This window comes from Trifolium pratense, linkage group LG5 (genome assembly GCF_020283565.1).
Source record: "Trifolium pratense cultivar HEN17-A07 linkage group LG5, ARS_RC_1.1, whole genome shotgun sequence".
Taxonomy (NCBI): Eukaryota; Viridiplantae; Streptophyta; class Magnoliopsida; order Fabales; family Fabaceae; genus Trifolium; species Trifolium pratense.
In genome coordinates, this window is record NC_060063.1 from 23,680,628 (window position 1) to 23,804,219 (window position 123,592).

The following is a 123,592-nucleotide window of genomic DNA, read 5'->3' on the forward strand; positions in this document are numbered from 1 at the left end:
TTTGAAAATGTTTCTTAGTTTGAGTTCTGTTATTATTCCAGGACTTGGATTGTTTATGCTTCCAGAGTTTGTATTTACCACCAGTCCATTGATTTGACTGGTTATATTTACTGACTCTAGAATCATAAATGACCTTAGTCCTATGTTGCCTCTGAGGTTTGAGGTTTGACTTTCTTTTAAGAACTTCTGAGCCTTTAGGTTGACTTTTCTCATGAACTAGAATTCCTCTGGTTCCAGAAGTTGAAGCCTCAGATTTTGAAACTTTCAGAACATCTGAACTAAAACTGTCAAGTTATGAAAAGCTTTTATCTTCTGAGCTTTTCTTCCCAGATCCTGAGGAACTTGGTTCCTCTGAGTTGTCATTTCCCAAATCTCTCAGATTATTGTCCTCATCTTCCAGAGTACCAAATTTCTTTCCTTCTTCACTCTGAGGTACAACATAGTAAACCCAAGATTTTCCAACCTTTTTGGGATAGGTCTTTAGCTTTGAATATGTTCTACCATATTCATAGCCAAGTCCCTCTCCTCTATGTCTCATGACATTATAAACAAGATTAGCAGCTTTGCTCTTACCAAGGTTGAGATGCACAAACTGTTGGAGAGCTATTTCCTGCTCATCAATAGGTTTGTGACAAACAGCACAACCTTTTTCAAAGTCATTTACTCTATTCAGAGTTTCTTGATATAGACTTTGAAAATGTTCTGCTTGTTCAGTCAGAGTGTTAAGCTTTTCTTGAAAAACTTTTTGTTTACCTAACACTCTGAGATGTTTCTCAATGACCTTGTTAAGTGCAGTTATAAGTTGAGATTTAGAGCAGTCAGAAAATACCTCATCAGTTACTTCTGAATCTGATTCTGATTCTGATTCATCGTCTGAGTCTGCATCTGAGTCAGTTGAAGCCATCAGGGCTAGATTTGCCTCTTCTTCTTCCTCAACTTCTTCCTCAGATGATAGCTCTTCAAAGGTAGCTATCAGACTCTTTCTCAATTTACTCTTGAATTGTTGCTTCTTTGAGCTGTATCTTTTGCTTTTGTCTTTAGCAGACATTTCTGGACAATCAGCAATAAAGTGTCCAGGCTTCTTACAGTTGAAGCAATTCTTCTGATCATCCTTTTTGCTGACAAAATTTCTGGAGCTGTTACCTCCTCTGAAATTTCTTTTGTTAAATCTGTTCCATTGCTGAAACTTGGTGAATAAAGCAAACTCATCCTCATTCATCTCATCCTCTTGACCATCAGCAGAAGATTCTTCTTCAATATCAAGAAGCTGAGTCTTAAGAGCCTTAGAAGTAGTCTTAGTTGACTGTAAAGCCACTGACTTAGACTTCTTCTTAGTTTCTGAGTCAGCATCCAGAACCATCTCATGGCTTCTGAGATTGCTTATCAGAGCTTCAAGACTCAGAGTCTTGAGATTTTGAGCTTCCTCTATTGCAGTGACCTTAGGTCTCCAAGCAATAGGAAGACTTCTCAGAATCTTCTGAACATGGTCATAGGTTGAATAACTTCTCTTAAGAGCTTTAAGACCAGATACAAGGATTTGAAACCTTGTAAACATAGTCTCAATGTTTTCATCCTGTTGCATAGTGAAAAGTTCATATTGCCTTATCAAAAGACTAGCTTTAGCCTCTTGAACCTTTTCATTACCATCATAGGTAGCACACATAGAATCAAAGATAGATTTAGCAGTAGACTTGTTCTCTATTCTGACATAATCCTCATGTCTAATAGCACCAACAACAATGTCCTTTACTCTGTGATGCTTAGTGTAGGTTTTTAAGTTAGCTGGTGTGAGTAACTTTCTATGCTCAATGGACAATCTTCCATGTTCATTTAAGTTTTCAAAAGTTACTCCCAGCTCAACCAAATCCCACAACTCATGATCAATAGCAGTAATATTGCTATACAGTCTTTCCTTCCACCACTCAAATAATGATGCATCACCATTGAATATAGAGGCTTTTCTGTTGCCACTATGTTCATGTGATTCATTACTCAAGTAGTCAAAACCAAAAGCATTTCTAGGACCACCACCAGCTCCACTGGCATCACCGGCTTCACCGGTTGTTCTAGTGCTACTATCGTCTCCTCCAGACATAGTGTTCTCACAAGATCTTTACTGTCTCACTGTTAAGTGAAAGTAACAGACCAGAGCTCTAGATACCAATTGAAGGTGTGAAAACACAAGAAGGGGGGGGTTGAATTGTGTTTTAGCTAAGTTAAAACTTTTTCAAGTTCTTAACTCAACTACGTTAGCAGCGGATAAATAACACAAATAAAAGCAAGAGAGAGAGAGATCACACAAGCAATTTATACTGGTTCCTCTCACAAAACGAGAGTAGTCCAGTCCCCTTGCACTTCCAAGGGATTTCACTATAATCACACAAGATTACACCTGCTCAAGCACACAAGCAAGAGACTTCTCAACAATGCTCAAGCACACAAGCTTAAGACTTCACACTTAAGCACACAAGCTTAAGTTTCACACTTAAGCACACAAGCTTAAGTTTCTCAAGAATAATAAAGTATATAAAAATATACAAATGCTCTTAGATGAACCTAGAGAGAGCAAATACAAATAGTACAGAGTATTTGACTAAAGTGCAAAAACACTTAAGAAAGGTTCAGAGCTTGTATATCACAGAGTTCAGAGTTTGTTCAGCGCATGTTCAATTCTTGATAATTGTTATATTGTTGTAGCTGAATCTTCTAGTATATATACCACTAGAAAAGAGTCGTTGCAAAAAGAACCGTTGGAGTTGATAATCTTTTGTCTTCAAGCAACCTGTCTTGATGCAGTTTGGTTGTATCCAAAACTAAGAAAGAGTTTCAGGTACTTTGACCACTGCAGAGAAGACTTTCCTTATTCAGCTAACAAAACTGAAGACCCACGTTCTCAAGTTAGGACAGACAGAACAGAGGTAGCTGAACTGATCAGACTTGAAAGGTCCTTTTCTTCATTGGTAGAAGAGTTGACTTGTAAAGAGAATCTTCACAGCTTTCAAAGAGATCTTCAGAGTTTGATGAAGCTTGTAGACAGACAAGAAGTTCTGAAGACTTCATCCTCTGAAGGTTGTAACTTCTGAAGTCCAACATCTTCTGAGCGCTTGTGAACTTCTGAATTCACATCCTCTGAACTTCACTCAGAGCTTATATGATGCTTATATCTGCGCACTTAAAATAAATTTTTAGTCCTTCCAATTGTTTATTAATACTTTGTTATCATCAAAACCTTTATAGATTTAGGGGCAAACATTTTTAAATCAATTTTGTTCCAACAACATCCAAGTCTTTTCTTCCAACCACAGCCTTAATTTCCTCAGCAGCACCATCCAAAGCATTGCAAATCCTTGCCTTAATGCTTGAAACTTCCAAATCCACATCAGAAGGACAAACTAGAAACCTGTCCTTTAGCAAAGATAGTCTAACCAAGTCTTTATGCAATTGAGTGGATAGATTATTGAATGGGTTAGATGATGAGGGTGAAGGATTGGGAGTGATAGAGATATTGGTTGATTCATTAGCAGGATTGTCAATAATGACAACTTCTGCCTCTGAAGGCTTGGGGGCACAAGTATGAATACGCTCAGGAGAAGCATATTCAGCACTTGGTTGAGGTTCAGGGATTGTTTCAAGAATTGGATTATCTGTTGGTTCAGGGTTAGATTGTTCAGGATTTTGATGTTGTGGGGATGCAGGTTCAGATGACAGAATTGGAGATGGTTGTTTAGTGGGAGAGGCTTTGTCAGGGTTTGGAGTGTGTGATGTAGGTTCAGATGGTGATATGATAGGTGTTTCTTTTTGTGGTTGAGGTGATTTAGGTTTTGGAGGTGATGAAGGTTTCTGGGTGAAGGTTTGATTATTCAGAGGATCGGGACTAAGATGTTTTTCTAATTCTGAAAGGGGGTAATCAGAGGTTGGAGTTTCAGAGGCTGGTAAAACAGTTCTGAGAGGTTTGGTGTAACCTATTCCAATCTCTTTTGCATTAAAGACATACTTAGTAGACTTACCTTTACCTTTAGGAGTAGGAGCAGGTCTTTTCCTCAAACGTTCAGCCAGAGTCTCTTCATCAGATTCAGTCTCATCTTCTGACTCAGACTCTTCAGATGAGCTGGATACTTCAACAACAACAGGCTCTTTTGAAGCTTCTTCAGTAGTCTTGGTAGCAGATTCTTCATGTTTCTTCTTTGTTCTCTGTTCAGCATCAGCTTGCTCCACCTTAATCCTTTTCTGAGCCAAAAGATCTGGCTTAGGTAGATCATCTTGAGCTTCAGCCTTTCTCTTTTGCTTCCTAGAAGGGTTATACTGGTTTGCAGGAGCCTTTGGAACCATACTCCTATCAACAACAAAACCTTCTTTTCTGAGCACTTCTAAGTAGTCCTGAATCACATGCTCAGCATCAGCTTCAGATATGACTGGGTATCCTTCTATGTACAGACGATCTTCAAGCCTGACAGAGAACTCTTGTGGAGGAGCAACAGGCTTAGATGCAATCAAACGCATCTTGGACAGAAAACTAGCATTCAGAATCTCTGGATAAAACCTCTTCTGAACCAGTTCTGGGTGAAACTTCTGCAAATTCTGAACCACGTGACCTTGATATAGAAGATCTGACAACAACCTGGGATAAACTATAGTAGTTTTCCTCTGAGACTTACTTGCAAAAATTGCTTCACAAATCCGTTCAAAAAAGTAATCTCCAAGATTAACTCTCTTCCTTGTCAGAAGGAAATATAACAAATGACGATGCATCCAGGAGATTGTATCAGTCCCTCCAACTCTTGGACTAATAGAAGCAAGGATTATCTTGAACAAAACTCTGCACTCGTCAGTCAATCCTTTGACTTTCCCTTTCAGCTTGAAGTCAGTGCAGATGAGATGCAGAAGATCATCTCTATATCTGGTATCCTTTTCAAAAGCATCTAACTCTATCCCAGAGTTAGGTAGACCAAGAAGAGCATTGAAATGAATTGGTGAGAAAGCCATATTCATCCCACAGATGTTAGACCTAATCTGAACACCTGTAAATTCCAGCAAACCCATTTCCTTCCTAGTTTTACCCTTCAGACTAGGATTCCTCTCAATAGCAGCAATCTCTTCCTTCTTTGCTTCATGTTTATCAAACACTCTTGCTTTCATCCAAAATTTCTTAAGCAAGTCTGGGTAGATAGGACCGTTAAGCATGTCGAAGTACTTATCCCATCTTTGAGATGTAAAGTACTGCTTAACTTCAAAGCCGTTTGCAGAAAGACTATCAAAATCCACAATCTTCTCAGACAGAAAGCATAGTTCAGATTCAGGAAACTCCATCTCGTTCCCAACGATTTGAAGATTTTTGAACATGAACGGTGGAATCTTTGTTGAAGAAGATGACGAAGGTCCGGCCATTGTTGGAGATTAGGGTAGGGTTTGGAAACTAACGAGAGAGAAAGAAAGTTTGTTGGAGGTTTAGAGAGAATATGAAAGTGTAGGTTGTGAAAGTGAATAGTGTGCAAGTGTATTGTGTAAGTTTATTTAAATGAGTACAGTTAACACGAAAATAGCAAATTTGGGAAGTTACGCTAATTGACAGAAAGTTGAATACCAAAAATCATCATTAACCACCCACTACCTGACACACGTAGACCACGTGCAGAAATTTACTCGGTAACTGCTATTTTAATGGACAACTGTTCAGCAGTGAATACTAAACGTTTCCCACTTAAATAGTTCAGAGCCTCTGAGTTATTTAAAATTCTCTATCAGAGTTAAGTACTTCAGAGCTTATGTTTCAGATGTTCTGAGATATAAGTTCTGATATACATAACCTCTTACACTTTAATTGCCAAAAAAAATTTTCATTCAGAGATTGAAAACATGTTCAGATGTTTCTTTATAAAATCAAATCTTTCAACAGGTAAGGCTTTAGTAAATATGTCAGCCCATTGATTTTCAGTATCAACAAACTTAATATCTATAATGCCTCTCTGAACATAATCTCTGATAAAATGGTGTTTAATTTCAATATGTTTGGCTCTAGAGTGAAGGATAGGATTTTTAGATAAATGAATGGCTGCAGTATTGTCACAATATAAAGGAATATTGTTACTGCTTACCTGATAATCTTCTAACTGATATTTTAACCAGAGTAGTTGTGTACAACACTTAGCTGCTGAAATGTATTCTGCTTCTGCTGTAGACAAAGCTATAGTAGTTTGCCTCTTACTAGCCCAGGAGATAAGGTTTTCACCAACAAATTGACAATTGCCACTTGTGGATTTTCTTTCAATTTTATCTCCAGCATAGTCAGCATCACAGAATCCATTTAGCACATAATCATTGGATTTCTTATAGAGAAGTCCAAGATTAGTTGTTCCTTTCAGATACCTAAAGATTCTCTTTACAGCTGTAAGATGAGATTCTCTAGGATCTGACTGGAATCTTGCACATAAGCATACACTGAATAAAATATCTGGTCTAGAGGCTGTCAGATAGAGTAAGGAACCAATCATACCTCTGTAGACCTTTTGATCTACTTTTCCTTCATCTTCTGACTTGCTCATGTTGGTAGTTGAGTGCATAGGAGTGTTCATTATCTTGCAATCATCTAGATTGAATTTCTTCAGAAGTTCCTTGGTATATTTTGAGTGATGAACATAAGTTCCTTCCATCTTCTGATTGATTTGAATTCCAAGAAAGAATTTCAATTCTCCCATCATGCTCATTTCAAATTCATCCTGCATTATCTTAGAAAAATTCTTGCACAAAGCAGCATTAGTTGAACCAAAAATAATATCATCAACATAAATTTGAATGATTAAAATGTCTTCTTTGGTTGTTTTTCTAAAGAGTGTGCAGTCAACCGTTCCTTTCTCAAAACCTTTCTCAAGAAGGAAATTACTGAGTCTATCATACCAAGCTCTTGGAGCTTGTTTCAGACCATACAGTGATTTCTTCAGTTTAAAAACATGTTCTGGGTTTGAGACATCTTCAAAACCAGGAGGTTGCTTAACATACACTTCTTCAGAAATGAAACCATTTAAGAAAGCACTTTTAACATCCATCTGATACAAAGTTATCCCATGATTAACAGCATAAGATAGAAGTAACCTGATTGCTTCAAGTCTAGCAACTGGTGCAAAGGTTTCAGTATAGTCAATCCCCTCTTGTTGACTATAACCTTGCGCAACCAATCTAGCCTTGTTTCTTACCACTTCACCTTGTTCATTCAGCTTGTTTCTGAATACCCATTTTGTTCCAATAATGTTCTTGTGTGAAGGTTTTGGCACTAGAGTCCACACATCATTCCTTTGAAATTGATTCAGCTCTTCTTGCATTGCTACAATCCAAGCATCATCTTTCAGAGCTTCATCAATCTTTGAGGGTTCCATCATTGAGATAAGACCAACTAAAGATTCCTCATTTCTTAGTTGAGATCTTGTCTTCCTTGGACTATCCTTGTTGCCTAATATCAGTTCCTCTGGATGTGATGATTTGTATTTGAAAGTATTCCTTGAGGGTTCATCATATTCAGACTCATCATCAACAGGTTCAGCAGATGCTTCAGTTCTTTGTTGTTCAGAGTCAGTAGGAACTGTTGTGTTCAGAGGTTCTTCAGAGAATGGATGTTCTGAGTAGTTTGGAATATCTGAATATTGATCCTCTGATACCTGAAATCTAGACAAACCTTCCACAAGCTCTGACACTTGGTCAGGCTCTTTGTCATCAAATTTGACATGCATAGTTTCTTCCACAGTGTGTGTTTCAGAAATATACAGTCTGTATGCTTTTGAGCGTTCAGAGTATCCTATAAAGATACCCTTGTAACCTCTAGCATCAAATTTCTTTAGATGGACTTTGTTGTTTAAGATGTAACACGTACACCCAAACTGATGAAAATAAGAAATATCAGGCTTTCTTCCTTTGAACAATTCATAAGCAGTTTTGTTCAGCTTAGATCTGATATAGATTCTATTCTGAACATAACATGCTGTGTTTACAGCTTCTGCCCATAAAAACTTTGCTACATTAGTTTCATGCATCATGGTTCTGGCCATTTCTTGCAGAGTTCTATTCTTCCTTTCCACAACCCCATTTTGTTGAGGAGTTCTAGGAGAAGAGAATTCATGCAGAATGCCATATTTTTCACAAAAGTTTTCAAAAGGTTCATTTTCAAATTCTCCACCATGATCACTTCTAACTTTTAAAATAGTGTAGCCTTTTTCATTTTGAATTTGTTTGCAGAAGATGCTAAACTCATCATAAGCTTCATCTTTTGTTCTTAGGAATTTTACCCAAGTCCATCTACTGTAATCATCAACAATTACTAATCCATACTTCTTTCCATTGATAGAGGCAGTTTGAACTGGCCCAAAAAGATCAATGTGAAGAAGTTCCAATGGTCTTGAGGTAGAGACAATGTTCTTAGGTTTAAAAGAAGATTTTGTAATCTTTCCTTTTTGACATGAACCACAAAGTGTGTTTGAGTGATATTTGATTTTAGGTAAACCTCTGACAAGGTCAAGCTTGCTAAGCTTAGAGATTAACCTCCAGTTAGCATGGCCTAACCTCTTATGCCAGATCCATTTTTCTTCACTCAAGGTCAAAAGACACATCACTTTTTGTTCATTCAAATCAGAAAGGTTAATTTTATAAACATTGTTCTTTCTCAGACCTTTGAATATAATGGAGTTATCAGATTGTTTAGATACAGTACATGATTCCTTATTAAAGACAACTACATAACCATTGTCGCAAAATTGACTTATGCTCAATAAGTTATGTTTGAGTCCATCTACTAACCAAACATCATTAATGGATAGGGAAGAATTACCTACTGTACCTGTACCTATTATCTTTCCTTTTTGATTTCCTCCAAAGCCAACAGATCCTCCTTCTTTCATAATCAGCTTAGAAAATAGTTGTTTGTCACCAGTCATATGCCTTGAACATCCACTATCCAGATACCATGAGTGTTTCATGATATTTCTTTGAGTGGCAGGCTGTATGAGAAACAACTTTAATCATTGCGATAGAACTCTTCATCAAGGTTAATGATAAAGTCATCCCAATATTCTTCCTCTTCATTTATCAAGTTCTGATTGTTAACTTGAGAACTTGTCAGCCATTGGTCTAGGACATAAGCCCTTCTTCCTTTGCATAAGACTTGTTTCCACATTTTAGGTAGGACATATCCTTTCCTAGTTGGTAAATCTGAATGATACATTATTTCAGCTTTTGGTACCCATCTTCTGGGTCCACGCTTGTTAGTCCATGCATGCTTACTATGTTGTCTAGTGTTAGAGAAAGATCTTGGTTTGAAATAATAACCTTTTTGAAATCTTTTCTTTGTTTGAAATCTGTTATTGTTCCAAGATTTGGATTGTTTATGATTCCAGGGTTTGTATTTATCATCAATCCCATGTTCTGATTGATTATATCTACTTACTCTAGAATCATAAATAATCTGAGTCTTGTACTTCATCTGAGATTTGGAGTTTGAATTTTTTCTTTTAAAAACTTCTGATCTTTTAGATTGACTAGCTTCAGGTACTGAAGTTCCTTTGGATTCAGAATTTGAAGTTTCAGATGTTGAAGCTTTCAGAACTTCTGAACTGATGTTCTCAGGTTCTGAATAACTTCTATCTTCTGAACTTTTCTTTCCAGATCCTGAAAAACTAGGTTCCTCTGAGCTGTCAGCTTCTAAATCACTCAGATCATTTTTGTTATTTTCAACATTACCAAGATTCTTTCCCTCTTCACTTTGTGGAACAACATAATAAACCCAAGATTTTCCAACCTTTTTGGCAGAGGTCTTCAGCTTTGAATATGTTCTACCATATTCATAGCCAAGTCCCTCTCCTCTATGTCTCATGACATTATAAACAAGATTAGCAGCTTTGCTCTTACCAAGGTTGAGATGCACAAACTGTTGAAGAGCTATTTCCTGCTCATCAATAGGTTTGTGACAAACAGCACAACCCTTTTCAAAGTCATTTACTCTATTCAGAGTTTCTTGATACAGACCTTGAAAGTGTTCTGCTTGTTCAGTCAGAGTGTTAAGCTTTTCTTGTAAAACTTTTTGTTTACTTAACACTCTGAGATGTTTCTCAATGACCTTGTTAAGTGCAGTTATAAGTTGAGATTTAGAGCAGTCAGAAAATACCTCATCAGTTACTTCAGAATCTGATTCTGATTCTGATTCATCGTCTGAGTCAGCATCTGAGTCAGTTGAAGCCATCAGGGCTAGATTTGCCTCTTCTTCTTCCTCAACTTCTTCCTCAGATGATAGCTCTTCAAAGGTAGCCATCAGACTCTTTCTCAATTTACTCTTGAATTGTTGCTTCTTTGAGCTGTATCTTTTGCTTTTGTCTTTAGCAGACATTTCTGGACAATCAGCAATAAAGTGTCCTGGCTTCTTACAGTTGAAGCAGTTCTTCTGATCATCCTTTTTGCTGACAAAATTTCTGGAACTGTTACCTCTGAAATTTCTTTTGTTAAATCTGTTCCATTGCTGAAACTTGGTGAATAAAGCAAACTCATCCTCATTCATCTCATCCTCTTGACCATCAGCAGAAGATTCTTCTTCAATATCAAGAAGCTGAGTCTTAAGAGCCTTAGAAGTAGTCCTTGTTGACTGTAAAGCCACTGACTTGGACTTCTTCTTAGTTTCTGAGTCAGCATCCAGAACCATCTCATGGCTTCTGAGATTGCTTATCAGAGCTTCAAGACTCAGAGTCTTGAGATTTTGAGCTTCCTCTATTGCAGTGACCTTGGGTCTCCAAGCAATAGGAAGACTTCTCAGAATCTTCTGAACATGGTCATAGGTGGAATAACTTCTCTTAAGAGCTTTAAGACCAGATACAAGGATTTGAAACCTTGTAAACATAGTCTCAATGTTTTCATCTTGTTGCATAGTGAATAGTTCATATTGCCTTATCAAAAGACTAGCTTTAGCCTCTTGAACCTTTTCATTACCATCATAGGTAGCACACATAGAATCAAAGATAGATTTAGCAGTAGACTTGTTCTCTATTATGACATAATCCTCATGTCTAATAGCACCAACAACAATGTCCTTTACTCTATGATGCTTAGTGTAGGTTTTTAAGTTAGCTGGTGTGAGTAACTTTCTATGCTCAATGGACAATCTTCCATGTTCATATAAGTTTTCAAAAGTTACTCCCAGCTCAACCAAATCCCACAACTCATGATCAATAGCAGTGATATTGCTATACAGTCTTTCCTTCCACCACTCAAATAATGATGCATCACCATTGAATATAGGGGCTTTTCTATTGCCACTATGTTCATGTGATTCATTACTTAAGTAGTCATAACCAAAAGCATTTCTAGGACCACCACCAGCTCCACTGGCCTCACCGGGTTCACCGGTTGTTCTAGTGCTACTATCGTCTCCTCCAGACATAGTGTTCTCACAAGATCTTTACTGTCTCACTGTTAAGTGAAAGTAACAGACCAGAGCTCTGATACCAATTGAAGGTGTGAAAACACAAGAAGGGGGGGGTTGAATTGTGTTTTAGCTAAGTTAAAACTTTTTCAAGTTCTTAACTCAACTACGTTAGCAGCGGATAAATAACACAAATAATAACAAGAGAGAGAGAGAGATTACACAAGCAATTTATACTGGTTCCTCTCACAAAACGAGAGTAGTCCAGTCCCCTTGCACTTCCAAGGGATTTCACTATAATCACACAAGATTACACCTGCTCAAGCACACAAGCAAGAGACTTCTCAACAATGCTCAAGCACACAAGCTTAAGACTTCACACTTAAGCACACAAGCTTAAGTTTCCTCAAGAATAGTAAAGTATATGAAGATATACAAATGCTCTTAGATGAACCTAAAGAGAGCAAATACAATTAGTACAGAGTATTTGACTAAAGTGCAAAAACACTTGATAAGAGGTTCAGAGCTTGTATACACAGAATTCAGAGTTTGATCAGCGCACGTTCAATCCTTAATAAAAATGTATATATGTTGTAGCTGATTCTTCTAGTATATATATCACCAGAAAAGAGTCGTTGCAAAAAGAACCGTTGGAGTTGATAATCTTTTGTCTTCAAGCAGTCTGTCTTGATGCAGTTGGTTGTATCCAAAACTAAGAAAGAGTTTCAGTTACTTTGACTACTGCAGAGTGGACTTTCCTTATTCAGCTAACAAAACTGAAGACCCACGTTCTCAAGTTAGGACAGACAAAACGAGAGTAGCTGAACTGATCAGGCTTGAAAGGTCCTTTTCTTCATTGGTAGAAGAGTTGACTTGAAAAGGGAATCTTCACAGATTTCAAGAAGCTCTTCAGAGTTTGATGAAGCTTGTAGACGTTCTGAAGACTTCATCCTCTGAATGTTGTAACTTCTGAAGTCCAACACCTTCTGAGCGCTTGTGAACTTCTGAATTCACATCCTCTGAGCTTCACTCAGAGCTTGTCTGAAGCTTATATCTGCGCACTTGAAATAAATTTTTAGTCCTTCCAATTGTTTATTAATACTTTGTTATCATCAAAACCTTTATAGATTTAGGGGCTAATATTTTTAAATCAATTTTGTTCCAACAAACAGAACCATGTTACAAGTGCCTAGATACACTTATAAACAATAACAAAAGTTGCAGGTTCAGTACTGTTCGCTAAGCGAAGCCGTAGCGAACAGGTAGCGAACTTATTCGCTAAGCGAAGCTCAGTTCGCTGTAGCGAACTACATCAGAGGATTACAGGTACACGGCGAACAGGTAGCGAACTTGTAGCGAACAGGTAGCGAACTTATTCGCTAAGCGAAGCTCAGTTCGCTGTAGCGAACTACATGATCACGGTCGTTTCGTGATCAAAATAATTTTAAAATAAGTAGTACAAGGTAGTGACCTTGGTCGTTTCGCAAGGACTCACGATCGGTTTAACAATATTAGAATGAATTTAAAGGTTGCAATTTGGGGTTTTTTTGTTTGTGGAAGCAATAACAGAGATTACGAATTTAATTAATATAAAAGCAATCAATCCATTGGTTTTAGGCAACTTTGTTTATCATCTATCATAGGTTCTTATGTGAATATTCATACAGTTTATGCTTCGGCTGATTATAGAACTAATTTAACAAGCGAAAATCAGTTTTATAACGAATTCGTTGATTAAGCACCAGCGTGTTCGACTAACTATGGCGATGATCAAGCGTCACCAATAACACAGTTAAAAATCATAACAATAATTCGGCAGCCCTATTTTGCAAGCGAAAATAATATAACAATTTCCTATTCAGATTAATTTGAACAAGCGTGAATTAATTTGAATAGTCTCAATGTTATGAACGTGAAACAAAATAATTAAGCATCAATTGCATCAACTCATACACAAAAGAGAGACAAGAAAATTGATATATGATAAGCATAAACATAACGATTTGCTATTAAAACCGAACCTCAAGATTCGAGAACAAAGTTCCTTACACCAATGGATCAATAGAAGTTTAGTTCTCCATGGAAGATGACGGCTGCTCTAGGGTTTGAATATTTTGTGAACAGTGAATGAATAACCCTAGCTGCCTTTTTTTCGGTTTAAATAATACATGGAACGGGCCTTAAAACAATTGGGCCGAAAAATATAAAGTTGTGCTGAATTAAATTCGTCTGGAACATAAACGCAATTATTTGACACACTTGCGCTCCGAACTGGGTTTTGGCCTCAACATGAAAGTCGTAGCTCTTGATCTCAGCTTTCCAACGCATCTTCCCGCGCCTCAATCCGATATTTGTAACTCCAGTTATGACCTGCGGACCGGAAGGGTGTCAAAGTGCTATTTATTCATAAATTAAGTGCGAAAATAAAATAGAGTTAGAAATAAACTTAAATATAAAAACACCTTAAAATAGTGAAAATAGTAAATTAAACCATAGGAATACACTAGTACAATAGTAGAAGAATGTGCATTAAAATGCACTGATCAAATTCCCCCACACTTGAACTTTTGCACTCCGAGCAAAACTCAAATGAAAAATTTAAAAACAAATCACAAGCAGTCAACATATTCCAGGTTTCAAACTTCAAACCTTGGGTCAAAATTCAAAGATTGGCACAATTCTTATCTATCAACTTTCAATAATAATCTTGCGTGTGTGTGTGTACTGTCTCCCACTGTCAACCAAAGTAATGTCAAGATCCCTCTCTGAAACTACCATTCTAGATGCTAAGTTGTCATTCTTTTCCTATAATTTTGGATTTAACCAGAATTTCAGACTAGGGGGGGCTATTTCTTTTCAAGAGATCAAAAGCTTTTCAACATCAACTCAGGGGCAACTACCTTCAAGCTTTATTATAGTTTATTATTATTTATTGTTTTTAAGCTTTAGGTACTACTCCACCTTTTCACCTGACGGGATCTTACTTGTAATAAGTCCAACCTGTTACTCAGAGTAGAGCATCCTACACAGCACTTGTTCCTCCAGTTTCGGGCACAGGAACTTGTTCCTCCAGTTTCGGGCACAGGAACTTATTATATTCATTAGTTTTAGCTCTTAAACAGTTTCCCTTTTTCTCAATTAATAGCAATGATCGGTCTATCTGTTACTCTAGCCTTTCCCCCACACTTAGTTCTAATCATACCTCCATTATATTCAAATTAGAGAACTTAGTCTAAAGAATAAATATTTCAGAGATTTATCTAGACATTACTAAGTTTGACAGTGTTCAAGCAGTTGTGCATTAAGTTGCAAAGACTATCATGTCAAGTATCAAAACAAAAAACTCCAAAAATTTCACTGACCCTACAGCTATCTGCCCTAGCCTTAGAACATGTGACTACTCATGATGATTTATTTTATTATTATTATTTTTTTTTTTTAAAAAACACAAAAATGTAAATGTAAATGTAAAATGTCCCTCCCCCACACTTAAACCAGACAGTGTCCGCAATGTAATCTAAACATAAAGTGAGAGTAAAGGAAGGAACACACCCGAGGGGCTAAGGTGTAGCGGCTGGTGCTGGTGCTTCTATGTCTGGTGGTTTTGGTGGAAGCCCTTCCACACTTTTATGGAGCAGCTTCAACCGCTGTCCTTTTGCTTTGAAAACCTTGCCAGTACCTGTACTTTTAATTTCTATAGCACCAGAAGGAAAAACATTAGTCACGACAAAGGGGCCAATCCACTTGGATCGAAACTTACCAACCATATCTTTCAGGCGAGACTTAAACAGCAAGACTTTTTGGCCAACAGAAAATTTCTTTTTGGAAATCATCTTATCATGGAAGTGCGTAGTCTTTTCTTTATCATGGGAGTGTTTGGTTGGGGCAGCCGGAATGTCAAGAACTTTAACCGTACAGACTGCCTCATTGACAACAACTTCACCTGTATGAATGTTATTATCCTGCAAATCAGATTCAATCTTAGCACAAACAGGGCAAAGGTTAGTGTTAGTAACTAAATCCATATAAAAAACAGAATGTTCTTCCACGGGATGTTTCATGGCATCAAAAATGTTAAACTTAGCGACAATGTCGCCAAACTCCATGGACATGGTTCCATCATAAACATCAACTTTTGTTCTTGCCGTTCTCATGAATGGTCGGCCTAGAATGATGGGTGCCCTGCTGGAATTAGTTTCTCCCTCCATGTCTAGAATGTAGAAATCTGCAGGAAGAATCAAGTCATTAACTTGCACCAGGACATCTTCTACCTTCCCAGCAGGGCGGGCATTGCTCCTGTTTGCTAATTGCACGATTAAACCTGTAGGCTGCAAAGGACCAAGATCAAGGTTATTATAAATAGAAGTAGGCATAACATTAATACCTGCTCCCAGATCAAGCATACAATTTTCAAACTTGTGATCCCCAATGGAACAGGGAATACCAAAAACTCCTGGATCATCACACTTTTCTGGCATGGTCTGACTAAGAACTGAGACATTAGCTGAGGAACCAGTTTTGGGCTGAATGAAAGCAGAAACATTTCGTCCCAAACTGACTCTCTCATTTCCCTTCAACTTCCTCTTGTGTGTGCACAAGTCTTTCAGGAATTTTGCATATTTAGGAATCTGTTTAATTGCATCAAGGAGAGGAATGTTAACCGCACATTTTCTGAATACATCTAAAATCTCCTTGTCTTCCTCAACTGTCTTCTTGATATTTTCCTGCACCCTTTGAGGAAAAGGAATTGGTGGCACATATACTCTTTCTTTTTCGGGTTCGGTCTCAGTTGTAACAGAAGGAGGTTCAGGAGCAGATGATGATGCAACAGTTTTCTTCTTCTCTCTGGAGCTGGTTCTGACACTCTTCCAGATCTCAAAGTAATTGCACTCACATTCACATTCGGATTCGGCACTGTTTGTGCAGGAAGGTTACCAGAGCCTTGGGCTTGTAGTTGGCCTATTGCATTGGCCATTTGTCCCATCTGCGTTGTCAGGTTCTGAATGCTAGCATCTGTTCGTTGTGCCAGTTGCTTGACAAGGTCTTCCAATGAAGAAGTGGCTGGTGGGGCAGCAGGGGCTGCAGCTTGTGACTGATTCCCATATTGGAGGTTTTGATGATTCCTCCAACTAGGGTGATATTTGTTGGTGGAGAGGTCAGGATTATTGTACCTGTTTTGATTGTAAAGGGCTGCTGCTGCATATGCTCGAGGAAGCTCGGTTATTGTTTCATCTTGTAGAATGGGGCATGTATCAGTCGGGTGCTCAGAAGAAGTACAAATACCACACACTTTTGCTGGTTGAGCTTTGCTAACTGCCAACTTTTTCACCAAGGAAGTAAGTTCATCAATTCTAGCATCAAACTTGGTTTCGAGCGCCTTGATGGAGGAAGAGGAAGACTGAATCTCATTTACACTTGCAAAATTATTTCTGGTTGTAAACTGTTGCGAGTTGAGTGACATGTTCTCGATCAAGGCCTTTGCAGCAGCTGGAGTTTTATCAACAAGTGCTCCACCACTTGCAGCATCCAAAATGTTTCGATCCATTGGTAGCAACCCTTCATAGAAATATTGGATGAGTAATTGCTCGGTGATCTGGTGTTGGGGACAACTAGAAACTAGCTGCTTGAATCTTTCCCAGTATTCTGCCAATGATTCGTTTCCCTGCCTAATGCCGCATATTTCTTTTCTGATTAACGCAGCTCTAGAAGCGGGAAAGTATCTCTCTAGAAAGACCTTCTTCAAATCATTCCAAGTTGTGATAGAATTCGGCTCAAGATAGTACAACCAATCTTTGGCAGCACCCTGGAGCGAGAATGGAAAGGCTCTAAGCTTGATATGATCCTCTGTTATACCTTCAGGCCTCAATGGTGTAGAACAAACTACCTAAAATTCCTTCAAATGCTTATGCGGATCCTCACCTGCAAGACCATGAAACTTGGGCAACAAATGTATCAAACCAGATTTCAATTCAAAAGGAATATCAACGTCAGTATATTGAATGCATAGACCATTGTAATTGACATCAGGAGCAGCAAGCTGCCTTAGTGTTCTTTGTTCAGCCATGTTATCAAAAGCAAGTTTAGAATCAAATAAAGTATGCAAAGAGAAACTATGTAAGAATCAGAATCAGACTCGTTAATGAAACAAATAGAAAGAAGAGATATGGTTAAAATAGATTCAAAAAATATAAAAACACGAAATTTAGTCTAATTAAGTAAAATAAGAATTTTGGAAATTAGTTTGGAATTTTCTGAAACTATAAAAACAGAAATAAATTAAAATAAAATAGTAAAACACGGAATTTGGACTTTTTAGGTTGCAGTCACCTATTTTGTACCAAAATAGGGGATTTTAAACTCTGATTTTTTTCTGATGAACAGGTACAGGAAAAACTCGATTTAGAAAAGATTTTCCAGAAAACTGTTTTTTTACGAAAACTGATTATTAGGGCACGTAAAATCCAGAAAACACGAGAAAGCAAAGGCTAGAACGCAACCACACAGAAACTGAGTCTAATATTAGCTAAAATCAATTGAGAGTCCCCGGCAACGGCGCCAATTTGATCACGGTCGTTTCGTGATCAAAATAATTTTAAAATAAGTAGTACAAGGTAGTGACCTTGGTCGTTTCGCAAGGACTCACGATCGGTTTAACAATATTAGAATGAATTTAAAGGTTGCAATTTGGGGTTTTTTTGTTTGTGGAAGCAATAACAGAGATTACGAATTTAATTAATATAAAAGCAATCAATCCATTGGTTTTAGGCAACTTTGTTTATCATCTATCATAGGTTCTTATGTGAATATTCATACAGTTTATGCTTCGGCTGATTATAGAACTAATTTAACAAGCGAAAATCAGTTTTATAACGAATTCGTTGATTAAGCACCAGCGTGTTCGACTAACTATGGCGATGATCAAGCGTCACCAATAACACAGTTAAAAATCATAACAATAATTCGGCAGCCCTATTTTGCAAGCGAAAATAATATAACAATTTCCTATTCAGATTAATTTGAACAAGCGTGAATTAATTTGAATAGTCTCAATGTTATGAACGTGAAACAAAATAATTAAGCATCAATTGCATCAACTCATACACAAAAGAGAGACAAGAAAATTGATATATGATAAGCATAAACATAACGATTTGCTATTAAAACCGAACCTCAAGATTCGAGAACAAAGTTCCTTACACCAATGGATCAATAGAAGTTTAGTTCTCCATGGAAGATGACGGCTGCTCTAGGGTTTGAATATTTCGTGAACAGTGAATGAATAACCCTAGCTGCCTTTTTTTCGGTTTAAATAATACATGGAACGGGCCTTAAAACAATTGGGCCGAAAAATATAAAGTTGTGCTGAATTAAATTCGTCTGGAACATAAACGCAATTATTTGACACACTTGCGCTCCGAACTGGGTTTTGGCCTCAACATGAAAGTCGTAGCTCTTGATCTCAGCTTTCCAACGCATCTTCCCGCGCCTCAATCCGATATTTGTAACTCCAGTTATGACCTGCGGACCGGAAGGGTGTCAAAGTGCTATTTATTCATAAATTAAGTGCGAAAATAAAATAGAGTTAGAAATAAACTTAAATATAAAAACACCTTAAAATAGTGAAAATAGTAAATTAAACCATAGGAATACACTAGTACAATAGTAGAAGAATGTGCATTAAAATGCACTGATCACTACACCAGAAAAAAATATCTGTTCTTGAGTTTCTAAGGCGGTTTAACACTCAAATCCATCCAAAATACATTATAACATGTTATAAATGCATAACAAGTGATCAATCATGTATATACCATACATATATACATGTATTAACATTCACAAACACCAAAACACATCACACATACAAAATCATGCCAATTTCTTGCAAAATAAGCAAAGTTGCATAAACATGCAAAACCATCATCAAACATATACATATTCCCTCCTAGATGTTCATTAAGCATACTAAGATGAAAAGACATGTTTATGATAAAGAAACTTCACCCAAAACCCCAAAGAAATTGGATGAGAGAGTTTAGGAATGGAGGCTAGACACCTCCCCTCTCTTGGATCACCCAAGCTTATGCTTAACCACTCTCACCTTGGATTGAATGACGATTCTTGGCCTCTAAATCTCTTCTCCTTGCTCGTGTTCTTCTAGCCAAAACCCTAGCTTAGCTTGTTCTTGCTTCTAAGCTTACAACTTCTAACTTCTCATGAAAATGAATTGTGAGACTATTCATTGGTTTGACTTGGTACTTATACCACTCTCTATTGGTCATGAACCAAGCCCAATGGCTTAGGCCCATAAGGTTCTCACACGCCCCAAATCCCACTAACACGACAAAGGTTTCGCTCACAAACTTGTGTTCGCGATAAATAATTATACGTCGCGTAAATAAATATTTAACACTAACCCAAAATATATACAAATATATAAAATATCGATTTACTAAAAATTGGGTCGTTACAGCTACCACATTGTCAGTTCCTTTATTGTCTAGGATCTCTAGGTCAAATTCTTGTAAAAGTAGAATCCATCTTAAAAGCCTAGGTTTAGCGTCCTTCTTACTTAATGGGTACCTAATAGCGGCATGGTCAGTATAGATAATTATTTTGGATCCTATTAGGTAAGACCGAAACTTATCCACAGCGAATACGATAGCTAGGAGCTCTTTTTCAATGGTGGCATAGTTCATCAGCGCAGAATCTAAGGTTCTACTTGCGTAATAGATTGCATGAAGTTTCTTATCTTTTCTTTGTCCTAAAACTGCGCCTATGGCGTAATCGCTAGTGTCACACATGATTTCAAAGGATAAGCTCCAATCAGGTGGCTTGATAATTAGTGCGGATATAAGAGCTGTTTTTAATTTCTCGAACGCTTTTAACCATTCATCGTCAAAAAGAAATTCAGCATCTTTCATTAATAAGCCAGTCAGAGGCTTGGTGATTTTAGAGAAATCTTTAATAAATCGTCGGTAGAAACCGGCGTGTCCTAAAAAACTAGGTACTTCTCTTACTATTTTTGGGGATTGAAGGTTTTCTATGACTTGAATTTTAGCTTTATCTACTTCAATCCCCTTATTATAAACTACGTGTCCAAGAACAATTCCTTGTCGGACGATGAAATGTCACTTTTCCCAATTAAGCACAAGATTAACCTTTACACATCTTTCAAGTACCTTTTCTAGGTTCGACAGACATTCTTCAAAGCTTTGCCCACAAACAGAGATATCATACATAAAGACTTCCATGATGTCATTTATAAAATCTGCGAAAATTGTCATCATGCATCTTTGGAAAGTTGCGGGAGCATTGCATAGTCCAAATTGCATTCACCGATAAGCAAAAGTTCCATAGGGACAGGTGAAGGTGGTTTTCTCTTGGTCATCAGGATGAATTGGGATTTGGAAAAATGAATGATTAGCCAGTCGTTCGAGCATTTGATCAATAAAGGGTAAAGGAAAATGGTTTTTTCGAGTGGCTTTGTTTAGTTTCCTATAATCTATGCACAATCTATGGCCAGTTACAACTCTTTGTGCTATAGATTCTCCTTTTGCATTAGTTACAACTGTAACTCCTCCCTTTTTGGGCACGACATGTACTGGGTTGACCCATTTATTGTCTGATATAGGGTATATGAATCTTGTTTCTAGAAGTTTTTGCACTTCTTTCTTAACTACCTCACTTAGAACAAGATTGATCCTTCTTTGGGGTTCTCTAGAAGTTTTACAGTCTTCCTCTAGCATAATGCGATGCATACATATATAAGGACTTATCCCTTTTAAGTCAGTGATGTTATACCCTAAGGCAATGGGGTATTTTCTTAGGATGTTTAGTAGCTTTTCAGTTTCTGACTTCTCTAAGTCTGTGCTGACTATTACTGGTCGTTCGAGGTCTTTATCTAGGAATTCATACCTTAAATTGTCGGGTAGGGTTTTGAGTTCCATAGTTGGTTTGACAGGGCGAGGTGTAGGGTCTTGTGTAATTTCTAGACATTTAGCTAGGTTGTTGTCGCCATTTTCATGAGTTGGTGGAGTGGAAGTTTTTAGAATTTCAGAATATTTAGTTTGATCCCTCTCCATCTTTTTCTTATTAGTTACAATTTCTTTAAGAAACTTAGCGTATGAAGGCATTTGGGTAATAGCTTCTGTAAAAGGTATTGTGATGTTCAATTTTTTCAGAAGTTCTACAAATTTCTTAAATTGTCCTTCGCTTTTGGATTTCTCAAATCTTTGAGGATACGGGATGAGTGGTTTATAAGGTGGCAGAGGTACATAAGGTCTTTTCTTTTCTAAGGTTTCTTCGCCACTATCTTCCTTCTCTTCTCTATTTGGCTCACTCTCCTTCTCGATGGTTTTTTCAAAATCTTGGTGCATGGTTGGAATATCGGTTTCTGGATTAGTTTGTCCGTCTACTTGTTTTCCACTTTGCAATATGATAGCATTGGCTTGTCCTTTGGGATTCTGCTGTGGTTGTCCATGAAACGTGCCTGCAGGTGCAGAAGTAGATGCTTGTTGTTAGGCCGCTTGTGAGATTTTTGTTTCTAACATTCTATTGTGTGTGGCTAAGACATCTAATTTGCTTGATAATTGCCTAATTTGCTCACTAGTTTGTATGTTTTGATTTTGGACTTCCTTGTTGGTTTGAGTTTGAGCAGCTATGAAGTTTTCCATCATTATTTCAAGGTTAGATTTCCTAGGAGCATTTTGAGCAGGGTAGGCAGGTCTTTGGAATCCTAGTGGTGCAGGAGAAGGTTCTTGGCTAGGTGCATATAAAGCTATTGCTTTTGTACGAAAGGTACGGATGGTTCTCCGAACCTTAGTTGTAAGGGTTTCCTTGAGTGTAGTTCACTTGGTCTTGGGAAACTCCTGTCAAAACTTGACATTTAGCGATAGCGTGTCCTTGAGCTCCGCACATTTCATAGTTTTGAGTTGTTGCAGCCATGGTGGTTGTGGGTACGGTGGTTAGACTTTCGATCTTTTGAGATAGGGCATCTATTTTGGCATTGACGTGGTCTATGCTGCTAATTTTGTACATACCGCCTTTCGTTTGAGGTTTTTCTTCAGGTGTTCTTTCGCTTCCCCACTGGTAGTGGTTTTGATCCATACTTTCGATAAGCTGATAGGCTTCACTGAAGGCTTTATCCATAAGTGCGCAGCTGCGGCATCTATGGTCATTCTTGTGTTATACAAGAGACCATTGTAAAAGGTGTGGATAATTAACCATTCTTTGAGTCCATGATGCGGGCATAGCCTAATCATGTCTTTGTATCTTTCTCATGCTTCAAAAAGAGACTCGTTGCCTTTTTGTTTAAATCCATTAATTTGGGCTCTTAACATAGCAGTTTTGCTAGGTGGGAAGTATCTTGCTAAAAAGATTTTCTTCAACTCATCTCATCCCATGTGGTGACAGAGTTGGAAAGTAAGGACTGGAGCCAGGCTCTAGCTCTAGCTCTATCTCTTAACGAGAACGGGAATAAACGATGTCTTATAGCTTCGGGACTGACACCATTTGCTTTTACTGTATCAGCATATTGCAAGAATATGGACAAGTGTAGATTAGGGTCGTCCGTGGGATTTCCGGAGAATTGGTTTTGTTGTACTGCTGACAACAATGAAGGTTTAAGCTCGAAATTGTTTCCTTCAATAGTGGGGGCAGCGATGCTATTATGAGGTTCTTCTTGCGAAGGAATATCGTAGGACCTTAGTGGACGGTTTCGTGGTCCTTCAGCCATTTCTATATCTGGGTTTTCAACTATTTCAGAAAGAAGAGTTTCTATTTGGTTTTCTAGGTTCCTGCGTCTTAAGCTTAGAAGACGCTCAAGTTCGCTAACTGGTTGCTCCAATCTTTCGCCTCTAGAGCGAGTACTTGGCATGCAACAGACGAATTAATTAGGAAAAATAAAAATTTCCTTAGTCTTTATTGCGTAACACTAGAGTTATGATATCAACTAAATTGGTCCCCGACAACGGCGCCAAAATCTTGATCACGATTTTAAGTGCGTGACTGCAAGTATACCGTCTTGTCGCATAGTTTTAAAAGATTATCGTCAAATGACCAATAGTCGACCTACCGTTATCTAATGTTACTTTGTAAATCTAAGGCTATAATTTAAATAGGGGTTTTTATGAAACTAATTTTTTTTTTGGTTTTTTATATTAATAAGAAGCTCTATAAAGACTTATCCTTGAATTGGTTCTAACTAGGCATGGTAATGGGGCGGGGCGGGGATGGGTTTTGCCCTCCCCAAACCCAAACCCATAAAGTTCGGGTTTCCCCAAACCCATCCCAAATTCGAGCGGGGATAAAAATGATAACCCCAAACCCATACCCAATGGGGATCGGGTATCCCCATCGGGTTTCGGGTATCCCCATTACGCCTCTTTCCACATGAATTTAGATAATATTTTAGTATTTTTTTATTAAAAAAAATTTAAATGTCCAAAATTATTTTCTCAACAATATTTTTTTAAATAAAAAAAAATAGAGAAAATGGTTTGTTTAATACTCAAATTAAAATAAAAAATAAATATATGAACGTAATTTAAGAGATTGTTTAAGCGTTTCTAATTTAAAAGAGGTGAAATCTAATTTTTAGTATAAGCGAGGCGGGTTCGGGGACGGGTTCAAGGTGGGTATCAATGTACTCATTACCCGCCCCGAACCCATCTTTTGAAATCGGGAAAAACCCAAACCCGAACCCAAACCCAGTCAACTCGAGTTTTCCCTATCAAAGCGGATATGGTTTGGGTGGGTACCTATTGTTATGCCTAGATCTAACAAAACATACACGGACTTTATTATAAGAAGCTCTAAAGAATTAAAAGTTGTTGAAGTAATAAGTTTATGTAAAATATTTGTTAGTTTTATATATTTATTTTTATATAACTATTATTAATATTAACAAAGAATTGTATGCAAAGTGTCTTATCATTATGGACAAAATGAGTATATTGCAAATAAGAGAGACACAATATCTCACTCAAAACCTTATATGGTATTTATTAGACTTCTATTTCATACTTAATTATCGTACAAACAACCTCAACCCAAAACAAAAAGGACAAGTAGAACACTCTTTTTGCACCTAATTAAGGCTCCAAACACCGGCCACCTACTAATGAATACAATTAAAGGATTTAATACACCACTCATAAAATTATAGCTAAGAACACATCGATTGATACTTGAAAACGTGGTAAATAGAAGAAGCCGCCAAAAACATAAGAGAAGACAAGAAACTTTGGAACACATTTTAAATTAATTAATTATAGTGTTAAAAAAACATTAATATTAGTATATTAGTATATTAATCCTAAGCGTGAATCTTTGTTTCCCATTATCTTTGCCAATTTTATAAAACATATACGTAACTTTGTTTGTTTCTAACTCTACATATGCAACAAATCCTAAATATAATATGTAGTGATTGCTTCCTCTATCATTTACAATCAGCCCCCTCGTGGGGGTCTACTCACCACATCGTGTTATTTTGTTTCATTGCACACTACACAATTAATAAAAAGTCATAATAATAGACTCTTTCTTGGTCAATTTAAATATACTCCTATGGATTTAATTTGTTAAATTTGACTGTTCAAAGCCCTCCAAATTGGATGGTTTACCATTATCCATTTATCCTTACAAATTAGAGTTCACACTATATATTATGTAAGAGTGATGCATGGTGGGGTGGCTAACAAGGAGAGCCGGTTACCTTGCAATTAGGGATTCTTCGCATTCATGCAGTCAGGATATTGATGACCGTATCGTCTAAATTCAAATTCGGTCGTTTGAATTATAAAAAGAATGTAAAAGTTGAATCTACAATTTTCGTGTACTGCTTGATAAAGATATGGTAGTTGTTGATGTGTCACACAATTATAGAATGAAGCAACGTTTTGCATCGGCCAAATGCCCACCCTATAGGGTTAAAAATCGACGCTAACAATCACTTAGCATTGGGGTCAATGGGGTCAAGGCTAAATAGTAGTGTAGGTCAATAACTGTCTAACTAGATTAGACAGTTATTGACTTTGTTCTCCATATATTACATGTAATGTTCCTATCAACTAAATTATGCGTGCTCACGAGGACTCATATATATTCTATCTTCTTCTTTTTTTGGGTTATTATGATATCGGTACAAAATTTACACCACTGTTAGCGATGACTAATCTCCGTGAGGGAACAAGTGGGCACTCAAGGTGGGTTCTCCCCTCCTAACCGAATTTTCTTACACGCATGAGTCAAGAATCAATCCTACTTAAAGGGACCAAAATCCTTACCACTTTGATCAATTCATTGTTGGTACTATATTATATCTTTATTACGTGGGTTTTGGATTTTGATCAATATTTCATAATTAACTAAGAATCTGTAGTGGCTAAGGAGGAGGTTGAAATGGGTGTGCCACACGTGTATGGTATATGCTTTGTGGACACATGTATATATAGTGCATTTGGGGGCGATGTGGGGGACCATTATTTAGCAATTTTGAGTTTGTAACGTTTCATTTAAGATTTTGAGTCATGGTAGTTATGATTCAAAAGTTTTTTTTTAAGCAAATTCAAAAGTTAAAAGTTGGTCGTGAACTAGATAATAAATAAATAAATAATATTGGATATGTTTTCACAAAGCAGAGTTGAAGATATTAAAACCCTAGAATATATCAGAATATATAGCCAGGTACATTGTTTTTGTTGGATTCGTTTGTTGGATCAAAGATTGAAAAACTTGTTAAATAATTGGATAAACGTTCCATTATTTGGTTCTAATGTGGAAAATTTGACCGCAAGTAACTATCGATGGGATATATTACTTGATCCGATGCATGGCCAGCTCACTAAAGCCCCACTCATAACTCATTCTAATTACTATAGATGAAAGAGACTACTCAAAACATAATTTAGTCAAAAAATAAATAAATAAATGTTAATTATCATTTTAGAGTACTAGTTAAGAAATTAATTAATATACCAACAATGAATTAATAGTCTAAGTAGCTTAGTAAGAGTTTTTTTTTTACAATTAGCTGATATCGAACTCATAATCTATAGTGTACTACCTAAATCTCTCACCACTAAAGCAAACCTAGTTGCTAGCTTAGTAAGAGTCTTTATTTCTTTAAGCATGTGGTCGTGGTCAGGAGTTCGATTTCTGGATAATGCGTATGGAAAAAAATCTGTTGGAAGGGGAGAATCCACCTTGTGTGCCCCACAGATTCCTCGACGGAGATTAGTCATCGCTAACGGCGATGGAAGCTTCGTATGAATATCATGGTAACCCAAAAAAATATAGTAAAAGAGTCTTAAAATTTGTATAGTTTACTTTTAAAAATATAAAATATATTTTTCAATGTAAAATTCAACTAGTATGGATAACCATACCGTGTGAACTCTATTACACTTTGAGCACTTTAATTTTTACATGTCTACCTTAGCTGGATTATCCGGACCACACTGAGCCCATCCTTCAGCATATCTAGCTCAACTCGATCATCCAGATCATGTTGAGCTCCTCCTTGGTACGACTATGCAAACTCGCCTTGTGGTCCTCCCCAAAGGAGTGTTCCATGGCCTGCCACATGTCCTATACAGACATAATGACATGAGCAGCGAGTGATGTAAGCTGCACGTATTTCGCCTTGTGTCATGTATGTGCGAGTCGAGCATAGGTCTTATAAGCTTAACTTATTGGGCTTCGACATTCAAAAGAGCTCATTAGGTCAAGAAAGAATGAGCTATAAAAGAAGACATTTATGAATCAAAGGTAGAGCCATTCTAGGGTAAAATAGTGTAATGTAACGGTTTTTAAGTACTCTAGAACTCACTAGGACAGTTCACCCTTCGTATCAATCGTGTGTTTACATATATGAACAAAAACTTATTTTTTTGATTTACTTAACTAGCGACTCAGAACATCTTCAATGGTAGAATTTTAAGATGTCCACTTTATGATTTTATCGGGGTTCATATATGTGTGTCAAACTCAATTTTATGATACTCTTATAATTTTCACTCTAATAAGTGATTTCATCCCTAAAATTGCTTAATTCACAAATATCAATTCTCTCTCTTCCATATATATTTCATATTCTCTTTCATTTTTACACTTTCAAATGAATGAAATTAATATTTTAATTCTATGGAACTAGTTGTGAAGTACCTTAATTAAATAACTTTGACTAAATCTATGGAACGCAAAATCTTATGACTTGTCAAGTGAATATTTTATTACTCTCTCCGTCCCAATTTGATTGACACAGTTGACTGTTTCATGCATGCCGATGCATAACTTTGACGATTAATATTTTTAATTGTATAATAGTAAAAATTATAAAAATTTGATATTTTGAAAATGTTCATCGAGACGAATCAAACAACATCTTATATAATATTTATTTTTGTTTATTAGTAAAAAATAAGGTCAAAACAACATATGTAAATAGTGCACAACAGTCAACTGTGTCAATCAAATTAGGACGGAGGGAGTATTGTATTAAGAAATTTTTGTTGTACTCTTAAGGATCGGACACTTAGTTAACTCCTAATATAAAGTGGTGGAATTTTTGGCTAGCTTCGATTTTCCACACATTGCACGAGACATTGCTACTACACGTTACTTGAAATATAGGTGAACAATGTGTTAAATAAATTGCATATTAATTTGGATATTCTTATTTTTAAAACTTTAAACATATTCTTTCAATTTTTTGAAAGTTATAGTCTATGACCATGACGAAAGAAATGAAAATGATAATGACGAAATAGATATGTAACAATTGTAGTTAGTGGTAAGAGTAAGCTGAAAATGATGTGAGACTTGAAATTGATGCTGAGAAATATGACTCACATTTGGAAAAGACAAGTCACTAATTAGTGAATTAGTCTAGATTCAATGAAACCAAGGAATTAAGTCTACTTTCATAAAAACGACAGGTCTTCAATTTTAATAGTATTTTTCTATTTTTATTCGAGATTACTCGAAAAAAAAATACTTATAGTGTCTCATATTGTATATTTACGTATCAATTTAGACTTCCACTTAGAATTTATTTGGATTTATGGAAAGTGGTGGAATGGAATGAAATGGAGTGGGATAAAGTTAGATTCCATTGTTTGTTTTTGTAAAAAATGAATGAAATGGAATAAAATAGAGTGTGATGGAATCCATTTCATCGAATACCATTAATTTTTTCAATTTTTTATTCCACCCAATTTGGGATGTATCCAATGAAATGAAATATATTAATAATATAATTATAATTTTTGGCCCCTCCATTTTTACGTTTATAATAATTTTGTCTCAACTCATGTGTTTTGCCAAAAAAATTGCGAGTTTTGTGTAAAAAATGTGAATTTTAGTCTCAAAATAGATATTTTGTTAATAAATTCAATATTGGGGTAATAAGACACGCTTTTTAGAAAAAAAATACTTAACTTTAGGGGGGAAACATCCGCTCAGATCAAACTTACAACAAATTTATAATAGATCCCAAAATGTTGGATTAATAAAGAGGAACCATTTGCATAAGTTTAATAAAATGAAAGGGATTAAAAGTGAAATTGAACTAATAGTATAACAACATACTAGTATAAAAAAAATTAGGAAAAGTTTAGGGGGGACCGTGGCCTCTGCTAGTCCCCTTCTAGCTCTGTCTCTGGCTATACTGGGTGGTTGTGGTTAGGCATGGCAATGGGGCGGGGCGGGGACGAGTTTTGCCTCCCCAAACCCATCCCAAATTCTAGCGGGGATAAAAATGATAACCTCAAACTCATCCCAAACGGGGATCGGGTATCCCCATCGGGTTTCGGGTATCCCCATTACGCCTCTTTCCACATGAATTTAGATTGTATTTTAGTATTTCTTTATTAAAAAAAAAAAAGTTAAATGTCCAAAATTATTTTCTCTCAACAATATTTTTTTAAATAAAGAAAAAAAATAGAGAAAATGGTTTGTTTAATACTCAAATTAAAAATAAAAAATAAATATATGAATGTAATTTAAGAGATTGTTTAAACGTTACTAATTTAAAAGAGATGGAATCTAATTTTTAGTATAAGCGGGGCGGGTTCGGGAACGGATTCGAGGTGGATATCAATGTACCCATTACCCGCCTCAAACCCATCTTTTGAAATCGGCGAAAACCCAAACCCGAACCCAAATCCAGTCAACTCGGGTTTTTCCCGTCAAAGCAGGTATGGTTTAGGCGGATACCCGCAGGTATGAGTTTTATTGTTATGCCTGGTTGTGGTTGTGTTGTGAGATGTATATGTCATCAGTACGTTTTATAATTTTGGCTTATGGTTGAGCTGAAATTGTGTTTTTTTTTTTTGTAATATATGGTTGAGCTGCAATTGTGAACCCACGGTAATTAATAATGTATAGGTGAATAATATAAACAAATTGGAAAACAATGGAGTATATCATATAAAATAAATCTCAATAGATTCATAGTTTAGTATTTTTAAATAAGGATAAAATTGGAAAAAATATATATTATACTGTATTTCATTCCGTTTATTTCCAAACAATGGAGTGGTAATTTTGTTTAATTCCACCATAAATATCCATACAATGGAGTGGTAATTGTTCCATTCCACAGCCGCCGCTCCCCCTCTCTTCTAACCCTATTTTGCTTTTCTTCTTCATCATCCACCAAGGAGGGGTGGTTTTTGGGTCAATTTTTGACCCAAAATCACCCCTCTAAGTTGTTTTTTTATTTTCTTTCCATTTAAATAAGTGATTTCACATAAATTAAGTTTTTTAGTTTTGTTTTTCTTGTTTTGTGATTTCGTCGTCTGAGTGCGGCGCTTTGTTGGTGGTCGTCATTGTTACGGCGTTTGTTTGTCCGTCTTGTTGCGGTGTTCGTTTGGTTCATTTTGAAAGGTAGATTTCAATCAATTGCAGATTCGATCAATGATTTGGGCATCATCGTTGCAGATCCGGAAGCATGGACATTCTGGTGACTTTTATCATATTATATTATTTGTAGGCATATTGCAATTGCCGTTGTATGCTATTAACATGGATGCTGTGAGATTGTTTGCAGTTTCATCCTTTTTGTTTTTAGCTATGTTGAATTTGTATTTGCATGTGATGTACTGTATCAATTATTGGAATGAATGAATATCCTTATTTTGAGTCAAAAAAAAAAAAATATTGTGTTCCATTCCACTCAATTCTGTTCCATTCCACTCTATTTCATTCAATTACATACCATCAATCCAAATATAACCTTAAAGACTTGTTAACGTGTATACTAAAATTAAATGCACAATTTTTTAACAAATATTTTTATATTAAATTTTTATCATTAGTCTTATTAATATTCTAAAAATGTTTGTTAAAAACTAAGAATATTAATAAGAATTAATATTCTTAGTTAACGTGTATACTAAGAATTAAGTAATTGTTGCAAACCCTTTTTTTATTTACTAATTTGCAAACCCTTATTAACTTGAATGGATGATTGCTATGGTAGATGAAAGTCTATAATGTTAATTTCGGTTTAAATTCTCACATGTGATGGTCGAGCCATTTCGTCTATATGGGCATTGCTTAAGTAGTGTTTTGTTGTTATGCGTGTTATGAACTCTTGAAATTCTGTCTGATACACCTCGTGCTCGTGCTATAATCAGGACTAGTGTTATTATTAATAAAGTCCATTTTTGCTTGTTAGGTTCGAACCCCGATCATGACATTCGACACTAGTAATTTCAACATTTTTGTCAGTTGAACCAGGATTTGTAGACATGCGAATGTGACAGTAATGTAGTGTGATAGAGTGCTGACATACATTATGTTATATGACAAATAAATGTGTAAATTTTCAGCTTGTTAATTAAATTGATTTTAAAAGAGAATACTTTCTTATTGTTTTTGGAAACGGAATTTGTAAAATGTTATGTTACATGACAAAAAAATGTGTAAATTTTTCTTGTTAATTTTAATTAAATTGATTTTAAAAGAGAATACTTCCTTATTGTTTTTGGAATTTCGTCCCCCACATATATTGGCAAATAAGGTAGCTATTCTTTTTTTCTTAGCACATCAATTTAATCTTTCTTTTGAGCTTAATCAACTTTCCTCATCATAATGAACCCCATGTGTGCATGTTGTCGACATCTTTTCATCAACCTTTCTAACAAAAACTTTATGACATTGATCCAAATATACAATAATGCATGGTGAAATATAGCCTTTTGGTCTATATATGCTATGAAAAGACACAGCAAATTGCACGGGGGATGGACCTATATGTTTGGGACCAAAGCTAAATATTAAGTACTATATTTATGATCTAAATAATTCACTTTAATCAATTGCATAATTGGAAACATAGAACCTAGTAGCTTTAGAGTCTTATCATCAACATTACAATTCCTCCCAAGATGAAGGCAAACTCAAAAGAGCACTTTGTTTGCTATGTCAAGAGAATAATCATCTTCTTTTTTTAAAAGAAAACTCGGTATCCGGCTTTATAAGACCTGCTAATCTGAGAGGATCAATATCACCGATCACTTACAAATGTTCCATTTAAAGTCAGAGTTTTTTGGTTCTGTAAAAACTAATCTACCAAAATTGACACCAGAAGAAATCAAACTGAAAACTTTAAAAGAAACATACTTCAAGGACCCAAACAAATATCACCTTAACAAGTCAAGTGGGTCGAGAATAATCATCTTATGAATTGTGAACTTTGAATTGGAACTTCACATAAATGTCTCTTCAAAGTGGAAAGAAAAACAAGCACTAAAAACTTTTATTTTTGGTGGAAAACTTTAGGTTTAATTTAGGAAACATTTGGTCTAGTTAAACTCCAACATCATTACCCATTTAGTCGAATCAAACTTTCTTACATTCATTGCTTCCCTAATAAAAGTTACTTTCAATCTTTTTCTAAAGTTAAAACTTAAAAAAATATTATTCACTTGGTATGTCTTTCTTGGCAAGACACTATATTATTCACTTGGTATTTCTTTCTTGGCAACACACTGAACTAATTAAATAGAAAGACTAAAATTTGATCTCCACTATAAATCTAGAACCTCTATTTTAATTAAAATCAATCAAAAAATTAAAATCAACTCAAAAAATTCTAGAAACACACAATTCATGTTTTCTAGTATTTTTTACAATATAAAACTAAAATTCATAACATAATTGAAGGCTTTAATGTCACGCACTAGCTTTGAAGTGGTGCTCAAAAAGTCTTTCAAGAACCAATATTTTATTTTATTTTTAGTTAAAAAGTCTTGTAAGAACCAATATTTTATAAAATTAACTCTTTAGTAAGAAACATCATGCTTGTCTTGTTTATGCTAAATTTTAACTAGAAGAAGACAAACACACATTAAACTAATACGGCAAACCATTTCTTGCCGTTTTCACATTCGTGTGGCAAAATCCATGAACCCAATGTATACCATTCGTGCACTTGCTTAATTAGTGCTTGTCAACAAAAGGATGCACATCAATTATGCTACAAATTTATAAATCATTATTATGTCCCTAAAGGAATACATCAGTCAAATAATGAATGTATACTTGCTATTTTTAATTATTAACAAAAACTTTTTTTTAAAAAAAATGTATGAGTTATGAAAATAATTTACTAAAATGACATATTACTATAGAAAATAACAATTGGATTTAATTAAATTTTTTGGGTTTTGGGCATAGAGTTTTTCTTTTTAACCTTCTGGTTTTCAGGTGAAGAGGGTCACGGTAATTTCAGAGTTCGGCCGTGAGTTAAGTAAAGTCTGACTAGTAATTGTTGCCACCATAAATCGAACTCGGACTCTCCTAAACGATTCGTCCTAGATAAACTCATTAACTACTTGAACACAATGTTTTGATTGTTTTGGTCGGGCATAGAGTTACATGCAATGATTTTACTATTAACAAGGTTCCTTTTTGGAAGGTATATTAAAAAGGCCACTTGTTTCACATTCAACCATACCTCTCCTAACAACTTAACAAGCCTATCTATTCAAAGACAAGGTTAAATACCTACCTTAAAATGGAAGGAAATTAATAAAGGGTCAAAGACGTGAAACAATATACATATATAGGTCAACTATACCAAAATATATCTTCTTACATTTTTTAAGTATTCCTAAGTCCTAATTAAGTGGGTGAGTTAGTGAGTCACTTAGCAAACATTGTAGTTTTATAAATAAAGAAATCATGTTAACATGGTCTTGATCATTGAATTAGAATGAAGCACTAAAAAACCTTACTAGTTAATTGATTTGCAACGTAACTGTAAAACAATGACACAATTTTCAATTTTTGGGAGAGTCTTGTAAGGTCAACTTCTAGTATCCATTCTTCTTCCCTTATAGTAGATCTCATGTTACTTGTACAAAAAAATATCGTTGACTTTTATTATGGTCAAAAGGTACAAATTTTTTTTGGAGGAATCTTTGAATGAATTGGAAAGTTGTAAGATTTCATATTTGTTGCTGTTTGAGTTGGAGTGGCTATGGGCCTGCATACTTGAAAGCCCATCACCAAACTTTTGAGTCCAGAATATGAGATTCATGGATTGTTGAGTTGGTTTTTGTTTTGGAGGAATTTCTCCACCCACCCCCTCCCCCCCAAAGCATTTCAAGCCCCTCTAAGTTTTCAAAAATACTCTGCTTAGATTCTAGAATTCGATGTATGTTTATGCGTGTTTGGATTATATAATTTGGGAATTTCGTATGTATAGTTTGGTCGGGGTCAGGATATTTTTGGTCAGTCGACGGTCTGATTTTATTGGACTTTGTAGAGGTGTTGCCTCTTATCCAGTGAATTGGTTGTATCAGACGAGTCTATAAATATTATCTTTCATTATTTTCTAATTTGCATCATTCATTTTCCTCTCTCGACTAAATTTTTATCATTTGTTTATCTTTTTGTTGGTCTTTTATTTTATTTTAAGGGTTCGTTTGGTGCACAGGATAGAATAGAGACGTGATATGATAAGGATCAGTTGGATAAGAATAAGATAGAATAATGATAGGATAGACACTTATTACAGCGTGTGTTTTATGCACACATGATAACAAATAAGAAAACATTAAATAATAATAAGTAATGCAAAAATTTCATAGAAATCAAACAAACAAAAAGCAGGGTATTACAAAATCACAAAAAAAAAAAACTTTATAATCAACGACACACACACACACATAGAGAGAGAGAGAGAGGGAGAGAGAGAGAGAGAGGTGGAATCGAAGAAGAGAGTGAGTTGTAGAGGTAAAACATTGGAGAGGAAGTCGTGAATGAAATGCATTGTTTTCCTATCAGGTTGCTTACCCACCAAAAATTAAGGATTAGAATAACAAAGAATGAATAGGATATGATTAGAAATAGGTTTAATTTATTATTTTTTATTGGTGCATCAAACAACATATTTAAGTAGAATAGGATAATTCTATCATATTATGTCTCCATATCATGTGCACCAAACAAACCCTAAAAGTTTGTGAGTAAAAGATTGCATAGTTCGCCGTTGATCATTCATAACGTTCTCATTGTTGTTCTTTGATGATGAGGGGTGCAAACGATATATTGATCAATAGGGAATTGTTCACAGTGATGATGATAACATTGTGATTAATAAAACAAAAACTCCTGATCTGGTTTAAAATTAGCACGCAAATGTCACCTTTCTAGGTGTGAAGTGTGAACAAGAAAGATTCAACTACTCTTATTTGTCCTAAACAATGAAAGTTGGGTTGCCTTATTTTTTATTTGTAGGGAGGACGTTAATGGCAAATTCGGGACAATCCCACTTGACTTATCTAAAGACATAGGTGTTCAAATATTATATAGCTTTTTTTTTTTCATTTGCTTGATATGATTTTGATGTATTTTGTAATATATGTATGTAATTGATCTGTTTAGCCTGGACAAAAAGATGACTTTGTCCATCTTGGACCCATGAAAATTATCAGCTATATCAAGTTAGATTCGATTAAAAGATTCCCTAAGATTCCCTTCATCAATATGGTTCTAGGAGGTTATACCATTCATAAGAATGAAGCTTATATTTATATACAAAATTCACATTAAATTATGTCGTGGAACGTATTTAATGAACTTATTTTTTATAAACATGTGCATTACCAACCAACATTTATATCACCCTTCTATTTTTTAACTATTATATTTATTAAATTAAATTATTATTCTTACATTTGGATAACTATTTAACACAATAAAAAATTTCATTTCTCATCACTACTGCACAAAAGTGCTAGAGTAATACACGAGGACAACAAAAGTACTACAGGATAGAGATTTGTCCAAATACACAGACAAAATGACAGTTGCCCTCAAATTTCTCAAACATCCATCACTATAGCGAGTAGTTCACACCTTCATTGCATTTTCTGAATCGTTACACAACCTATATGACAGAGGAGCAGTTTAACCAAATACTTTAAGTACTAACACAAATACATACTTCAACATTAATTAATAGTATAATAATTATTAATACTAAATTAAACATATAATTAATATCTTCCTTCATCTTGCATATGGGCTCCATGTTCGTCTTCTACATTGTCTTCTTCATATGTTCTTGCTAATCAAAACGAAAATCAGGACACAAATAAATCCGAACATCCCCAACATCATATTTCCATTTGTTTCAGTCAACCCCACATCTTTCTTCATAGCAAAAATAACATTGTCAAATTCGTATTTCACAGTAGCAACCTCCTCTTGTATTGCTTCAGTCAACCCCACAACTAATTTCTTTTACTTGATAAATTCATCTTCCAAAATACCCATTATGGCATCTGCATAAGGATCATTAGTTTCTACTCTATTTTTTCCATCAACATCCTCAGCTATTGGTTTCACACCAACCCACCCATTTGCATTTATTCTACTTACATGAATAAAACAATCGATTTGGGTTTTGCTGACTCATAGAAACCTTGATATCTGAAACACAATGACAATGACAATTCATGTTAGCGTATCAAATCCAACTGTCTCTCGAAGTACTACTGTTGTTGCAAGATGAATCCATTCTCGAACACGGCTGCAAGCAAATGCGATTCTGTAAACATGAACAATCACAAATATTTCATTAGATGCAATATACATTTATAAAACATGAACAATCACAAATATGGAACTTCTAATTAACAAATACAATTTGTCTGGGTATACCGTTAAAGGGCATAATGCGTGTCCCATATGTGGAAAAAAAATGTTCTAAGCAACTGAAAAATGGAAAGAAGACTGTTTATATTGGCCATAAAAAATTTCTAAATCGTTATCATCCATATCGTAGATTGCAGAAAGCTTTTGACGGAGACCAAGAGAATGGTGTTACTCAAATGCCCTTAACTGGAGATGAAGTTTATGAACGACAACGAGACATTAATGTTGTCTTCGGAAAGTGCCAAAAGTGAAAGTGCCAAAAGCAAAAGTGACAAAAGCCAAAAGTGAAAGTGTCAAAAGTCAAAAGCAGCCTGTTGTGAAACGTATATGGAAAAAGAGGTCAATGTTCTTTGATCTTCCATATTGGTCTAGTCTTGATGTAAGACATTGTATTGATGTGATGCACGTGGAGAAAAATGTATGTGATAGTGTAATTGGAACACTCCTCGACATTAAAGGCAAGGCAAAAGATGGTGCACATGCTCGTCTTGATATGGATTTGAAATTTGATGGGTATACGACAAGAGTTATTACCACAAAAAATCAATGACAAGACATATTTGCCTCCCGCGTGTCACACTTTGTCTAAAGACGAGAAAACAAGTTTTTGCAAGTGTTTACAAAGTATCAAAGTGCCACATGGTTACTCGTCAAATGTCAAGAGGCTTGTATCAATACAAGATCTTAAATTAATCGGCTTAAAATCTCATGATTGTCATGTCTTGATGCAACAACTACTACTCATGACTATTCGTGGAATATTGCCCGATAATGTTAGGAAAGCTATAACTAGGTTGTGCTTATTCTTCAATGCAATATGTTGTAAAGCAATTGATCCATTGAAGTTAGACGAGTTGGAAAACGAGGCTGCAGTTATCTTGTGTCAATTGGAGATGTATTTTCCTCTTTCATTTTTTGACATTATGGTTCACTTGATTGTTCATCTAATAAGGGAGATTAGATTATGTGGTCCAATATATTTACGGTGGATGTATCCAATAGAGCGATACATGAAGATCCTAAAAGGGTATACGAAAAACCCACACCGTCCGGAAGCTTCGATTGTTGAAAGGTACATTGCAGAAAAAGCTATTGAGTTTTGTTCAAACTATTTGTCAGAAGTGGATGCTATAGGGTTTCCCAACTCTCGTCATGATGGAAGATGTGACGATGTGGGCACGCAAGGTTTAAATGTCAAGAGCATGCATATTGATATAATTCTTCAAGTGCATTTGTATATATTGAATAACACTGATGAAGTTCAACCTTACTTGTCTGCTCACAAAAGCATCATAGAGAAAATGCACGACAAGATGAATGAAAAATGGTTGTTAAAAGAGCATAATAAGAATTTCGCAGAGTGGTTTAAAAAAAAGTCTGCCAAGATGATAGTGTTTCTAATATAATAAAGTGGTTGTCCTATGAGTCTAAATGTAATATATTGACTTGGAGTGCATATGATATTAACAAAACTTCCTTTTATAATAAATCAAAGGATGACCGTAGTACCATGCAAAATAGTGGGATTATGATTGTGGCCGAGTCCATGCACTTCTCTAGTTCCAATGATAAAAATTTGGTTATGGCATCTACACCCTACTTTGGGGTGATTGAAGAGATCTAAGAGGTTGATTATGTTGTGTTTAAAGTGCCTTTATTTAAATGCAAATGGAATGATATCAACAATGGTGTAAAAATTGATGAATTAGGATTTACACTGGTTGATATTTGCAAATTAACTTATACAGACGAACCTTTTATCATGGCATCCCAAGCAAAACAAATGTTTTATGTCAAAGATCCTTCTACTGAACGGTGGTCGGTGGTTCTACAAGGAAAAAATGTGCATGGTAGTGATGAAAATCAAGATCTTGATATTTCTGAAATTCCTCCTTTCTCAACAAATGTGCCTACCTTCATTGAAGAAAATGAAGAGGATGATGTGCATGCAGCTATTCGTTTATATCATGAAGAAGGAATATGCGATTAGACATTACTTTCGCTATTTGCATTTTTTGTTTTGTAACACATAGTATTAAAGTATCACTTGTTTTGGTTGTTATTGAAGTTTTTTGTGCAGCGACATTTATATTGCAAATGTTTTGTGCTTAATTCAGTTTTTTTTGTTTTGTGCTGCGACATTTTGCGACATTTATTTTTAGTTGTTATTGCTATTAACAAATGTTTTGTGTAAACATATACAATATGGTTAATTCAACCTACAACTCTGTTTCATCTAGTCAACTTAATAAAAAAAATGTTAGAGGTCCCACTATGATGAAAGCAATTGAAAATGTTCGTAAAATGGGTATAAAGATGCCGATCCAGTTTGATCTAGAAACTATGGAGTGTTTTGGTAAGAATGCTTGCCATTTTAAGAGTTATGCAACACTTGTTGCTCGAGAAAGATGTAGTATTGTGAAAGATGAGTGGAAAGATATACCTGACGACATAAAAGAAGCTAACACCAATTTTTTTTATGCTAACACCAAAATTTTTTATGTAAATATTATAGGTTGTTTTTGTTATACCTGAGTTTGATGATAAAAAAAGAATGATTGTTAGAAGAAAATATGGTTTAACTATGCGATGGAGCGATGGAAAAAATTTAAATCACGGTTGACTAGAACTTATATCACAGACGCCAAACCAGATGTCGTTCCTCCATACGTCAAGTATAACTACATCAAAAAAACTATATTGGAAGAGTTTGTGAAGTCTCGACAGACCGTGAATTTAAGGTTAGTTGAAATTATATTTTTTTGCCGTAAGGACACTTAGATTATAGTGCAAAATTATAGCGCAGAATTCATGTCAAGCTAGGCGCAGCAGGCAGTGAGCTCAGACAGAAAAATAATTTTTTTCTGAACATATAAATGACATGAAGTCATCAGTGAACATATTCTGTTTTTCTGTAATTAGTAATTATTTGAGTTTGTAATAGGAAAAAAGTCTAAAGATTAGGGATAATCATGCAAAGAATGTTTACCCACATGTATTATCCCGTGGAGGGTATAAGAGGCTCAAGGAGGATATGATAAATGAAAAGAGATTGTTGAAATCGAAAGATGGTTTCTACATTAAGTGATGATGATCGTAGTCCATCTCCACCGGAACGCTATGAGACATGAACGAGAGCACGAACAAAGAAAGTGGGAGGTTTCACATTATAGCCTGTAAAAAAAGTTGCTGAGAAAATTGTAAGTAACATTTAGAAAATACTTGTGATTGATCTAAATTTATATTATTGAAATTAATTGCATTTTTTTGCATGTTGTAGGTTTATCTTGTTGAAGAAACAAAAAAGGGTGTCTTTGTTCCAAAGGGACGTAACGATGTCCTAACATAAGTCATTGGAACACCTGAGCATGTCGGTAATGTTCGTGGTGTTGGAAAAAAACATAATATTAGCACTTTCTTTGGAAGATCGAAAGTTTCAGTCAAAGACAACATATAGATGTCAAAGAGCAACTAGCAGAATTTAAAGCTGATATGGAAGCTAAGTTTGAGGAAAAGTTGGCGCAAGAGCGTAAGATGTTGGCGCAAGAGCGTAAGATGATGCAAGATTCTCTTATGGAGACACTAAAGTCTATGGGTTTATCCCAAACCTCTGATACAAATAATAAAGTCCTTGAACCTGAAGCGCAAAATGATAAACTTGTTGTCACCGGAAGCGTAAAAGGAAGTTGTTCTCCTGCACCAGTCAAGGAGGCGCAAAATGATATAGTTGTTGTCACCGGAAGCGCAAAAGGAATTCGTTCTCCTGCACCGGTACCGGAGGCCCAAAATGACATGGACGATGTTAAGAAATTGTTAATGATGGTTCTGAAAAAGGGTGAAGACCATTTGGAAGTAAAATTAAGTCATTGTTCGGCTTGTGTTAATTTTTTCATGTCTGCAAAGTGTATAAGAGAGTTGTTGGTGGGTTCTATTTGGCGGTAAATTATAAGGGCATTTTGGTCTTTATAAATTTGTTATTGTGTCCTCAAAAGTCGACCATTTAATCCGTCTTTTCGAGAAGATGAATTTGACATATGAACGTGTTGAAAGCTCGCTGAGGTAAGGGCACTTTCTAACAATTCCATATACCTCGAAATATCGAGTGCATTTTATGCATGTGTAATTGTTTTCTTGAAGTGATGCAATATGAATTATGAGCATGTTGTTTTGTGATGTATTCTCGTAACAAGAACTTGTTTGAGAACATGTTATATTCTACATGTGTTTGAGTGGTTGTTGTGAATTTCATATGATTGAATAATATGAAATGTTGATGCATGTACATGATTGAATATCTTGTTGTGCATGATGTTTAATTATCTTACATATGATTTTTTAAAATATATGTGGTGACATGTTTGGAATTATATATGCACTACAAGAATACTTCAATTTACCAACGGATTCAAAAAATATTTATTGGCGGTTTTGACCCTTAATAATTTACTGGCGGTTTAAACCCTCAGTAAGTGAAAAAAACCCCCAAAACATTAAAAAAAAAAAAATTTACGGCCCAAGCCGCCAATAATTTTATCCCTCAAAACAAGAAAAAGAAAGTTATATTTTCTAGCGGCCCAAACCGCTGGTATAAAAAAAAACAAAAAAGTTGATTTTCTGGCGGCCAAAGCCGCCGGTAGAACTTTTCCAATATTAAAAAAAGTAAATAACGCATCTTCATATTTCACTTTCCTCTTCTCCTTTTCATAATACACTCTTCTCAATCTCATGCTTCAATTTCTGCCTCATATGCTCATCACCTTCCACCTTCATCTTTGTTCAAGAATTATTTTACCATGGATCTCTCGCTCTCCACCTCCTTCAATAGACAGATTTCTCCACAGATCTGTTGCTCTCCACAGACAGACAACAGATCTTTCACACTGCCTTCAACAGATCGATCTCTCCAACAGATAGATCTCTCGCTCTCCACAAATCTCTCGTTCTCTACAGTCAGATTTTTCGCTTCCATCGTCAACAACGCCACCGTTTTGGTCCTTGCTGCACATAAAATTCTTGTTCTGTTCCTACATCTTTACTCCTGTCCTTTCTTTTTGCACAATTTTTTTTATATGGATCGATGAAATCTTGTTTAAGAGTTGGAAATTTGGGTAATGGCTTCTATACCAAAAAGAAAGGTTTTTTTTTTCGGTATAAAAAAGAAAGGTTATTTGTAACAAAAATAATAATAATATGATTTACACAATATGGAAATTTTTCTTCTGTTTCTATCATACTTTGATTTGCACAATTTGGAAATTGCTTTTCCATTCATGCTTATCCTCGAGCCATTGAGGTGTTTGAACAAAAAAAAAAATATTATTTTTTTTAAAAAAGAAGCATGTCACTGGCGGTTCTGACCGTGTGTATGTGGATGGCAAACTTTGTGGCGGTCTGGACCGCAAATACATCTACCGACGAGCAATTTCTTGGCATATTTTGGCCGCCAGTTGGCCGCCAATAAATAAGCATTTATTGGCGGTTTTGAGTGGTTTCAGAGGGTTTGGGGCCGCCAGAAAATCATGATTTTCTTGTAGTGATGCTTGTATGATATGTATATAGTTGTGTAACAACCCGAATTTTTAAAATTAAACAACTAAATAACTAAAAAGAAAGACTTTATTTCCTTAAAAAGTATGACTAGATTTTTACTTTTATAAAGTAGAATAATTATCAGAGATTACAAGTAATAAAATATTATAGACTCTAAGACTTCTTCCCAAGTGTCACAATTAGAGGGACTTCTCGAACTCGAAAACTCGACAACCTGTAGATACTGCTATTTCACAATCGCAGGGCCAAACCAAACAACACAAACAACAAAGAGTGAAAATAAAGTTCGCAAGAAGGCAATAATAACAACAAGTGAAAGCAGACAATACATGAACATGACAAGTAATAAAAGTACACCCCAAAATTTAGGATGCCTCCACATCGAAACACAAGCAAGTAAACCGCGCAAATAAGCATCTTCATTTAACTACTTCAATTACACCGTCACTTAACAACGCAAGTATCACCGTCACTCAACAACGCAATCCATTACTCATGTATTTAATTAACTAAAGCAGAATTACATGAAGTGTCTCTCCACCACGGCAAAATTTGAACCACGGAAATTGAAGATTCTTGTTTCTCTTATTCTCCTATGAGAATTCTTCTTTTCCTTTGGTGTCATTGAATCCAAAGATTAGACATTTGTAGAAAAAAGGCAAAATTACAAAACAGCAGGTCATTTATCTTATTTATTTGTAACACTTTGGTCCTTTATCTTTTTTTTGTAACATTTTAGTTATTTATCTTTTAAAACATGCACAATTTCATCCTTTTGCCATTTTTTATTAAAAAATTGCTGACATATTGATGATTTGGCAGAAATATCACAATTTTTTTTTCAAATTTTTTCCACGTAATTAGTTAAATGAAACTCTGAATTTTTAAAAATAGAAAATTAAAAATTTCATCTTCTTCCTTCTTCATTTTCATCTTCAACCCAAAAAACTCATAGCTATAAACCTTGAATCTCCACTAAAGAGAAGATCCACACACTCTACTATATGTAATTCTATTTTGTAAAGAATGAATTGAGAAAAAATAAGGTGTTTTTTTCTAAAACTGAAAAAAATGAGGTTGTTGTTGTTTGAAAACTCTTAAAATTCAGGAAGAAAAAATCAATATCTAATTGAGAAGGAAGATGAAGAGTTGAAGTTTGAAAACTCTTAAAATCGTCTGGTTTGCCTCTACCTAGATCTACCATTATAGAGAAAGGAGAGGGAAAAATTGAGAGTTCTACAACATCAAAAACTCAAACAACATCAACATATAAAAATGGGTTGGAATTGAATCATAAAGGTAGATGTAGATAAAATTTTTGGGTTTGAAAACAATAATTTTAAAGGAAATGAAGAACACCTAATTTTATAATTTGAGATTTTTTATTTTAACAAAAAATCATTTTAAAAATACATTATTATTTATAATCCTATTTGGCATTGCCATTTCAGCATGTTTATAACACATCAGCGTTTTTTTTTACAACAACTGATGATAAGGACAAACTTGTGCATGTTTCAAAAGATAAAGGACCAAAATGTTATAAAAAAAAATAAAGGACCAAAGTGTTACAAATAAATAAGATAAAGGATCTGCAGTGTAATTTTGCCTAGAAAAAAAAAACAACAACGGTAGCAACACGAACAACAACAACACCAGCACGCAACAAAATCAAAAGCAACAGGGGCGCGACATAATCTCAAACAAAACAAATACAAAGAGAAAATCGCATCAGACGCCTTCAAAACTAGAAATTTATTAGCATTCATTAAACCACCCCCAACACCCATTAGAAATTCATGAAATCTTCAAAACCCACATAAAAAAATCCAGAATAAGAAAACATGAGAGAGAGAGAGAGAGACAGAGAGAGAAAACATAAATTTGTGATGATTTTGAGCTGTTGTTGTAGTAGGTTTCTAGTATTTGTTGAAAATAAAAAGATACTTGTTCTAGCTGGGCATCGAATTGAGTTGTTAAAGGGATGAAAATGAATATTTTATCTTCTAAATCGGTGGGGGTATACGAGTCATAGAGAGAGAGAGAAGAGAAAGAAATTGGTAGGTTTATTTCTAGATAATTTTTTTTTTTACATTTTATGGATTTTGATGTGTTTTTAGGATTTTGATTTAATTTAGTGTTGAGTTTGATGATGAAGATGAAAGGTGTAATAAAGAGGATGTTATTTTCAATTTTTTTTTTTGGGTTTGTGATGAACAAACTCATGAACATGGTGAACAAGATGATGATTACACTTTCATTAATGAGTTGACAACAAAAAATAAATATAAATTAAATTAATTCCACGTGTACGTGTTACGTCATCTAAATGATACAGTCAGATGTCAAGTTGTTCAACTAAGGGGTAAAATGAGAGAATCATCATATTACATGGTGAAATCTAAAAAAAATAAATTACATTGGATAAAACAAAAATCGCCTACTTTGTAACAGATAAAAACATATTTACCTTAAATAAAAAATAAATAAGGCTTAACTATACATTTAGGCTTAACTATACATTTGGTCCCTTACGTTTAGGTTTCAATTTGGTCCCTTACGTTTAAAAAGTATCAATTTGGTCCCTTACGTTTATTTTAGGTTTCATGTTAGTCCTTTCCGTCAATTTTGTCACATGTGGCAGTCAATTTGCATATGTGGACTGACACGTGGCACTTGGACACGCTGACACGTGTACTGTTCAAACGGTGTTAGTGACAAAACTAACGGAAAGGACTAACTTGAAACATAAAATAAACGTAAGGGACCAAATTGATACTTTTTAAACGTAAGGGACCAAATTGAAACCTAAAATAAACGTAAGGGACCAAATGTGTAGTTAAGCCAATAAATAAATTATTCAAATATTATTATTTAACCTAATATTGATGTTATGGTCCACCATATATACATATTGATGAAAGTACAAAAGCAAGTATTTTCTATATATATCGTCTCCACATGGACTAGTGCGATATTAAACGTTGATTCACAAAATCCATGATTTTAAGTGCGGGTTTTGTTAAGATTTTTGTTTCAGAATGTAAAAAGTGCGAGATATTAAAATGGTTAAACTTTCAGATAAAATAAATTGTCGGGATTTAGACTCGTTATCTCATTAACATGTATCAATCAACCATTAGTATATATATTTCATTCACCAATCATTATTATCACATATCACACGTCGAACGTATCTGTGTCCGGATTACGCCGTGAAATCTATTATATCTATTAACCTTCGATGTCTCGAATCATTAATCGACATAATAGCTTTAAGTTCCACATTTGAAGTGGTTATTAAACTCAAAATCTATGTCTAAACTTTGAAATTTAATAAGTGATTATCTTAACCTTTGATTCAAATAACATATGTCTATATCATTCAAATCTTGAAATAAACAAGTAAAACAAGACATCACTCGTAATGATTGATAAATAAAACATATATATTATGATTTAAAATGAGTACATGATCACAAGATAACTACATCTAATCCCAACAATAAGGAAACTAGCCACACATAGCCATAATCAACTTACAAGAGTGAAGAGAAGAAGGAATGAAGATCATCTCTTGATTTCTCAAGTTTTTGTGATGAATCCACCTATAAAACTCTTCAAGAACCCTAGAACTAGTGTTTCTCTCGTGTAAGATCTATTACAAAAGTGGTTGATTCTAAAAAATGACATCTGATAGCTATTTATAGACTTTCAAAACATGTGAGTTCGTTGAGCGAAGTGATGTTCGCTAAGCGAACAGGTTGCTTCAACAAGGGGTTTTATGACACGTAGCAAACAACCTAACTCATCATTTCTTCGCTGATGCTCGCTACACCTCGCTACCAGACCAAAACTCACTGACTTGCTTCACTGCAGCTCGTTACACCTCGCTACCAGACTTTGTTCGCTGAATCTAGCTAAGCGAACTTTCTTTGATGTTGTTCGCTGAGGCTCGCTACTTCTCGCCATGGACCCTTGGAGCACTGACTTTGCTCGCCACTGCTCGCCATGCTTCGTTGAGCGAAGGCTTCAATTCCTGCCCTTTTTCAGCAAATCCTAACAAATTGTTTTGGGATTAAGAATTCTTTGATCATGACAATATTTACATCAAATAGGGAGGTTTTACTCAATATTCTTTTCAAAATAAATTATCAAGTGCTCACATTTACTATGTTTTTTCACTAAAATTTGGCAATTATCATATATATATATATATATATATATATATAGGAAAATGTTAACATGTGCACCATATATATATATATATATATATATATATTCATCTGGGCCCTTCTTACAGTCCACTTTATTGGTCCAGTTCACAAAAAAAAAAGAAGGCAACTATAATGTAAGGCGATTTTACATACACTTTGTCCTTGTCAAAATGTCCTAGAAGGTAACAAACTTTTAATCTCATCCGGCCGAGTATTCTTTTTTTTTTTTGAAAGCTTGGTCGAGTATACTTATATTATATCTATGCTAAAGAAGCGAATCGGTACAATATGGACCAATGGCTGGTCCAAATTATACATAACCGTATGTAATTGTAATGACGATGTATCCTGTAAAATACTGGTTCGAATTATATAATATGAAACTCTCGGTTCAGATTCTAAAATCCAAAATAAGCATAAACACGTTTCAAATTCTATAATACAAACATAATATTTTTTAAATTTCGGAGAGGGGACATGAGAGGGTTTGGGGGAGAAAAAAATTATCTTATCTTGGATCATATTGACTTCAGTTTAGTTAATGCATGAGTCATAGACAAAAAAGCTCAAAATACATTTGTGTAGGTCATTTGAGTTAGTGGTTGTTTTTGCACCTCAATTTTTCTAATACACCCCTTACATATATTTTTCTATCTTTAAAAATCTCTCATGTCCTGATTTTTTTTTTTTGAATCATCATATCCTGAAATTTAATAACATGTCATGTTTCTTTTTTTTTTCTTTTTTTTTTAAGTTTTGTTATCGTAAATTCCTCGTCATCTATATTTTAAGAGTCATATACATATTATGAATACACATAGCGGTTTTACATGCCAAACTAACAGGACACCCGTGCGTCCGCACGGGAGTCGCGGCGTTGCCGCTCCTGACTTGGTAAGATGAAATTTATTGGAAAGTAGATTAAAAGATAAAAAAATAGAAAAGATATAATATTTGGTAAACAAAAAATAGAAAAAGAACAATGGTAAAACCATCACAAAAAAATCTTAGGTCTCCGTATTAATATAGGAATATAAATATAGATAATGTAGAAATTATGAAAAAAAAAATAAAAAATAGGCTACCTTATTAATATATTAGTAAAAACATAGGTGTTGAAAAATGACAAAAAAACTTATGTCCATGTATTAATATATGAGTATAAATATAGTCCCGTAAAAATTATTAAAAAATAGGCAATCATATTAATATGTTAGTGAAAATATAGGTCTCGCAACAATCATCAAAATAATTAGGTCATCGTATTAAATATGAGTATAACCAGTAAAATTGTAAAAAAAAATAGACAACTTAATTTTTATTTTATTTTTGTTACGAACAACTTAATTAATATATAATTAAAAGTATAAGTCTTGTAGAAACCACACAAACAAAAAAGTTTCCATATTAATATATGAGTTTAAATATAGGTCCTGCATATGTTATAAAAGAACAGACAAGCTTATTAATATGAGTAAAACACATAGGTCCCCATGTACCAAAAAAAAAAACACACAGGTCCCCAGAAATCACACAAAAGATTAGGATCTCGTATTAATATATAATTATAAATATAGGTCTAAAAAAATAGTAAAACATTTGAAAACTTCAGTAATAAGAGTAAAAACATAGGCCCCGCAGAAATTATACAAAAGATTAGATCTTTGTATTAATATATGATCATAAATATATGTAATGCAAAAATTATGAAAGAATGACAACTTTATTAATATATGATTAAAATTATAAGTCTCGTAGAAATCAGAAAAAAATATAGGTTCTCGCATTAATATATGAGTATAAATAAACCCACTTGGGTTGGTGCATTGGTATTGGCTTGGGACCTGGGAGTGTGCTCCTCTTGAGGTCTGAGGTTCGATTCGCTCTGGTGCCAATTTGGGCGGACTAATTTAGCTTCTTCAAAAAAAAAAATATATGAGTATAAATTTAGGTCCTACATAAATTATTAAAGATCAGGAAACATTATTAATAAGAGAAAAATCATAGGTTCCGCAGAAGTCACACAAAAGATTATGTCCCCGTATAAATATATGAGTATAATACGTAAAATTATAAAAATAAATAAATAAACAACTTTATTAATATATTATTAAAAATATAATGCCCGTAGATATGACAAAAAAAAGGTTCTCGTATTAATATGAATATAACCCGTAAAATTATTATAAAAAAATAGATAACATAATATATTAGTAAAAACACAAGTTCCGTGAGAGTCGCAAAAAATAGTAGATTTTCGTATTAATATATAAGTATAAATATAGATTTTGTTGATGGTATTGATGGTCAATCTATTCCAAAAAAAAAATGGTCAATGTATTGATTACACAAAATATTACTCCCCCCGTTTTTTTTTATAAGTGTCCAGTTTCATCAAATTTAGCGTTTCTAATTAATTGCCCAGTTTGTGTTTTAAGGATACGATTTGTCAATTATACCCTTTGTCAATTATTATTATTATTATTATTATTATTATTATCTTTTTCAATAATTTATATATATATATATGGGGGCTGCTAATTTAGACCCTAGACCCAGTTGGGTCTAAATTAGCAAGGTGCACCTTTTGAGTTGGACAAAAATACCCATTTTTTAATTTTTTGGAAGAATAGAGCAACAGGGGCATTTCTGTAATTTTACGCAACAGTACACGCACCCCCCACTTCTTTTTCCCCCCCCAGGACACGTGGCAGCGTGTTAGTGGCCAAAAGCAGCGCGCGTGCATCACACGCACCGACAGCCGCGCGTGGTAGTTGCTTGATGACGCGGAGAGAAAAATTTCTGAAAAAGGCAGGCCACGTGTCATGATCTGATTGGTTGCGTTAATTTTTTTCCATTTTATACTTTAAACTCGATTATTTCGTCGTAAATTAATTTTTTATTTTTTAATTTTTATACCAAAATTCATAATTTTTTTTTCTCTACAAATAGAGACTTGGTTTGTTTGATTTGGACACCGAAAAAAAAACGCAATTTTTCACTACTTTAAACTCGATTATTTCGTCGTAAATTAATTTTTTATTTTTTATTTTTTATACCAAAATTCATAATTTTTTTTTCTCTACAAATAGAGACTTGGTTCGTTTGATTTGGACACAGAAAAAAAAAACCCAATTTTTCACTACCTTAATCTCATCAAATAACTAATAATCAACTTACTGAAACCATTTTACCAGCAAAATGGTTTCAGTTTACAACTCTCTGAAACCATTCTACCAGATAAATGGTTTCAGAAGCAAACACAATTAATAAATTACTCACTGAAACCATTCTACCAGTAAAATGGTTTCAGAATACAACTATGTGCAACCATTCTACAAGCTAAATGGTTTCAGAAGCAAATAACTAATAATCAACTTACTGAAACCATTTTACCAGGAAAATGGTTTCAGATTACAACTCTCTGAAACCATTCTACCAGATAAATGGTTTCAGAAGCAAACACAATTAATAAATTACTCACTGAAACCATTCTACCAGTAAAATGGTTTCAGAATACAACTATGTGCAACCATTCTACAAGCTAAATGGTTTCAGAAGCAAATAACTAATAATCAACTTACTGAAACCATTCTACCAGCAAAATGGTTTCAGATTACAACTCTCTGAAACCATTGTACCAGATAAATGGTTTCAGAAGCAAACACAATTAATAAATTACTCACTGAAACCATTCTACCAGTAAAATGGTTTCAGAATACAACTATGTGCAACCATTCTACAAGCTAAATGGTTTCAGAAGCAAATAACTAATAATAAACTTACTGAAACCATTCTACCAGCAAAATGGTTTCAGATTACAACTCTCTGAAACCATTCTACCAGATAAATGGTTTCAGAAGCAAACACAATTAATAAATTACTCACTGAAACCATTCTACCAGTAAAATGGTTTCAGAATACAACTATGTGCAACCATTCTACAAGCTAAATGGTTTCAGAAGCAAATAACTAGTAATCAACTTACTGAAACCATTCTACCAGCAAAATGGTTTCAGATTACAACTCTCTGAAACCATTCTACCATATAAATGGTTTCAGAAGGATTTCAGTGTCCAAATCAAACGAACCAAGTCTCTATTTGTAGGAAAAAAAAATTATGAATTTTGGTATAAAAAATAAAAAATAAAAAATTAATTTACGACGAAATAATCGAGTTTAAAGTAGTGAAAAATTGCATTTTTTTTTCGGTGTCCAAATCAAACGAACCAAGTCTCTATTTGTAGAGAAAAAAAAATTATGAATTTTGGTATAAAAAATAAAAAATAAAAAATTAATTTACGACGAAATAATCGAGTTTAAAGTAGTGAAAAATTGCGTTTTTTTTTCGGTGTCCAAATCAAACAAACCAAGTCTCTATTTGTAGAGAAAAAAAAATTATGAATTTTGGTATAAAAAATAAAAAATAAAAAATTAATTTACGACGAAATAATCGAGTTTAAAGTATAAAATGAAAAAAATCACGCAGACCCATTCATATGCTGACACGTGGCTGCCTTTTTCAAAAGCAAAATTTTCTCTCTCCAGCATATAATCTAGTGTGGCGCAGACAAGATGATCTGATAGATCAGGATGATCTGGGCTGTCTGATTGATCAGACAGTCTTAATGAGATCACATCTTGGCTGTCTGATGGAAATCAACGGTCTGTAACCATGGTCCTTCCTTACGCGCGCGACACTGGATCCACGTCTATTAATTGTTTAAGAAGGTGGGGGCGCGTGGTGTTATTTTTTTTTATGTAAAATTACAGAAATGCCCCTGTTGCTCTATTCTTTCAAAAATTAAAAGAATGGGTATTTTGGTCCAACTCAAAAGGTGCACCTTGCTAACTTAGACCTAACTAGGGTCTAAGTTAGAAAACCCCTATATATATATATATATATATATATATATATATATATATATTTGAAAAACTAAAGTTTTTTTAAAAAAGAAATTTTGTTCCTTTTTTTTTACGATAGGAAAGTTTATTTCTTCCTTGTTATATTCATATTCATATTTAAACAAAATTTGTTACCACTTTATTTTCGTATAAAAATAAATTTATTTGAAAGAGTGCAAAAAATAGAATTTATTGGTGAATTAAGATGAGGGCATAATAGGAAAATAATGTGCAAAAATCCACTTTCTTAATTTAGTGTTATCATTCTAATTGAACACTTATAAAAAACGGAAGGAGTAAAATATTAAAATGGAATTAATCATCTCAAGAAAATTTTTCAAATATTGAAATTATTTACTAACTTTCAAATATGACACAAAATATCCATGAAAGTGATGATGTGTCAAATTATTAAGTAGGGGTAACATGAAATTTTCACATGTATCTTATTTTCTTAGGTCCATGTATTAAATATATATATGAGTATGAATATAGTCTCGTAATTTTTGTTCCTTTCATATATGAGTATAAATATAGGTCCCGCGGATGTTATAAAAGAACGCACAAACTTATTAATTTGAGTAAAACACATAGGTCATGCATAAAGAAAAATATTAAAATATTGAAATTAGTTATTAACTTTCAAATATGACACAAAATAGCCTTGAAAATGATGGTGTATAGGATATATCGATGCCCAGTTAATAATTGATTTTTATTTAATAAAAAAATTGAATTTTTATAAAGTGAGGTAATTTGAATTTGGGTTATATACAAAAAAAATGGATTTTCAGATAAAAAGAAAAAAATCGTGGGAGAAGTAACAAATAAAGTGGAGTTTTGTGGTTACAATTGGGCATTTAACTCATATTGATTATATGTTGATTCCAAAAATATAATAAATAATTCACATGGCTTAGTGGTAAATGCAATAAGTAGTGTAACCAAAGGGTTAAGGGTTCAAATCCTGTTGATTGAGAAAATTTTTAGCATTTTTCTACTAACTTCTTTTGATAAAGACACAAAATAACCCTGAATTGATTATGTGTCAAAAAATGAAAAAGGGGCAAATTTGGAATTTCATACTTATCTTCTTTTTATATATTGTAGAAGGATATTGATAGACCAAAATCTTAATTCCTAATAATCAAAATAAGTTCTTCTACATATCTATGATCATTGGTCAAGAACAATGAAAGATACACAATCTTTAATTTCATCTATCTAAGGGGAAAATAGTTATTGTGGTGCTTGTTCATATAAACTATATGTGGTCTTTGAAATGATCAATCCAATCATAGGTTAACAAGTTATTTTGTAAGGTTGAGACAAAATGCTGAATTTGAGTATAGTCACAATAAGTCTCTTACTCAAAATACAATACCAACGAAACGAGTCACTTTCAGGCATTGCAACAAACACATAAAGTCCATGATGGAATTTAACAAATAGTCATAAATCACATATACAATATTATAACATATTTACATATATTAGAGAGAAGAAGATCATGACACATACCTTTCAGGATTACAAAGACAAAGCGGTCAGAGAGAACATGGGAGAGAATGATTACTCTCATTACCACTTAACGTTTCAACCATTTTTCACATAATGCTAATTGTCTGATGAAATGACACTTATATAGCTAAACAGTTGAGTGTAAACACCTCTCATTAGACCTAATTGAATGATCATAACAATTAATCTAACATTCTCCCATTAATGATGTTAGAATACAAATCTTTTACTAGTAAAAGGAAGGTTGAATTGCTCATAGGCCTTCATTGTGATGATGTGACACCTCTAAAAAAACTCCATATTTTTATTGAAAATTTACCAACTTCTCTTAATTATTAAAAATATCTAAAATAAAATTTATCCTCCACAAATTAAATTTCATGTCTAATGATTAATACATGAATAGAAAAAGAAACCCCCATAATTCCAAAAGACTATATTTTGGCATATATAAAATGATAAATATGGATTAATAGAAAACGTAAATGACTAAATAATTAAGAGTAACCTAAATATCCATATACTTGCCCAAATAAAAAACTTAATTCGTATATATGGATCAATAAAACATTCATACGTAAAAACCAAAAAAATATATCCATATGTCACTAAAATATGTACATATAAATTATATGTATATATAATTTTTAGTATTGTTATTAAATATATATAATCTAATTTTCTAAAAAAACCAAGATAAATCATATTAATATATTATTACACATTGCAAGAGGTTAAATCAACAATCAAACGATTAGCTTATCAAAAAAAAAAACAATCAAACGATTAATTACAAGGAATAAAAACAATTATGATTGACCCTTAGGTATTCATATGATGCAACTATAACTGCAAAATTATTATTATTATATTATATAATTAACCCTCATGATTGTTGGAGTTCCTTTCAATAATTATATATAAAAAAAAAACTGTATGTTTTACCACAATGGTCTTTATAAATATTGATACTCACACATCACTACTTGCCCATGGTCTCATATTTTGTAATCTTATTTTTTTCTTTTTTGTGTTTTCTAACCTTCTTTGTAGTAATTTCATCAAGTCATGTCTACTCTTGAGTAAATCAACTACACTATCTTATTGTTTCAAGGAAAAATGTAATTCTATTTTCAAATGTATTTTCCTCATTGTTTTTGGGATAGGTTCTTTTTTTTCTTTCAAATATAGCAATGAAATGTATATTCAAGAATAACATTGCGACAATGAAAAATATATATAACTGCAATTTCTTAACTTTTTTTTAGTGGTACTTGGTTTTAATAGAGAAGATTTGGAAATGTAATACAAGTTGGTCGTATGAAGCAAATTTGGAAGAATTTAATCTCTACTTGGTTAGAGGTGTTTTCATATGCTTAATCATCTTGGTTAGGATTCAAATTAGTGGATTGGACTGGTACGAAGGTTTTCAAGTTTGCAATTGAGCTAAGTTGTATTTTAATTTATTTATTACTTTTAGAATAAACTCATTTAAGTCACTAAGAAAAATCGTAAGATTCCATTTAGTTTCTAAGACAAATATTAAAAGTATCTCACTATCTACCTTAAATTTTGTTTGATTGATGAATGAAAAGTGGCGTAGCAATTTAGTCACTACTTTACAATTTATACTTTTTTATTACACCAACATTTTAACTACTAATTTTGATATTCCATTGCTTAAAAAGACACATAAAATTAAAGATGCAAACAAATTAAAGAGAGGATAGTGGCATAAACCTCACTAAGAAAAATAAAATTAAACCAAAATAGAAAAGAAAAAGAATTAAGCATATGGTGAAAATGATAAACGAAACCACTAGCTAAATAATTCTGACAAATAAAAGGCAAAGAAATCTTAATAAGTAATATAAAATGTTATATTATATTTATCTATTTTATTATTTAAATTACTCTCTAAGCATAATAGTATTTAGGAGATAAGATATTATAGTTATGAGTGAGTACATAGTGAGATAGTCTTAAGAATAAGATGACATGTTGAATGTTAAATTCTTATAATATCATGCAAACTAAAAAAAGAAGAATAGTATTTCTTAATCTTTGTACTATCGAACATGTGGAGGGTGTTGAAAAAACTGTTATACTAAAAAAATGACCAACCAAAAAAAATGTAAAAAAACAATAGACTTAAAAAATTGGGAATAGTAAAGTCTGGATAAAATTCCACCGAGTCAATATGTGAAAAGAAACTTCAAAAGAACGAGAGGAAAGTTTGTAGAAAAGCTACTTGATACCTTGAATTGCATAGAAGGAAATAAACAGTTACGCTATTCGATATGTAATTTTCAAAAAACGAGATCACGCGGTAAATAAAAGTATTTATATATGCATGCCTCCAACTCTATTGAAATAAATAAGGGTTACATCAAAAATAAAAAGCAAGGCCACATTTTACTATACAATTGCAACTCATATAAAGAAAGCTACGATTACACTATTAAAATAAAATATAATGCATCTTTTCAAACTTATAAAATATTATAAGAGATCTATTACATTAAAATATAAAAAAAAAACTACGATATAAATCAATGAAAAATATCATTTCTAAACAACTTTTTTATTTATTTGTAGACACGGGCCGGCCCAAGGGTAAAGCGGCCCAAGCCCTAGATTTAGACCCCCAAAAATAATTTTTTTGGTAAAGGATTTAGGCCCCAAATTTTTTTTATCACCTTTATACTATAAGAAAAGTTTACAATCTCTATTAAAAAAACATTTTCATCATCTCCTTTAATTAAATTAAATCATTTTAATTTTAATTATCAATATATCAAATTATCACTATATAACTTCTTACACAATGGACCAACTAACTAAAATGAAAAATTAAATTAAAAGGGACCAACTAATATATAAGATTTATATAACCACAAAATATTCATGACTATTGAAATTCTTTCAATACTAATAAAAAAAAAACGTGTGTATCTCTTCATTGCATAGTTAATTGGTTCCTAAATGAAAAATTTAATTAAAAGGACCAATATAACCACAAAATATATTCTTTCAATACTAAGAAAGAAAAAAAAAAATGTCTAAGACTATTGGAATTCTCTTCATTTCATAGTTAATTGGTCCCTAAATGACAAATGAAAAATTTAATTAAAAGGGACCAACTATCGATATCGATTTATACATATCCATTAGAATTATCAAAAATTGGATGGATTTTCAAAAGAAATTGGATGTGGCACTCTATAAAAAAAGTTTCGATCTCTATTAAAACCTTTTCATATTTCATATAATAGAGTTACTCTAATAATAAATAATAAGCAATAATAATATATTAAAAAAAACTAACACAATTTATTGTTGTTTTTTTTTTTTTTTGGTCAGGAATTTTATTGTTGTTTAATTGAGACAAAAATGAATTGCAAGCAATGAAAGGTGGAACGATGCATCATGTTATTGTTTTATTAATTGCATTGCAATATATTATTAAAATATATATTGTATGTTACAATTCCCTATTAATGCAATTGAAAACAAATAATTCTTGGAGACACTAATATTGAATATGTAAATTTAGCTAATTATCAAACACAAGCTCTATATAAAGTTAACCCAAAAGCTAATTATCACCACCATATTGAATATGTAAATTTACATTGAAGTCTAGCTTCTATGTTTTAACAAAATTTTAATTTATCTATCTCATGGCAAAAACTCTATGGTTTCTTTGTCTAACATCTCCATGAGAAAAAGTTATGCATCTTCACCTTCCATATGTTAAAGTTACACATTATAGTGTCTTGAATTGATTTAAAAGCTATCGTGTGCATATATATAGTTACATCACAAGTATATTGGTTTTTGTCCTTGGTAGGTGATAGTGTCTAACCTCTTAGAATATCAGGTATGTCTACATGTGATTGATTAAGAAATTGATATACATATATGTGATAGTTGCCTATTAATATGTTTGTAAATTGGAATTTTTCTACTACTCTGAGTTTAGAACATCTCTAATCATTTTTTATATTTCTTTTTTAGGTTGGATATTTTTTTAAATATCAACCGGTGTTTTGTTCGATGATTAATTAAACTTTGAGTTGAATCGATTAATATGAATATGACTATTTTTTCATGTGAAGGAGGAGAACAGGATAAAACATACTTCTATTTTTTCTTACGTTGCATCTTTGCTCCTTATAAAGCCTATGAAATGACACATCATGTAAGGATGTGTATTTAACTCTAATGGGAGTTTGTAAACCATCATTTTTTTTAATTGATATCATGTTTGTAATTAGACAACTTTTCTTTTTCATTTATTATTTTATTAGTCTAATGTTTTAGCTTATTTGTTTCTTATTTTCTTTTTCATTTATTATTTTATATAAGGTAGAAGATTTGTATAAAAAATTGTTGATTAATAGGAATATAATTAATTTTTTTCATGTGAATAAGTTGAAGAGGATAAAAGAGACTCCTATTTATTGATTTTGAAGTGCCTTAAAATTTATATAGATCGAGGGTATATTGATGTTGAAGACATTCAATTAAAAGAGGACAATCCAAATAATTTAGAAATATAAATATGTGTCTCATTTTTAAATATTATATTGTCTACAATGTATAGGTGATCTACTTGATCTCGATCAAGAGAAATATAGAAACAAAAACAAAGTAGAAATTAAAATAATTTTTTTTTTTGTAGTTGACACTCAAGTCATGCGGTTCTTATAATTGTAATACATGCAAGAAGTATATTGATTCAATTTGACTTAGAGATTGTCCAAATATATAATCTTCATGCATTTATCGTATAACATTTGCCTAATTCTGGATGGTTCAATATGAATATATATGAATTTTAATAGACGGTCCTATTTTAATCTACGCATGTCATCTTATTCTTACAACCATAAAATGAATCGATGAAAAAAATTGTGCTAAATACTTTTTCCTCCCACTTAGAATTGTACTAAAAACTTTCTAAATTAAATTAAAAAAAGACAAAAATTATTAAATAAAAATTGTTGATGCTCATTTGTCAAAATAAATTTTAGAAATTATTAAAACCGTAGATGTTAAAATATATTTACATATATTTAGAAAATATAATCACACATATATTTAAACATATTTACACACAACTAAAATTCATCAATAATTCAAAAATTATTAATTTAATTTACATAATAATATAATTTTTTGATAAATTAAGTACATATTCTAAAATATTATTTACGTTACGGCTGAAAATAAAATAGTGGAATATTTATAAAAATAAGATGACATTTCTTTAAGCAAATAAGAAGATGACAGATGTTAAATCTTAAATTCATCTATAAGACTTTCTTTACCTTAACCAAATAACTAAACCTAAATTCAAATATATAAAATCTTCGTCCAAACTTTTATATTAACAACAACAAATATTCGAGTTTATATAATATAATAAGAAAAAATAAAATAAATGTTCAAGAAAATATTAAATAAGAGGGACAAAAACTAACAATAATTTTGAAGAGACACAAACCTCGCCAAGTAAAAGAAAAACAAACCAAAAACAAAAGGACCAAGCAAAAATAAATGTGAACCAAACAATAGACTAAAAAATTGGGACTAATAAAGTTGGAATAAAATTTCACCAAGTGAATAAGTGAGAATAAACTCCAAGAGAACGAGAGATGAGTAAGTAGATAAGCTATTTGTAACCTTAAATTGCATAGAACGTAGTAAGCAAATACACTATTTGATACATAATTTTCAAATAATGAGATCACGTGGAACAAATAGGCAAAACCACCATATATGAATCATATTCTATAATCAAAACTTATTTTAACATTTCTGATGAGCAATATTGTCTACAAGTATAATTAGGTATGCCTCCAACTCTTATTGAAAATAATAAAATAAGGAATACATCAAAAATAAAAAACAAAGTGACATTTGACTATAAAATTGCAACTCATATAAAGAAAACTAAAATCTTATATGATTACACTAATAAAATAAAAAATGATACATCCTTTCAAACTTATGAAATATTATAAGAGATCTATTACATTAAAATATAAACAAACTACGATATAAATTAATAAAAAATCTAATATTTCTAAACAACTTTTTTTTTTACTCATATACTAATATTAAACATAATCATATTTTAAAATAATATATATTATTTAACTATATGTGATTATAGTTATCACAATGATTATTTTTTATTTATAAAAATATATTAATTATATATTTTAATCGAATCCGTGCAACGCACGGGTTTATTCCTGGTATCAACATAAAAATCAAATTTAAAAACTTTTAGCACATACATAACCTATTTTATTTTTTTTTAAATATTAAAAGAATCTATCTATTTGAAAGTCCCTTTACCAATTTAATTCTACTCCAATTTGCAAGTGCTTCTTCATTTCGTACAATTCTTACCTCTCAAATTGGAACCAGTTCTTGTTTCTTTACCCTCATCAGAAGCTTCCTCTTATTACAAACACACACTTCACCTTAAAAATAAAAAAGTTAGAGCACAATCAAATTTTTCTTCGTTCTTTCACTTTCCATTCCTTTTATTTTCATATTCATACACTTTTCTTCGTATAAATACATTATAAATTAGTAATATTCAATTCACTTTCATTTCATTTCATTTAATTTCCCATTATTAAATCAGTTTCTCCTATTCACAATTCCCTTTCTACCTACTTCCATCATTTTCCCGTATATTTTCTCGGATTTTGGGGCAATTTTCTCTTCAAAACCCTAAATTCATCCAAGAATCGTGATTTTCCACTTTCCTCTTCCAAATTCCAATTAGGTCGTGAATTGGTTATATCTTAGTTGAAAAAATCGAACATGTTCTTCAGTGGCGATCCTTCTAATCGTAAACGCGTCGATTTAGGTGGTCGCAGTACGAAGGAAAGAGATAGAAAGAATCTTCTTGAACAGACTCGATTGGAAAGGAATCGACGGTTGTGGTTGCGTCAGCAGAACTCTGCTGCACTTCGGATTCAGGTTTTTTTCATGCTTCTTAATGTTCTTGATTTGATAATTGATAATTTTGATTCGGTTAGTTTTGCTTGATTGTAGAATAGTTCGAATTTCTTGTAGTGAAAATTGGTGCATTTTTTAATTTTTTGCACAGTGAATTTTCTTTGCTAATGATTGAGCTTTTTTCTTATGCATTTTGGATATGTGATTGCTTTTTAATGCATTGGTAGTGTGAAATTGAAATTTGTGGGGGTGTTAAGCTGATTGTGGCAATTTGAATTTCCATTTTGAAGTATTAGGTTTACTGTTTTGTCTTCTATTGAGTGTTCCAAAACTAGTGTGATGATGGATGTCACATAGACACATGATGACATGATAATACAGTAGTACATAGCAGTGTTATTGAATATCGGACACGGTCGGTGGCGGATTTTATCCTCTTTGTTATTGTAGATATGGGTCATATGGCAAGTTTTTTCGCCATAATCTGCTATTGCGGTGCCACAAAGTGGCCGATATGGTAGGATTTTGGCCTATTTGTTATGGTAAATATCAGCTGATATGCCAAGGTTTTCTGCCATAATCTGCTATCGTGGCGCCACATAACAGGATAATCTGCTATATGGTAAGATTTTGGCCTATCTGTTATGGTAAATATCGGCCGATATGGTGGGACTTTGGCTCTCAGCTCTTTGTTTGGTAATTGTTGGTATTTTGTAGCTTAAATGGTATTTTTTTTATAGAATATTAGAATTTGAGTTAAATAATAAAAAAATAGATAATAGTAAAAATCCCTTGCTCTATTTGTTTCTTTTGGTAATACATGAGTTTAAACATATATATGCTTTAAAGTTCCATCTAAATCATTGCTTTAAATTAGTTGGTACCATCTTCTGTGCATCTGTTTCCTACTACCTGATCTTGCTTTTGTCCTTTGACCAACAGCTGTTCAAATTAATCATCTTAATATACCAAAGATATGTTCATATTTTTTTAATTCTTATCTAGCAAATATTATATTAGTGATCTCCTAAGGAGAGTCCTGCTTTCAATATACCTCTCATTTCCTGAATTTTAAATTTTAAATAGGATAGCAGGCCCATAATGAAAAGGGTCTATACTAGGAAGAATAGGGGAGTTGGAGAGTATCATTCCCCAACCATTTAGTGTGGGTAACCATGTAACAACTTGATTTAGTTAGTTTTACGGTTATACAGGGAGAGAAGGATTGGGAAAATAGTTAGGAAGAGGAGCAGAATCTCTTGAGTGCCCTGCAGAATTGTATATCTTTTCCTGCTTCTGAATCTTTGGATAAGAGGAAATTCAGCTTAATAATACATCACACTGACATTTCCTTTCTCTCTAGACTCTACCAGTTGAGTTCTACCAAAATATCCCGTCTTCACCCTGATCACTTAACGACCATCTCACCTAACCTGTCACCCCCAACATTTTTAGGGGAATGATGTGAGATTGTATCACAGTGATGGCTTTATGGTTTATTAAACTGACTGATTTCCTTAATTAAACTCTGCATATTTAATAATTTCAACATGAAAGATTTTGTTTCTAGTGAATTATGGCAAAGCTATTTACTATTTTTTACCTCTTTAGTCAAAAACTCGAAATAAATAATTGAATTGATCTTGTTAGTTGTGGTGCATTTTTTACTTTAACTTATGAGTCTATGATTTAGCATTTTCTAATTTTAGAGTTCACCAACCTAGATTTGTTTTAAGACGTGCTCTACTTGATAAAATGTACGACTACAACTGGAGATGCATTTCTGATGAATGGTGATCTACAATTCATAGTTTTCTTGCAAATTGTTAACTGCTTCTTGCTACAGAAATGCTTCAGAGCGAAAAAAGTTGTCAGAACGGAACACTCTAAGTTGCGACAGAAATTCCTTAAAATCTATGGGACGAACTGCCTTAATGTTGACAGGTGATGTTGCTTGCCTTCTCTGTATAAAGAAATTATTAATGTATTTGATTATGGTATTGTCTTGCTTGAACGTTGCAATACTGTTGCAGCTCATTTTAATACCATTTTGTGTGCATTCAGGAAAGCTTTTGGTCCAGATTCTGATTTCCTCCGCCAGTTCCTCTATTTCTTTAATGTGGAAAACCATGATGATTTTTTAGTTCTTGTGCAAATTTGCCGATTGATTCTACAGTTTGTTCAAGAAAGTGGTAATTGTTATCCGCCATTTGCCATTGCTTTAACTGTTTTTTTTTTACTGTACTTTGGTTGCAGTTTAGTTTAGGCAAGATTTTGCGGATCTGAGCATCTATTTCTATTACATTGGATCTATTCACCCACCAAAAAAGATTATCATTAAACAAACAACAAATGCTAAAAGTCACGGGGTAGGAAATCCTATTTGTCAATGCCAACGAGTATAGGATTTCCTTAAAAAAAAATTCCCTTCCTGAAGATTTGAACGAATATATTATTTAATGTATATTTTCTGTTCGGTATGTTGTCTGTATTCTCCTTTTCTAAAAATATATGGCATTATATGAAATAAAATAATGTTGGTATATTTGAGAACCACAATGGAGATAATACAATTAAGGACTCCGTCCTATATTTCTTTTTGGAATATACGTTAGTTAGTTTTGGGAATCACAGTTCACACCATCCCACACAAGTCCCACACTATAAGTATCACATATCCATTATACGATATGAATGGGATATAGAGGCAGATGTAAAAAGGCTTTTGTTGGTGTTTCCTCCCCCATGCCTATTATGCAATTTAACTAAATAACTAACTGATTTACTATCTAACTCACTATTTAACTAAGCGGTTCCCTATCGTGCCATTTGTAAGCCTTGTGATGATTTTTTGGCTTAAGATGCACACAAACATAACACAATTCTTTTATTTTTCTGCATGCTACTATTTTTGTCTTCCGTGCTTATTAGAAAAAAAGTAAATTGAAATTGTGTAGATATCTACCTGCATCCTTGCTTTTTATGCAAGTTCAATTGTGGTGAATAAAACTTAATGCATAGAATTTAAATATATTCAACAGGGGATGCTGTGAGACTTTTTGCTGGTGAAGATTACTCATCCATATGTGCTTTTGTGAACTGCCGACTGAAGAAGCTTGCATATAATTGTATTCGTGCAGTACATCATAACAGGTTTGCATTATTTATTTTAATTCATTTATTATTATTATTATTATTATTATTATTATTATTATTATTTGTAGAACGTCACTTTTTTATTATATTAACACTTGAATAATTTAGAATGGAAAACTTGTGTTATAATCAACATTAACTGTCCTGATTGTTAAAATTATTGAGTTGGTTCTAATTGTAGTTTGTTCTTGTAACAATCCTTGATCAAATAACTTAATCCTTCTGGACAGTTGGTCTTTTTTGGTATTTGTTAAGAAGTCTCACATCGGATGTGAGTTGGCCTGGACAAAGGTTTATAAGTAAGAGGCAATTCTCACCTTACAAGCCGGTTTTGTATCGTTGAGTTAGACCCAACTCCTAATTCTAAGATGGTATCAGAGCCTCTCCAAGATCTGTTGGGCCACTCGCTTTGGGGCCACCCACCATTTATATCCGCGTACCAAGCCTAATAGTGTTGGGCGTGAGGGGGGGTGTTAAAAAGTACCACATCGGATGTGAGTTGGCTTGGACAAGGGTTTATAAGTAAGAGGCAATCCTCATCTTACAAACCGGTTTTGTAAGGTTGAGTTAGACCCAACTCCCAATTCTACGAGTATCAATCCCTGTCGCCTTGTTGTTTATAATTAATTTAAGTTTGAGGCAAAACTGTGAGTCGGTTTACACATTCTCCGTGATTCTAGCCCAAAAGGCTTGTGTGAGGGGGTTTGTTAAATAAATATAGCAAACAAATTTTGACCTAACAAGTATATTTTAAGGAGAGTTGGTATGATCAGAAAGAAATAACAGTCTATTTGATGGGCAAGAGTGTTTTTTGGGAGAGTTTGAAATGTAAATGGCTACTATTTTTTTCAGTTGAATCTCAATTTGCCCATCCTTTTTTTAATATTTAAAATAAGGAGTTTAATTAGACTGGAGAGAGGTAAGGGGGCAATGGCCGCTCGTAATTTGGTTTGGCTACTTTTTCTTTGGAGCTATATTGTTATCTTGCTGATATATTATTATTTCACTTGACAGAAATCAGTTAAAGGATCAACTTTTATTGACTCCGAAGGAGTCTAATGCATCAGCTATTCCTTTATTGGAAGTTTTATTACTGTTGATAGACCTCAAACTGCCATGGAGCTGTAAGATAGTAGGATATCTCTCTCAAAACAATGGATTCGGCCTACTTAGAGAGATTATTCTGACAGGAAAGGTAACAGGGTATTTTTTTTTTTCTTTTATGTTTTTTATTTCTAGGGACCCTATAAAATTAATCCCTGTCAAGTTGTTTATACTGATATGAAATTTGATATGTTAGTTATGAAGATTTTTAAACTAACGGTATGACCTGGGAGAAAAATGTGAATAAAATATAAGAGGGGAAGTTCTGAATATGCTTGAGTGAAGAACACATATAATTTACAAGGAGAGAAATCAAAATAAGCATGACCTCATACAATAATATGAATCCTCTGATACAATGAATTCTGTAAAAAACTGATTATATTTCATGTTATGAATAATGTACAACCACTAATGTGTTTATATAGGCTATTCTAACCTAATGAGCCCGATTAATGGACTAAAGGACTACTAAAAATAAAAATCTCTAGTAATAGTAAAAATAGATTTTATTTACAGCACAGTGAATTTTAATGCTAGTTGAAATATATAATGTGAATTAATTACCTTATATTTACAAACTTTCAGAGATCCTTTTTAGTCTTGACTGTGAATTATCCCAAATTTTAGTAAGAACAAGTTGGACCACCCAAACTAACATTTGAGAGATTGTTTAAGATTGTTCTTGAATGAAATGGTTGAATTACTTGAAGGACTAAGCCCTCAGCCTGTTGTATTTATAATCAAAACTATACAATCAAGATCCCCAAATTATAGGGATAATAATAAGTGCTAACAACATAAAGATGTAAACAAAATATCACATAATAGTAATAAAGGAAACTAAATCAAGGCAATATCTCAACACTCCCCCTCAAGCTGGTGCATATATATCATATGCATCAAGCTTGGTACATATACAAGATATTCGCGGACCTCTGAGAGACTTGGTGAAAATATCAGCCAATTGATCATTAGAGTTCACAAAAGAAGTAACGATCTGCCCAGAAAGAATCTTCTCACGGATAAAGTGACAATCAATCTCTATGTGCTTTGTCCGCTCATGAAAGACTGGATTAGATGCAATAACGGCTGCCTGGTTATCACAAATGTGACTCATTGACTCAATCTTGCAAAATTTTAATTCGTCAAGAAGTTGTTTCAACCAAATAAGCTCACATGTGGTGAGAGCCATAGCTCGATATTCGGCCTCTGCACTGGATCTAGCAACAACGCTTTGCTTTTTGCTTTTCCAAGAAATAAGATTCCCTCCAATAAGAACACAATAACCAGATGTTGAACGTCGATCACTAGGACATCCAGCCCAATCTGCATCTGTATATGCAACAACATTATTGTGACCTCTATTCTCATAAACTATTCCTCTTCCTGGAGACCCCTTTATATATCTCAAGATACGAACCACTGCATCCCAATGACTATCACAAGGAGAATTAAGGAACTGACTAACAACACTTACGGCAAAGGATATGTCAGGTCTAGTCATAGTAAGGTAATTCAACTTTCCTACCAATCTTCGATATCTACCTGGGTCTGAAAAAGACTCCCCCTGATTTGGCATAAGCTTGGTATTTGGATCCATAGGTGTGTCAATGGGTTTGCAATTTAACACCCCAGTCTCCTCCAAAATGTCAAGAGCATACTTCCTCCGAGAGATGGCAATACCTGATTTTGACTGGGCTACTTCAATTCCAAGAAAATACTTTAGTCGACCCAAGTCCTTGGTTTGGAAGTGCTGAAACAAATGTTGTTTGAGATCACAAATACCTCTTTGGTCATCTCTTGTGATAACAATGTCGTCCACATAAACAACAAGATAAATGCATTGGTTAGTAGATGAATGTCTATAAAACACTGAATGGTCGGCTTCGCTACGGACCATGCCGAATTTATGAAGAACTGAACTTAATCTACCAAACCATGCTCTAGGACTCTGCTTCAGACCATATAAAGCTTTCTGCAACCTACAAACAAAGCCACGAGACTCCCCCTGAGCAACAAACCCAGGTGGTTGCTCCATATAGACACCTCTTCAGCTAAATCACCATGTAAAAAAGCATTTTTTTCCTACAAGACGAGCTTTCAATCGGACAGAAGTCATCTTTGCAACCGGAGAAAAAGTGTCACCATAGTCCAAACCAAAAATTTGAGTATAGCCTTTAGCTACAAGACGAGCTTTCAATCAATCAATTTGACCATCCGGTCCTACCTTGATGGCGAATACCCACCGACAACCAACTATAGATTTCTCTGAAGGTGAGGGGACAAGAGTCCAAGTCTGGTTAGATTCTAGAGCTGTCATCTCATCAATCATAGCTTGACGCCATCCTGGGTGAGAAAGTGCTTCCTGTACAGTTTTTGGAATGGACACGGAAGAAATAGCAGACACAAAAGCATAATGGGAAGGAGATATGCGATGATAACTCAAACAGTTATAAATGGGATAAGGGTTTCGAGTAGAACGAGTACCTTTGCGAAGAGATATTTGTGGGTCTACAGGCGGTTCAACTCGGTCTGAAGCAGGTTGAGAGATTGGAACATGAGATGAAGCATTGGTCTCTTCAACGACGATTTCCTCCACTTGTGCAGGACGGGGACGGCGCTGATAAGTAATTAAAGGGGAGGAGCTGAAGGGATGGAAGACTCTGGTGGTATAGAAGACTCTGACTTTGGAGGGATGGAAGACTCTGAAGTATTTGGTGTATCTGACGCTGACAAGTTAGGAACAAATGAAACAGGGGGAACGGGTAATACTTCAGAGATAGATTCTTGTGACATTGTTGAAGTGAAGAATGGAGTATCTTCAAAAAAAGTGACATCTGCAAATATGTAGAAACGCTGAGTGGAAGGAGAATAACATCGGTACCCTTTTTGTACTCGAGAATAACCAAGAAAGATACACTTAATTGCACGAGCCTTCAACTTATCAAGACCCGGAGTTAGATCATGAACAAAACATGTAGAACCAAAGATACGAGGAGAAACTTTATATAAAGGTTCATTAGGAAATAAGAGAGAGTGGGGTACTTTGTTATCTAAAGAAGAAGAAGGCATTCTATTAATCAAATAATTAGCCGTAAGAACTGCATCGCCCCAAAATTTCAGAGGTGCATTGGCATGAATCAACAAGGTACGTGCAGTTTCAATAATACGACACGATGTTTTCTGTCTGCAATACCATTCTGTTGAGGGGTAAGAGGACATGATGATTGATGAACCATACCATAAGATGTCATAAAATTATTGAATGGAGCAGAAAAATACTCTTTTGCATTGTCACTGCGCAAGATACGAATAGAAAGCCCAAACTGAGTTCGAATTTCATTACAGAAATTCTGAAATATGGTAAATAGCTCTGAACGTTCTTTCATCAAGAAAATCCACGTACATCTTGAAAAATCATCGATGAAAGTAACGAAATATCTGAACCCCAAAGTAGAACTGACACGACTTGGACCCCACACATCGGAATGAACAAGACCAAAGGGAGAACTTGCCTGGCGGTGACCTTGACTTGGAAAGGTAGAACGGACATGTTTTCCCAACTGACATGACTCACACTCCAAAGATTGTACACGAGAGAGACCGGGAACCATTTTCTTTAACTTATTTAAATTTGGGTGACCCAAACGACGATGAATTAGACTTGGAGACTCTGTAGCTGTGCAAACAACAGAAGGTGGAGACTCGAAATAGTAGAGACCATGTGCCTCATATCCTGTGCCAATTGTCCGTCCCGTACTCTGGTTCTGTATACAAAAAGAATTGGCAGTAAAGGTTATAGAGCAATCAATGTGAGTTGACTAACCGAAATTAAATTAAAAGGAGAACTAGGAACAAAAGGAACAGAGGTCAAGGGTAGTTCAGGAAGAGGTGTGGCTTGACCGATGCCTGTGACCTTAGCTTTAGAACCATCAGCATATGTTGCGAGATTTTAGGTGGTGACAATTTTGATAAGAGATAACGGTTACCAGCTACGTGGTCGGAGGCACCGTAATCCAAAATCCAAGATCCAACATATGATGACTGAGAGGAACAAACTGTAGAGTTTCCTGTGTGTGCAACAGCCGATGAGATTTGCTGACATATACCGTAACTATTACAGATTTTTGCCATTGATGAAAACACTCCAATAAGGCTAACAAAGGTGCGTCGAACAGAAAGCACCAGAACTGGACTCAAACTAGAGATGCTAGATGATCAAGGTCAATGATGTTAGTATTAGTATAGCTAATGATCGAGGTCGATGATGTTAGTCTTTTGTAAACATCAAACCATAATCATAACTCAAAGTCGTCATTTCTTTCTCCTCCCTCCTTCGTCATCTATAACCTTATAATATTGAACTATATGCATCTGTGATATCCTTTTCTGTAAAAATTATTCAATTAAGAAAACTCAGGCCAGTGGATCAAATATACAATCAAATTTAAATTCCGTTCACCAGTTAATCTGGCTTTTTTTTATCTGTCACTTATAATGCATAAACTACTTGAATGGTCTACTGCAGGATAATGCAGAAAAATGTATTGAATCGTCTTTGGAGCATGTGCTTACAGGTGTAATGTGTCACATTGGTCAGAATCCATGTATCTGTTCAGACATTGATCCAAGATATAGCTTCTCATCGCAGATCCTTACAATTCCTTTCTTATGGCATGTTTTTCCAAACTTAAGACAGGTATTTATTATACTAATTATATTTTTTTTGGCGGTACTCTCCTTTGTGATATCTAGAAGTTAAAAGAGATGTATTATTATATTATATGTATCTATTCTATTTTATTAAGGTTCCTTCTTTCTATTCCTCTATTGAAATAGACAATCAAATAAATTAGTGCATAAAACCCGACTTATAATCTCTCTATGCGCCAATGAATATCATGTCAATGTGCAATAAGCTGATATATCATATATAACCAAGTAAATTCAACCTGGAGGGAAAACTTTAATATGCAATGTATAACTAATAAGCAACTCAATATTGTGGAACAAAAAGTTATTTGCTTTACCATTTACCTGGAGGCTTCTGCATACTAATTGGAATCTAAGGAGAATGGTTTAACTCAAGCTATGCTCAAGGGAGATGTTACTTTTGTTCCTTTTGTTGTTTATTCTTAGATTTTGGGTTAGGTCTAAGTTCAACTCTACAAAATCAGCTTGTAAGGTTAGGACTTCCCGTCACATATACACATTTTTAGGTTATATATCATCTATTGTGAGACTATAAGCACACCTCTCATGCACAGGACTGGACATTTGAAATGTGACCTGAGTGGTCTGATAGTGGTGACACCTCTCATGCTCAGCCGATAACAATTTGGCAAGTGTACAAAATCGTACATAGTAACATATTGTTGTATTTTTTCCACGCAATAAAGTTTAGTTTACTTAGGAAAAAAAGTGAAGTATGTTTGAATAATTTTGGCAACCAAAAGCAAATTGCAAGAATGCGAATTAACAATTTATGAAAGTAACCAGGGCCTCAAATCCCCTCTTCCACACTATCATGTTCTAGAACTCTCAATTAAAACAATTAGTTTAGTTTTCATGAAGTACAATTAACCAAAATAGGTTAAGGACAATTCCTTGACTCAAAATCTGTACTACCAAATGAAAAACCCTATTCCTTAGGTGATTAACCATCAAATAGTGCATTAAAATCAAAGATCAAAACAACACATTGATAGGACATGTGCCTTATCCCTATGGTCATTATGTTCATGTAAAATAGTCCCAATTTTCAGTTATTACTAACCATCTTCCAGTGGTGAAAGTAATCCCAAAATTAATTCCATAACAACCAATTTTAGAAAAGCATAAGAACGGGGACTAAAGCTCAATTAAAATTAACCAAATTGCATTAGTAAAACGAGAATTTGAATCACATAATAACTTTAAGGAGGTTGATCTACTCCTAATCTAAGAAATTTAGTTACTCATTTTCATAGGAGTCCATTGAGCATTCAAGTTCTTGTTACCAAGGTTGAATCTTCAATTTATGGTGTCTTCTAACTGCAAAAGCCGTTTTCCATTATCAATACTCCAAGCGATTAGGTTTTTATTAAAACAAGCTTACTTATGTACCAGAGTTAAATGCCATCGCCTAGTGAATGTGCCGCGTCGCCAAGCGATATGACACAAACATACGCACAATCATACTCCATTGCCTGGCGAGCTCAGTCCGGTCTCCATGTGAGATTAGACAGAAGCTGCATGATATTTGCAATTCTTTCCTCGTTAGATGAGGTTATCCCCTTGCTAGGTGATGCATCAAAAACTTCAAGCCTTCAACAGTGCAATGTTCCACTAAGCGATCAACCTGCATCGCCGAACCCATGAAAGAAAACTACGAAAAGTGTCTGGTTAATCAAGAAAATGAAAGCATGTTACCTTATTGAATTGAAGAACTAAAAATTAATAAACTATATCAAATAACTCCTAAAATTAACTAACGACTTAAGATAACTAAGATAAATAAAACCCACTTGGGGTTGGTCAAGTGGTGTTGGCTTGGGTCCTTGGAGTATGCTCCTCTCAAGGTCTCGGTTTCGATTCCCCCTGGTGCCAATTTGGGTGGGCTAAGTCCATACAGAGAAAAAAACTCTGGCTTTAAATGGGGCCCCCGCAAGTGGGCGGTGGGATTGGTCCCCTTGGATTAGTCGGTCCTAGGGCCGGATACCAAGTTTTCAAAAAAAAAAAAAAAAGATAAATAAAGACTAAACATGCATATGATGAAAAGCTATCACTGGCCCAAGAATTCTTGGACAGACTTTGATACCACCTTAGATTTTTTATATTGGGCCTTTCGAATGGGCCTATTCAATCATCCCTAAAAATCCCGCTTGTAAGGTGAGGACTACCAACCACTTATAAACACATTTTTAGACCGTATCTCATCCAATGTGGGACTCTTTAACATTTATGTCAATGATAATTATTGTCTTTTTTATTACTCCAATCCTCATGCTGTTGAGTCTCCTTCGTGAGCTTGCTTATGTTGTGGAGATTTATTTTTTACTGTGGCAAGTATTGTGAAAAGTATGATTATTTCCGGGTACGCAGGTTTTTGCAAGAAAGGGAATGGGCCAGCATTACATTCATCAAATGGCGACGTTTGTGCCAAATCTGATCAATTTTCTACCTAAGGATATATCAGATGAATTTCCTACCTATGCCTGTCTTCTTGGAAATATATTAGAAACTGGCGGGGTTTCTTTGTCTCAACCCGACTGTTCATTCGATATGGTGAGCTTATAAATCCTACAATGTGCCATTTGCTATCATTATTCGATGTTTGATATCCTTCATGTATCTCCCAATATGACTTACCTTGGATTAGGTCAAAGGTTGGTGTCATGATTTTTTCTATATTGTATAAATGAAGAAACACACTCAAGATAAAATGAGAATATTAGATTGAAGTATAAGGTCGTAGGCTAAGCTTCTTGCTTAGGAAAGGAGAAACCACAAACAGGTTGAAAAAGATGTAGAGGTCTTTTTAAAGAGCATATTTGGTGTCTCATGACTTAAGCACTTATGTAAATGTTTTAAAAATCTTATAGGGGGCATCTTAATAAGCTTCTTGAGATAGCTTATAGAAGTAACATATGCAAAACTTACTCCCAAGTCCCATCCCCTCTTAGATTTTTACTCATCCCTAAATTCTAAATTTTATGGCGAAAACAAATGTTGAGAATACAAATAAGTTGCCATCATAAGCTCTTGTTTGATAAGTGTTTACTGAACAAGCACTTATTAAATTATTTATCTGAACATTCCTTTAGAGGGTTGGAGGGTTAGAGCTCTAAGGCTCTACAAACTAAACAAAGTTGGGATGTTTCATATATCCATATGTATAATCTTTTTAATATCTTCTGATCATTCTGCATAAAACTGTCTTTAGATACGATCATATGACTAAAAGTTGATTTTTTTAGATTTGGGAGGGGGTGGGGTATTGGTGGACTGGTGGTTCAAGTTGTTTGATTTTTGATGCAATTGAAGTTTGAAACCTTTGCGTAAAACCTTGTGCATGTTTTAAAGTTGATTTGTATTTATTTCTTTTCAGGCCATAGACCTTGCAGCTGTTACTACATTTTTACTGGAGGCACACCCCTCTCTGACAAGATCTGATACTAGACAAAGTATGTTTTCTAATCAGAGTTTGGTTTGATCAAAGACTTTCCCTTTCTTTCTAATTTTTGACCTTGAACACTGCCAACTTTCTTCTCATTTTATTTCTTTCATTTTTATGGATAAAAGAAGGCCAAGGCTTACATGGACCACCATTATAGGTGCTCCATTGTTGATAAATTTATCTTTTGAATACTCAAGAATTATGTTTAACCAACAGTTGCTAAATTTATCTTTGCTTCATCATTGTTGATAGATTTATCATTTTTATGCAAATATGAAATGATTATACATCTTTCTGTACCATTTGTTTTTAAGCTGGTCGGTGCTAATTTCAGATTCTGTGATCGCTGAGGATGATACGACTGGCGATGAAGTCATGGAAGTAGCTCTGGATAGAAAATTAGATCAACAAATTTGTAGTTCCATAGATACTCGCTTCCTTCTCCAACTGGTATATCATCATGCAAATCACTTTTGTATCTTGGGTTCCATCAAAATTTTCCTTTACCACTTTTGTATCTTGGTTTTCACATGTGCAGACAAATATATTATTTAGAGATATTTCATCTGCAAATGGGCCAGATGATATGGAGGTTGCAGCTGTTGGTGCAGTTTGTGGGTTTTTATATGTTATCTTCAACACATTGCCACTTGAAAGGATTATGACTGTGCTCGCCTACAGAACTGACCTTGTTCCTATGCTTTGGAATTTTATGAAGCGGTGCCATGAGAACAAAAAATGGTCAACTTTGTCTGAGCGGTTATCATACCTCTCAGGGGATGCCCCTGGTTGGCTGTTACCTCTTGCTGTATTCTGTCCTGTCTACAAGTAAGACATTTGTACTGTTGACTTGTTTAATAAATACTTGTATTGGTGTATGAACTATAGCCTCTGTGCCCATATGGTCATTCAATTTTCTGTTAATCTAATCAGTCTTGTTTGAGCGTGATGATTGAAGTATATTATAATCTTTTTCTGGTCAGGCATATGCTTATGATAGTTGATAATGAGGAATTTTATGAGCAGGAGAAACCCCTATCACTGAAGGATATCAGCAGCCTCATCATTCTATTGAAGCAGGTAACGTTTTGGGAATATATTATCTATAAATTTGTTGAGAGTTCGGAGATTGAAATCCTTAGGAAAGCTCAGTAATTGTTTACTGAAATGGAACCTTTTTTTCCTTTCACTTTAAGCAAGATCCAGATAAGTTTGTCTATCCACTTGTCCAAAGAACTGGAGAATTTATGTTTTCTAAAAGTGGTGGGCGTGGCCAATAATATTGCTTACATTCCTTATATTGCTTCATACACATGTAACATTTTGCAGTTACAGTTAATTTCAGTGATTTTGCTGTTTCTGCAGGCTCTGTGGCAGCTACTGTGGGTAAATCATACCTCATCTGCTAATTCAGTTAGGTCTAATGCAGTTAGGACAAGCAGTAAAAAGCTTTCAATTGATGGCATTCAACAGAGGGTTAGCATAGTTGTCTCTGAGCTCCTGTCCCAGGTAGAACAGTGGAAACAATTCGGTTGTATATATCTAATTTTATTTTATGTTTCATACAAGGATAGATTCAACTAACCTTTGGATAGTTGAAGTAGCTATCATTAAACTTAAGTCCCACTATATCTACTGTACACCATCTCTACTCTATAGTTTCCCTTTGTAACTGGTCCCTAACTAACCCCTAGATTTCAGGAACTAACTAATTAACCATGAGTTAGATAGATCAGCAACTGTTACACAGATCTATAAATAGATCTTAACCACTGTAATCAATTCAGTTGTGAAAAGTACAGAAGAATCAAACAAGATTCAATTGCAATCTCTCTCAACTCTTATAGAATCCATGAGTTTCTTGGAATTCTAACATGAGTTTCTTGTTTATGGCTTTATGGTGCAATGCCATAACCGTCAAAGATTGGTCACCCTTAATTACCGCATTTTATCAGAGACAGGAACCCTTAGTTACTGCTTTTTTTATTATTTTCCCCCCTTTTTCATTTTGAAGGATATGTTGGGTTTCTTCTTCTTCCTCCTAACTTGCCTTTTGATTTTCCTCTCTCAGCTCCAAGATTGGAACAATAGACGACAGTTTACATCCCCCAGTGATTTCCATGCTGATGGGGTGAATGACTTTTTTATCTCCCAGGTATGATCCCTCCCTACTGTAGTGTTATAAGGTGAAACGATTACATGATCTTTTTTTTTTTGAAGAAGCTAAATTTACATGATCTTAATTTGGTAGTTATATAATCTTTTTCTCCACAGGCTGTTATAGAAAATGCACGAGCAAATGAAATTTTAAAGCAGGCTGCTTTCTTGATACCATTTACAAGCAGGGTTAAAATTTTCACTGTAAGAATTTCATTCAATTTTGACTTCATTTGATATTGACTATGCATGTGTTATTATGTATTTAAAATGAATGCCAATGAGCACCTTTGGAGTTTCATATACTTAACTACCTTCTATTATTGTTTCATCAGTCTCAACTAGCTGCAGCTAGGCAAAGACAAGGATCTCAAGCTGTATTTACTAGAAACCGGTTCAGAATAAGACGTGATCATATTTTGGAAGATGCTTATAATCAAATGAGTCAGTTGTCAGAAGATGATCTTCGAGGACTGGTGATGTTCTTTCCCAAGGCCCATCCTGACATTTATCAACCATTCCCTACTTTATAGTTTTTAAGGGAACTTCTAAATCATTCTTTTATTCAATTTTCAGATTCGTGTGACTTTTGTCAATGAATTTGGAGTTGAAGAAGCTGGAATAGATGGAGGTGGAATATTCAAAGATTTCATGGAGAACATCACACGGGCTTCCTTTGATGTGCAGTATGGATTATTTAAGGTGATATGAATTATTATTATTATTATTATTATTATTATTATTATTATCATTATCATAGACATAGTACATACATATACATTACCCCAGTCTCAAATATAGGCAAACAATATAGGACATATTTGTTGGTCCAAAATAGTATAAGCAAAAACTAACTAATTTGACCATAATTAATGCTATAATTCTCCAAAATTAAAAGAGGCTAACCACTATTCTTAATATGTGTGCAGTTAGTTCCTTTTGCTTATAATTGAAATTGGAGGGAGTATATATTGTGTTAGTTTTGATTTGTCTGAAATTAATTGGCTCTTAAAATATCAAGAAACCATGAATTGTTTCTCCAATAATATCCTTATATATTAGTATCTCAACCTATATAGTACATTAATTGGTCCTTATTTACCTAAAGGAGTATACCATTCATGTGCCTCTGACCTTCACCTAATAGCATAAGCTTTTAAGAGAGTTAATTCATGATGTTGTATTGTGGCCTCTATGACCATATATGGTCTCGAATTAAATCCTTTTTAACTCCATTGTTATTAATACAATTAAATTGGAATACAAAGTAGATTGGGTGTGTGCATTGCCAATGCTCCATAGCCCAGAAAGCTCTTATATATAAGGGGGGATGGTTTAAAAATAAAACAATGTGCAAAATAGAATTATCATAGTCCTTTCAGCACAATGGCCAAGATTGACCACCAAATTGAAGCTTTTTAATGTATTCTTGAATGAAAATATAGTTGCAGTGAGGTGGTACTGGTTAGGGTGTATAGCTTTAAAAAGGGTGAAGTTTGAAGATAGATTCCAGAATCCAAAAAGTAAATAACCTTTCCAGTTGTTAACTAAGTTTGAAAAAAATAACCATTTCGCCTGTAATAACAACCAATGAGTCTGGTCTGTCACAGAAGATATAATTGAAATAAGTAAGCTTTGAAGTTTTAAAACTTCTGTTTGGAAAATGCTTTAGGTTATACTCATTCCCTATCTTTTCACTTTGTTATTTAATTTTACGGCTATCTGAACATCAATGTATCCAGGAAACAGCGGATCATCTGCTTTATCCAAATCCTGGATCTGGAATGATACATGAACAACATCTCCAATTTTTCCACTTTCTTGGTACTCTTCTTGCAAAGGTATGCTTTTGTCCTGTTTCTCCCCTGTCACTTCAATAAAGTGGGGCCTTGCATAGTGACTGTACTACTATATGCCCTTATGCCCTTTTTTTGGGTATTCTTTTCCTATATTGAGTGCAACTGAACTTCACTCTCACATGTTACATTTGCAGGCTATGTTCGAAGGGATTCTTGTTGATTTACCATTTGCTACATTCTTTTTGAGCAAATTGAAACAGAAGTAAGAATTAAGGTGTCTTTTTGGCCTGCTTCGTGGAGTTCTTTTTATTAAAATTTAGATTGTTCAATGCTCAAATTCCTGAGTTTCCATTCAATTGTTTTCTTTCTCATTTTTACTGTGTGCTGATGTTCAAGTTTCACAAATGAGACTTGGTAGCATTCATGTAATGCCTAGCTGGTTGTGGATGTTTTGTACTTGAAAGGAATTGCTGTGCTTCTGCACACTTCCTATAGAAATGTGTTTCCTTGATTGTAGAAAATGAATTATCTGTTTTGTTATTTTGGTTAGAGATTACCATACTATTTGATGAAGCTATACTTCCTGCTTTCTTACACCTTTTTTCGTCTTATATCAGGCACAACTATTTGAATGACCTGCCTTCCTTGGACCCTGAATTATATCGCCATCTTATCTTTCTAAAGGTAATATCATTTATTTAGCTTTCATTTCCTTGTATCTGCCTCGGTCTTGAGAAAATTCTAACAATGTCCATTTTCGTCCTCCATTCATTGGCAAGTGTGAGTTAATGCTATTAGATTTGTCATTCTATGGACCCCCCCCCCCCCCCCCCCCATAAATATAGCTTTAAAGGGTTACAAATTGTTGGAACATAATATTAATTTTAACAACCTATATTTCTCACCTATAATAAACTCTCATCTGAGTTTCTATACTCTATTTCTCACTTTCTTCTTACAACCAAACATACCCACCCTATATGATCTTCAGAATAGAGCTGGGACGAGTTGGGGTTTGTAACAAAATTACTATATTACCATGTGAATCGGCATCAATTACTTTAGGCATCCTCGTTTTTCTTAGTGAGTGTCTCATTTTGTTCTCATTGATTCTGTTTTGACTAACAGCGTTTTGAGGGTGACATTTCGGAGTTAGAACTATACTTTGTTATATTAAATAATGAATATGGAGAGCAAACAGAAGAGGATCTGCTTCCAGGGGGAAAGAACCTGCGTGTCACAAATGAGAATGTCATTACTTTTATCCATCTTGTAGCCAATCATCGCTTGAATTCTCAGGTAAAGTACATTTATTTGAATTTGAATTGCATTTCTTGATGCTAATGCATTTAAGATTCCATTACATAAACATAATAATAATAATAATGTTTTCAGATACGTCAACAAAGTTCTCATTTCTTGAGAGGATTTCAGCAACTTATTCAGAAGGATTGGATTGATATGTTTAATGAGCATGAACTTCAGGTTCTCTTATAACTTAGTTCACTTTTAGGCTTCTACAGCTATTTTTGTTCTTGCATATCACATCATTTTCTCCTGCATATCATCATATCCCTTATCACTGCAAGAGGGATATAACCATGTTCGGTCTGTAGTTGCAAATAATTTTCTAACGATAAGTACTTATAAAATGAAAAGTATGACCTAAAAGATATCAAATAAATGATGAAGATCAAGCTCGAGAGGCAGTGCCAAAGGTAGTACTGGTGTTGGAGTAATTTGATTCAGAGTAGAGCCATCCCCATCACTAGCCAGTGGTGAAGGAATATGTTATATAGCGTGGGTATGCCTAAGAGGGTGTGGGGGAGGTTGTTTTTCTGGAACATGAGACAACTCTGGATGGTGAGAGTCATTCGTTACAGCATGTAGACGAAGTGGTAATGTTGATGAGGCAGATTTAGAAGTGAGTGGAACAAAATCAAAGGTGACATTGGCTAAGACTTGATAATGGCAAAGAGTAGGGGAGTAACATTTGTAACCCTTTTGAGACTGATTGCAATCTAAGAAGATAGTAACATTTGTAACCCTTTTGAGACCGATTGCAATCTAAGAAGATACACTGTAGGTGTGAGAGTTTATTATGATTTTGGAGTAAGATTATGAACAAAACATAGACCCAAGACTCAAAGAGGTAAGGGGTGGGGATTTTGACGAGGGAATAAAACAGAGTGAGGTGTTTGGTTTTTATGCACCGATACAGCGGGTTTATAAGGTACACTGTACACGTAGTAAGCACAATATCACCCACCAAAAAAAAAATGAGACTTATTTGTATGTAATTCTGCATAAACGTATAATCATCCCTTGAACAAGTTGAAACTAAATTTATGCTTTACGACTTGTTCTTTTCATCATACAACAGTTAATTGTTCTTTGTTTTTCCTTCTAGAGGGTGGGCTCTATATGTTGAAATGGCATTGCTAGCCATTGGTTTCACAATTTCTTTTGGATTTGGTTTAATGAACAATGATTAATGCCTTGACCTTTTTTTTTTCCCACAGCTTCTGATATCAGGATCACTTGATAGCTTGGATGTTGATGATTTGCGGCAGCATACGAATTATGCAGGAACCTATCATAGTGTAAGCATTATAGAATTAGCACTGTTATTTTGAATTTATTACCAATTCTCATGTTTATTTAGGATTTCACGTCTTGTATTAGTATAAATAAGTGTTAGTGCCTCATTTTTTAATGAAGTTACCAATCATATTTCAAAAGTTTCTAGTCTTTCGCTTCTCCATTTTTCATCTATAACTCACCTTCAACATACATATGGGGTTTGTCTCAACCCCTTCCTTGCATTTCTATTCCAAATATGAAAGTGGTTCAGATTCCAACTCGCTTTCTGTTTCGTCATCCCCACTTCATGCATAGTACGAGTAGGTCTGGGTTCTACTCAGGTTGGAATTGCTTAAGACTTTCCTTTAGAAAAGTATACCACGTTGCAGTTTGGTTGCTTCATCTCAAACAAAATGTCCAATTGAGTGCCCCACCTCTCATAGTCAGTACAGCCCTTGATAACATCATCTACTCAAGTTTTGTCATATGGTATCACAATAGTTTTCCGTGTAGTTCATGAACCAAGAGACCTCCTTTCCATCAAATGTACAAATCATCTACTAGAACAATTCCCAGAGCAGCATACTGGATATCTTATACCAGTTCATAGGAATGGGGTATCTTATCAGAAATGATAGGGAATAGTATATTTTGGGTTAGGGTGTGGGATGCCCCCACTTATAACTCTATTAAGACCATACTGCTAGTCAATGAGAAATCTCCAACACACCCCTCATGCTTGACATTTGGAGTCGGAAGTTTGTAGGGGGTAGCTCAATAGCAGATGACTCAACTACATTTATGACAAATCTATTATTCAAAATGTGAACTGTGCTCAGGCCAAAGAAAGACACGGTTTGGCCAAATAATGACATGGTGATGGTTGCCCAAAAAAGATAGATGTTACATGAATGAAGGGCCCAAAAAAGATAGTTGTTATCACCAATATTTGGACATTGCATTGGGAACTAATGTTGTGCTATGTATCTTGTTTTGGGTCTTCATTTTACCAATATGCAATGTTTGTACATGTATCAGAGTGTATACTAAATCAGTTATTGGGCCAGGAAGGATTTCTATTACTACTACATTTGCCCATGTTGCAAATGTTTAGTTCTGAGAGTGAGGAAATGTGTTAAGGTCTCTGTTATTCCCCATGTATTTGTCCATGATTCAGATGTCCAATCTTGGACGTGAGTGAGAGGGTATGTTTAGATCCGACATCGACTAGTGATATAGCCAAAATAGTTCTTAATCATTGCCATTTTTAAACACATTTCCACTGTGTGATCCACATGTTCATACTCCTTTGCATTCAACCATCATGCCCCTTCTTAGAGTGAAAGAATGTAACCAAGAGAGAGTATTATTTGTATTGATTGAAAATGTGAATCTTGATCTGAAGATCAAGGTACAACTGATTTATATAGGAGCTTATCCTACACCAAGGAGTGTCTAAACCTACACCACTGATAACTAACTCGGAGTTTGTTACAGTGATGTGGCAGTGGCTAATTAGGCAGATGCTCAATAAAAAGCACAGCCAACTAACTAACTCAGCTTGTACCGCAAGCTTTGAACTAGCTAATCTAAGTAAGAACTAGAGAACTAGTATATTCTCACACCCTTGGAACAGTTCTTAGACTTAGTTTTATGTTCAAATATTTTGGGTCTCTGATATTGGTTTGAGGTTTCCAAATGTGGTTTTGAGAAGGACATGTCTTGCTTTGTTTGATTGCTTGTCATGAAATTTCCTTTGGCTAGGTTATCTTTCTCGGAATTCTCTTTGGCTTCTCCAGCATCCTTTAGTTTCCTTCCCACATTTATTTTTTGTTAATTGTAGAGAAATACATTATTTCTTATAACAAGCTAACTCTCAGTAAACTTTAGTTTGAGGGGGAGTGTTAGAATAATATCTTGATATTATGTTTAGCATTTCTCGAATTACCTCATGGGATTAGTTTCTTATATTTAGGCTTAGGAGTCTTGTCTTAGTGTTTAGTCTCATATCACTCTTATGTTTAAAATTTATGAGTTCAACACAAGTTGGATTGGGCCTTTATAGTTGCTTCTTGTTTCAGGGGAATCGCCAACTGCAATCCTTTTGCCATTTCTTTGACATTGGAGGATATCTTATTATCCCCCTAATTTCATGTCCCCTCTTTCTTTATAGTGAAACTTATATATAAAGTTTGATTAAAAAAAAGGTGTTTGTTGATCTTGTACATGCATATTTATTTTTTACATCTTGTCTAAATATCATTTAGAGTCCTAATTTTTCATGTCATTAACTCATGATGAGAAGGGCAAGACCTGTCTTGAATCGACTTTCTTAATTGACTCTTTTCTGACATATATTTCTTCTGATAGGAGCACAATGTGATTGAGATGTTCTGGGAAGTACTCAAAGGATTTTCAATGGAAAACCAGAAGAAATTCTTAAAGTAAGATAACAGTTATATAGGATTCCGTGTCTCTATTGATGACATATCTCAGTGTGAGTAATAAATTTACCATCTTTACAGGTTTGTGACAGGTTGCTCCAGAGGACCGTTGCTTGGATTCCGTTATCTTGAGCCTTTGTTCTGCATACAAAGGTGAATGCTTTAATAATATCAAGGGTATTGCTAATCAATAGTCTCAGACAATGGTTTAAAAATCAATTCATAGAAAGTTTTTATTTGAAATTGTCGTATTAAATACATTATTAGCTGTAGAAGATGATATATTTGCCACTAAAATTTTAAACTTCGAATCCTTAATAGTTGCCTAATACTAGTAATTCACTCTGATTATGTTTCCCCTGTAATGTTTGAACTTGTATATGTTATAGACAAAGGGATTGCTGGGTGCAATATTCTGACTTTGTTCCTTGTAGGGCTGGTGGTAATGCTTCTGAGGATGCTCTGGACAGATTACCAACATCGGCTACCTGTATGAATCTGTTAAAGCTTCCACCATATAGAAGGTTTGTACTAGTGGTGCTAGCTTGTCTTTTTAGTTTGCACTGCGAATATGGAATTTATATTTTTATTACCATTATAGATCTCAAGAGTGGTCATAAATTGAATATATTGAAACTGAGTATACTCACGTCAGTAATGTGAAAAACTGTTTTGTAAATTAACATTATATATTAACGAAATAATGCGTAGGAATTAGTGACAAAGGTCTTATCATTTAAATGTGTTGTTTTGTGTGTGCTTGTAGGAGGGGCAGGAGTAAGTTTTATGATGAGTGTATTACATGTATTAGACATGATAAGGAATGATGATAGTTAACTGTAGGAATATTGAAGTATTATCATAAGTTCATAACATTTAAAAAAAAATAAAAAATAGATTTCATGCCTTGTAGAGCTTCTTGGACGTAAATTAAATGAAATACTTTTGTTGTTGAGCATGAAAACTTATGCTTAAGGTGTTCTTAAAACACTGACTTTGAAGATATTGTTGTTGCTTTAAGCTTAGATGTGACTCATTACACCACATTTTTTAATATCCAACGTTAATTTTAATTCATATATTGTCTGTGCCACAGTTTATTGCAAATTTGTAAGTATAGGGAAGATGGATTTTGTTTTTAATTCCAGCAGTACTATTTTCATTTGAATTTTCCTGAAGTCTTTGATTAGGATTGTAAAAACAGACGGTTCTTGGGCTGCTAAATCTCTTTGTCGTATATATGCTTATCTAGGTTACCTTGATTCTGTAGTTTGGATTTTATTATCTTGTATTTTTCTTTTCTGTAGATTGAACAACTATTATTTTTATCTAGTCCTTTTCGGTGTCGTTTTGCTTCCTATTTTTCTGAATTGCCAAACCCATCTCTATGTATGTGCAGTAAGGATCAACTGGAATCCAAACTATTGTATGCCATAAATGCTGATGCTGGCTTTGATTTGAGTTAAATGGAGGCATTGCAATTGGAAATTACCATATAAAGTTTGTTCTCCATACCTGTAGAAGATGACTCGCTTCTAGACAATCGTCGGAGTGGCATTGAAGACAAATATATTACCAGATCCGATGGTATGATGAGAACTGAGAATAGAAATGTGGTGTATATATTCATTTTTACCATCTATCTTGTAAGTGTAATGTTCAAATGTAAATATGCTCAAGATATGAATTCATTTTGTAATACTAATATTCACTTCTTGGCAGGATACTTTTCATTTATGGTATAACAATCAAAATAGATATGCCATAGGATATTTTGCAAGATAATTGTTTACAAAATAAAATGTGTTGGAATTAGATATATTTTTTACTCACTTTGTTGGAGTTATACAACAATATATTATTAATCACCACCTTACTGCCGCTTCCCCTAGGGTTTTGTTTTTGTTTGCGATTTTGGAGGGGAGGAGAGGGAAGAGTTTTGAGAAAAAGAAAATAATAGAGGAGTTTGGGAAGACAACTTTTTAGAGGGTTTTTTTTTCCTTCAAATTCAATTTATATTATTACAGTATTATCAAAATTAAAAACATAATAATCATAAACATTTCTCCATAAAACAAATTCAAGAAATGTGAGTTTTTTTATTTGGTACATGACACCAGAGAAGTAGGAAACTAGAGAGGTGAACAAACACACAACATTGATCTATGTGTGCACTTAATTTGTCAATAGAATAGTCTTGATAGTACTTTAATCCTTGTCACAAATGCAAGGAGTTACATATGTCGCTTGGTATGTTCTTAATGTTTTGACTTTTTTTTTTTTTTTACGAATTTCATTTATGATAATTTTTTAATACATGTTGAGATATCAATAAAATGTGGAAATTAGCTAAAACTGAGGTCACTTTTAAAAAGTGAGTAACTTCATTAACTTATGCAGTAAGTAAGCTCAGCTAGTTTATCTCAACCCCTACTGATGAACATATATGCTTGTATCTCAAAAACAACTCTTGCAAATGATTGTTTTTTTAGCTCTTCTTCATCTCTAAGCCTTAAAGGCTTCTCTGATTCTGTTTGGGGCTCTTGTCCTGGCACAAGGAGGTCTACAACTGATTTTTGCTTCCACATTGGTAACTTTCTTGTTAGTTGGAAAAGCAAAAAGCAATTAGCGGTATCTTGTTCTTCCTCAGAAGCTGACTATCACGCATTGGCACAAGCAACATGTGAAGGTTGATAGATTTAATACTTGCTTCAGGATTTACACATCTCTCATGATCATCTAACTTCAAGACATTTTAATTAGCAAGACATGCCCATAGTCATAATATTTTTCTTTGTGGAATGTGACACACGTGATTGACCATATAAGGTATCCTTTGGTCGGACTTTTTTCTACTTTTTTTCAATTTTAAGTATAAGTTATGCCAAACACATTTTAAATTAAGTAAGAAGAGCTTATTTTTATTGAAGAAAATATATGGCCAAAAAGTACTTGTATTACTTACTTTTAACAAGCATGAGAAGCTTATTTTCTTTGGGACTCTCTTCGATTCCATGCCACCATCATTTCTTTCTTTTCTTTTTCTTTTCCTGAAACTTATAGTATATATTATAAATTTATAAATATTGACTCGTGACTCTATCATTTTTTTTGTTGCTAAAATCTAACGATTTTGTGCATAACATGCTTTACATTACACAATAAAAAATTTAAACCAAGTGCTTCAAAAGAAATGTCAAGCTAATTCAGTGGATTTTCAATAATTGATACAACCATATTGATAAATTGTAAAATAAAATTGATACACTCATCATAAAAATTTGGATATTCAATAATTTTTTTAATAAATTGATACACTTACACAACTGCCTTTTTTTATATATAAATAAATATAAATATACGTTGTTCTTCAAAAATAATAATAAATATAAACATTGTCAACTTTATATTGTATATACTTTTTTTTTATGGTACGTTTATCTGCCGTTTAATAGTGACTAAAAATTTGTAGTAAGATATATAAGGTGAATTCTCCTCTTTCAACTTAAATTTTTCTACCAAATATTGTTTGTCGTGATGAGGCGTGAATTCTCTAATCTAAAATTTATTTTTAGTTGGTTCAGTGGTGATTGACGCTGAACTTGGTATGGAGGACCACGGTTCGATTCCCCGCAACTGCGATCGGGAGGGGGCTGAAATCACTTGATGTCATAACTGACCCCCGACCCAAATTATTAAACTGTGGTGAAAACCAAAAAAAAAATTATCTTTAAAAAAAATAAAAATTTAAGCTAAAAATTTTGAATTTACCAAACAACTTATACTTTATTTTTAAAACTCGTAATTTTAACTTCACTCTTAAAGTAGGGATGACAATTTGACCCATACCCAGAGGGTACCCACAAAAATTACCCACAACGGGTAGGGTAAAAACCCGCATTTTGGGTACGGGCAAGGGTATGGGTAATTACCCACAAAAATGAACGGGTATGGGTGCGGGTACGGGTAACTTAGTACCCACGCCGCCCTATACCCGCATAATATATATTTATTTATTTTATTTATATTATTATATTATAATATATGTAAATCAATTTAAAACAATACAATTCTACTAAACTATTACATATTTTTAATAAAAATGTTTATTTATAACATAATATAAAAATAATGTGAATATTTAACATAAATATGAACTTTAACATAAAGTTAGTAATAATTTTGTTTATAATTTTCATTAGTCAATATTAAAATCTTTGAAATTTTTTTAATTCTATTAAAATTTTATGATATTTTATAATTGATCAATTTATTTTTAGTAAAAATGCGGGTAACGGGTACGGGTATGGGTACCTAGGTACCCATAGGGTATGGGGACGGGGGCAAAAGCTGTTACCCACGCGGGTATGGGGATGAGTACGAGTATTTTTTCAATCCGCGGGTATGGGAATGGGTAGTATAGTACCCTACCCATTGCAATCCCTATCTTAAAGTAGCTTTAAGGTTTAAAAAAAAGTCGGGCAAAACGTATCCTAACTTAAATTAAAATCTAATAATACTAATATTATTATAATACCATCCATTTAAGTTACTTCTTATTAGAATTTGAGACCTATACTCAACCACAAAAGCTAGCTTGAGAGTCGAGTTTTGCACAGGGACGGATCCAGAAACTAATCGGACGGAGAGCTGACCATTATTTCTAATAAATATTACATAAAATTTAATTGTAATTTATATGAATATGGATCAAATTATACCGATATAAAATTATTTTACACTAATTTATTTATCGGAATTAATTTACACTATGAGTATACATACAAATTAATAATAATTATATATAAAAAAACAACTTTGAAGATATAATATATACACCATTGGGGGTGGGAGGGAGGGGCCGAAGCCCACCCTTGCCACCCCTTAAATCCGTCTCTGTTTGCACTACACTTATAAAGGCTATCTATGTCATATGTAACATCCCAGAAGGCTTTACGCATTGTCGACTGACCCTACAAACCAACACGAGTCTTTTCAGCGTATCTTGTCCTCACTCGCACGCTTTCGGGGAAACTTCCCAGAAGGTCAGTCATCCAATGACTACTCCAAGTCAAGCACGCTTAACTGTGGATACAAATTAATAATAATTATATATAAAAAAAAAAACAACTTTGAAGATATAATATATACACCATTGGGGGTGGGAGGGAGGGGCCGAAGCCCACCCTTGCCACCCCTTAAATCCGTCTCTGTTTGCACTACATTTATAAAGGCTATCTATGCCATATGTAACATCACATAAGGCTTTACGCATTGTCGACTGACCCTACAAACCAACATGAGTCTTTTCAGCGTATCTTGTCCTCACTCGCACGTTTTCCGGGAAACTTCCCAGAAGGTCACCCATCCAATGACTACTCCAAGTCAAGCACGCTTAACTGTGGAGTTCTTATCGAATGAGCTACCGAAAAGAAGATGCATCTTATTGATATAGGTAGTACCAAACAATTCTTATATGCTTTCCTTCAACCATGCAGTCCCATATCTGCACGGTCTCAGATCTCTCTCATTCTAATGTGATTCATTTTTGCCTAGAAGCTGTTAGGAGACGCTAATTGTCATGCCTCATGCACCGATAACCACTCCCCGCCCTCGTCAGACTCGAGCGTTACATCATATCTCTAGCCAATGTGGGACTTCTAACACACTCCCTCACGTCCAGAACTGAACAAGCTGGAACGTGGAATCAACATCAACGGGTGACCCAAATATGAGAGGTCTCCACAACAAACAACAAATAGATCTATGACAGACTCTGATACCATATTAGAATTTGAGAGACCTATATTCAACCACAAAAACTAGCTTGTGACTTAAGGTTTGCACTACACTTATAAAAGTTATCTATGTCATATCTCTAGTTAACTTTTAACACTTCTCATATCTCAAACTTTCCAATTCCAACTTAAGTTAAAATTAAAATCTGCTTGAAAAAAAAAACTTAAATTAGAATCTAATAATACTAATATTATTATAATTTTTTTTTGGAGAGATATGATTATAATTACTTGATAAAAAAAACAATAATTATAATTACGTAACCTCGTTTTTCATTTTCTTCTTCCCTTCTTCTCTCCTCTTCAATTTTCATACAAAACCAAACCCTAACAAATTCACAGTAACAGTAAACAAAATCAGCGATGGTGAAGGTTCGTATGAACACGGCCGATGTCGCCGCCGAAGTCAAATGTCTCCGGCGGTTAATCGGAATGCGATGCTCCAATGTGTATGATCTCACTCCCAAGGTAAATCTATCTTATACCTTTTTCCTTTTTCAATTTCATTTCACCATCGCAATTGCAATCTCAAACGCAAAAGCAATTTCAATTGTTGTGCTTTTTTTCAGACGTACGTTTTCAAGCTTATGAATAGCAGTGGAGTCTCTGAATCAGGTGAAAGCGAGAAGGTTTTGCTACTCATGGAAAGTGGTGTTAGATTGCACACTACTGTTTATATGCGGTAATCATAACCATACCTAATAATTTTCATTTTTTCTATATCTTTTATCAAATGAATACACCAATTTTGGGTCTGTTTTGATTGAATTATTTGAGCTTATCTACCGGCATAAGCACGTATGAGAAAGTGTCTAGGGGAGCTTATGAAAACAACTTAGGGCCTGTTTGGATCGACTTATTTGAGCTTATCTACTTACATAAGCACCTGTGAGAAAGTGTTTGTGAGAAATTATGAAAACAACTTGGGGCCTATTTGGATTGACTTATTTGAGCTTATCTATTGACATATCACTCGTGAGACTGTTTGGGAGAGCTTATAGAAACAACTTATGACATCTTCAGAAGTTGTTTTCAGCTTATTTCCATAAGCTCGCCATGAAAACAACTTATTGATTATATGAAAACAATTTGATTTGATTTTGGGCCCATTTGGATTTGACTTATTTTTGAGCTTATGAAATTAGCTTATGCAAATAAATAAACATTTACATTAATTCATAAGTTTTCACTAATAAAAATTGTATTTTTATAATGTGTTTTCTCATAAACTACCTTGAAAAACTTATTATTATACATAAAAGCTTATTTATTTGCATAAGCCATTTCACATAAGCTCAAAAATAAGTCAATCCAAACATAGGGTTATGACACATTCATAAGCTGTTTTCTGCTTATTTTCACAAGTTCTTTAAAGATAGCTTGATAAAATAACATATAGCATATATGAAAACAATTTGACTTTATTTTACCTCGTGTAATAGAAATAGCCTATTCATGAGTGTTTATATGATAAGCGCTTATGCTATGCACTGCAAATTAAGTTGTGAATGTTGTTGTTATAGAATTATAATTTGAAAAGATTGTTTGTGGTGTTTATAGTGACAAAAGCAACACTCCTTCTGGTTTTACACTCAAATTGAGGAAACATATTCGAACTAGAAGGCTTGAGGATGTGCGACAACTTGGGTATGATCGGGTATAGCCTTCAATTTGAACCATCTTTTGTTTCACTTGTTATTATTGTTAAATTGTAAATAAATGTTTTGATTTTTATTTTAAAATTTGTTACAGATTGTTCTTTTTCAATTTGGACTTGGGGAGAATGCAAACTATGTTATATTAGAGTTATATGCTCAGGGCAACGTCATCCTTACGGATTCTAGCTTCACTGTCATGACTCTACTTCGATCTCACAGGTTACCACTGTTTACTATTCTGCTCTTTCATTTTGACTTGTTAATTTCAGTTTGGTTTGTATATATGTTGTATAGAATACAAACAAAAAAATTTGCTTATCTTTTTTCTAGCTTAACAATGATAGGATTTTTACAATTTATTTACTTTATGAAAGAATGATTTATTTAGAGAGAAAATAAGTATACTTAGGAGGATTCAGAAACTGTTTTATTGATAGCATATGTGGCACACTTTTAGTGTAGAAGTTTTTCTTGGTCACACTCACACCTAATCGAGCTATTTACAATTTATTTACTTTATGCCGAATGTTATGCCAGAGTTTGCTATTTAAAATGAGACAGTTGAAGTTGTTTTAATCTACTTTTAAAATGCATTTACTTGTTTCTCTATATTATTGGGGATAGATATTAGATAGTGATCTGACCATTTAATTTAATTTATCTGCTCATATTTGTTAAACATCTATATCTCTATAGTAAGAGGAATTATAGCAATTTATCATTAACAGGGATGATGATAAAGGGCTTGCAATCATGTCACGCCATCGTTATCCAGTAGAAAGTTGTCGAGTTTTTGAACGAACAAATACATCAAAGCTGCAGACAGCCCTAACATCTTCCAAGGAAGATGACAATGATGAGGCTGTTAAGGCCAATGGAAATGGAACTGATGCTTCTAATGTAGAAAGAGAGAAGCAGGGATCCCGGAAAGGTGGGAAGTCATTTGCCACTTTGAAAATTATCCTTGGGGAGGCACTCGGTTATGGACCTGCCCTTTCTGAACACATGATATTAGATGCTGGTTTAATCCCCAATGAGAAAGTACCCAAAGATAAAACGTGGGACGATGCCACTGTTCAGGCATTGGTCCAAGCAGTTGCAAAGTTTGAAGATTGGATGCAGGATATCATTTCAGGTGAAATAGTTCCAGAAGGATACATTTTGATGCAAAACAAAAATTTGGGGAAGGATTCTTCTGTATCCCAACCTGAAAGTCTTAAACAGGTTATCGTTTATTCTCTATAATTATAGTGGCATCATTAATATGAAGAGAATGAGAATAAGGGACAAAATATCTTACTCAGATGGTCTTGTGATATTCATTGTTTAAATACTTGTGTCATTTGATGCAGATCTATGATGAGTTCTGCCCCATCTTACTTAACCAGTTTAAGTCAAGGGAACACACAAAGTTTGAGACATTTGATTTAGCCTTGGATGAATTCTACAGCAAAATTGAGAGTCAAAGGTCTGAACAACAGCACAAAGCCAAAGAGAACTCAGCTCTTCAGAAACTTAATAAGATACGCAACGATCAGGTTGGTAGTTGGTACACATGTCCAAACTATTACAATTGTATGATTTGGAAAACCAACTGAATCATTTTGAATCTTTCCTCAAATTATTCTCAGATCTTCTCGATTCCATTTTTTGTTTATATCCAAATTTCTTGGCTGTCACAGCTTCTTGTAATAATACACACAAGTACTGGTGACCTTAAGTATATATGACGTTGAGAACAATTTTTTTTTTGTTCTAATATTGTTGATAGTTGATACTCAATAGTGCAAGCATGTTTACAAAACCATGTATCTTTTTTCTATGTTATAGGAAAATCGAGTGCACACTTTGAGGAAAGAGGCAGATCACTGTATTCAAATGGCAGAATTGATAGAGTATAACTTGGAAGATGTGGATGCTGCTATATTAGCTGTTCGTGTATATCTTGCTAAGGGTATGAGTTGGGATGACCTTGCTCGGATGGTGAAGGAAGAAAAGAAAGCCGGAAACCCAGTAGCTGGTCTTATTGACAAGCTCCATCTTGAAAGAAATTGCGTGACTTTACTGTTGAGCAACAATCTCGACGAAATGGATGATGATGAGAAGACACTCCCTGCGGATAAGGTTTTTTATATCTATTTATTTCTTACACAATTAGAAATTCTTTTAGGTAAATAGAAATAGTGGCAAAGAGAAGGAAGAACAATGAATTGTCCTAAATAAAAAGAATAAAAAAGACAACAACCATGGAAAAGGAGAAAAATAATGGAACAAAGCTGCCTAATCCCTCAACATAGAAATCTCCTTAAAAATTAAATAGTTTACGCCTATTTTTATCACTAATTAAGTGCTGTGCCATAGGAACCTACTGAAATATGTTTTACTCTCCAACTAAATGTGCTGCTGTGTAGCATAGGTTTCACAATGCCCCAAAAATTTAATATGGGTTTTCATTTGAAAGTTTTCTTATGTTCATCAGTTATGTACCTTCACACCAATTTGCTTGGCATACTAATTATTTAAGACACTTTGGTTGTTATGCATATGTAGACATGCAAATAGTTGTGTTTCTTAAACTATTTTTCTACCGTAATAATATGATTTTTACCAAAGATAACATTGATAAGTGTTAATTTTCAGAGAATCCATAACAGAATTGTTTCAAACTTTTCTTTCAATATTTTCTATTTCTCATTCTGTTTTGGTACAAGAGTTATTACATGTATATATAGCTATATAGGCAATACTGTACTAGCTTAAGAGGGTCCTAACTAATGCTTAGTTGGTCTAAGACAGATTAACTAAAGCTAATCTGTTATAATACAAAGAGTATCTTATAATACACTAATAATAAGGAATCAAAAAGTTGGACTGGAGAAATAAATATCTCACTTATAGTTATATGCTTTCTGGTACCATATATCCCATTCTTATAGGAGGGTGCATGTCAATAAACCATTATATTAAATTTTTCGTTAACATAATATTGCATTGTCATTTTTATTATTGGTTGTATTTCTGTTTTCTTAAATATGTGGATTTTTGTTGTGTTTCCCCTTAGATGTATACCAGTAGTAACAATAGTATTTGTGTTCAAGGTTGAAGTTGATTTAGCTCTCTCAGCACATGCCAATGCTCGGAGGTGGTACGAACTGAAGAAAAAACAAGAAAGCAAACAGGAAAAGACTATTACTGCACATGAAAAAGCTTTTAAAGCCGCAGAGAGAAAGACTCGCCTACAGCTTAGTCAGGTGCTTATAGATTGTATTTGCAGACTGAAACGTAATTAGCACATTGCTATCTCATATAAATAGATTTGAAGAAGAAACTTGCAGAGAAGTAAATATATGGTCAGTGGTTATAATTATATGCTTATAGGATGAAACAGAGTCAAGTTTTGGAGAGTAAGAGTTCATCTCCTTTCAACATCTAAGAAATTTATTAGGTCATGACCATGTTATATTTATGCTTATCGTGTGTACTACATATCGGTTACTTCGTGGACTTTCCATTTGTGGTAGGGAATATAAGTTTAAATTGAATTTCTGCTGACTGTTGGAAAGATGCTGTTAACAGATAATAATACTTCTGTCACGATTCCTCTTATTATTTGTCATTTGTGATGTTTTATCCTTTTATTTTTCTCGTATTCTCCTAAGGAGATTTCTTTTTCTCTTTTTTTTTTTTTTTGTGACCAAACTAGGGAGATTTCTCATCCCCTGCGTCTGTCCTTTTGTTTTCTCGACTCTAATGAAGATTATTTTCTTAATTTTTTTTTTTTTTCGTTTTTTTTAGTTTTAAATGAAAGGTTATGCCATAACTATGGGATGCAATGGTCTTTTTGGCCTCCATATAGCCTTTAGCCAACATTTTATTTTCATATTTCAAGGGGATTGCATTGTGCTTCCCTTTTTCATCGATTTGTGTTATATTTAGACTTGGAGAATGCCTCATCCTTAACCTTGACCCTCTTATCTCCCAAAATGAGACTAGTGATATTCTTTTTGGCACTGAATATGTTGATGTAAAACAGTGCAAAATGCAACTATGCAAGTTACCTGTCTACTTTTTCATTTTTGATTGCTTTCAGACTGCTAATTAATTATATTCATTTTTCAAATAATTTTTATCCAGGAAAAAACTGTTGCCTCAATTTCGCATATGCGCAAAGTTCACTGGTTTGAGAAATTTAACTGGTTCATTAGCAGTGAGAATTATTTGGTTATCAGTGGACGTGATGCTCAGCAAAATGAGATGATAGTGAAGCGTTATATGTCAAAAGGAGATCTGTGAGTATTTTTTGTTGCATCATATTGTTCTGAATTCCTTGTTCCTATGGCTAAAGCCTAAAACATAATCATTGACTATAGAAATTATCGAGTAAGGACAAAAATAATAATTTGGTGCTATCTTCGATTGAATGAGCGATACTTCAATTTTTTAATATGTCTCCAAATCATTTGAAGAATATGTTAGCTTGATATATTTCATGTAAAATTGTTGTATACATGATTAAGAAAAAATGAGTGCTTCATCAAGATCCCAGTTCCCTATGAATCATGTTCAAAACAAAATTGACGTATTCATGACAAGCTTCCTTTTCTCTGGAGTAAAATTACCAATTGTGAATTAGGGATTGTCTTTCTAGTTGAAAAATCTGTTGCTTGTGAGAAAAAGAGGGGATGTTAGGTCATGGAAGTTGAAGGTTGCATATATTGTTTTATCTTTGTTATATGTTTAGGGCAACCTTCACCTTACAAAGTTAAAGCCAGTCTTGTGGACTGATTTAGGTCTAAACCAAATTCTAAGATGGTATTGGAGTCTATCTTAGATCCATTTGCCACCAGTTATGCAGTCACGGGGTCACACACTACATGTTTGGTCCCGTGCATGAGGGGTTGTTGAGAGTCTCATATTGGATAGTGACATGGCTTGAGTAGTGGATATCAGTAAAATGCAACCCTCACCTTGTGAGGTTGTGTTTAACCCAACTCTTATTCTAGGAGTTTCTGTATCCAATTTTGGGATGATTTGTTTTCGGAGATAATGCTCATGTTTCCCAATCTTTTAGCTCAACACGGGATGCTACATGACTTTTGTATCCAATTTTAGGAGATTCAGGAGAGAAGTTCCCATTGGCTGGGTTCAGTCATTCCATGTATCCTTCTATTTAGTGCCTATGACTGGAGAGGAACTCCCGAATTTTCAAGGATATCTATTTGCATGACATGTTTTATGGTATAAAGTTTGTGGTTCTCAGCTAATACCTATTATATATGATTGCCTTCGGTGAATATGCGAAGAGGTTATTGAGTGCTACTTTGAATATTTTTCTCTTTTAGGAAATAGCTCATTATTCTCCTTTACTTTTCTCTTGATATTCTCAAACAATGTTTTTCTTCTTAGATTAATAAAAACTCAATAACTTTTCTCAAGTTTTTCAATGGTAATATTGCTATAGGAGTTGGAAATTCATGTCTCAGATATCATATTTTATAGATGTCTCCCTGTGAAAAAAGCTCTGTTAGTATTTCTTATTCTCATTCTGTTAATTTATGTTATAGGTATGTGCATGCTGAACTGCATGGAGCTTCTAGCACAGTTGTCAAGAATCACAAACCTATGCAGCCAGTTCCGCCGCTGACCCTAAACCAAGCAGGATGTTTCACAGTATGTTTGCATACTATGTTTAATCTAAATATTCTTTTCTATGTTCATGAACTTAATCAAATTGTAACGGATGCTGGTCCAACTGACATATTTTATGGAAAGAAGTATGAGAAAAACAATGTCATGTTAGCCTATTTATTATTTTGTCTATTACTTTGTTGTTAATTCTAGCAGTTGTTTTTAGTCTTTTAGGGAGCAGTTGGAACTAACTGCCCAGGTTTCCTAGGGCCCGTTTGGAATAGCTTATTTTTGAGCTTATGCAAAACAACTTATGTAAATAAATAAGTTTTTATGTTAATTTATAAGTTCCCACTAACAAAAACTGTATTTTTATAAGCTATTTTTTCATAAATTATCTTGACAAACTTATAATAATACAAAAATACTTATTTATTTGCATAAGCTCAAAAATAAGCTATTCCAAACAGGCCCCTAATACAATTGCTAACCGTTACCTCCTCCATATCATCTTGGAATGTAGGTCTGCCAAAGCCAGGCATGGGATTCAAAAATGGTTACCAGTGCCTGGTGGGTTTATCCTCATCAGGTTAGTAAAACTGCTCCTACTGGGGAATATCTGACAGTAGGGAGTTTCATGATACGGGGAAAGAAAAATTATCTTCCACCACACCCTCTTATCATGGGTTTTGGCCTGCTATTTCGCTTGGATGAGAGTTCACTGGGATCACATTTAAATGAAAGGAGAGTAAGAGGAGAGGAGGAGGAAACAATAGATGATAATGCAGAAACTGGCCCTGTTGAAGAACAATCTGATTCAGAGTCTGAGAAGGATGTTGCTGATGGAGAATCTGCTGCAGACTCAGAAAGGAATGGTAAGCCATCTGCAGATTCACCCATACCCCTATCGGAAGACTTTCCTGCCGACACATCTCAAACTAGTTTGGATACCATTAATGCCAAAACTACAGTTTCAGATGATACTTTTGCAAAAGATACAAGTACGACAAATATGCTTGAGAGTGAGAAATTACCTGACATCGGTGGAAATGGCTCAACATCTGTCTCCCCTCAGCTTGAGGAACTTCTTGATCGAGCTCTAGGACTTGGATCTGTTGCCAAATCAAATAAAAGTTATGGAGCTGAGAACACTCAGGTTGATTTAAGCAGTGAGAACCACAATATCGAGCCGAGCAAACCTGCAGTAAGGGATAAACCGTATATATCAAAAGCTGAGAGAAGAAAGCTTAAAAATGAACCGAAACATGGAGAAGCATATCCAAGCGATGAACATGGAAAGGACAAATCAAAGATAAAAGATATTTCTGGTAATCTGCATGCAAAAGATGCTCAAAATTTGAAGACAGGCGGTGGTAAAAAAGTCAGTCGTGGACAAAAGGGAAAGCTTAAGAAAATAAAGGAGAAGTATGCTGACCAAGATGAGGAAGAAAGGAGCATCCGAATGACATTATTGGCCGTGAGTAAACTAGCTTGCTTTTTCTTATTTAAATTTTCATTGTGTCTGGTTAAAACATCGTACCTGCTAAGATGAATTCCATAGATCTTAAATTTATTTAACGATGTTATATTTCCCTAAAAACCCTTTTAAAATCAGAATAGTAAAAAAGTATGCAAGAACTAAGATATTCTCAGCAACATATTACTGCCTTGAATTGATTCTTACATCTTTTTATTTCCGCCGGTAAATTCCATTGATTTACTTCTAAAGCTGGTGTATATTTGTAGTCTTCCGGAAAACCAATCAAGAAGGAAGAGACATTACCTGTAAATGAATCTTCGGACAAAGGGAAAAAATCTGACAATGGTAAGCCTTTTCTAAAGTTTCATAACCAGTATAGCTGACAATGTGCTGGGCCAACGGGAATCTTGTTCTGATTTAAATTGGGTTACCTTAATGTTCAGCTTGAATTTTATATGAACCAATTTGTTTGGGTTGGCTTTGACTCAAAGAAGCCCGTATAATTTAGAATAGTGAGCTCATTTGAGCTGAGCTGGCTCGTAAACTTGTCAATTAATGCAGCTGTTAAATTTGTTATCTTGTTTATTGTATTATAATGTTCGTTGTGGCAGGTCCTATAGATGCTCCAAAAATATGTTACAAGTGTAAGAAGGTGGGTCATTTATCTCGGGATTGTAAGGAGCAATCAAATGATCAGTTGCACAGTCATGCAATCAGTGAAGCTGAAGAAAATCCCAACACAAGTGCTTTAAACACTTCCGTAGATGACAGAGTGGCGATGGAAGAAGATGATATTAATGAAATAGGAGAAGAAGAGAAAGAAAAACTGAATGATGTGGATTACTTGACAGGGAATCCACTCCCAAATGACATTCTCTTATATGCTGTTCCTGTATGTGGTCCATACAACGCAGTTCAGTCTTACAAGTATCGAGTGAAGATAATTCCTGGACCTGTGAAGAGAGGGAAAGGTTCTATTTGTTTTACATTTAACTTTACATCATCAATCGATTATGTTTCTGCTTAAAATAGTTTATGCAGCAACAATAGATTCCCAGATTAAGGGTATCTTATTTCAAGATGTTGGCATAACTTCTTTTCTCGTTTGATTGTACAGCTGCAAAAACTGCAATGAACTTATTCAGCCACATGTCAGACGCAACAAATCGGGAGAAGGAGTTGATGAAAGCCTGCACAGATCCTGAATTAGTTGCTTCAATTATTGGTAATGTGAAGATAACTGCAGCTGGCCTTACTCAATTAAAGCAAAAACAAAAGAAAGGCAAGAAGACCGCCAAACAAGCAAGTTAGCCTATCCAAGACAACCCTTCCCTTCGCGGGATTTTCTTGGCGGAAAATGTTTTCATTTGTTTGTTTTGTTTACTAGAGCTCACAAATTTGTATGTTGTATATCTTTCCAAGTTTCAACACTGTAGAGTAGGGTTTTTCCCCTGTAGATCTCTGCTGGATAAGTACTAGATAGGTAACAGCTGAAATCATATGGAAATAACAATGATCAATAACTGATTAGGCATCAGGCTTGTTGGATTCAAAAAGGCAATTGATTCCTAAGCTAAACCAAATTTTGTTTTGAAAAATCAGTTTAAATTGAAAACATTGTTATAATAAACTGGAAAATCAACAAAATTATCATGAAAGACATTGGTTGCTATTAATGTTGAAATATTTATATAAAATGTCAACGTAATATAGTAATGTAAAATTATCAATGTAAATGTCAACTTACAATAGTAAATCTAAGTTATTTTATTCATAGCTTTAGTAGTATAAATACCACCCTTTGGATCATGTAAAAGACACATTTTGAGAGCAATAAGTAATCTCATACAAACTTCTTCATTCTCATAATTAGTATAATATATATTTATAGTATTATAACTACATTAGTAATTTATATCATTATATTAGTCCTTAAAGAATACTTAAATATTTGATTTTCTCAACACGATATTAGCATGATCGTTTCTATCGGAAGTGATTTACCACCAAAAGGTATATATCATCTATCCTTATTACTTTAATCTTATGATAATTATAATTATTATTCGCCCCGGTTATAGAAAACTGGCAATTTGTCAAGTGATTTTTAACTAGAGTGGCTATTATTATTATTATTATTATTATTATTATTATTATTATTATTATTATTATTATTATTATTATTATCACTACTTTACCCACTTATTATAGAAAACTGACAACTTGTCAAGTACTCTATAATAAGTGTGAATGTTATTATTTAAATTTTGTGTGGAGGTCTAAAATCTCCATAATATCACAAAAGATAATTTTTGATTAATAATACTAATTTCCATGGAGGTGTTCAAAACCCCATCTATATATTATTAATTTTCATACTTAATGGAGGATTAAAAACCCCATATGTATGACTAACTTTTATACTTAATGGAGGTATTCAAAACTCCATCTATATTACTAACTTACATACTTAATGGAGGATTAAAAACCTCATATGTATGACTAATTTTTAAATTTAATGGAGGTATTCAAAACCCCATCTATATTACTAACTTTCATACTTAATGGAGGATTAAAACCCCATATGTATGACTAACTTTTATACTTAATGGAGATGTCCAAAAACCCCATCTATAATGCTAATCTTCATATTAAATGGAAGACTAAAATCCCCATCGATAATATTGCTAACTTTAATTCTTAAAGGAAGATTAAAATCTCAGTCAATAATATTATTTCACGAAAGATTTATAATTAAGATTTTGAAATTTGATATTATTTAAATATTAATATGTTATTATCATATATGTTCATTAACTTTATTTGTTGTTCTCTCCATTTGTGCATCTTAAGAGCTAGATGATTTTTAACACACTTAGAATATTTTTACTCATTCCCAACGGTAACAAACAATAAAATTTAACACTTTTATCATATTCCCTAATGGCCACATAACGACCATGAATAGTAAAAGTTTACATTTTTCCACTATCTCCCAACGGCCACAAACCCAACAGTAACGTAACGGACACTTCATAAAATTCACCCTATAAATACTTCACATTCAGTCATAAGTTTTCATACCATTTTCAAACTCTTACTCACATTTCCAAAATGTTTAAATTTGTTTATTATGCTTATCACTCTACTTGTCTTTATGTTTTTCATCTTCTGGATCACCTTATGAAGAATTAGGAGAACCTTTTATAGTAGTAACAATATTTGTTGTTTTACCATTACTGGTATTAGCCTGGTTTATTAGCTGATAGAATCATGGTTTTTGTAATCATGGCTATTGAATAAAATAATTTTTCCTTTTTGTGATATTTTATACATTAAATATTGATTGTGTTCTTTTGTATTTTAGATATAAGCATGTCAAACGTTAAGCATAATTTCAAAATTCTAAACATAACCGGAGATAATTACACAACATGGAACAACAACTTAACTGACCTTGCATGTGAGGGGCACGATAAAATTCTAGGAGATAATGCAGGGATGCAAACATCTGACTCACAGAAATTAGCAATAAAAAAATCGAAAGTAAATCGGATAATTAAACACCACCTTGATGATGGATTACAAACAGAATATTCAAATGCCAAGGATCCCAAAATACTATGGGACAAACTTAAGGCAAGATTTGGACATCAGAGGAAAATCACATTACCCTCATTAATGGATCAGTGGAACAAATTAAGGTTCCAAGATTATAAAAATGTTGTTGCATATAACTCTGCCATGCACCAAATTATTGCACAATTAGAATTTTACGGTGTGGTTATAACTGAAGAACAAAAAATGGAAAAAAACTTTTTCAACTTTCCGTGCATCCCAAGTATTGTTGCAACAACAATATAGAATGAGGGGATTTACTGAGTACTCTGATTTGGTCGCAGCTCTTTTGGTGGCAGAACAAAACAATGAGCTCCCGATAAAAAACCACCAGACACGTCCCACAGGAACAATAGCATACCCCGAAATAAATGCAACAACATTTAATCGTGGGCGTGGCGGCCATAATCGTCATAAAGGACTAGGGGGTAAAACTTATTTTGATGGTAGAGGCAGAAATCACGGTCGAAACCACTTTCGTGGTCGAGGTCGTGGACGAGGATATGTGAATAATTATAGGCCTCCTAAATATGACCAAAATAATAAGAATCATCAAGGTAAAGGTAAATATATCCAAGAAGGTCCCTCAAGGAACCGTGATGATATCTGTTTTAGGTCCCTCAAGGAACATTGGTCTAAGAAGTGTAGGACACCAGAACACCTGTGTAAAAGATACAGGGCATCTGTAGAAGAAAAAGGAAAGGAAGTAAATTTTAATGAAGTTGAACCCAATAATGATACTACCTACCTTGAGGCTGCTGATTTTATTGAAGAAGAAAATGAAATGAATATGAATTAAGTAACTAATTAAATATGTATTTGAATAATGTGTGGTATGGTCGAATTACTTAATAATATGTGTGACTTGTGTGTTGTGCTTGAATTACTTAATAATATGTATGACTTGTGTGGTGTGCATTATGTAATATTTGGTTATTGAATAATAATGTTGAATGTATTATATTGATTTATTGTTTTCCTATCTTTAATCTTGATTTTATTTTAAGAAGGTCAGACATGGAACATGTCAAAGACATTTGCATCCCGGACAGTGGAACTACCCACACGTTCCTCAAAAGTAAGAAATATTTCACTGTTTTTTTTTTTTATAAAACATTAGCGTGCACAGGCATCACATGATAACTATGACATCCCAACTATGTTGGCACCCCATAATCATCACCTATCATTTGCAGCACCCTAATAAATTTATTAAAAAGAAAGAAAAAAGAGAGACAAACTTGGGGGGACTAGACCAAAACCCAAGGAAACAAAAATACAAGGAATCTGCCACTGCCTCATTAAAAATCTTTCCTGGAAAACCCCAAGGGATAAAACCAATAAAATGAAAAACATGGAGATGCAGGGGATCGAACCCTGTACCTCTCGCATAAAATAAAGGTGTGATAAATACTATCTCAGGACCTGCTGATTTAATAGAAGGGACAGGTAATGCTATGTTCATGTTACCAAATGGAACAAAATTTGTCATTAATGATGCTTTATATTCTCCTAAATCAAAGAGAAATTTGTTGTGTTTTAATGACATATATCGTCAAGGGTATGACACTGAAACTGTAACTGAATGCAATATGAAATATATTAATATTACTACTAATGTTTCTGGAAAGAAGAAAACCTTAGAAAAGCTACCAAAATTGCATTCGGGATTACATTATACATATATACATAAAATTGAATGTAATTTGGTAGTAAAAGAAGACCCAAAAACTATGATTTTATGGCATGACCGTTTAGGTCACCCTGGTTCAACAATGATGCGAAAAATAATTGAAAGTACTCATGGTCATCCTTTGAAAGGTTTAAAGTTTACAAAAGAGGATAGACCATGTGAAGCCTGTTCTCTTGGAAAACTAATAACAAAACATTCACCAGGCAAAATTCATACAGAATCACCTGCATTTCTTGAAAGGATTCAATGATATATATGTGGACCTATCCATCCACCGTCTGGACCATTCAGATATTTTATGGTATTAATTGATGCATCTAGTAGATGATCGTATGTTTGTTTATTGTCAAGTCGTGATATGACATTTGAAAAATTTCTTGCACAAATAATTAAATTAAGGGCACATTTTCCTGATTATACTATAAAGAAAATTAGACTTGACAATGCTGGTGAATTTACATCAGAATCATTCAATAATTATTGCATGTTAGTTGGAATCACTGTTGAACACCCTGCTCCTCATGTGCATACACAAAATGGGTTAGCTGAGTCGTTAATAAAACGTCTTCAATATATAGCTAGACCATTAATAATGAGAACTAAGCTACCAGTTACTGTTTAGGGTCATGCAATTTTACATGTTGCAGCACTCATCCGTCTAAGGTCGAGTGCTGATCATAAACACACCCCTTATCAGCTTGCAATTGGTAAGGAACCAAATATTTTCCATTTAAACTTTTTTGGTTGTGCAGTATATGTCCCAATCTCTCCACCACAGAGAACAAAGATGGGACCTCAAAGGAGATTGGGAATATATGTAAGGTATGAATCACCTTCTATTATTAAATACCTTGAACCTTTAATAAGTGATGTTTTTCAAGCAAGATTTGCTGATTGTCATTTTGATGAAACAAAATTTCCAACACTAGGGGGAGAAAATAAACACATAGATGGGACCTCAAAGGAGATTGGGAATATATGTAAGGTATGAATCACCTTCTATTATTAAATACCTTGAACCTTTAATAAGTGATGTTTTTCAAGCAAGATTTGCTGATTGTCATTTTGATGAAACAAAATTTCCAACACTAGGGGGAGAAAATAAACACATAGAAAATGAAATAACATGGTATGTACCATCTTTATTACATTTGGACCCATATAATAAATCATGGGAAGAAAATGTAAAGAAAATAGTACACTTACAAGATTTAGCAAACCAACTGCCAGATTCATTTACTGATTTGAAAAGAGTGACAAAGTCACATGTACCAGCTATAAATGTCCCAGCTAGAATTGAGATTTCAAAAACAAATGATGTAGCAAGTACATCCAAGGCACGCTTGAAGCGTGGCCGACCTATGGGATCCAAAGACAAAAATCCCCGAAAAAGAAAAGAAACATAAAAGGTGAATATGATTGAAAGTGATCCTGAAAAGACACTAGATAATAACAAATCCATGATTGAAAATTGTGTTCTCGAAGAAGCACAAAATGATGACAATGAGATCATTAATAATGAAACTGATAACAAGAATGATCTCGAGATTTCAATAAATTATGTTAATACAGGAAATCCGTGGAGCTGAAAAGGTATGAACATTGATGAAATATTTTCGTTCTCCATTGCATGTGAAATCATAAATGAAAATGATTGATGAATCCTCATCGGTTGTTATTTTTAGAGTATTTTTAATTAAGTTTTTAATATAATTTTATTAGTTTAGTGTTTAATTTAGAGTCATTTTAAATAAATTGCAAATTTTGGTTTATTGAGTCAATTAAGTGGTTTTCTCTATTAAAATAATATTCGGTGTAGTTTCTGTTTTCTTGATTCAATTAATAGGTTTATGGTTAAGTGTGGTACAAATGGTAAAAGAAGAGAAAGACTTTGACAAAACTGGGCCAATTACAAGAAGAAAAGATGGGCCATTTGGCTTGACCCAAAACCAAGAAGAAAGGGAATTAGGTTGGACTTGAAAAAGGGGAGAGATACATCACGTACAGGAGGAGGACGCACAGCAAGAACACGCAGCTGGACAACGGAACAGAGAGGAGCTAGCTTGGCTTCATGGAATGATGAATTGAAGAAACAAAGGAAGGCACGTGAAGAGTGGACAAATTCAAAGCAATCCATATTTGGTTTATCCCTTTTAATCATTCTTGTTTCTTTGAATATTATGTCTAGCTAAATTTTTATGATTGGTCCTCAGGGAATTCTGATTATTATTTCTCTTGAACCATGTGATTATCATATGTTATGATCAATGAATTACGAAGTTAGTTTCTTCAATTATTTCTTTTGCTTAATGCTTTACATGACTTGATCAATTGTGTGATGATTTCAATCATTTGTTTTACTATGACGATAGGAATGAATGATCGATCTAGGAATGATTGATCAATTAACTTTCACTTAAGACATTTCAGATTGTTAATTGAGATTAAAAGATTAAAGTTTGTAAACCTCAATTGATCATAGATTACCTAAGACATTAGGAATCGATGATCAAGGGAGAGGATTATGTTACCAAGACATTGGGCATAATCATTTTTGATTTAATCTAATCGTGAAACTAAATTGAGTAATTTGTAATCATACATGAAATTACCAAGAAAAATAGTAATTAGATGAACCAATAAGGACTAATCACTTCTCTTCATCAATTTGAATTCTAAGTCAATTTTAAGTTTATGATAAAAACTTCAAACCAAAAAAAATCCCCTTTTTATTTACGTCTTAAATATGATACAATTGTTTTGTAAGATTGAAACAATCCCTGCGGATACGAACTTTATAAATTTATTACTTAACGATAAATTAGTACACTTGCTAATTTGTTATCAAGTTTTTGGCGCCGTTGCCGGGGATTGTTGATTAAATAAAATTATCATGCTCAAGGTCACTTTCATCTACTAACAACCAATCGAAAATTCAAAAATTCATCCGACATTCATCCATCAAGCTCAATTCTCTCTTCACACTGTAACGACCCGAAATTTATTATTCGTTATTTAATTATTTTATTACGCGATGGCGTAATTCATAATTATTTTATTAAGCGGCGAATAATTAATTGGCGCGAATATAAGTTAATACGCGAGTTAGGAACATTACGTGAGTGAACCGTATTATTGGACCTTGGATTTGTTATTGGGCTTTTGGCCCAATGGGCCAAGACAAGTGGGAAGGGGGCGGTTTATGTTAAGCAAGTGGGATATTTTCATTGCTTGGTTGTAAGAAAAGTCAATAAGGTGGAAAGGAGATAAGAGCAAGAGAAAGTGAACTTGGTGACTTAGAGGAAATCACAAAACTCATCCTTCTTCTTCCTCCTTGGCCGTGTATCTTCATTCTTCTTTCTCTTCCATCACCAAAATTTCATACCTTCACCAAATTGATCCATCTTCAGCTTGTCGGAAACATGAGAGTTCATGGATCATCATCCCTAAGCTAGGGCAAGCAAGAAAGCAAAGCAAGAGGGTGCTAGGGCTTGAGAAAGAGAGGAGCTCATGAGAGCTAGAACATGAGGAGCTTGAGGATTCATCAAACTTAAGGTAAGAGATTAGAATTCATGATTCTTGAGTGGCAAGGAGAGGGAAGATTGTCTATGTCTCCATTCCCGAACTCTCCCACTCAATTTCTTTTTAGACTTTTGATTAAGCTTTTGTATGTGAGTGTGATGTTCTTCATCATCACTTTATATGTGTTAATCACTAGCTTGATTCCATGAAAAATATGTATGTGTTTGAATCATGTTTGAAAAGTTTATGAAAGTTACTTAAAATCCAAGAAAAGGGCATGATCATGATTTTGTGAGGTATTTGGAGGTTTGTAAGGGATGATTAATGTTCCTTGATACCATATATGTTTGAAATTGCTGTTTATAAGAATTTATAACATGTTTGAATGAATTTTTGAGCTGATTCAATGTTAAACCGCCTTAGAAAACTCAAGAACAGATATTTTTCTAGTGTAGTTCGCTAAGCGACCAGGAGATTCGCTACGCGAACCTGCTCGCCACAAGCTCGCTACCTGTTCGCCATGCACCTGTAATCCTCTGACGTAGTTCGCTGCAGCGAACTGAGCTTCGCTTAGCGAATGGTTCGCTACCTGTTCGCTACTGCTTCGCTTAGCGAACAGTACTGAACCTGCAACTTTTGTTAATGGTTGTAAGTGTAATTAGGCACTTGTAACATGGTTTAAGGGTATCCTTACATGATTGTTGATACATGTTGATGCAGTTAATGCTTATTGTTAATCGTTATATGATTGATAAACGTGGATGCAATAAGTTGCAGTTTAAAGTGAGTAATGTGATGTTTTGGCATTAATTTGTAATGTTAAGTGAATGTGTTAGGATTGTGTTCCCGCATTCATAAAAGAGTAGCTTCGAGCTAAAGAATATCATATGGTTGATATGTGCATAAATACATGCATTCATGATTGTATGTGAACATTGGAAACTTGGGTTCCAATAACGAAAATGGATTATGTGTCCATAATGAAGCCGAGGATCGGATTAGATGAATCCATGAGTCCAGAGCTGCTATCCAACAGGATATAAAACTGTGTTGGCTTATCCAAGGGAGATAAGATGGTTCGGTAAGTTCCGACATATCCAGCAAGATATAAAACTGTTCTTGGTCCACCGTTGGTGAGACACCTTGGTACCACATGCATTTAGTCATGTCTAGGGATGGCATGACAGTGAATTGATTGGCATTAGATACATTAGGGTAAATGCGCATATATTTGATAAATGGTATGTGACATTATCTGGTTGAATTGTGTTAAACTTTATTAATTGATAACTGTTTAGTGCGACGTTATGGCGTGAGTTAGAATATGTATGATAGTTCGAAAGTGTAAGGCCTTTCTTATACTCGTATGATATGCGATTATGTTTTCTAACTCTCTGCTTTGTGTTATTTGCTGGACCTTTGGGGGTTCAGATAACCAGATTGACAGGTTATATGTTAGCTTGCCCGAGTAGCGTGGTGAAGCTCCGCTCTGATTGTGACACGGGGAGAAAAGGGGTTTTGTACATATATATATATAAATTCCTTTAGAAAATTACTCTGTAATTGCTTATGTTTTCATATAAGAATTATTCTTGGTGAAAAGTATTGGTTTTGTATAACTTATAACGCATCGTGTTGATGCGGAGGATTTTGTATTTTGTGATATTCAAACCAGCGCTTTATAATCAGATTTTCAATTTTTCCGCTGCGTATTTTCGAAAAAGATTTTATAAAGGCAGAGTTAATTAAATAACGGGTTTGGGTGTTACACACACAATCTCACCAAAATTCTCTCAAGTGTTTAGGGATATACACTCAATCAACACAATCTACACCTTTCTACCATAGGCTTGCAAGGACTCTAAAAATCGATCAACATACAATGAATATGTACCTTTCGAGGACTTTTCGGGTTATAGCGTGGCTTAGGTTTATTGAAGGGTGGATATTTTTGGGGAAACTAGGTAGAAAAACTTGAAGCTTATAAGATCACCTATTTCAAACAAAAGTGGACAAATCAATTGATCTCCCAAAAATCATCACATTCATACTAGAGAACTTAGTTTTCACAATTTTTTTTTTCCTCATGCAAATGAATTCACAATGTGTGAACTCATTCCATGCTCACATTTTTTTTCCCAAAGAAGTCCCTCGACAAATTTTTTTTTTATTCATTTTTTTTTCAAACAAGGTGTTATGCATTTTGCATTCTCTTTATTTATTTATTTTTCATTTCTTTCACCATTTCCTTTCTTTTCATGAGGGACATTCTCTTCATATTTTTTTTCACAAACTTTTTCAAAATATTTTTCTTTTAGTTCTCTAGTACCCCACCCCAAACTTAATAGGGTGCAAATCCTAAGAGCAACCCCAAACTTAATGATGAGCATTGTGCTCAAATCACAAGTTAGGTGATCAACTTCAAGAAAATCAATTTTTTTTTGTAAAAATTATGTGGTTTTCAAAAAGAAGTAAGATCAAAACATTTTTCTTTCAATAAGGCTCAAAGGGGCTAGCAAGGGATTATAATATTCAAGGGTAGGCTACAAAGGCTCAAGCTCACAAAAACGTGCCTCGGTGCATTATTCATCGCAATCAATCAATCAAGAGAATTCAAGCAAGTTCTAGAGAATAGGAGAGACGTGGAACTCACATAGTCAAGAAAGAAATTCAAGTGTTTAGGCTCAAGACCTCACAGTTAGGATAACAGAGAAGAATTAGAGCCATTAGGAATCATGCTAAACAAACAGAAATCATTTCCTCAAAAATCATCAGCAAACTAATATAACCAAAGAGCAATCAATAATGTAAGTTGACAGTTACTACTTAGATGGAGAATAAACTAACAAGCACATTCTAGTTAAATGCTCAAAATCAAGTCACACATAAAATATTAACTCAAACAGATAAGGATAGAGTAGTGACAAATTCATTCAGCAATGGTTTTTATTACTTAATAAAATGCAGAAATTAAAAAGAAAATTAAAGACCGAGTTACCCATCATGGGTTGCCTCCCAAGAAGCGCTTCTTTAACGTCTTTAGCTTGACACCTCAACCACTGTTAGGGTGGCCTAAATGATAGCAAGAACACATCATCCTTCTTTTTCCTCTTGTTTGTTAAGAATTCCATGAACTTAGCATAGAGAAGCAAATGTTCCCATCTTCCAACAACTAAGATTTTGGAACAAGCACTCTCCCACCTTGGAGAAGAATGAGATTTCTTTTGCAAGAGATTTTTTTGTTTAAACTCCATTGGTTGTGAATCAAATGTCGCATAGAGATCAACATGATTCACTCTTCTCATGTTATTCTTCTTGTTTTTCAATTTTTCATCTTCTCCAATAACATGATGTTTAATCTCCATCTCAACCAACTTCTCACACTCATTTGCCTTTTCAACAAGATTACCACACTCAACTTCAAATCCATCAAATGAACCTTGGTTTGACCTCAAAAATTCATCCAAAATCTTTTTGAGTTGAAAGTTGTAATCAATGTTGATCACTTCACGCTCTTTTTCCTTCAAACAATACTCCTCACAATAGTCATTGTGATGATTCGCTCCACAAAAATCACTTCTCGCCTTCAATCTCGAAATCTTTGCATCCAATCTCTCTTGTGCATAAGATAGTAAACATAGTTGATAACAAATGATATTTATTTCTTTGGAATCAACCAATCTATTATCAATCCATTTCATTGCTACAAAACTTAGAGAAAATTTTTAGTAGCAAAATAAACTAAAGAAGACATAAAGAGAAAATTGCATATATACAAAAATAAAATGAAAATAACAGGAAAAAAAATCCTAAGTAAAATAAATTGCCATGTCAAAATTAATCAACAATCCCCGGCAACGGCTCCAAAAACTTGATAACAAATTAGCAAGTGTACTAATTTATCGTTAAGTAATAAATTTATAAAGTTCGTATCCGCAGGGATTGTTTCAATCTTACAAAACAATTGTATCATATTTAAGACGTAAATAAAAAGGGGATTTTTTTTGGTTTGAAGTTTTTATCATAAACTTAAAATTGACTTAGAATTCAAATTGATGAAGAGAAGTGATTAGTCCTTATTGGTTCATCTAATTACTATTTTTCTTGGTAATTTCATGTATGATTACAAATTACTCAATTTAGTTTCACGATTAGATTAAATCAAAAATGATTATGCCCAATGTCTTGGTAACATAATCCTCTCCCTTGATCATCGATTCCTAATGTCTTAGGTAATCTATGATCAATTGAGGTTTACAAACTTTAATCTTTTAATCTCAATTAACAATCTGAAATGTCTTAAGTGAAAGTTAATTGATCAATCATTCCTAGATCGATCATTCATTCCTATCGTCATAGTAAAACAAATGATTGAAATCATCACACAATTGATCAAGTCATGTAAAGCATTAAGCAAAAGAAATAATTGAAGAAACTAACTTCGTAATTCATTGATCATAACATATGATAATCACATGGTTCAAGAGAAATAATAATCAGAATTCCCTGAGGACCAATCATAAAAATTTAGCTAGACATAATATTCAAAGAAACAAGAATGATTAAAAGGGATAAACCAAATATGGATTGCTTTGAATTTGTCCACTCTTCACGTGCCTTCCTTTGTTTCTTCAATTCATCATTCCATGAAGCCAAGCTAGCTCCTCTCTGTTCCGTTGTCCAGCTGCGTGTTCTTGCTGTGCGTCCTCCTCCTGTACGTGATGTATCTCTCCCCTTTTTCAAGTCCAACCTAATTCCCTTTCTTCTTGGTTTTGGGTCAAGCCAAATGGCCCATCTTTTCTTCTTGTAATTGGCCCAGTTTTGTCAAAGTCTTTCTCTTCTTTTACCATTTGTACCACACTTAACCATAAACCTATTAATTGAATCAAGAAAACAGAAACTACACCGAATATTATTTTAATAGAGAAAACCACTTAATTGACTCAATAAACCAAAATTTGCAATTTATTTAAAATGACTCTAAATTAAACACTAAACTAATAAAATTATATTAAAAACTTAATTAAAAATACTCTAAAAATAACAACCGATGAGGATTCATCAATGATGATCCTGAACCCAAAACTGTGAATGAATGTCAAAATAGACATGATTGGAAAAATTGGAAAGATGCGATAAATACTGATTTAAACTCTCTTAAAAATTGAAAAGTATTTGGTGTTGAGGCAAAATCCATTTTAGTGTTTTAATGACAACAAACCTTATGGAATAAATGTTAAGTTTTATGAATGGTGATCTACTGATGTTTGCACTTGAGTTTTTGTTGAAAGATAGGTAATGACAAAAGTGGACAAGCTAGAAGCCACTCACATCAACAAGTGCATTTTATATACTCAAACAATGAAAGAATTAAAGTAGCATCAAATGATCATAACAATAGCATCACAAGCTTCATGAAGATTTTTAAAGGATGTGGTTTGAATCATAAGAGGTTTGATTTGAAGATTCAAACAAGAAAGCAAGTTTCATGATTAATAGTCTTCCTCATCACCACAAGGTTCACAATGAGTATTAAAGATTCAAGGAAGAATATGAAGACCATAGTTGATGGAAATACATGCATCACGAGCTACAAAAGAACATATTTGATGTTATCATGTCAAAACTCACATTGAGTTTTGTTACATGCTTTGAGGATTTACTACTACAATTAACATCAATTGAAATGATGCATATGTGAAGATCTTCAAAACCTACTCAAAGTTTCATCTTAGCTTCTCAGGACAAGAATGATCTAAGAATGATTTTCAATGAATTTACAAAGGAGCTTATGCACCACAAGGCATAAAAGTTTCAATCATTGTCTAAGCTAGAAAATGATAATCCTCATGATGAGTACTCCCACGCCTCCACTAAAAGCATCTCAAAGTACTCAATGAACAAGCAACAATGTGTGCAAAACATCAAGAGAAGTTGTGGAAAGTTTTGCAGCAACATGAAGATCCCTCTTTAAGAAAATCTTGAGATACTGTTTCAAGAATGATCTGAGAACATTCTTAACAGACAGACTGCATTTTTGAATATAAGCACGTTTTGGTTTAAGTGCTTTGTGATCATTCAAGTCAACTAAGGACAAAACAAATAAGCACTTTTACAAAGGAAAAGTGGATCAAATCTCTACAGGAATTAATCTCATTTGGGATCAACAATATTGATGGAATTTGAGCATATACCTTTCCTAGTCATAATTCATGCAATGAATTATAAGTTTGATCTTTTATGATCTTTTATGGTATTGATCATCCAATGAAAATACCTGATCATATATCATAGGCCAATCAGATTGCAACAACACATTATGAACTATGAGTTGTGATGTACTTGCAAAAGGACTATGTTGGAACATTCTTCAATGATGTTGTCATACAAGTACATTTTTGTCTCACATGCCATGGTACTATTCCAGCTGGTTTATTCCCAAGCTAAACCTATTTCTGAAGTGTCCTTAAGCCTACTGAACAGCTGCACATCACAAAGGAAATAGAGATGAAGTTTCATCACACTTGCTGATACAGTCAAGACTGGTTCAAGACTGATTCAAGAACGTTCCTGCACACAGTTTTGCAAAACCACCTCCAACTGTCATGAGTCCTTTTACTGAGGTTCCAAACGGCTATATCTGACCTCTGACATTGGAAGGAAGCAGGAAACAACTCATTTGTACTTGCCAACAGCTCACACTTCTTTGGCTCTTGTGGATCAAAGCAAAATTCAGTTCAAGACTGTTTCAAGACTGATGCAAGAATGATCCTGCACACAGTTTTTCAAAACCATTTCCAACTGTCATAAGTCCTTTTTATGAGGTTCCAAACGGCTATATCTGATACATGACAGTGGAAGGAAGTAAGAAACAACTCATATGTACTTGGTAACAGCTCACACATATTTGGATCTTATGGATCAAAGCAAAATGAAGTTCAAGACTGTTCCAAGACTGAACAGAGAATCTGCAATTTTGCAGCAGCTGTCTAAAGCATCTTTGGCACTGAGTAACAGCTATAATTTGCTCTCTAACTGATATACTTGAAGGCCAAGACTCACACATAAGGTTGCATCTATAAAAGGCAAGCAAATCCAAGAGAAAGTGCAAGAGTTCAAGCTACAAATCATCAATTACTTGTTTTTGTCTACAAGTCCTAAAACTCTTCTTTCATCACTCAAACTCAGGCTCTTCATTCACATCATACTTCTGAGTTTATTGAGTGTTTCTATTTGCTTCTCAAACAACCTTTGAGTTTCTACAAGCAAATTTCTCAAGAGACCACTTTTCAACATAACCCACTTTTAAGTGGTTATATCTTTGTCTCTCAATTTTACCACTCACACTCCAGCTCTCTATCAACCTATTGGATCACAATATTACTGAGTGTATTGAGTGTATTTTGTATAAGCTTCTCAAACTAGTTTTGAGTTTTTGTATAAGCTTAGATCCAGAACAACTTTCCTTTGTAAAAAGAAGATTGGCTCAAGTCAATACGTAACTATTGATTGAGTGACACCTCTGTAAGGCTGAGGTAGATCAAGCTTATAGGGATTGGAGGTTTCTGATCGTGGTTTAGATCAAAGAAGATTTGTATTTGAGATCGGTAGTATCTCGAGATCATAGTGGAAAACTCACAGGCGTGGGGACTGGACTAGCCCAGGATTTGGGTGAACCAGTATAATTTTTGTGTGTGAATCTCTCTTACCTTTAACTATTTATTTACTGCAAACACACATCACACAAACCACTTAATCTACATTCACTTTGAATTCTCACGCAGCAGAGAACATTCTCAGAAAAAGCTCACGCAGCAGAGAACATTCTCAGAACAAGCTGTTTTATATTCCACTAACATTTATCCAAGTATACACTTGAGATTAATTTTGTAGAGTGCATGATTAATTTTAAAAGGGTCACAATTCAAACCCCCCCTTTCTTGTGACTATTTCTTCCACTTCAATTGGTATCAGAGCTCTGGCTCTAAGGTTTGAGCACTTAACAGTGTTAGAGAAAAAGATTCAAGAAGAAGTGATGTCAAAACCTGCAAATCAAAGTGCATGCCATAAATGCAAAAAGAAGGGACATTCCAAAACTAAATGTCCTCATAACAAGAAACTGCAAAGAAAGCTCGCTTCCATAAAGAAATCAACGATAGCAACCAAAGGTGACTTTGATGACTCAAAAATAGAAGAAAAAGTCAACACATGTCCAACGGTAAATGAAGAGGTAACATTTTCTGAAACTTGTCCTTTATGTAAAGAAATGAAAGTTGGATTTGATAATCTCCTAAATGACTCAAACACTTTATCTCAGAAGTATATAATTATAGAAAATCAGTTACTTGAGATAAAGAAAGAAAATGAGAAATTACAAATCTTGAATGATAAATATTTTAAAATTATTCAAGAATTGCAATACTCTCATCTTAATATGTTTGAGCAACAAAAGATTCTCCATGATAAACAAACCACTAATCATCTTTTAGAATGTTCTAAAATTCATGAAAAGGATGTTGTTTTAAAAGAAAATATTCCAGATTTGGAAAAAGACATAACAAGCTCTGTAAAATCTACAAAGAATTTTCAAAACATTAAAGAATCACAAGTTATAATCTTTGACAAAACTAGTTTAGATTGTAGAACTTTTCAAAAACAAAAGTCATTTAAGGATTGTTTTGTTCCTCATAAAGATCAAAGAATACAAAGATACAAATGCTCATATTGTTCCAAATATGGTCATATTGAATCCTTTTGTTTTAAGAAAAAATTCAAAAGAAAAGAACATTCTCATCAGAAACAAGAACAGTCTCAGAATGTTCTGAAAATGCATTTTTATTCCAAATCTTCCTACAAGAGATCAACTTATTATCATAAGAAGAAATCTTATAAGAGGAACAACACTAACCTCCAAGGACCCAAATCACTATGGGTACCAAAATCATTATTAACTTGTGTTGCAGGAATGTCTTTAAGCAATCAAGAAAAAGCCTTGAGGCTTGGGAAATTGATGCTCAAGGAATATGATTTTAGAAAGACAATATTTCCTCACATTTAAAAAAGGAGGAATGGTGAATTTGCAACCTTTGAAATCATTGACAAAGATCAAACCAGAGGTACATGAATCATGAGTAAAATGATTTTGCTTAACATATAACTTCTTTAAATTTTCAAAATTGGAATTGAGGTTATTTCATATTCATCCTCATGGTCATGATTTTTATTTTAAAATCTTTATGATTATTACTTAAGTGAATTCTAAACCAAATCATGTTTTAAAGTCTTTTGAAAAGAAATGTCTTTGGCATAAAAGTGCTTATCAAGTAAGTATGAAAACTATTGCATATTTGCCCAAATTTTGATCTAGTTAGATATCTGTTAAAAATTGGTTTTGAATAGGATAAATTTTGTGAAACTTGTATGTATTGTGTCAAGAGCAGTCTTCATTTCAAAAATACAATTTCAACCAAAAACATCTTGAATTACTACTTACTAGTTTGCTTTTGTCAAAACTACAAGTATTATGACTGTGTAATACTTGATGATTTATTTAAATATTCATCTGAAATTTATTCTTAAAACATGAGAATGATTTCTTTAAAGACTTTTATGTTCTTTGGAAAAATGGTTTAAATTTTAAAAGCTCAAAAGTTATTTTATGTAAGTAGTGATCATGGGGAAATTATGAAAAACTATATATCAAAACATTCTTTGAAGAAAATGATATTTCACTTGATTTTCTTGATTTAGAATTTCAGCAAAAACAGAAGTGTTATAAAGAAAAATTCATTAGATGAAATATTTTTAATCAAGTGTTGAAAAAATATTTTTGAAAGAAACCATAGACATTGCATATGTTTTTGCATCATGTTTCTACTTGAGTAAAAGTTCATCCCATGTGAAAATATAGAAATGCATTTATAATTTTGATGTCATTACTATACTTGACATAGTAAAGAAAAGGCTTAACTACACATTTGGTCCCTTACGTTTATTTTAGGTTTCAATTTGGTCCCTTACGTTTAAAAAGTATCAATTTGGTCCCTTACGTTTATTTTATGTTTCAAGTTAGTCCTTTCCATTAGTTTTGTCACTAACACCGTTTGAATAGTACACGTGTCAGCGTGTCCAAGTGCCACGTGTCAGTCCACATATGCAAATTGACTGCCACATGTGACAAAATTGACGGAAAGGACTAACTTGAAACCTAAAATAAACGTAAGGGACCAAATTGATACTTTTTAAACGTAAGGGACCAAATTGAAACCTAAAATAAACGTAAGGGACCAAATGTATAGTTAAGCCTAAAGAAAACATTGAGAAAATTGTTTTAAAATATAAAAAGCATATTTTGTTTACTCTCTACATTAAAGATTATAGAATATGCAATCACAAAACTCATATTTGAAAAAGCATGCATATTATTTTTGATAATAAGAGAAACATTGATAATAGTGTTGATGATGAATGACAACAAAATATCATAAGATCATATCTCTCAATTATAAGAACTTTTTTTCATTGGAATGAACAATGGTATTGGTACACCACTTTGAAATTGTGAATAAATGATTTAATCATGGAGACGTCAATGCATATGGTACTTAAATGGAAAAATCTCTTTCATCAACTCTCAAGATGGAATACAAGTTGTTTCACAACATGTTCCAACATTTTGTATTTCCAAGAAAAGGAAGCAAAGAAAAGAAGAGGCTGAAAACTTTATTCTTCCTTTTGGGATGATCTTCACCAAGATTTTTCATACCTACAAATTTGATCTTAAGGAAAAGATCTTCATGCCAACACCACCTTTAATATAAAGAACATTCATTACATGAGATAATTGATGTTGAAGCCAAACCTGGAAACAAAAGCTTTTTCAAAACATTTGTTGAAGCTGAGTTTTTCAAGGAGTACAATCTGAGAACGTTCTTGCTGTTATGATAACAACTTCCAAAGGCAAATGATCTCTCACTAAGGGTACTGGATCTTAGTCTAAGTCCATTCCCTTTGTGTACCTTGATGCATGCATCGCTGCATTTTGACTCAAGTATATTGGTGTTGATCTCACTCCTTCACAAAGCTACTACAAGAGTTGTTGGAAATTTTCAACCATACCTCATCCTTTCGACAACTCTTTGTTTTTCCCATCTAAGAATCACTATCAAAGATATTTTGATTCAATTTTTAGCTCTGAATTCCTAAACAAAAATTGCTCAAAATACCAATCCCAAAAACTCCAGAATATTTGTTCTCGTATTCTCTACATCCGCTGCACCAGTTTGAGATGAAGAAAACATCAGGTCTAAGCATTCTAAAATGGGAAGAGAGGACCTTGAAAAATAGAGCAACTTGGATGAGTTACTTTATACTTTGTTGGATCCAGTAGATTAATCTGAGAACGTTCTTCCTGCCAAGTCAACAAGTGAAAAGGCAAAGAAGTTCTACTTGAAGATAACCAATTGCAGCTCTAATTTTTAACTTTGACACCTCATTATTCAAGCATTAACATTGGTATTGGACCAACCTCTTATCAAACTATTGACTAAGATACTTGACAGATGATGAATTTACTCAACATTGGAGAATGCTCTAAAAGATAAAACTTTTCTCCTCAATCGTCAACCAAGTGTTCTATATATTTACAATGACGAGCATGTGGTGAAATTTCAAACAATTGAGATACTCTCATCATTGAATCTCAAGTGAGGAAATCCATTATATAAGGTACACAAAATTCTAGATCTTATAACATTTGCATTATATTAAGCTTGAATACATTTATGCAATGTTATTATGTGATTGATTTGATGATCTTGAAATCTAGAATTCAGTATGAAATTTTCTCTATGCAAGTATATGACTTTAAAAGCTTAAATTGCATATCATTGCTTGTTAATGACTAGTATGTGCATATGCTTAATTCATATCTTTAATGCACTCTTTGTTCTTACACTTTTTCATGATTTTTGTTCATATTATATAAAATCATCTCTTTCAAAATATCATGCTAAGTGTTAAATGAATGAACATTGTTGCTATGCAAAATCATCTTTCTACACCTTTGTAAGCAATACTTTTTCAAAAATGCTATACTCATATTGCTATCAAAGTTTTTGTTATATTTTATAAAGTTAGATTTTCTCCATATGTCTTAGTCACATTTTTCAATGATCAATTTTATTTTGACATACCAAAAGACAATTTTATTTTAAATTAACACTTGTCTTAATTTATTTTCATGATCTCGTAATAAATATTTTAAAAGTTCATGATCACATTGTTGATAAATATTTTTAAAATACAAGTCATGTTATGTGCTTAATGAAAAATTATCCTTAATTATCAATGAATAATTTTTGGAGTTAGTCTCTTAATTATCCTTCGTGATAGACCAAAACTTTTAGAAAAAAAAATGACAAAAACTCATAATTTTGATAATCAATTATATGTCATATTTTGTTCTTACATAAGTCTGACTTATAGTATACTTTTTATGAAAAACATTTTTTCTATAAGTCTTTTATATGTGCACCGCTCTCAATATAAAACTTTGGATGAATCCATTTTTGTTGCACATCTTGATTAAGCCTATAGTTTGCTTAATTGATAATTAAGTAGAACTTTTTGAACATGGCTTCTCAAAAATTGAGATTTTGTTATAACTTATGTAAAAGATCATCCTTCAAAGGTTTTAAATGAATATCCATTTTTTGTTGGATTTATTATTTGAAGGATTCTAATAGGGATGGCATTGGGTAGGGTATGGGTAGGGTACTATAGTACCCATCCCCATACCCGCGGATTGAAAAAATACCCGTACCCATCCTTATACCCGCGTGGGTAATAACTTTTGCCCCCGTCCCCATACCCTATGGGTACCTAGGTACCCATACCCGTACCCGTTACCCGCATTTTTACTAAAAATAAATTGATCAATTATAAAATATCATATAATTTTAATAGAATTAAAAAAATTTCAAAGATTTTAATATTGACTAATGAAAATTATAAACAAAATTATTACTAACTTTATGTTAAAGTTCATATTTATGTTAAATATTCACATTATTTTTATATTATGTTATAAATAAACATTTTTACTAAAAATATGTAATAGTTTAGTAGAGTTGTATTGTTTTAAATTGATTTACATATATTATAATATAATAATATAAATAAAATAAATAAATATATATTATGTGGGTATGGGGCGGGGTGGGTACTAAGGTACCCATACCCACACCCATACCCGTTCATTTTTGCGGGTAATTACCCATACCCGTGCCCGTACCCAAAATGCGGGTTTTTACCCTACCCGTTGTGGGTAATTTTTGCGGGTACCCTCTGGGTATGGGTCAAATTGCCATCCCTAGATTCTAACAAGAGAACATATGATTGGTCTTCATGAGAATAATCTGTGTGTCTACTCTCCATAAAATTATAATTTGGTCTAAGAATAATAATTCTTGAACATTATGTTCATAAACTCATATTTGACTTTTTCTCAACATGAAAGAATTTTTTCTACACTTATGTGTTATGATAGAAATACGATCAGATGTTTTAACATAAGATCCTATTGAATATTTTGCTATAAAAAGGAAACATCTTCATCATCGAAGTATTTGGAAAAGAGAGAAATTTATTTTTGAGATATTGTCAATTTACTCTGATTTCAAAGTTTTTCATATGCGCAATTTTCTCTCTATTTTCAAAGTTTTTGGACAATTCTAAATTATATTTTATTGTTAACAACATAGTCTTGTCCATCATTTTTTTTGGAATGATCATGTTTTAAAAGAAAAAAGTTACCTCTACCCAAATTATTTTGAAACTTTTAGAGAATATTCATCTCATAAGATTTAGGGAGAGTTTTTCTAAATTTTGAGAATATTTGTTTCTTTAGAACTTGCAATATCTTTGAGGTCAAAATCCTTTTTTAAATTGAGAATGTATAACATTATCTTTTAAAATCAAATATGTTTACATGTGATTTAATCATTATTCATGTTGTGATTGCAATATTTGATGATCATACATGCTATGTGCTTTAATGTTTAAATGCAAACTTGATAAGTTTGATATATGAATGAACTTCTCAACTTCATGTATGCAATGTTTATTACATTTGAATCCTATCATTGCACTTCATATTTAAAATTACTCCCAATACTTTTTGATAGATGACAAAAGGGGGAGAGATATATATATGATGGGAGAGAAATGTTAGATGAAACTAATTAATGAAGAATGTTATGAATTAACCTCTTGCATGAATTTAGGGGGAGTTTAATTAGAATGATAAGAATTAAACCCTTGCATGTGTTTAGGGGGAGCTTAATTGCATATCTACGAACATTCTTGCATTTGTTATTATTTCCATCCATAAAACATAAGATTTATTCAAAAGGTTTGTCATCATCAAAAAGGGGGAGATTGTTGAGGCAAAATCCATTTTAGTGTTTTAATGACAACAAACCTTATGGAATAAATGTTAAGTTTTATGAATGGTGATCTACTGATGTTTGCACTTGAGTTTTTGTTGAAAGATAGGTAATGACAAAAGTGGACAAGCTAGAAGCCACTCACATCAACAAGTGCATTTTATATACTCAAACAATGAAAGAATTGAAGTAGCATCAAATGATCATAACAATAGCATCACAAGCTTCATGAAGATTTTTAAAGGATGTGGTTTGAATCATAAGAGGTTTGATTTGAAGATTCAAACAAGAAAGCAAGTTTCATGATTAATAGTCTTCCTCATCACCACAAGGTTCACAATGAGTATTAAAGATTCAAGGAAGAATATGAAGACCATAGTTGATGGAAATACATGCATCACGAGCTACAAAAGAACATATTTGATGTTATCATGTCAAAACTCACATTGAGTTTTGTTACATGCTTTGAGGATTTACTACCACAATTAACATCAATTGAAATGATGCATATGTGAAGGTCTTCAAAACCTACTCAAAGTTTCATCTTAGCTTCTCAGGACAAGAATGATCTAAGAATGATTTTCAATGAATTTACAAAGGTGCTTATGCACCACAAGGCATAAAAGTTTCAATCATTGTCTAAGCTAGAAAATGATAATCCTCATGATGAGTACTCCCACGCCTCCACTAAAAGCATCTCAAAGTACTCAATGAACAAGCAACAATGTGTGCAAAACATCAAGAGAAGTTGTGGAAAGTTTTGCAGCAACATGAAGATCCCTCTTTAAGAAAATCTTGAGATACTGTTTCAAGAATGATCTGAGAACATTCTTAACAGACAGACTGCATTTTTGAATATAAGCACGTTTTGGTTTAAGTGCTTTGTGATCATTCAAGTCAACTAAGGACAAAACAAATAAGCACTTTTACAAAGGAAAAGTGGATCAAATCTCTACAGGAATTAATCTCATTTGGGATCAACAATATTGATGGAATTTGAGCATATACCTTTCCTAGTCATAATTCATGCAATGAATTATAAGTTTGATCTTTTATGATCTTTTATGGTATTGATCATCCAATGAAAATACCTGATCATATATCATAGGCCAATCAGATTGCAACAACACATTATGAACTATGAGTTGTGATGTACTTGCAAAAGGACTATGTTGGAACATTCTTCAATGATGTTGTCATACAAGTACATTTTTGTCTCACATGCCATGGTACTATTCCAGCTGGTTTATTCCCAAGCTAAACCTATTTCTGAAGTGTTCTTAAGCCTACTGAACAGCTGCACATCACAAAGGAAATAGAGATGAAGTTTCATCACACTTGCTGATACAGTCAAGACTGGTTCAAGACTGATTCAAGAACGTTCCTACACACAGTTTTGCAAAACCACCTCCAACTATCATGAGTCCTTTTACTGAGGTTCCAAACGGCTATATCTGACCTCTGACATTGGAAGGAAGCAGGAAACAACTCATTTGTACTTGCCAACAGCTCACACTTCTTTGGCTCTTGTGGATCAAAGCAAAATTCAGTTCAAGACTGTTTCAAGACTGATGCAAGAATGATCCTGCACACAGTTTTTCAAAACCATTTCCAACTGTCATAAGTCCTTTTTCTGAGGTTCCAAACGGCTATATCTGATACATGACAGTGGAAGGAAGTAAGAAACAACTCATATGTACTTGGTAACAGCTCACACATATTTGGATCTTATGGATCAAAGCAAAATGAAGTTCAAGACTGTTCCAAGACTGAACAGAGAATCTGCAATTTTGCAGCAGCTGTCTAAAGCATCTTTGGCACTGAGTAACAGCTATAATTTGCTCTCTAACTGATATACTTGAAGGCCAAGACTCACACATAAGGTTGCATCTATAAAAGGCAAGCAAATCCAAGAGAAAGTGCAAGAGTTCAAGCTACAAATCATCAATTACTTGTTTTTGTCTACAAGTCCTAAAACTCTTCTTTCATCACTCAAACTCAGGCTCTTCATTCACATCATACTTCTGAGTTTATTGAGTGTTTCTATTTGCTTCTCAAACAACCTTTGAGTTTCTACAAGCAAATTTCTCAAGAGACCACTTTTCAACATAACCCACTTTTAAGTGGTTATATCTTTGTCTCTCAATTTTACCACTCACACTCCAGCTCTCTATCAACCTATTGGATCACAATATTACTGAGTGTATTGAGTGTATTTTGTATAAGCTTCTCAAACTAGTTTTGAGTTTTTGTATAAGCTTAGATCCAGAACAACTTTCCTTTGTAAAAAGAAGATTGGCTCAAGTCAATATGTAACTATTGATTGAGTGACACCTCTGTAAGGCTGAGGTAGATCAAGCTTATAGGGATTGGAGGTTTCTGATCGTGGTTTAGATCAAAGAAGATTTGTATTTGAGATCGGTAGTATCTCGAGATCATAGTGGAAAACTCACAGGCGTGGGGACTGGACTAGCCCAGGATTTGGGTGAACCAGTATAATTTTTGTGTGTGAATCTCTCTTACCTTTAACTATTTATTTACTGCAAACACACATCACACAAACCACTTAATCTACATTCACTTTGAATTCTCACGCAGCAGAGAACATTCTCAGAACAAGCTCACGCAGCAGAGAACATTCTCAGAACAACTGTTTTATATTCCACTAACATTTATCCAAGTATACACTTGAGATTAATTTTGTAGAGTGCAGGATTAATTTTAAAAGGGTCACAATTCAAACCCCCCCTTTCTTGTGACTATTTCTTCCACTTCATTTGGACCCATTGTGGATATACCTGAAGGTTTGAAACATGTTGGGTATAAGTGGGTCTTTGTAAGAAAATGAAATGAGACCAAAAATTTATTATGAGGTAACATATTCTCCTGTTATGGATGCCATTACTTTTCATTATTTAATTGGTTTATCAGTGTTTAACAAATTGGACATGTATCTCATGGATGTTGTTACTGCTTACTTGTATGGATCACTTGATAGTGACATATATATATATATATATATGAAAATCTCGGAAGGATTTAAGATGCCTAAAACATCAAAACCCAGAGAGACGTATGCAATAAAGTTGCAGAGGTCATTATATGGGTTAAAGCAGTCAGGGCGCATGTGGTATAATAGGCTGAGTGAATATTTATTTAAAGAAGGCTATGTAAATAATCCTATTTGCCCTGGTGTTTTTATAAGAAAAACAATATTTGGTTTTGTAATAATCGATGTCTATGTTGATGATTTAAATATCATTGGTATCAATAAAGAAATTAAAGAAGCAAGAGATTACTTAAAGAAAGAATTTGAAATGAAAGATTTGGGGAAAACCAAATTCTGTCTTGGTTTGCAAATTGAATATACTAAAAATGGTATATTAGTACATCAATCAAACTATACAGAAAGGGTATTGAAAAGATTCAACATGGACAAAGCCAACCCTTTGAGTACCCCAATGATGGGCATAACATTAAATGTTGAAAAGGACTCGTTTAGACCTAAGGAAGAAATTGAAGTTGATCTTGGCTCTGAAGTACCATATCTCAGTGCCATTGGGGCACTCATGTACCTTGCCAACTGTACAAGACCTGATATAGCCTTTGCAGTGAATTTACTAGCAAGATTCAGTTCATGTCCTACAAAGAGACATTGGAAAGGAATAAAACATATATTTCGATATCTCGGAGGTACTTCTGATCTTGGTTTGTTTTATTCTAACAATACAAAACCAGTTTTACTTGGTTATGCAGATGCAGGATATTTGTCAGATCCACATAATGCTAAATCGCAGACTGAATATGTGTTTACATATGGTGACACCGCAATATCATGGAGATCTCAAAAGCAAACACTTGTAGCAACTTCTTCAAATCATGCTGAAGTAATTGCCCTCCATGAAGCTAGCAAAGAATGTAGATGGTTGAGATCAGTAACTCAATATATCCAAGGAACGTCTGGTTTACCAACTGATAAGAATCCAACAATTTTGTATGAAGACAATGCTGCATGTGTTACCCAGATGAAAGAAGGTTACATCAAAAGTGATAGAACCAAACACATCCCTCCAAAATTCTTCTCATTCACGCAAGAGCTAGAAAGAAACAAAGAGGTTGATATTCAATATATTCGTTCAAGTGAAAATGTGGCCGATCTCTTTACAAAGGCACTTCCTACATCAGTTTTCAAGAAACACGTACGAAGTATTGGAATGCGTCACCTTCGAGATCTTTGAAGAAGAATTACCTATGCTTGGTTAAGGGGGAGCATAATGTTGTACTCTTTTTTCCCTTATTGAGGTTTTTATCCCAATGGGTTTTTCCTAATAAAGTTTTTAACGAGGCAACGAATGTTCCCATCACAATCTCCTCGACTAAGCTTCAATAAAGCACCATGATAAATATTTCAAAGGGGGGGGTGTTATAATAAATTGGAAAATCAACAAAAATATCATGAAAGACATTAGTTGCTATTAATGTTGAAATATCTATCTAAAATGTCAACTTAAAATAGTAATGTAAAATTATCAATGTAAATGTCAACTTACAATAGTAAATCTAAGTTATTTTATTTATAGTTTTAGTAGTATAAATATC

At 33.7% G+C, this 123,592-nt stretch overlaps 8 protein-coding genes, 1 long non-coding RNA gene and 1 other non-coding gene across 11 annotated transcripts; 7 read left to right on the forward strand and 3 right to left on the reverse strand.

Moving 5' to 3' along the window:
- Positions 1–15,026: 15,026 nt before the first annotated feature.
- Positions 15,027–20,310, reverse strand: LOC123886283. The gene is made up of 5 exons (XM_045935616.1): positions 19,970–20,310; positions 17,306–17,496; positions 16,302–17,239; positions 15,151–16,251; positions 15,027–15,080 (listed from the first exon to the last, which is right to left on the reverse strand). Exons 1-5 carry the CDS (start codon positions 20,308–20,310, stop codon positions 15,027–15,029), a joined length of 2,625 nt encoding a protein of 874 aa, XP_045791572.1.
- Positions 20,311–20,721: 411 nt separating this feature from the next.
- LOC123886284 lies at positions 20,722–22,537 on the reverse strand. The gene is made up of 2 exons (XM_045935617.1): positions 22,429–22,537; positions 20,722–21,878 (listed from the first exon to the last, which is right to left on the reverse strand). The coding sequence occupies exons 1-2, from the start codon at positions 22,535–22,537 to the stop codon at positions 20,722–20,724; spliced, it is 1,266 nt and encodes a 421-aa protein (XP_045791573.1).
- An 84-nt stretch (positions 22,538–22,621) lies between these two features.
- Positions 22,622–22,728, forward strand: LOC123887778. The gene has a single exon (XR_006801775.1). It is a non-coding gene; the product is annotated as a small nucleolar RNA R71 (small nucleolar RNA).
- Positions 22,729–59,091: 36,363 nt separating this feature from the next.
- LOC123884428 (E3 ubiquitin-protein ligase UPL6) lies at positions 59,092–82,929 on the forward strand. Its single transcript, XM_045933520.1, has 26 exons — positions 59,092–59,766; positions 61,592–61,689; positions 61,810–61,937; positions 62,787–62,898; positions 63,916–64,096; positions 68,537–68,707; positions 71,092–71,274; positions 72,098–72,173; positions 72,501–72,616; positions 72,705–72,994; positions 73,150–73,246; positions 73,532–73,675; positions 74,238–74,321; positions 74,441–74,527; positions 74,659–74,799; positions 74,900–75,025; positions 76,066–76,164; positions 76,317–76,384; positions 76,740–76,806; positions 77,251–77,421; positions 77,518–77,607; positions 78,645–78,725; positions 81,076–81,149; positions 81,231–81,302; positions 81,584–81,673; positions 82,549–82,929. Exons 1-26 carry the CDS (start codon positions 59,608–59,610, stop codon positions 82,613–82,615), a joined length of 3,072 nt encoding a protein of 1,023 aa, XP_045789476.1. The 5' UTR covers positions 59,092–59,607; the 3' UTR covers positions 82,616–82,929.
- On the reverse strand, positions 64,455–67,848 carry LOC123884429 (uncharacterized mitochondrial protein AtMg00810-like). The gene has a single exon (XM_045933521.1). The coding sequence runs from the start codon at positions 66,044–66,046 to the stop codon at positions 64,880–64,882; it is 1,167 nt and encodes a 388-aa protein (XP_045789477.1). The 5' UTR covers positions 66,047–67,848; the 3' UTR covers positions 64,455–64,879.
- Positions 82,930–87,170: 4,241 nt separating the features above from the next.
- LOC123884431 (nuclear export mediator factor NEMF) lies at positions 87,171–97,311 on the forward strand. Of its 2 annotated transcripts, XM_045933522.1 has the most exons (14): positions 87,171–87,415; positions 87,517–87,629; positions 88,508–88,604; positions 88,700–88,824; positions 89,334–89,829; positions 89,958–90,143; positions 90,436–90,729; positions 91,704–91,856; positions 92,740–92,894; positions 94,170–94,275; positions 94,757–95,710; positions 95,980–96,058; positions 96,325–96,684; positions 96,831–97,311. In XM_045933522.1, exons 1-14 carry the CDS (start codon positions 87,311–87,313, stop codon positions 97,022–97,024), a joined length of 3,417 nt encoding a protein of 1,138 aa, XP_045789478.1. In that variant the 5' UTR covers positions 87,171–87,310; the 3' UTR covers positions 97,025–97,311. The 2 variants fall into 2 exon arrangements, with proteins under 2 accessions (XP_045789478.1, XP_045789479.1); XM_045933523.1 differs by lacking the exons at positions 87,171–87,415; positions 87,517–87,629 and having other exon boundaries at positions 88,522–88,594.
- A 1,777-nt stretch (positions 97,312–99,088) lies between these two features.
- LOC123886285 lies at positions 99,089–99,577 on the forward strand. The gene has a single exon (XM_045935618.1). The coding sequence runs from the start codon at positions 99,089–99,091 to the stop codon at positions 99,575–99,577; it is 489 nt and encodes a 162-aa protein (XP_045791574.1).
- Position 99,578: 1 nt separating this feature from the next.
- On the forward strand, positions 99,579–100,130 carry LOC123886288. Its single transcript, XM_045935619.1, has one exon. The coding sequence runs from the start codon at positions 99,579–99,581 to the stop codon at positions 100,128–100,130; it is 552 nt and encodes a 183-aa protein (XP_045791575.1).
- Positions 100,131–101,974: 1,844 nt separating this feature from the next.
- Positions 101,975–102,430, forward strand: LOC123886289. Its single transcript, XM_045935620.1, has one exon. The coding sequence runs from the start codon at positions 101,975–101,977 to the stop codon at positions 102,428–102,430; it is 456 nt and encodes a 151-aa protein (XP_045791576.1).
- A 1,855-nt stretch (positions 102,431–104,285) lies between these two features.
- On the forward strand, positions 104,286–106,254 carry LOC123884432. The gene is made up of 2 exons (XR_006800772.1): positions 104,286–104,579; positions 105,978–106,254. It is a non-coding gene; the product is annotated as an uncharacterized LOC123884432 (long non-coding RNA).
- Positions 106,255–123,592: the final 17,338 nt, after the last annotated feature.

Coding starts and splice junctions, on each gene's coding strand:
- LOC123886283 (XM_045935616.1), bottom strand. CDS start 20,310: ATGAAAGATGCTGAATTTCTTTTTGACGATGAATGGTTAAAAGCGTTC. Junction 17,497..19,969: donor ACTGACCATGCCGCTATTAG/GTACCCATTAAG, acceptor ATTCTTACATAG/TTTCTCTTTGCATACTTTAT. Junction 17,240..17,305: donor CAAGTTTCATGGTCTTGCAG/GTGAGGATCCGC, acceptor TGAGGCCTGAAG/GTATAACAGAGGATCATATC.
- LOC123886284 (XM_045935617.1), bottom strand. CDS start 22,537: ATGGATAAAGCCTTCAGTGAAGCCTATCAGCTTATCGAAAGTATGGAT. Junction 21,879..22,428: donor AAAACCTCAAACGAAAGGCG/GTATGTACAAAA, acceptor CTGCACCTGCAG/GCACGTTTCATGGACAACCA.
- LOC123884428 (XM_045933520.1), top strand. CDS start 59,608: ATGTTCTTCAGTGGCGATCCTTCTAATCGTAAACGCGTCGATTTAGGT. Junction 77,422..77,517: donor ATCATCGCTTGAATTCTCAG/GTAAAGTACATT, acceptor TAATGTTTTCAG/ATACGTCAACAAAGTTCTCA. Junction 81,150..81,230: donor AACCAGAAGAAATTCTTAAA/GTAAGATAACAG, acceptor CCATCTTTACAG/GTTTGTGACAGGTTGCTCCA.
- LOC123884429 (XM_045933521.1), bottom strand. CDS start 66,046: ATGGAGCAACCACCTGGGTTTGTTGCTCAGGGGGAGTCTCGTGGCTTT.
- LOC123884431 (XM_045933522.1), top strand. CDS start 87,311: ATGGTGAAGGTTCGTATGAACACGGCCGATGTCGCCGCCGAAGTCAAA. Junction 90,144..90,435: donor ATAAGATACGCAACGATCAG/GTTGGTAGTTGG, acceptor TCTATGTTATAG/GAAAATCGAGTGCACACTTT. Junction 90,730..91,703: donor AGACACTCCCTGCGGATAAG/GTTTTTTATATC, acceptor TTTGTGTTCAAG/GTTGAAGTTGATTTAGCTCT.
- LOC123886285 (XM_045935618.1), top strand. CDS start 99,089: ATGTCAAACGTTAAGCATAATTTCAAAATTCTAAACATAACCGGAGAT.
- LOC123886288 (XM_045935619.1), top strand. CDS start 99,579: ATGAGGGGATTTACTGAGTACTCTGATTTGGTCGCAGCTCTTTTGGTG.
- LOC123886289 (XM_045935620.1), top strand. CDS start 101,975: ATGGGACCTCAAAGGAGATTGGGAATATATGTAAGGTATGAATCACCT.